At 38.6% G+C, this 144,179-nt stretch overlaps 1 pseudogene; it reads left to right on the forward strand.

Moving 5' to 3' along the window:
• The first annotated feature begins 3,759 nt into the window (after window positions 1-3,759).
• On the forward strand, window positions 3,760-108,336 carry LOC109562367 (hsc70-interacting protein-like; annotated as a pseudogene).
• Window positions 108,337-144,179: the final 35,843 nt, after the last annotated feature.

Below are 144,179 nucleotides of genomic sequence, written 5' to 3' on the forward strand. Positions count from 1 at the left end.
AAACACCTAGCTGTTTTCGCAAAGAACATTCAAAAACCAGTGGTGAACAGAAGTGTGATACCAGACGAAGTCCAATAGGTGGCTGTATTTCTCAAAGTTTCAAAACCAGTCTGATGGTCTGATGCATGCAGATTTATATATATCTCAGTTTGCTGTTCCCTCACTTTAATTCTGTTATGCCAGGATCATTAATTTTATGATAATGGGCTAAGTAGTACAGAGAAAAAGAAAGTTTATCACATAACCAGAGTATTTCATTTACTGTATCAGTGTTTCTAGTGTGCATTCAGCAGATTCACAACCAATATTCATTCATATCTTAGTCTGGTTAGCCACTCTGTGGTACCCTCTCAAATTACACGGAATGTGTACAGAAGAGTTGAGAATCTGTAGTTAGAGACCTAGAATGGCATCCGGGATGCACCATGGAGCAGCTGAGTGAATTTGGAAGTTATTAGGTCCATTGGAGTAATTTAATCAGTTAAAGTCATTAATAAGAACTGCCGCTTCACAGTATTTTAGGAGATAATATATGGAATATATAATTTTTATCAATTATATCTTAATTTTTATCTAGAGTTTTTATGCAATACTAAATGTTACTGTTACTCTTCTTTTCTCTTGTCTCAAATGTTTTTCACATTCTATTTCATTCTATCAGAAATGTCTTTGGAAAAATCTCAGCTTACCAACTCTGGTCTCTCTCTATAATGACTGCTTTGATCTCATTGATTTTGAGTTCATTCTTATTCTCTTAGCACTGGCATTTAGACATCTGGAACCATGTCATCCACAGTTTTTCCCCCAAGGATTTTTTTTTACTATTTCTATACTTGTGTTTGTCTCCTACAATGCCATTGTCCAAAATGGAATCTCGTTTTCCTTCAAAGTACTATTTCAGTATCTTTTGTTTATATTAGCACGATTTTTGTCAGACATGGTCTTTCTAGTCCTTATAAAATAATGCTATCCCTGGGCTGTTATTTTGATAAGTCAATGTGCAGAAAATGAAATTTAGTAATTTGTGAACTGTATAAGACATGGTACTAAAAATTTTAGTTGATAAAGTTCTATTCCAGGAAGGTTACAACTGAATGTGAAATACAGTAAAAGGAGATAATTCTCTATGTTACAAGTCAAAATAACCGTATTTTAATCCTACTCACTTCATTACAGATATCTATTGCCTCTATCACTCTCCTGCTACAGAAAAATTAAAGAGCAGGTGTACATATGAAAAATGTTGGCAGGCTTTCTGATATCTCAGATACATGACTGTACTCCAGACTAGCCATGTAAAGTCATGTCATTATACAACCCTCTTGCTCCTCCATACCTTTTGGCCCTAAGTATTCATTCTGAAATAGAATTCTGTTACTCATCCTGTGGGGAAGAGGTTTCTACATTTTTTAGTTTCTGGAATACTGTGGCCTGTTTTGATCATTTTACCCAACACAGAATTTGAATAAGTACAAAGAGTTAAAAAACAAACAAACAAACCCAAGAGCCTGTACTGATTAGACAAGGTCAGTGGAAAAGATTACAATTTCAATGTTAAAAAAGATACTGAGTTGGATTATAAATGTCTACATTCAATGTAAATGCTAAGAGCAAATGGGACTTTATTCACCAAAGTTTTACTTGTGAAAATTTATAAAGTTATGGTCATGTATTAATTAACAAACATTTATTTAATGCTTTTTATGTATCAGGCACCACAGCAGGTGACAGGGACATGGCAATAACCAAGACAGACGTAATCTCTGTCCTCATGGAGTGTATATGTTTTCTATAGTTGCTGTAACAACTACCGCAAAATTTGCAACTTAACGCAAATTTAGTATTTTATAGTTCTGTAAGCTAGCAGTCCAACGTATGTCTCACTTGGCTAAAATCAAGGCTAAAGATTTCTTGATTTTCTAAAGAAAGCCTGTATTTCTTTCTGGAATCCTTAGGGCAGAATCCCCTTTCCTGCCCTTTCCAGAGTCCAGAGGCTGTGCTTTGGCCCCTTTTCCTCTATCTTCAATGCCAGCAACATGGTATTTCTCTCTTTGTCCTTCATCTCCTTTTTCCAATGACTATAGCCGTGAAAGATTCTCCACTTTTAAGAACTTGTGTGATTAGACTTGGTCCACCTGGAAAATCCAAAGTACTCTCCCCAACTCAAGGTCTGTACCCTTAATCACGTTTGCAAAGTCCCTTCTGCCTTGGAAAGTAATATACTCACAAGTTCTGGAGATCAGGACATGGACATCGTAGGGACCATTATTCTGCCTTTTATATGGAGCTATGGTGCAGTGAATGCGTAGCAAAACCAAATGCCAGTAGGCAGGCAAATGACTGAAATGAGTGGGTTCAACAGGAGAAGGCAGTGGTGAATTGGAGCAATCACACTGACCGTGCATGATGATCCTAGCTCTGTGTTGCCAGAACTTTTCATATTTTAAGAAAAGCTAGAACTGGATTATGTGAAATCTACCAATTCTTAAAATACAAGCAAATGTCTTAGATTGGTTCTCAGTATCAAGCTCTGAGCTGTAAATTAATATGTAAGTAATTTATTTATTTATTTGGTGGCTCAGTGATAAAGAATCTGCCTGCCAATGCAGGAGGTGTAGATTCAGTCCCCTGGAGAAGGAAATGGCAACCCACTCCAGTATTCTTGCCTGGGAAATCCCATGGACAGAGGAGCCTGGCCCGCCACAGTCCATGGGGTTGCAAGAGAGTCAGACACAACCTAGCAACTAAACAACAAAAATATAACAATTTTTTAGGAAGTCTTCCAGGGAAACTGGGAAGGGAGTGGGAGAGTCAGGACCAGGAAGGGGAAGAAACTCAGCAAGGGTGCAATCTTAGGCAAAGTCCTATAGCCTGATTTCACAGAGGAACTCTGGAGTGTAAGTCATATCTCATAGCTCCAGCAAGAGAGCTGGGGCTGTCATCATCACACACTGCTCAGCCACTAATTAAGAGATATCAAGGGGCATGTAAACCACCTGGTATTACCTGGATAATCATGAATAACAGTGTCCAAGTTATTTTCGTACTTGGCCTAATCTTTATATGCGTCTAGACATCAGAGTAGGAGAAGGCAGTGGCATCCCACTCCAGTACTCTTGCCTGGAAAATCCCATGTGCGGAGGAGCCTGGTAGGCTGCAGTCCATGGGGTCGCTAAGAGTCAGACATGACTGAGTGACTTCACTTTCACTTTTCACTTTCATGCATTGGAGAAGGAAGTGGCAACTCACTCCAGTGTTCTTGCCTGGAGAATCCCAGGGATGGGGGAGCCTGGTGGGCTGCCGTCTATGGGGTCGCACAGAGTCGACACGACTGAAGTGACTTAGCAGCAGTAGCAGCAGACATCAGAGTGACAACAATTATTACAATTATCTGTGACTCTAGCTGACAATTCTAATTCTAAATGCCTTTCTATATCTTGGACTTCCCTGGTGGCTCAGACTGTAAAGCCTCTGCTTACAATGTGGGAGACCTGGGTTCAATCCCTGGGTTGGGAAGATCTCCTGGAGAAGGAAGTGACAACTCACTTCAGTATTCTTGTCTGGAAAATCCCATGGACAGAGGAGCCTGGTAGGCTACAGTCCATGGGGCCAAAAAGAGTCAGACACGACTGAGCGACTTCACTTTCTTTCTTTCTTTTCTTTCTATATTTTGGGAAGTCTTCACAGAAGCTTGTAATAGTGTCTTATTGGTCAGTGAAAGACTTTATAGCCAGATGAGCTCCCATGTTATAGTAGAGAATGCGTAAGAAGCATAGTGGGCCAATATTGGTGAGAAAAATTTACTTTAGTCTCTTTGATCTTTTTTTTTGAAACCACCATCCATTGCCTGAGACTATATCTAACACTTGGTTTTGCTACTGAAAAGAATGTTATTGGCACCTTCATTACAGTTTCTTGAAATTTTTTGGCTTCTTTTGAGATGATAGGTTTTCTGTGTTTTTTTTGGGGGGGGCGTCACAACAAAAATTCTAGTTTTTATTTGTATATCTTACAAAGCAATGAAAAGGCTCAGATGCCTTAAAAAAAAAACTATCCTAGGTTAATTAAGACACCAAGGTAAATTGGCAATTTTTTCAGAACTCAAAGAAAATAAGTTGCTTGATTTTTTTTTTTTAAATTAAGATTTGTGACTCTTTTGTCTCTGTTTTGCAAGATTTTTTTAAAGGAATTTTGACAATAAACAAATTTGCTGAACACATTTATTAGGTTGATGAGAAAGTAATTGTGGTTTTCAACTGTGAATTTTAAATTCTAATTAGGCTCAAACACATCTTTATTAATTAAAATAGAAATCATTACCAGCAACACATTTTTGCCAAAGAAAAATAAGTTTGTTTATTCTTGTAGCATAAAAATCCATACTTCAGGATTTGACAAATTCGTGAAATGCATTTTCTGCCTCCTGCTGGCTGTGGATGCATTTTCTCTGCAAGAAGGTGTCAAGATGCTTGAAGAAGTGGTAGTCGGTTGGTGAGAGGTCAGGTGAACACGGTGGATGAGGCAAAACTTCATAGCCCAATTTGTTCAACTTCTGAAGCAGCGGTTGTGTGATGTGTGCTTGGGCATTGTCTTGGAGAAGAATTGGGCCCTTTCTGTTGGCCAAAGCAGGCTGCAGGTGTTGCAGTTTTCAGTGTGTCTCATCTATTTGCTGAACGTACTTCTGAGATGTAATGGTTTTGCTGGGAATCAGAAAGCTGTAGTGGATCAGATGGGCAGCAGACCACTAAACAGTGACCATGACCTTTTTTTGGTGCAACTTTGGCTTTGGGAAGTGCTTTGAAGCTTCTTCTCAGTACAACCACTGGGTTGGTTGTCATTGCTGGTTGTCATATAAAATCCACTTTTTATTGCACATCACAATCTGATCTAGAAATGGTTTGCTGTTGTTGCACAAAATAAGAGAAGACAATACTTGATTTTTTTGATTTTCAGTCAGCTCATGAGGCACCCATTTATTGAGCTTTTTCACCTTTCCAATTTACTTCAAACGCTGAATGACTGCAGAATGGTCGACACTGAGTTCTTGGGTAACTTCTCACGTAGTTGTAAGAGGATCAGTTTGATGACGGCTCTCAATTAGTCATGGTCAACTTCCTATGGCTGTCCACTCTGTACTCCTCATCTTCAAGGCTCTCATGTCCTCTGTACAGCTTCTCGAACCATCACTGCATTGTACATTTGTTAGCAGTTCCTGGGCCAAATGCATTTTTGATGTTGTGAGTTGCGTCCACTGCTTTATTTCCTATTTGGTATTCAAATAAAAAATTCGCTTGAATTTGCTTTTAGTATAATTTCCCTAGTCTAAAATAAATATCAAATAAGTAGCAAGCAATAATTCATTAGCAAAAAACATAAAGTGAGAAATGTGCATTAAAATGATGTATAACATAACCACATTTATTTAAGAATGTATTCTAATATCAAATGGCAAAGTTCAACAATGCAAAACCGCAATTGTTTTAGCACCAACCTAAGAGTTACAGGTTAATCTGATCATCTTTGATTCTCTTGAAGGTGATAGAAATGGCATTAGAAAGCAATAATAATGCACTTGAAAATTTGAGAAGCCAATGTTTAAATTTTATTGTTTAGAGAGCTGAATGAATTTGGAAAAAGAGACTAGATGCTTTATCATGCCCAAGAGAACATGTGGTGTCAGTCTGGGGATAATCTCATGAGTCTTATTAAAGAAAGATTATATGACTGTACATGGAAGGTTTTGGCTCAATTTGGTCTGTCTACACTTAGCTCAGTCATAATTATATTCTCATAATATTTTAGGTGTTGCAACCACCATCAATTGCTCAACTAAACAATAAATTCCACATGGATGCATTTGTCTTGTGGAGTTCACATCATAATTTTTCATTTAAAAAATATCATTTAATTGGTTTAAAGTACCAATATCACTGAAGGCTATTAGTGTACCAGTATGAAAACCAGCTCATAAAAATAGAGTCAGAAGAGTCAGAAATATTTTTATGCTTAATTCCTAGGCATTTTCTATGAGGTCAATAACTTGAATTTATTTTTATAGAATGCTGTTTGGTAGACTGTATATATAACTTGCTAATATCTTTTTACCTGATATTTCATCTTATACTGTCATGTGTTAGAGCCCCAATATTGTCAAACCTACAAAACAACCATGGTGAAGATAAGGGAGATGATAGTGTAGTTATATGTTCACAAATGTCAATGGTGTCAAAAGGATACTATTTTGGAAGTGGGGAGGCTTGCTTATGATTTTTACTAGCATCTGACAACACTTGAGTAACTTACCCCCCAGAGATCTATTTCCTCATCTCCCAAAATAAGGAGTTTTAGACTCAGACAACTTTTGCAGTGTTTTCCACTTCTAACATTCTGTCTCTTTCTTTGTTCCTCCATTCAGACAGGGTAGGGACAGGTCAGAATGACATCACCGTCTCTTCCCTCACTCAATTGATTTATCCTATGCTTGTCTGGCCATTTCTTTCTGAGCTTGAAATCCTGGTGTTCTGGGGTTTCTTGACCCTGTAAAGGAAGGCACTGGACTTTGTCCTAGTGAGTCAAGCCATTTGTTCCCTCCTCTAACACCATAACAACCATCTTTCTGTTTCTATTCCTTTTTCTTTGACTCTTTCGTAGTGAAGAAAATTGCCCTCAAGACACCATAAGGTTTCTTTGGTCACTTTCAACTGGTGGTCCTGGGAGGTAACAGGAAGGAATTGACAACCTGGTCTCTGGAGGAAGGGAGCTATATGATTTCCTCTGCCAGCAGCATTGAGAACCTACTGGAGAGACCCTGGCGAAGGTTCTCCATTGGAATCAGGGCATACTCTTGCCTTGGAAAAAGGGGCTTCTTTTTTTTCTGAGTGAGCGGAAGTGTTTAAAGCAGTTCCAAACTGTGTTCCTAGTAATTACATGTTCTATTTGCTTTTCCCCTTGTTTCTTTGGTTCTGTGTTTTTGCTAGAACAATCTGTAAGCTCTTTTAGAGCCTGACATTCTTTTTTATGAAAGGAATTTTGTGGTCTTTAGAGGAAGGAATGAGAAAAGAGAGGAGAGGAGAGAAAATGAGCCGCTTCCACTTCCTTCCCAAGTTCTTCTACTTTGGAGATTTATATTATGAATGACATGGGGAAGGGAGCACCTGGAAAAAGATATATATTTTCCTTTTAAACTCTTCAGAACACATATTTTTGTTCAAGGAACCATATGTAGTCCGAGGGGACTGAGAGTATATCTTATATAATTGTAGATTTTATAGCCTTGATTCTAGATATGCTTCCCTTAGGGCCTAGTGTATAAAAGTTGTAGGAGACTGTTAATTCCAAGAGCCTGACACACTTGTTCAACATTTATTTCCTGCCCATTACTACATTCCATTCTGAAATCACTGCGGATGGTGACTGCAAGCCATGAAATTAGAAGACAATTACTTCTTGGCAGGAAAGCTTTGACAAACCTAGACTGTTAAAAAGCAGAGACATCATTTTGCTGACAAAGGTTCATATAGTCCAGGCTATGGTCTTTCCAGTAGTCATGTACAGATGTGAGAGTTGGACCATAAAGAAGGCAGAGCACCAAAGAATTAATGCTCTTGAACTATGGTTTTGGAGAAGGCTCTTGAGAGTCCCTTGGAAAGCAAGGAGATCAAACCAGTCAATCCTGGTTTGAAGGAAATTAACTCTGAATATTCATTAGAAGGACTGATGCCTAAGCTGAAGCTCCAATACTTTGGCCACCTGATGCGAACAATTGACTCAATGGAAAAGACCCTGTTGCTGAGAAAGACTGAAGGCAGAAGGAGAAGAAGGTAACAGGTGCTGAGATGGTTGGATGGTATCATTGACTCAATGGACATGAGTTTGAGCAAGCTCCGGGAGATGGAGAAGCCTGGCATGCTACTATCCATGCGGTCTTAAAGAGTCAGACACGACTTGGTGACTGAACAACACCACCACATTCCAAGTACTCACCATTTCTAATTAAATTAGAATCCTACTACATTTCTTTCCATGGTGGCCAGAGTGGTACCTGTCCTTGGAAAGGATCCTAGTGGCCATGTTCCTAGCTCAGTAGACAAGTTAAGAATATATGTTGAGAAGGATAAACAACAGCAGATATGCTAGTGCCATTGCTGTTTGTGAAAAAGAAAATCAGAAGTGTTTCATCTTGGGTTCATGTTTTATATAGAGGTTCACAAAGCAAGCATATGTATCAGAGATATTTTTTAGTTAATATCATGTTTAGTTAATATCACCTACATTAAAATAGTAACTTGGCCTTTAAGCTGAGGTAACAGTATGTACCAGATGGGACTCTCCTTGCTTGACCTCTTTAATTGACATAATTTTTATAATTTGCCCATGTTAGTCATAAAATCAGCATGTGTTTAGGACTGGGCAAGGGAAGCAATGTTATGGTACACCTGTTAGGCTCCAGTTAATGTATTGAGATTCTACCTGGAAAATTTATGGGGACAGGAATATAGTTTAAAATGTGTAGGGGAGGGAAAGAAAATTATTATAACTCTCTTCTTGCCTTGAAGTACCCTTAAAGCTCCATTACTGAACTCTTTTGGGTTAAGTAGTAAAATTGGGAGAAGCAGATGGGGAAAAGCAATGTGTCTCAAGAGGCAGACACTGTTTAAAAGGAGGAAGAGTTTTGAGGATGGCACTAAAATTTAAGTATTCTTTAAATTCAACTAAGTCTTAGGAGATAAGCTTACCTAGTATTCATCTTAGAGAACACTGGAGAATGGCAGGAAATCCTAAGAATATAATCCCCAGTCCAAAAAAATCTCATTGTGTTATTGGAAGTTGGAGATGTCAGCCAGTAGACATGGGTAATGAAGGTGGGAAGGGAGGGAACATGTCAAGAGAAAGTATTATCAATAAGTCAAATCCTTTTTCATGAGATTTATTTTTTATTTTTTAAACTAAGGTTAGTCTGGTTGGGAAAACAAGAGAAGATGCTTTTGGATGTTTGTTGATTTAATTACACACCAGCATGTGATATCTTTAGAACTGCCATAGGAAATATGCTATTAATTTCCCATTCATATCAGATACGACTGATTCAATTCTTTTCCCCGATTAGTGTAGACTCAGCTTCAGAATCTTTCCATGTCAGTGACTTTTAGTAGCCACTATCAACAGTCACAGTTGGCACATGAGTTCAAAGCTCACTCATCAACTTTGATGCTTAGGGTCAAGATGTATACCTATTATGACTAAGTTATCCTCTAAGGAATCTTTATTTTATAATACTCACAAAATTTCTGTCAAACCCAGATCCTTGTCTTTGTCAGTGCCATATTTTGGCATAGCCTTTGGAATACGCTTGGCTGGAGATTAAATAGCTTGGATGCTTTCCTTTGATATAGCACATTGTCTCATTCTTTCACAAAACTTTGAAAATATGAAATCTTTTATTTCAAGGCAGGGAACCTTTAAGCACTCAATAAATACTTATTCATTTGACTTGTGCCAAATTCTCACATCATCACCGCTGATACATGAGAGTCAGAAAGTACAATTCCATACAACTAAATCCTATTTTTAATGAGAGAGTCTACTGGTTTTCTCTTGGAGGGAGATCAGGAAGCCCACCTTCAATGGGAAAATTGTTATTTTTATGCAGCTTTGGAGTAGTTCTACCATGCTACATCTCTTGATTATGTTTGGCTTGACAAAAGTCAGATTCTTGTGAATTTGAAAAAAATAGCCTTTATCAACTTCAGTTTCACTGAAGTCTTTCTCTGAGAATAAAATTGATAACTTTGGCCAAAATAGATAACACTCACGCCTTGCTCATTCTTATATGCTACATTTCTTTAACAGTCAGAAATTATTCCTTAAGCATGACAACTGTACTTGCTTGTATTTTATAAGCTTTTTGAAAGAAGGTCAACACCTTGTTTATTTTATACACATATTCATCACATATGAATGAAAGCTTTAAAAAATGCTTTAAAAACTTACAACTTCTGTGAGATATGTTAATGGTGTTATTAGTAGGCTTAGTTCTGCCCTTTACTGTCTGTCCATTTACTTGTTTATTAAAGCCACAAGTACTGAACATATACTGGGATCCAGGAACTATAATGGGAAAGAGAATACTAGGCGATTGTGGCATTTTGCCTTTGCTGGTAGATGCAGAACCAATGTCAGTGCTCTTTTGTTAGAATAACAACAGACTAACCCTAGTGCCTTAACTTAGAGACTATCAAATTAGTTTTGTGTCTTCTATAGAGAAAAAATATTCTGTTAGGCTAGTTTGAGATTTCATTATCCAAATCATGTTATTCATCTATATTAGTATTAAGCTCATTGTCAACTAAAATATATTATATTCTCACAAGCGCTGCTGTCAAACCACATTATTTCTTTCATAAAACTTTGGGTCAATATTGGTGGCATTTTCTTTTTTTTTTTTTTTTATACATCATTTCTTTATTAACAAATTATATCACACAAATCAGGTTACTTTTTCTGTCTGATTACAGAGTTAACAGAACTTGCATCCACATTTAGAGCAGCAATATAAAAGTTTACCAGGAAGAAATTCTGTGTATGGACGAAAGGACTGCAACATGTCCTAAGAATTGAAAACTGGCAACTATGATGTAACAACTGCAGAAGATTCAGGCTTGTTTTCCATGTTTTTAACTCTCCAAAAGGGATAATACATTAAGGGGATAATACAGCCAAAGAAGGGATGATGTAAAAACTCACAGGAAATTAAATGAGTACAAAAACAGCACAAAGATCACGAGAACTTGAGAAGGTATGAAAAACCAAGCAGCGACAAGGCAGCTCCCTGGAGTTGCACCAGGCCTGACTGTTCCCTGTCCTACACGAAACTGGTGGACTCTTCATCTGGGCATTTCAGTCTGAGAAATCAGCCAGATTCATGATTTTTAAACAAAGGTTTACTTAGATACAACTTAGGGAGAGAAAGCTAAACATTCGGAAAGTATTAACTCCTTGAGAAATCAAAATTGTGCAGCCAAATGAAAGCAAAGTATAAAATCTGGATAAAAATGTTTCTCTAAAGGTAAAATTCAGCTTCCTGAGAGATTTCAAATCAAACACATAGTAAGAGAGTGGTTTTCAAAGTGGGTTTCAGGCCCATCCTCTCTTCAAACTTTTCTTATACCCAAACACTTCTAATTCTGTTTTTATCTTCTGTGGTTTCAGCAAACATCTCCTTTTTTTAAAAAAAGGAAATCTGATGCCACCTCCATCCCTTTGCTATTGTTTGTTCTTTTAAATTTAAAAATCACTGCTATGAGAAAAATGAGATCTATGACATACTTTGTCAGTATTACTCACTGCAGATTTGAACACTATCCTATACAATAAACGAGTAAAAGAAGTTCTTAGGAAGAACAGAGTCTGCCCTGATGTAATGTGTGCTGTTTTTGGTCATTGAACTTTCTCATTCTAGAGATGTCTGTAAATTAGGGCTTACCTTCTCAACGAAGTTCTCTGTGACTGTTGACTGAAATGTGTCTGGATTAAGGTGTGGCTGGAATGTTAAGATTGTGTTCACACTGTCCAGAAATATTGAGAGCATGGAGGCAGTAGAAGAACAGATTTAGGGGCAGTGGGAATAGCAAAGTTTAATTTCTTCCTATTAGTGGCATTTTCAAGCCCAGAGAGAATGTTTTGAATTTCAGTTCTGTTAATGTGAATCTCCACAATATTGGTTTTTTAAAGATGATATAAGCATGCTTTTGCCTTCATATGAGTCACTGATTAACACATGGACTAAAACAAGGTCAAACACAAGCTCTGAAACACAGGATCTCTTCAATCAGACATGAAGCTCTTTCGTTTTGCCAAAACGTAGCTTATATTTGGACTTTCCAGGTAGTTCAGCTGGTAAAGAATCTGCCTGCAATGCAAAAGACCCCGGTTTGATTTCTTGGTCAGGAAGTTCCCCTGGAAATGGGATTAGTAACCTACTCCAGTATTCTTGGGCTTCCCTGGTGGCTCAGATAGTAAAGAATCTGCCTGCAATGTGGGAGACCTGGGCTCAATCCTTGGGTTGGGAAGATCCCCTAGAGGAGGGCTTGGTAAACCACTCCAGTATTCTTGCCTGGAGAATCCTCATGGACAGAGGAGCCTGGTGAGCTACAGTCCATGGGGTTGCAAAGAATTGGACACTACTGAGTGACAAAGCACAGCACAGCAGCAGCTTATGTTTCTTCACCTTTCTATAAGTCTCTTTTGAAAGATTTTGTCAAATATTTTAAGACATTCTTTATTACCTACAAGTTTTGTTGCTACAAATTTTAAGCTAAATTACTTTGAAATACCTTCAGCTTAGACCTGGGAATAGGCCATTTCCAGTTGTTATGATGGGGCAGAATGTGGAAAACATCTCTCTAAAAAAGATAAATCAGTCTGTGCATCTGAGGCTGGTTTGGACATGGAAAAACAAGAAAAAGGACACAAGAGAGGGAGCCATTGACACAATCAAAACAATAGATGCAATAGACCATGAGAGAGCCAACTAAGGTGTGAATAGTAAACATGAGAAGGACGGGAGAAATCTGATACATTTTGGAAGGAATAGAATCCCACGACTTTGAAAGGGTTTCAAAGATGACCCTGAAGTGAAAGTCACTCAGTCATGTCCAACTCTGTGACCCCATGGACTACACAGTCCATGGAATTCTCCAGGCCAGAATACTGGAGTGGGTAGCCCTTTCCTTCTCCAGGGAATCTTCCCAACCCAGGGACTGAACCCAGGTCTCCCACATTGCAGGCAGATTCTTTACATTGTAGGTGGATTTTTCACCAGCTGAGCCACCAGGGAAGCCCAAGAATACTGGACTAGGTAGCCTATCTCTTCTCCAGCAGATCTTCCCAACCCAGGGATCAAACTGGGGTCTCCTGCATTCAGTTCAGTTCAGTTCAGTTGCTCAGTCGTGTCGGACTCTTTGCGACCCCATGAATCGCAGCATGCCAGGCCTCCCTGTCCATCATCAACTCCCGGAGTTCACCCAGACTCACGTCCATCGAGTCAGTGATGCCATCCAGCCATCTCCTCCTCTGTCGTCCCCTTCTCCTCCTGCCCCCAATCCCTCCCAGCATCAGAGTCTTTTCCAATGAGTCAACTCTTCGCATGAGGTGGCCAAAGTACTGGAGTTTCAGCTTTAGCATCATTCCTTCCAAAGAAATCCCAGGGCTGATCTCCTTCAGAATGGACTGGTTGGATCTCCTTGCAGTCCAAGGGACTCTCAAGAGTCTTCTCCAACACCACAGTTCAAAAGCATCAATTCTCCTGCATTAAACACTCCAAATGAGGAACTTTGGAGGGACATGTAATATTCTAATATGCACAGGTGGTATAAAGAAATATCTGAGTAGTTTTCATTATATCTTTCATTACATGTTTTATGTAGCATTTGGTACAGAACCTGAGACATTAATTATCAATGTCAATTTTATCAGGACACATCACTTCACACCACTCCTCTTAGTGTCCCCCCACTCCCTACACCCCCAGATGTCTAAAAAATGTGGGTCTATAATTCAAATGTACAGTAATTGAAGGCTGGGCAAGAAGTAGAGATTAGAGATGGAGAGAATGTTGGAAATGTACAGGAAGAGAAACAAAGGCCTGAAGATCCTCCTTTCAGGGAATGAAATAGAGGAAGAGGACTGAAACAAAGAGGAATAAGTTAGTGAGGCAGAAGAAACAAAATAAGAAGGCAAGCCAAGACAATAGTTTCTGGTGTTAGAGAATAGTCCAATATGCAATATGTTACTCAATGGAGACATTTGGATTTGTTGAGAGTGATTTTATCACTGACTTTATAGATTGATTACAATAGATTTGAGGGGTTAATAACAGATTACAAGGAATGATTGGTAGAAAAAGAAGTGGATTAAGGAGATGGGTGGGTTGACAGGAGGAACAGCTGCATTGAACTGCTTACATTTTTAGATGAGAGACATTTGAATGTTTGAAAATAGGAGAAATGAGATGGTTTAGAGAGGGAGGCTGCTAAAGAGTTTTCTTAGTGTTAACTGCAGGAAAGAGGCATTTGTAGAGATGAGAAGAGATGGGAAGGGACAAGAGGCAGTATTATCTTCAGAACAGAGACCTCTTTTTCAGAGACTGCATGAAGATAAATGCGAAAAAGGCAGATGAGCCAGATAATGTCAGAAAACTCTGTCCTTACTTTTCAGAACTTCTCGAGAGCACTTCCATTAATTGGAAGTTTGACTTTCTAACATTCACTTGCTCATCTCCTTGTTACCTTCATTTAGGACTTTGCTAGTTCATCCTCTGTGTAATGGTCAGTACCCATAAAAGCCAAGCCGTCTGAAAACCCCATTATAGAAAAGGGTGAATAGGAAGTACAGGCAGGGTGCGATCTACTTGGACTCATTCACTTTATGGTTCTAAATATGGGGTTCTTTAAGGGACATTCAAGGGGCTTCTTGACTGAATAATTGTTCTACCAGTGAAGAATAGAATCTGGTTTTTCATCTTTAATAGTTTATCTTTTGTTTTCCCACATCTGTTTTAAAAGTACAAAAAGTCAGAACTTCCTTGGGGTTTTGACCCTTTAAGGTTGGTCATGAGTTGTTTTTATCTTAATAAATATTTACTTAGGATTTGTTTCTCTTAGAACCTTTTCTTCCTTTGTTTCTTTCTCCCTTAGATCCTTTTCTTCTATCTCCCCTTCCTTTCTTTCTACTTTTCTTCCTTCCTGCTTGTGCCCTTTTGATATTTCAAGGACATCATGGAGGTTGGGGAATATGAGTCCTCAAATACCTCATGTTCTGAAGAGGCACATGGATACTAATGATAGCACAGTGAAGCACACGGTACCATGAGGACTGGGGTCAGTGCACTCAAGATCAGGAGTGTTACTGGAGGCAAAGAGAGAACAGTGGTGTCATTTGGAACATGCCACACCACGCAAAGAGGGATGACTTGGGAGGAAGACCCTATCAGGTAACCCTAGCAGTCAGAAGATAGCTGTCTTGAGGCCAGAAAACACGGGGGCCACAGAGTATGCCTGGGTTAGTCCTAAACCCAGGAATGTGTAGACAGGACATAAATCACAGTGCCTAATTCTTAAGCTTCAATATTTTTGTTGCCTACCAATGAGCAATTAGCACATAAAAGTTTGTGAATCCAACCCAGGGTTAGAATGAAGTGTTTCAATAAATTATGTGTCTATTCTTAAACAATAGTATCATTAAATTTGCCAAGCTGATTTTGGAAGGCAGAATAGCTCTCATAAATCAGTTTAACTGGGAAGGTTTAGATCTAATCTCAATTAATAATGAACTTCAAATGGGATGTTGTCTTTCCTCCAGCCGTTACCCAAATAAATATAGATCATTTATATTTTGACTTATCCCCATGGCTTTCATTGTTAGGTCACTGGAATTATTGTCAATGGCAAAACACAAAAGGAAAAAGAGAAAAAGGGGACTGGGAAAATGAATCTGAGGCCAACTTTTTCGTACTAAATACTTCCCTTCTGTTCAATTTTATTATTATTTTCACAGAGCTATTAAATATCTGTTTGGAGTAAATGTCATTAAAAATCTAGAGGCAAATTAGAAAAATAATATCTGAATTTAAAAATTTGCTTAAAACTACACAAACTTGTGGAAAGAGAATTCTCTGTGCCTCTACCCCTCCCAAAATGCTCCCAACTCACCCTGCTTCCACCCCTTCCTCTCCAAAAGGACAGTGCACTTAACCAATGCACTGGCTTAGACTTTTATTAGGTACTCTAGTTATAAAGAAAGAACATTTTATTTTTTCCAAAAATGTTCTCCTTATGACATGATGCAAACCATCCCCCAAAAGGTGATTTGAGAAACTGCACATGATAGTTAGCAACTGCATTCTTTCTAAATGTCAGCAATGTGCCAGCTAATCTGCAGATTATAGAATTAGTATACTCTAATTTTAGAGACTTTTAAAGGGGAACATTGTTGCTCAAACCTACATTTACCTATGTTGAGAAATGGTCAAGAGATTCCTGCAGTGTTTGGATGTCAGGCTTAATGATAAAACGCGATATCACCACATTGTTGATCACACTTTGGAAATATTGATCTGATTGTGCTGCACATGATCATGGGTTTAGAAATATCTGACACTTTTTTCCTGTTGATCATAGCTTGATTTACAAATCCATTTTAATAATAATTCTACCTAGTTGTTTTAATTCCTTCTTTAGATCAAAGATTATCATACAAACTACTGGAGGAGTAAAGAAAAGGGACAAATATTCATTCATTACTATTCTTTCTAGAAACTTATTAACTTCTATCGTAATATATTCACTTCATCTTTTTTGATAATGATGTAATTTATTAAGCACCTATTATGTGACTGATTCTTTGCTGAGAACATTCTGTATATTGTCTCTAAGCTTCTCAAAAGCCTTGTATCCTAAGTATCATGAATTCCCTTTTAGAAGTGAAGTAGGACTACCCACGTGGCACAGTGGTAAAGAATTTGCCTGCCAATACAGGAGACACAAATTCAATCCTGGAATTGGGAAGATCCCCTAGAGTAGGAAATGGGCACCCACTCCAGCATTCTTGCCTGGGAAGTTCTCTTGACAGAGGAGCCTGGCAAGCTACAGTCCATGGGGTTGCAAAGAGTCAGACACGACTAAGTGAGCACAAAAAGAGGTGAAATAGCTGAAAAACAGCAGATATAGAATTTGACTTGATATTGAGTGAATCCAAGGCCTACGCTTTAACTAGATCAAGATGTATCTCTTATGTGAGAAGTGATGACATCACTTAGTCTTCTGCTCACATGTGTAACACACTTCCATCGGTAACAGCTTCCATTAGACTACAGGAAGTGAAACTTACTATAGGAAATGTTGTTTCAAACAGAAGTAAATTAGAAAAATAGCATCTGAGTTTAATTGGAAATTTTCTGTTTAGAACTATACAAACTAAGTGGAAAGAGAATTCTCTGTATCACCACCACATACTGCCATGGACATCTAGTGATAATATACTTACCCAGTGAAAGACTACTGTCTCACTGGCCTTGTGAGTGAGAGTGCAGGTGTATAACCTGAATGTCCCCTACACAGCAGCCCCTCATACTGCTGAGAATCACTGCTATCTAGACATCTTCATCACATTGTGATTCTCTAATTAATCATGGGCTTAGAGAAAAAGGGTCAGCTGAAAGATATGCACCTCCATAAAATCACTACTGACAACATGATGCATTGTAGTTGAATGCTTCTTAAGTATTACTTGGATGCTATCCCATCAGAGTTCAGTTCCTGGAAAATTTGTCTTTCTTGAAAGAAATAACAAAAATCAAAAATTTTAATAATAAAATAACTCTGAGGAAAATAGCATGAAGTATGATGAAGAGCTCATCAAAGATGGAGACCCATCATGTTTATTTTGCTTTGTGCCTTGGCTCTCAGGAAACCCAAATTTATATTTTATGTTAAATTACAGCATAGTAACTTAGATTGCTGGAAAAAATGATCTTTTATGAGTTTTGCTTTTGTGTTTTTTAAATTAATTTGTATTGGAGTATATAAGAAAACAATGAAAAGAAAAAGAGGAAAACAATAGAATGGGAAAGGCTTGAGATCTCTTCAAGAAAATTATAGATATTAAGGGGCTATTTCATGCCAAGAAGGGCACAATAAAGGATAGAAATGGCAAGGACTTAACAGAAGAGGAAAATATTAAGAAGAGGTGGCAAGAATACATAGAAGAACTAAACAAAAAAGATCTTAATTACTCAGGTAACCACAATGGTGTAGTCACTCACCTAGAGCCAGACATCCTGGAATGCGAAGTCAAGTGGGCCTTAGGAAGCATCACTATGACCAAACCTAGTGGAGGTGATGGAATTCCGCTTGAGTTATTCCTAATCCTAAAAGATGATGCTATTAAAGTAGTGCACTCAATATGCCTGCAAATTTGGAAAACTCAGCAGTGATCACAAGACTGGAAAAGGTCAGTTTTCATTTCAATCCCAAAGAATGTTCAAACAACTACACAATTGCACTCAATTTGCATTTTAGCAAGGTAATGCTCAAAATCCTTCAAGCTGGGCTTTAATAGTGCATGAACCAAGAACTTGCAGATGTACAAGCTAGATTTAGAAAAGGCAGAGGAACCAGAGATCAAATTGCCAACATCTACTGGATCATAGAAAAAGCAAGAGAATTCCAGAGAAACATCTACTGCTTCATTGACTATGCTAAAGCCCTTGACTGTGTGGATCACAACAAACTATGGAAAATTCTTAAAGAAATGGGAATTCTAGACCACTTTACCTGCCTCCTGAGAAACCTGAATGTAGAAACAATTATAATCAGACATGGAACAATGGACTGGTTCCAAATTGGGAAAGGTCTATGTCAAGGCTGTATATGGGCATCCTGCTTATTAGACTTATATGCAGAGTACATCATGTGAAATGCAAGGCTGGATGACTCATAAGCTGGAATCAAGATTTCCAGGAGAAATATCAACATGATATGATATCTCAGATATGCAGATGGTATCATCCTAAAGGCAGAAAGTGAAGAGCAACTAAAGAGCCTCTTGATTAAGGTGAAATAGGAGAGTGAAAAAGCCATCTTAAAACTCAACATTCAATAAATGAAGACCATGGCATCTGTTCCCATCACTTCATGGCAGATAGAAGAGGAAAAAATGGAAACAGTGGCAGACTTTATTTTCCTGGGCTCTAAAATCACTGTAGATGGTGACTGCAGCCATAAAATTAAAAGATGCTTACTCCTTGGAAGAAAAACTATGACAAACCTAGACAGCATATTAAAAAGCAGAGACAACACTTTGCTGGCAAAGGTCTGCATAGTCAAAGCTATGTTTTTCCTAGTAGTCATGTATGGATGTGAGAGTTGGACCATAAAGAAGGCTTAGCACCAAAGACCTGATGCTTTTGAACTGTGGTGTTGGAGAAGACTCTTGAGAGTCCCTTGGACAGCAAGGAAATCAAACCAGTCAATCCTAAAGGAAATCAGTCCTAAATATTTATTGGAAGGACTGCTGCTGAAGCTGAAACTCCAATACTTTGGCTACCTGATGCAAAGAGCCGACTCATTGGATAGGACCCTGATGCTGAGAAAGATTGAGGGCAAGAGGAGAAGCAGGCAACAGATGACCAGATGGTTGGATGGCATCACCGACTTAATGGACATGAGTTTGGGCAAACTCTGGGAGATAGTGAAGGAGAAGGAAGCCTGGTGTGCTGCAGTCCGTGGGGTGGCAAGGAGTCAGACATGACATAGCAACTGAACAACAACAACAAATATTTGCTTTACAATGTTATGTTAGTTTCTGCTGTACAGAAAAGTGAATCAGTTATACATATACATGCTGCTGCTGCTGCTGTCACTTCAGTCGTGTCCGACTCTGTGCGACCCCTTAGACAGCAGCACACCAGGCTCCCCCGTCCCTGGGATTCTCCAGGCAAGAACACTGGAGTGGGTTGCCATTTCCTTCTCCAATGCATGAAAGTGAAAAGTGAAAGTGAAGTCGCTCAGTCGTGTCCGACTCTGTGCGACCCCATCGACAGCATCCTACCAGGCTCCTCTGTCCATGGGATTTTCCAGGCAACAGTACTGGAGTCGGTTGCCATTTCCTTCTCTGATACATATACATATATCCCTTCTATTCTGGATTTCCTTCCCACTTAGTTCATCATAGAGCACTGAGTGGAGTTTCTTGTGCTATACAGTTCTCATTAGTTATGTATTTTATACATAGTGTCAATAGTGCACACACGTCAATCCCAATCTCCCAATTCATCCCACCCTCCTGTCTCCCCTGGTATCCATACATTTGTTCTGTGTCTCTATTTCTCCTTTGCAAATAAATCAATCTGTAAAAAATGATCCATCTTTTGATTGCTCACATTTTTTGGTACTTAATAGTTTGTCTTTAATCTAATGTTCAATTTTATATGTCATTGATTTAAAACTCTCTCAAATAAGGTTTTACATAAATGGACCATAAATAATACAATGAAAAGAAAACAGTTTCTACTTGTTCCATTTCAGATTGCCCAAGTCTCTGTTTTTTCTGATATTCTGCTTTCAGTTATCACTCACATCTAATCATTCATCTATTCTTTTATTTTTTCTTAAAGGATTCTTTCTCTCCTCTGGCTTACCCTCACCATTTCCACCTGTAGTATTCTAATCCAAACTTTCCTCATTACTGAATTACTGAATGTTCCCCAACTGACCTTCCTCTCCCAGTCTCTTTTCTTGCCTATTCTCTCTGTTCTGTCAACAATAGTCATTGGTCAACACTGTGTCCCAGTTGCTGTGTACTGATGAACAAGATAGGTAACAAAGGCAGATACTGAATGACTAATACTATAACCAGTGCAGCAGATGTATATGGGGGCCACCCTGGTCTTATGCAGTGTCTGTCATATTTGGCACTCCTGACATGTTTGTGCTGGATAATTCTTTGTTGTGGGGGCTGTCCTGTGTGCATTGTAGGATGTTTAGCAGCATCTCTGGCCTCTGCCCACCACATGCCAGTAGCACCTCCCCAGAGCCGAGAAGCAAAAGTGTTTCTAGCTGTTGCCAAATGCCCTCTGGGGGCAAAATTCCTCCCTAGTTGAGAATCATTGCTCAACTGTAGTCTGCGTAGGTTGGAAGATGAGTTTAATATGGAAATGTTTACCTGTGGATAGGCCATTTGGATGGCGAGCTGAAGAATGAGTAGGAATTAGTGTTGGGGAAGGGAGAGGTAGGAAGCTTTGGGAGATGGGAGAGTCTCAGTGTTCTAGGAAGGAAGCCCAATACATGCAAAGACCTTGAAGTGGGAATGAATGTGGAACATTCCAGGAACTGAAAGCAGACCAGTATGGACTAGAACAGCATCTGTTTAGATACTGGCTACTGCCAAGATGGAGAGAGGCACTCATCTAGCCAGTCTGTGTGACTTGTGCTTAGAACTATGAGCAGGGAGAGACCCTGCTTTGTAGCAGGAAAATGACAAGATCTTGAAGTGATTCAGGGCAATGGCAGGAGTGGGATGAAGGGAAAGACTGAGCCTACACCAGCATCTTCCACGAATGAGGCTGGGGCTGGGCAGGTGTGTTGATACAACAACGGTGAGTGGACAGGGGTGCGGCTAACTGGTGATGGCTCAGGAATAAGATATGTGTGTGTATGCATACTTGTATGCATGTATGTGTATATGATCTTTTTATCTATTTTAACAAGACGGTGACTTTTGAAAGAGTCTTGGAGGGTCTTTGTAGGATTATACAAGCTACCCTTCACAAACTTGCAACCCTTGGATTCAGGAGGTGGGTGCGGTGTAGAAGATGCACCTTCTGCTGGAAAGAGGCACAAAGGAAGCAGTCTTACAGAAGACAAGGAAAGGGAGGAAATGTTAATGAAGGGGTTGAGGATACAAGGCAGTTTTTTCCTCATAAGACCCCCAAGGATGCTGTTGAAGGCAAGGGAAAGGGAGGCAGCACTTGGGTGAGAGGGAAAAGAGGTACAGACTTTTCAAGGGCCAACAGTCTGGCACAGCTTAGAGGTCTGGGGCTTCTGTCTCCTTGGGCAATATACAGAGAAGGCTGGGGATGTGGCACATGGTAAATTATTTCTGGGTATCTCAAGGTACAGAGTGAGCATGTGGTTCTAATAGGGAGAAACTGGAGATTTAGGTATCATGAAACAAATCTTTTGCAAAGCCCACTTTTATCATGGGAGCTCTAACCCCTCCCTCCCTTCCAGAAACATGACAAAATAAAGCCTAGCCTCCAAGCCTTGAGTTACCATTTTGCTCCACATAAGCTGTGCTCTGCCTGGCATTGTCTTCCTGTCCTCATGTTTGCCTTGTTCTCTTCCCTGCCCCATGCCCTGAATCTGGTTTTGTATCTTCAAATCCTATTCATTTTTAAAGCCCTAGCTCATATCCTGCCTCCTTTGTGGCACCTTGCCAGATTGCTGTGCCCACAAGTGCTGCCTGCTCTTCTTAACTGGCACTTAATTAAAAACTACCTTGGGGCTCTTTTGGTACTGGTATCATATATTATTAACATTTAAAGGGTATGCCATTGTTGTTTCTAAAATTAAATTGCTAAATTCTTGAAAGCCAGGATTAGGTTCTGTGCCTATTATTATACTTCAAGAGGCCTAATACAGAGCTCAACACCCAGAAGACCCTCAATGGTTTGTTTAATGCATTGGTTAAAATATGGATTACTTTTCTGGGACAAATGCAAAAGAGTACTGGAATCAGTGTTGTGTGGCATGTAGACCCCAGGTGTGAAACCACTTGCACATTCATATCTTCTCCACTGCACAAAAGTTCTGGAAAGGAACTGACTCACTATTTTGCCCATCTTATAGGCAAACCATTCAATCACAGTAATCCAAGTCTATTCCCCAGCCCATAATGCTGAACAAGCTGAAGTTGAATGGTTCTATGAAGACCTACAAGACTTTCTAGAACACCCAAAAAAGATGTCATTTTCATTACAGGGGATTGGAATGCAAAATTAGGAAGTCAAGAGATACCTGGAGAAACAGGCAAATTTGACCTTGGGGTACAAAATGAAGCAGGGCAAAGGCTAACAGAGTTTTGCCAAGAGAACACACTGGTCGTAGCAAACACCCTCTTCCAACAACAAAAGAGAAGACACTACATATGGATATCACCAGCTAGTCAATACTGAAATCAGATTGATTATATTCTTTGCAGCCAAAGATGGAGAAGCTCTATACAGTCAGCAAAAACAAGACTGGGAGTTGACTGTGGCTCAGACCATGAACTCCTTATTGCCAAATTCAAACAAATTGAAGAAAGTAGGGAAGATCACTAGACCATTCAGGTATGACCTAAATCAAATTCCTTACCATTACAGAGTAGATGTGACAAATAGATTCAAGGGTTTAGATGTGATAGAGTGCCTGAAGAATTATGGATGGATGTTCATGACATGTACAGGAGGCAGTAATCAAGACCACCCCCAAGAAAAAGAAATGCAAAAATGCAAAATGGTTCTGTGAGGATATCTTACAAATAGCTGAAAAAAGAAGAGAAGTGAAAGGCAAAGGAGAAAAGGAATGATATACCTATTTGAATGCAGAGTTCCAAACAATAGCAAAGAAAGAATGTAAAGAAATAGAGGAAAACAATAGAATGGGAAAGACTAGAGATCTCTTCAAGAAAATTAGAGATACCAAGGGAACATTTCATGCAAAAATGGGCGAAATAAAGGACAGAAATGGTGTGGACCTAACAGAAGCAGAAGATACTAAGAACAGGTGGCAAGAATACATAGAAGAACTATACAAAAAGGACCTTCATGACCCAGATAACCACAATGGTTTGATCATTCACCTAGAGTCAGACATACTGGAATTCAAACTCAAATGGGCCTTAGGAAGCATCACTATGAACAAAGCCAGTGGAGGTGATGGAATTCTAGTTGAGCTATTTCAAATCCTAAAAGATGATGCTGTGAAAGTGCTGCACTCCATATGCCAGCAACTTTGGGAAACTCAGCAGTGGCGACACAAATGGAAAAGGTCAGTTTTCATTCCAATCTGAAGGAAAGGCAATGCCAAAGAATGTTCAAACTACCGCACAATTGTATTCATCTCACACACTAGCAAAGTAATGCTCAAAATTCTCCAAGCCAGGCTTCAACAGCACATGAACCATGAACTTCCAGATGTTCAAGCTGGATTTAGAAAAGCAGAGGAACCAGAGATCAAATTGCCAACATCTGTTGAAAAAGCAAGAGAGTTCCAGAAAAACATCTACTTCTGCTTTAATGACTATGCCAATGCCTTTGACTGTATGGATCACAACAAACTGTGGAAAATTCTGAAAGAGATGGGAATACCATACCATCTGACCTGCCTCCTGAGAAATCTGTATGCAGGTCAGGAAGCAACAGTTAGAACTGGACATGGAACAATGGACTGGTTCAAAATCGGGAAAGGAGTACATCAAGGCTGTATATTGTCACCCTGCTCATTTAACTTATATGCAGAGTGAACCAGTGAAGTTGCTCAGTTGTGTCTGACTCTTTGCAATCCCATGGACTGTAGCCTACCAGGCTCCTCTATCCATGGAATTTTTCAGGCAAGAGTACTGGAGTGGGTTACCATTTCCTTCTCCAGGGGATCTTCCAGACCTGGGGATCAAACCAAGGTCTCCTGCTTTGCAGGCAGATGCTTTACCATCTGAGCTACCAGAGTACATCAAGCAAAATGCCAGGCTGGATGAAGCACAAGCTGGAATTGAGATTGCAGAGAGAAACTTCAATAACCTCAGATAGGCAGATGACACCACCCTTCCAGCAGAAAGTGAAGAGGAACTAAAAAGCCTCTTGATGAAAGTGAAAACACAGAGTGAAAAAGTTGGCTTAAAACCCAACATTCAGAAAATGAAGATCATGGCATCTGGTCCCATCACTTCCTGGCAAAGAGATGGGGAAATAATGGAAATAGTGAGAGACTTTATTTTGGGGGGCTCCAAAATCACTTCAGATGATGACTGCAGCCATGAAATTAAAAGACACTTACTCCTTGGAAGAAAAGCTATGACCAACCTAGACAGCATATTAAAAAGCAGACACATTACTTTGCCAACAAAGGTCTGTCTAGTTGGAGGTCTCTCCAACTGTGGTGTTGGAGAAGGCTCTTCAGAATCCCTTGGACTTCAAGGATATCCAACCAGTCAATCCTAAAGGAAATCAGTCCTGAATAGTCATAGGAAGGACTTCTGCTCAAGTTGAAACTCTAATACTTTGGCGACCTGTGTGAATGAGCTGACTTCATTAGAAAAGACCCTGATGCTGGGAAAGGTTGAGGGCAGGAGGAGAATGGGACAACAGAGGATGAGAAGGTTGGATGGCATCACCAACTTGATGGACATGAGTTTGAGTAAGCTCTGGGGTGGTAATGGACTGGGAAGCCTGGCGTGCTGCAGTCCATGGGATCACAAAGAGTCGGACATGACTGAGCAAGTGAACTGAACTGAACAAGGAATCTAGAGCAACTCTGGGTGCAGATGGAGCAGTCAGGAATGCGGTGAAGGGACAGACTACACAAAGGTGACTATAAGTACATTGGGGACATGGGGATGAATAAGAGTATGAAGAATGTTGATACAAGGTCACCATTATTCAACACTTTGCCTCAGGCTTGAGTTCTAAAGTTTAAATTGTGAACACCTCAGAGAGAGCAAGCAAACTTCCATTTCATTATCTGTCCATTATCAATGAACAGACTTTTACTTCTATAAAAGTCACAATTGGAAATACACATTCTTCCCAAATTTACATTCCCAAACCTTAGCTGAAAGCAGTAGGCATGAGGAAAAGAGAGTTTGGTCTCAGCAAAGAGAAGAGTGGTGATGTGTACAGATTTGTCTGACAAACCATCACTTTTCTGAGTATTCTCAAAAAATAGGTGGCTTTAACTGTTTTATAAAATGACAATATTTTTCCCAACTCCTCTCCCCATTAGTATAGATGATAATCAATCCATTTTCCCAGCCCAGCCTGTCTTTAACTGGTTGCTCTTTGGCAACTGATGGACTTTCCATCTCCCTCTGTGTTGGGGGTTGGGGTAGGAGAACTCTACACGAGGCACCAGAAACACTCGAACAAAGATCTGACTGATACCAAGCATGGTGGGAGGGCCACTGCAGTGTCTTTCCATATTACCTTTCCATTATTACTGCTCAGGTTTATTTTTACCTTTAAAAATAACACTGCTGGGTGGTGAGTCCCTCAGCAAAGCTGAAACTACAAACTTGCTTGTTTTTAGACTCAAGAGTTATTAACAGTTTCCCAGGTCTCATTGCCCAATTTGGGGAGGGTTAGTTCCAAATCTGGAGAAGGCAATGGCACCCAACTCCAGTACTCTTGCCTGGAAAATCCCATGGATGGAGGAGCCTGGTGGGCTGCAGTCCATAAGGTCGCTAAGAGTCGGACACGACTGAGTGTCTTCACTTTGACTTTTCACTTTCATGCATTATAGAAGGAAATGGCAACCCATTCCAGTGTTCTTGCCTGGAGAATCCCAGGGACAGGGGAGCCTGGTGGGCTGCCGTCTGTGGGGTCGCACAGAGTCAGACACGACTGAAGCAACTTAGCAGCAGCAGCAGCAGCAGCTCCAAATCTAACTCTATGACCAGTATAGAAATTCCTACCACTTTGGAATAGGCTAACAGAGTCTATTAATCATTTCTCTTATTTTCGGATGCTTTGACACCTTCAGGCCTTGCTGACCCTAAGGGGACTGTTCGTTTCAAGGTTAGCTAATTGCTAGAGACATGCCTTTTGTATGCAAACCAACCAACCCAGAAGACAAACTCTCAACCACCTCCATTACAGGGCTCTCACATTCCTGGGCCACCAACCATCTGTCCTAGTCACTTTAAGACTGGGTACCACAGAGAACTATATTCAATATCCTGTGGTAAACCATACTGGAAAAGAATACAAAAAAGAATATATGTATAACTGAGTCACTCTGCTGTACAGCAGAAATTCAATACAACAGTATAAATCAACTATATTTCAATAAAATTAAAAAAGAAGACTAGGTACTAGACCAGTAGGGACCGTGTCTATGCCCCAGAGCCTGCTGAAATATTTAAACTGGCCAATTCTAAAACTGCTTACCTTGTCTTCCTGCAGAAACCACGAGAAAGGCTCTTATCCATGTTTTTTCCCCCACTTCCCTGTCTCTTGACTGACTCTGGTGTTTCCCTTATGGTGTGATGTGCCCCACTTCTCATGAGATCTATGAGTAACAAGTAACTTTTCAATGGCAGTCATCTCCTGATCATACATGACTAATAATGAAACCTATATTTAAAAACATGCTGTTTTATCATAATCTTATAAACAACATGATCATTGATATTAGCTAACCCCATTTTTATGTACAGTATTAATATTTCAGGAGTCAAAAATATTAATATCCCCAAACCTACACTGTACAAGTCAGTCACAGAGAACAAAGAGGAATGTTTTGTTATAATTAACATCAAGCTTATCTCACTATACAGATCATTTTAATATATTATCTGATTCTAGACTCATAGGTCTTTAAAGGAGGGAACAATGACTTTACATTTTTTTATGTATCAAAGCATCATAATAATTTCTTTGGCATTTCTGTCTGGGTGGTAAAGTGAAACTAGTACATACTTTTGGTCAAAGAAATGTCTTTTCAATAGACAGGGTGGTTTTGGGAGTGATACAGGTAAAATGCTAACAGAAGATAGTTACACTGAGTCAATGAGAGAAACCAGTTCAGTTCTGTGGTCAATTCAGTTCAGTTCAGTTCAGTTGCTCAGTTGTGTCCGACTCTTTGCGACCCCATGAATCGCAGCACGCCAGGCCTCCCTGTCCATCACCAACTCCCAGAGTTCACTCAAACTCATGTCCATCGAGTAGGTGATGCCATCCAGCCATCTCATCCTCTGTCGTCCCCTTCTCCTCCTGCCCCTAATCCCTCCCAGCATCAGGGTCTTTTCCAATGAGTTCACTCTTTGCATGAGGTGGCCAAAGTACTGGAATTTCAGCTTCAGCATCAGTCCTTCCAAAGAACACCCAGGGCTGATCTCCTTCAGAATGGACTGGTTGGATCTCTTTGCAGTTCAAGGGACTCTCAAGAGTCTTCTCCAACACCACAGTTCAAAAGCATCAATTCTTCGGCGCTCAGCTTTCTTCACAGTCCAACTCTCACATCCATACATGACCACTGGAAAAACCATAGCCTTGACTAGACAGACCTTTGTTGGCAAAGTAATGTCTCTGCTTTTTAATATGCTATCTAGGTTGGACATAACTTTCCTTCCAAGGAGTAAGCGTCTTTTAATTTCATGGCTGCAGTCACCATCCGCAGTGATTTTGGATTAGTTCACCTTTAAAACCATATACTGACCTTTTTTACATTAGAAATAGAAGTAGGAACCTTAGAAGTCACCAAGATAAGCTTTTTTTTTTTTTTTTTGAACATCTTCCCTTGTATCTTTTATGTAGAAGCTGTATGATCTGGTCTTCTCTACTATCTAAAATAGAGGTCAGATTAAATTTTAATTCTTGCTCCAATAATGTGCTGTGCTGCACTAAGTCTCCTCAGTTGTGTCTAACTCTTTGAGACCCTATGGATTGCAGCCTGCCAGGCTCCTCTGTCCATGGGATTCTCCAGGCTAGAATACCGTGCCCTCCTCCAGGGGATCTTCTGGACCCAGGGATCAAACCTCATCTAAACACCCCAAGTGTACCCCAGTTATTTCTGGGGGTATTCAAAGGTTCTCTTTCACCAAACCAGTGTGTCCGCTACAGTTAATCATGGCATACTGTGGTTTTCCTCCTTTGTCTCTCACTAGCCTGTGCTACTGTCTACAAAGCTCCTTAGAGAAGCCCCATGGCTGGCCTAACTGACAGTACCCGTGATCAGCACTCCTATAGGGATGCCAATGGTGCTACTCCCAGCTATTGGATAGTCCTGTGGCTGCTGCCCTGAAGTGCGACTGAGAGGCAGCTTCTTTGTGCTTCATGACTACATCTTTATAAGGCCCAGAATGTCACAGAATTTCTTATGTATGATTTGGCTTTTGAGCTTTGTCATTCTAATCAGGTGGTTCATATCCAGTTCAAGGAGCCAGAGGATGATTGACTTCCCATGCCACTTACTCATTTACCCCTTTCTCCCCTCAGCTTTAACCCATCATTCTCTCCACCAAGCATCCTAATTTACTCCAGTTGTAATGCTCCCACAAAGCAGTTTGTAAAATGTTAGAGTCCACATTTCTATTTCACCAAGGAGGCTTTGCTTTACTTTATATAAGAGACCCCTTGAGATTGTTTTCCTAGAGTGAAGGAAGATCTATTCCAAAAGTGAATTCAAGTCCCCACTATCTGCAGTGAGAGAACAATTCAATGTTTTGAAATTACAGTTTTTTTATTCTTCTGGTCTCTCCTTCAAATTTTCAGAGATATTGCTGCTAAGTCACTTTAGTCATGTCCGACTCTGTGCGACCGCATAGATGGCAGCCCACCAGGCTCCTCTGTCCCTGGGATTCTCCAGGCAAGAACACTGGAGTGGGTTGCCATTTCCTTCTCCAATGCATGAAAGTGAAAGTCCACCTGCCAATGCTTTGAACCCTGGGTTGGGAAGATCCTCTGGAGAAGGCTGTAGCAATCCACTCCAGTATTCTTGCCTGGGAAATCTCATGGACAGAGAAACCTGGTGGGCTACAGTCCATGGGGTTGAAAAAGAGTCAGATATGAGTTAGTACTAAACAACAACAATATGTATATGCTGCTGCTAAGTCGCTTCAGTTGTGTCCAACTCTGTGAGACCCCATAGACAGCAGCCCACCAGGCTCCCCCGTCCCTGGGATTCTCCAGGCAAGAACACTGGAGTGGGTTGCCATTTCTTTCTCCAATGCATGAAACTGAAAAGTGAAAGTGAAGTCGCTCAGTTGTGTCCGACTCTTAGCGACGCCATGGACTGCAGCCTAACAGGCTCCTCCATCCATGGGATTTTCCAGGCAAGAGTACTGGAGTAAGTTGCCACTATATTAGGACTCATTTAAAGCTCAAGACTAAGAACTTCTTTCTCTTCAATTGTCTTTGCAATAAGGAGGCTTCCACTAATCCAGGATTTTGTAAACCTGTATGTACATTAAAACCACTTGGTGGTGGTAAGTTAAAATATTGGTGACTGGGGTCCACCAGAAAACAATTAAATTAAAATTCGTGAGGGTAGTACTCAGACAATGATAGTTCTTTAAGAACTCCCCAATCTTGCATTCCTATACACTAACAAAGAAACACCAGAAAGGGAAATCAAGGAAACAATCTCAATTAACTATCGCTTCAAAAAGAATAAAATACCTAGGAATACATTGAACTAAGGAGGTAAAGGACATGTACTCTGAAAACTACAAGACAATGATGAAAGAAATCAAAGATGACACAAACAGATGGAAAGATATACCATATTCTTGGATTGAAAGAATCAATATTGTCAAGATGCCACACTACCCAAGGCAATCTACAAAATTCAGTGCAATCTTTATCAAACTACCAATGGCATTTTTCACAGAACTAGAAGAAAATGTTTTAAAATTTGTATGGAAACTCAAAAGACCCAAAATGGCCAAAGCAATCTTGAGGGGGAAACAAAAGGAGCTGGAAGAATCAGGCTCTCTAGCTTCAGACTATATTATAAAGCTACAGTCATCAAAACAGAATGGTATAGCCACAAAACCAGAAATATAGATCAATGGAACATGATAGAAAGGCCAGAAATAAACCCACACACACATGGTCAATCAATCTATGACAAAGAAGGCAAGAATATACCATGGAGAGAAGACAGGCTCTTTAATAAGTGGTTCTGGGAAAACTGTAAAGTTACATATAAAAGGATGGAATCAGAACATTCTTTACACCATTCACAAAAGTAAACTCTAAGTGGATTAAAGACCTAAATGTAAGGCTGGACACTATAAAACTCTTAGAAACAATCATTGAAAGAACACTCTGATATAAATAGCAGTAATGTCTTTTTTTGATCCATCTCCTAGAGTAATGGAAATAAAAGCAAAAATAAACAAATGAGACCTAATTAAACTTAAAGGCTTTTGCACAGCAAAGGAAACCATAAATAAAGTGAAATGACAACCCACAGAATGGGATAAAATATTTGCAAACAAAGGGACTGACAACGGATTAATCTCCAAAATACACAGAGAGCTCATGCAGCTCAATATTAAAAAAACAAACAAACAACCCAATCCAACACTGGGAAAAGATCTAAATAGACATTTCTCTGAAGAAAACATACAGATGGCCAAAAAGCACGTGAAAAGATGTTCACCATCACTAATTATAGAGAAATGCCAATCAAAACTACAATGAAGCATCACCTCATACCGTCAGAATTGCCATCATCAAAAAATCTGCAAACAATGAATGTTGTAGAGAATGTGGAGAAGGGAGAATCTTTCTGCACTGTTGGTGGGAATGTAAATTGGTAAAACCACTATGGAGAACAGTATGCAGGCTCCTTAAAAAACTAGAACTTAAAAGTAGAACTACCATGTGATCCAGCAATCCCATTCCTGGGCATATATATGTCTGGAGAAAACCATAGTTTGAAAAGATTCATGCACCCCAATGTTTATCACAGCACTATTTACAATAGCCAAGACAGGGAAGCAACCTAAATGTTCACTGACTGATGATGTATGGAAAAAGAAGACGTGGTGTACACAATGGAATATTGTGTATATGAACTGTTTCACTAGTGGCTCAGATGGTAAAGCATCTGCTTGCAATGTGGGAGAACAGAGTTTGATCCCTGAGTTGGAAAGATCCCCTGGAGAAGGAAATGGCAACCCACTCCAGTACACTTGCCTGGAAAATCCCATGGACAGAGGAGCCTGGTAGGCTACATTCCATGGGGTCACAAAGAGTCAGACATGACTGAGTAACTTCACTTTCACTTTTATTGTGTGTATGTGTGCACTCAGTCATGTCCAACTCTTTGCGACCCCACAGACTGCAGTGCACCAGACTTTTCTATCAATGGAATTTTCCAGGAAAGAATACTGGAATGTGTATTTCAAGGGATCTTCCCAACACAGATATTGAACCCACGTCTCCTGCCTGCATCTTCTGCACTGGCAGGTGGATTCTTTACTACTGAGTCAGCTGGGAAGCCCACAATGGAATATTGTTCAGCCATAAAAACAATGGAATAATGTCATTTGCAGTAACATGGATGAACCTAGAGTTTATCATATTAAGTGAAGTAAGTCAGAAAGAGAAAGACAAATATCATGGGATATCATTTACATATGGAATCTAAAGAAAACAATGACACAAATGAACTTATTTATGGAACAGAAACAGACTCAAACTTCAAAAAAAAAAAAAAAACAAAAACAAAACTATGGTTACCAAAGGGAAAATGTTGGGGGGAGGGATAAATTAGGAGTTTGAGAGTAACATTAATACACTATTATACATAAAATAGATAATCAACAAAGACCTACTATATAGCACAGGACACTCTGCTCAGTATTCTGTAATCAGCCATATGGGGAAAATATCCAAAAAAAAATGGGTAGTTTTCTTTTTTTGTGGGATCTTTGTCAGGTTTTGGTATTAGGGTGATGGTGGCCTCATGAACATAGATGCAAAAATCCTTAACAAGATTCTAGCAATCAGAATCTAACAACACATTAAAAAGATCATACACCATGACCAAGTGGGCTTTATCCCAAGGATGCAAGGATTCTTCAATATCCGCAAATCAATCAATGTAATACACCACATTAACAAATTGAAAAATAAAAACCATATGATTATCTCAATAGATGCAGAGAAAGCCTTTGACAAAATTCAACATCCATTTATGATAAAAACTCTCCAGAAAGCAGGAATAGAAGGAACATACCTCAACATAATAAAAGCTATATATGACAAACCCACAGCAAACATTATCCTCAATGGTGAAAAATTGAAAGCATTCCCTCTAAAGTCAGGAACAAGACAAGGGTGCCCACTTTCACCATTACTATTCAACATAGTTTTGGAAGTTTTGGCCACAGCAATCAGAGCAGAAAAAGAAATAAAAGGAATCCAAATTGGAAAAGAAGAAGTAAAACTCTCACTATTTGCAGATGACATGATCCTCTACATAGAAAACCCTGAAGACTCCACCAGAAAATTACCAGAACTAATCAATGACTATAGTAAAGTTGCAGGATATAAAATCAACTCACAGAAATCCCTTGCATTCCTATACACTAATAATGAGAAAACAGAAAGAGAAATTAAGGAAACAATTCAATTCACCATTGCAACAGAAAGAATAAAATACTTAGGAATATATCTACCTAAAGAAACTAAAGACCTATACATAGACAACTATAAAACACTGGTGAAAGAAATCAAAGAGGACACTAATAGATGGAAAAATATACCATGGATTGGAAGAATCAATATAGTGAAAATGAGTATACTACCCAAAGCAATTTATAGATTCAATGCAATCCCTATCAAGCTACCAACGGTATTCTTCACAGAGCTAGAACAAATAATTTCACAATTTGTATGGAAATACAAAAAACATCAAATAGCCAAAGCTATCTTGAGAAAGAAGAATGGAACTGGAGGAATCAACCTACCTGACTTCAGGCTCTACTACAAAGCCACAGTCATCAAGACAGTATTGTACTGGCACAAAGACAGAAATAATGATCAATGGAATAAAATAGAAAGCCCAGAGATAAATCCATGCACATATGGACACCTTATCTTTGACAAAGGAGGCAAGAATATACAATGGATTAAAGACAATTTCTTTAACAAGTGGTGCTGGGAAAACTGGTCAACCACTTGTAAAAGAATGAAACTAGAGCACTTTCTAACACCATACACAAAAATAAACTCAAAATGGATTAAAGATCTAAATGTAAGACCAGAAACTATAAAACTCCTAGAGGAGAACATAGGCAAAACACTCTCTGACATACATCACAGCAGGATCCTCTATGACCCACCTCCCAGAATATTGGAAATAAAAGCAAAAATAAACAAATGGGACCTAATTAAACTTAAAAGCTTCTGCACAACAAAGGAAACTATAAGCAAGGTGAAAAGGCAGCCTTCAGAATGGGAGAAAATAATAGCAAATGAAGCAACTGACAAACAACTAATCTCAAAAATATACAAGCAACTCCTACAGCTCAATTCCATAAAAATAAATGACCCAATCAAAAAATGGGCCAAAGAACTAAATAGACATTTCTCCAAAGAAGACATACAGATGGCTAACAAACACATGAAAAGATGCTCAACATCACTCATTATCAGAGAAATGTAAATCAAAACCACTATAAGGTACCATCTCACGCCAGTCAGAATGGCTGCGATCCAAAAGTCTACAAGCAATAAATGCTGGAGAGGGTGTGGAGAAAAGGGAACCCTCTTACACTGTTGGTGGGAATGCAAACTAGTACAGCCACTATGGAGAACAGTGTGGAGATTCCTTAAAAAACTGGAAATAGAACTGCCTTATGACCCAGCAATCCCACTGCTGGGCATACACACTGAGGAAACCAGAAGGGAAAGAGACACATGTACCCCAGTGTTCATCGCAGCACTGTTTATAATAGCCAGGACATGGAAGCAACCTAGATGTCCATCAGCATGAATGGATAAGAAAGCCGTGGTACATATACACAATGGAGTATTACTCAGCCATTAAAAAGAATACATTTGAATCAGTTCTAATAAGGTGGATGAAACTGGAGCCTATTATACAGAGTGAAGTAAGCCAGAAAGAAAAACACCAATACAGTATACTAATGCATATATATGGAATTTAGAAAGATGGTAACAATAACCCTGTATACGAGACAGCAAAAGAGACACTGATGTATAGAACAGTCTTATGGACTCTGTGGGAGAGGGAGAGGGTGGGAAGATTTGGGAGAATGGCATTGAAACATTTATAATATCATGTATGAAACGAGTTGCCAGTCCAGGTTCGATGCACGATACTGGATGCTTGGGGCTGGTGCAATGGGACGACCCAGAGGGATGGTATGGGGAGGGAGGAGTGTTCAGGATGGGGAACAAATGTATACCTGTGGCGGATTCATTTTGATATTTGGCAAAACCAATACAATATTGTAAAGTTTAAAAATAAAATAAAATTTTAAAAAAAGTGGGTCTATGTACCAATTTCAGATGCTTTTAAGACTTTGACAGCTCCACTAGGAATAAAAACTCTGGAAGTCTTTTATTCAGGCTTTAATTCTAACAACCATTTAGCACTTTCATAGAAAAGGCATCTATTTGCCATTTCAGTTTTAAACACTGTCCCTGTCTGATTTCAGGAAAAAACAAAAAACCATATAGAAGTGTTATTATATGATTTCTGACCTTGGTAAAGCTATTCATTGTTTCCTTTATAATGGGAAACTGTCTTTGAGAATCTCTCAGGGAGCTTCCCTGATGGCTCAGAGGGTAAAGGATCTGCCTGCAATGCAGGACACACAGGAGATGTGAGTTCAATCCTTGGGTCAGGAAGATCCCCTGGAGGAGGAAAATGGCAACCCACTCCAGTATTCTTGTCTGACAAATCCCCTGGACAGAGGAGCCTGGGAGGCTACAGTCCAAAGGGTTGCAAAGAGTCAGATACAACTGAGTGCCTAAGCACACACGCCCAGTTCTTACTTTCTCACATCTGGTACTTGCCATGCCTTTATAAGCCTTGGCAGTCTTATCGATCGGGTCAAACCTAGAAATGCAGATAGACACTGTTTCTTCCTTAAAGCTTTAATTAAGGAAGTCTCTGTTTACCAGGATAAGATAATTAAGCTGAACATGTGTTCAAAGTATTTAAAAATACAATGTGGTTTCTCCATGGCCCAACAGAAATGAGACTCTTCATTTAAAAAGCATGCTTAAAGCATAATGAAAGTTTCTTAACATTTCATATACAAAAATATTTCCCCAAAGTTCCAAGATTTCTTTTTTCCATTCTTTGAATCTTATTTGAAATATAATGCTTTCATTGATATGATCTAGAAATAATTTAGTTGCTTATAAAAGTTAATTTAATTGACAAAGAAAATGTCAAAGAGTTTTCCATGTTACTGTACCATTCAGTTCAGTTCAGTTCAGTCGCTCAGTCGTGTCTGACTCTTTGCGACCCCATGAATCACAGCACGCCAGGCCTCCCTGTCCATCACCAACTCCCGGAGTTCACCCAGACTCACGTCCATAGAGTCAGTGATGCCATCCAGCCATCTCATCCTCTGTCGTTCCCTTCTCCTCCTGCCCCCAATCCCTCCCAGCATAAGAGTCTTTTCCAATGAGTCAACTCTTCGCATGAGGTGGCCAAAGTACTGGAGTTTCAGCTTTAGCATCATTCCTTCCAAAGAAATCCCAGGGCTGATCTCCTTCAAAATGGACTGGTTGGATCTCCTTGCAGTCCAAGGGACTCTCCCAGTGAGGACTAGTAAATGTTCATGTTAGTAATGGAATATTGTTCAATATCTGCAGAAGAAAGTATGTTTTTGAGAAAGTATAAAAAGGGTCACTAAAATGACACATGTAATGAAGATAAATACAAAAGTCTTAAAACAAGGAATTAATGTTACCTATTATATTTTTTATTTTTCCACATAAGATTTGTATAGAACTTTTCAGATAATGAACAGAAGGATGTTAAGATTTTACTCTGTGAATTCATACATTTACTCATTAGAATAGAATGGTTGTTCATATATTACAAAAGTGGAAATCGAACAAAGACTGTGACTGACTACATAGTGCACATGGTACATCATTCATGTTTGCTTACATCTTTCCTATTCATTTTTCTTAGCTATTGATTTCCATAGAAAAGATCAGATGAGTCACAGTCAATGTAACTGAACTCAAACTACTATTCTGAATATTATTTTAAGTGAGTGAATTGTCATAAGTATGTGTGTTTTCTAACAACTTGAGGGTGTAACTCACCTTAAACTTGTACCAAGAAGGAAGACTCTCATACTTTCACCAAGTCCCTACCAGTTATCCATACAACCTTAACTCCTTGTCTTTCATATTTTATTTTTAGTCAACATCTACAAATGATTCCAGGAATTATTTTTGAGCACATACTACATGTAAAGCTAGATGCTCCGTGGAGACAAAGATGAGTGAAATACAATCCCTGAACACAGCAGATTATGTTCTAGTGTGCAGTTTCCTTTAACTGCAATATAAAGAAAAGTATGTCAAATAACAATACTAAAAATTAAAGTAAAGCTCATGGGTGGTTCTCATACCTGGGCTGGGAGGTAAGGCAAATTTAAAAGAATATGTGATACTTAATCTACTCATGTATTAAACAAATACATGCAATGAACAAAGTATACATTTCAAGGGGGAAGGAAAATGATAGATTTTCAGTGAATGGAGGGAAGATTCCCAAGGAAAACAAATGGGGTACAAATCAACCAATGTGAATCACCACAGAAGTGAATTGTAAAATAAAAAGCATATGATCATCTCAATAGATGCAGAAAAGCTTTGGGAAAAAGTCAACATTCTTTTATGATACAAACTCTCAACAAAGTGGGTATACTGGGAATACGCCTCAACATAGAAAAGACTGTATGTGACAAGCCACAGCTAACATCATATTCAAAAATGAAAAGCTGAAAGCATTTCCTGTAATACAAGAAAAAAGACAAAGATGCTCACATTGCCACTTTTATTCGGTAGAATATTGGAAGTCCTGGCCATAAGAAAGAAAAAGAATCTAAACTGGAAAGAAAGAAAACTGTAACTGTTTGCAGGTGACATGATTCTATACATAGAAAATTGTAAAAGTGCTACCAGAAAACTACTAAAGCTCTTCAGTGAATTCAGTAATGTTTTAGAATACAAAATTAATGTACAGAAATGTTTCACTTCTATACACTATCAACAAACCATCCAAAAGAGAAATTAAGGAAACAATACTTTTTATAATCTCATCACAAAGAATAAAATACCTAGGAATAAATTGAGCTAAGGAGGTAAAGAATGTTCAAACTACTGCACAGTTGCACTCCTTTCATGTGCTAGCAAAGTAATGCTCAAAATCCTTCAAGCTAGGCTTCAACAGTATGTGAAATGAAAACTTCCAGACATACAAGCTGGATTTAGAAAAGGCGGAGGAACCAGAGATTAAATTGCGAACATCTGTTGGATCTTGGAAAAACAAGAGAGTTTCAGAAAAACATCTACTTCTGCCTCGTTGACTATGCTAAAGCCTTTGACTGTGTGGATCACAGCAAACTGTGGAAAATTCTTAGAGATGGGAGTTCCAGACAACCTTACCTGCCTCCTGAGAAACCTGTATGCAGGTCAAGAAGCAACAGTTAGAACCAGACATGGAACAACGGACTGGTGTCAAATTGGGAAAGGAGTATGTTAAGGCTGTATATTGCCATCCTGTTTACTTAACTTGTATGCATAGTACATCATGCAAAATGCTGGGCTGGATGAAGCACAAGTTGAAATCAAGATTTCCAGGAGAAATATCAATAACCTCAGGTGTGCAAATGACACTGCCCTTATGGCAGAAAGTGAAGAGGAAATAAAGAGCCTCTTGATGAAAAAAGAGGAAAGTGAAAAAGCTGGCTTAAAATTCAACGTTCAAAAAACTAAGATCATAGCATCCAGTCCCATCACTTCATGGCAAACAGATGGGGAAAAAATGGAAACAGTGACAGACTTTATTTTCTTGGGTTCCAAAATCACTGCAGAGACACTCGCTCCTTGGAAGAAAATCTATAACCAACCTAGACAATATATTAAGAAGCAGAGACATTACTATGCATGAAAGTCTGTATAGTCAAAGCTATGGTTTTACCAATAGTCATATATGGATGTGAAAGTTAGACTATAAAGAAAGTTGAGCTCCAAAGTATTGATGCTTTTGAACTGTGGTGTCAGAGAAGATTCTTGACAGTCCCTTGGACTGTAAGAAGATTCAACCAGTCAATCCTAAAGGAAATTAGTCCTGAATATTCATTGGAAGGACTGATGCTGAAACTCCAATACTTTGGCCACCTGATGCAAAGAACTGACTCATTTGAAAAGATCCTGATGCTGGTAAAGATTGAAGGTGGGAGGAGAAGGGGACAACAGAGGATGAGATGGTTTGATGGCATCACGGACTTGATGGACATGAGTTTGAGTAATCTCTGGGAGTTGGTGATGCTGCATGCTGCAGTCCATGGGGTCACAAAGAGTCGAAAGTGACTGAGTGACTAAACTAATTCTCCCTATCAGCAATAAATATCTTTCCATTTATTTGTGTCTTCTTCAATTTATTTTTTCAATGTTTTACAGTTTTCAATTTATAGATTTTAACTTCATTGGTTAAATATATTCCTACATGTTTTATTATTTTTGATGCGATTGTTAATGGGATTGTTTTCTTAAATTCTCTTTCACATGCCTCAGTGATAGAAACACAACCATCTTTTGTTTACTGATTTTGTATCCTGCAAATTTACTGAATTCCTGTATTAGTTCTAATAGATTTTTGGTGGAGTTCATCAGTTCAGTTCAGTTCAGTCACTCAGTCGGGTCCGACTCTTTGAGACCCCATGAATCGCAGCACGCCAGGCTTCCCTGTCCATCACCAACTCCCGGAGTTCACCCAAACTCATGTGCATCGAGTCGGTGATGCCATCCAGCCATCTCATCCTCTATCGTCCCCTTCTCCTCCTGCCCCCAATCCCTTCCAGCATCAGAGTCTTTTCCAATGAGTCAACTCTTTGCATTATGTGGCCAAAGTATTGAAGTTTCAGCCTCAGCATCAGCCCTTCCAATGAACACCCAGGACTGGTCTCCTTTAGGATGGACTGGTTGGATCTCCTTGCAGACCAAGGGACTCACAAGAGTCTTCTCCAGCACCACAGTTCAAAAGCATCAATTCTTCGGTGCTCAGCCTTCTTCACAGTCCAACTCTCACATCCATACATGACCACTGGAAAATCCATAGCCTTGACTAGACGGACCTTTGTTGGCAAAGTAATATCTCCAGAGCTTCCTATATATACTATTATGGCATCTGCAAGTAGACAATTCGATTTCTTACTTCAAATTTGGATGTCTTTTCCTTCTTTTTCTTGCCTAATCACTTTTGCTAGGACTCAAGTACTATGTAGTATGTTGAATAAAAGAGGTGAGAGTGGTTATCCATGTCTTTTCTCGATCTTAGATGAAGAAGCTTTTCAGTTTTGAAAATGATGTTAACTGTGGACTTGTCATATATGGCTTTTATTATGTGAGATACATTTCCTCTATACCCACTTTTTTAAGAGTTGTTATCAAGAAAGGATGTTCAATTTTGACAAATGTATTTTCTGCATTTATTGAGAAGATGATATAATTTTATCCTTCATTTTGTTAATGTTGTATATCACATTGATTCAGAGATGTTGAACCACGCTTATATCCCTGGAATTAGTCCCGCTTGATCTTGCTGTACTATTCTCTTAGTGGACTGTTAAATTCAATTTACTAATATTTTGTTGAGAATTTTTGAATCTATGTTCATCGGGAATATTGGCCTGTAATTTTCCTTACTTGTGGCAACATTGTCTGGTTTTGGTATCATGGTAATTCTGGCCTTGTAAAATAAGTTTGAAAATTTTCCCTCCTCTTCCATTTTCTGGAAAGTTTGAGAAAGATTCTATCAATTTTTCATTAAATCCTTTGTAGAATTCACCAGTGAAGTCATGTGATGTTGGATATTTCTTTATCTGAGAGGTTTCTGATTATGATTTAACCCTTTTACCAATAAATGGTCTATTAAGATTTCCTATTTTTTCATGATTCAGTGTTGGTAGGTTGCATGTTTCCAGGACTTTTTCAGTTTCTTCTAGGTTATCTGATATGTTGGGCTATACTTATTCAGAGTAGTCTCTTATGACTCTTTGTATTTGGGTGATATCTTCTTTCATTTCTGATTTTATTTGAGTCCTTTCTTCTTTTTTCTTGGTGAATCTAGCTAAAGATTTTTTCCATATCTTCTAACTTTTAATTTGTATAGATTTTAAAAAAATGAGTTATAAATGTCATATAATATTATATTTATTTCAAGTATACTACATAGTGATTCTATATTTATATACACTTTTAAATGATCACCAAAGTAAGTTTATCTACCACCCATCACCATATAGAGTTGAAAATTGAGTGTCTGTGTGATGAGAACTTTTACATTTCATATACACAATATAGCATTGTTAACTATAGTCACCATGCTCTACATTACATCCTCATGACATTAATTTTATAACTGGCAGTTTTTACATTTTGACTCTCTTCACCCAAATTGCACCCCCTCCAGTCAAACACTGGTCTGTTCTCTGAGTATAGGAGCTTGGTAATTTTGTTTTGTTTATATTTCATATACAAGTGTTATCATGTGGTATTTGTTTTCTGTCTGATTTATTTCACTTAATACAATGTCATCAAGGTCCAGTTATGTTGTGGCAAAAGAGTCCATTTTTTAAATTGTAAACACATTCTACATATGAAAAGAGACATGAAAATTATGTTATGAAATATTAATGCAACTCTTGCATATCAAACAATAATAAAAGTAACTTATAGATCATGTGGCAATCCTTTCATTTTACAGATAAATCTAAATCCCAGTGAGGAAAATACTCATTAGTAGGAGACACTATCAAAGCATCTCTTCTGATTTCCTTTTTGGTACTTTTTCCTTTACAGGACATTGTGAGTTGTAAGAATAAAATTATGGGGTATTTACCCATTTTTATTTGGGTATATTTTTAAATTATAAAAATAAAGATGGCTAGAACATCTGGTAAAATCTGATGAGATCTATTTGTCTGGAATGCTGTTTTATAAAGATGACTGGTTGAAGATAAAACAATTAGGGGGTGTTGGGGAAAGGGAGAACAAACCTTAGAAGTATTTGGTTGGTTTACAACAGCACAGTATGCCCTAAGCTTAACTTCTGAGTGATAAGCAAAGAATATTTAGTGGGCTACAGATGCAGATATTTAGTCTTTTTGCATTGTAGTGTCCAATTTAGCAGAATATACGAATAGGTTGATACAAAGTACAGACAATTAAAAAGAACTGCTCCTACTGGAATTTCACCCATCTTTGACTTCTCCTTCCTGCTGTGAAGCCACCATCATCCTAATACCAAAACCAGACAAAGATCCAGCAAAAAACAAAATGATGGGCCAATACCTCTGATGAATATAGATGCACAATTCTCAACAAAATATTAGCAGCAACACATAAAAAAGGATCATACATCATGACCAGATAGGATTCATCCCAAATTCACAAGAATGGTTCAACATATGCAAAACAATCAATGTGATACACTCCATCAGCAAAAGACAAAAAAATCACATGATCTTCTCAATAGATGGAAATAAAAGCATTTGACAAAAGTCAACATCCATTTCTGATAAAAATTCTTACTAAAGTGGGTACAGAAGGAACATGCCTCCACATAATAAAAGCTATTTATGACAAAATCACAGCCACTGTAATACTCAACAGTGAAGAGCTGAAAGCCTCCTCATTAAAATCTGGAACAAGACAAGGATGCCCCCTCTCACCATTTCTATTCAACATAGTATTGCAATGGCAAAAAGCATGGCAAAAGCCATGGCAGTCAGACAAAAAAGGAAACGAAAGGTAACCAAATTGGAAAGGAAGAGGCAAAATTGTCATTATATGGAGATGACATGATACTATATACAGAAAACCCTAAAGACTCCATATAAAAACTACTAGAACTGGTAAACAAATTTAGCAAGGTAGCAGAATACAAGATTAATATACAGAAATCAGTTACATTTTTTTACACCAACAACGAAATATCAGAAAGGGAATGTAAAAAAAAATCTTTTAAAATTACATGAAGTAATATAAAATACTTAGGAGTAAACCTGACCAAGGAGAAGAAAGACTTATACATTGAGAACCATAATACCTTAATGAAGGAAATTAAAGATGATTCAAAGACATAGAGAGCTATCCCATACTCTTGGATTGGAAGAATATTGTTAATATGGCCATACTACCCAAGGCAATCTATAGACTGGATGCAATCACCATGAAATTACCTATGATGTTTTTCACATAACTAGAACAAACAACCCTAAAATTTATATGGAACCATTAAAGAACCAGAATTGTAAAAATAATTCTGAGGAAAAAGAACAAAGCAGGAGGCATAATCCTCAGACTTCAGACAATATTACAAAGCTCCAACAACCAAAAGAGTGTAGTACTGGCACAAAACCAGAAACATGATCAATGGAACAGAGCAGAGATAAACCGAAAAATAAACCCACATACCTATAGTTAATTAGTTTCTGAGAAAGGAGGCAAGAATATTCAATGAGGAAAACAAGTCTTTCTGGCAAGTGGTGCTGGAAACGTTGGACAGCTGCATGTAAATGAAAGAAATTACAATATGTCTTCACACAGTATATAAAAATAAACTCAAAATGTCTCAAAGACTTAATCATAAGACATGACACCATAAAATTGCTAGAAGAGATCATAGACAAAACTTTGCCTGATACAAATCGTACAAATATTTTCTTAGGTCAAGCTCTCAAGGTAATAGGAATGAAAGGAATAAAAAGAAAAATAAACAAATGGGACTTAATCAAACTTACAAGATTTTACACAGCAAAGGAAACCATAAACATAGTGAAAAGACAACGTACAGAATGTGAGAAAATATTTGAAAATGACATGAACTCCAAGAGCTTAATTTCCAAAATATAAAAACAGCTCATATAACTCAACAACCAAAAAAAAAAAAAAAAAAAACAACCCCAAACAAATCAATTAAAAAATGGGCAGAAGAGCTAAATAGACATTTCTCCAAAGAAAATATACAGATGGTCAACAGGAACATGATAAGATGCTCATCATTGCTCATTTTCAGTCAGTTCAATTCAGTTGCTCAGTTGTGTCCGACTCTTTGTGACTCTGTGGACAGCAGCACGCCAGGCCTCCCTGTCTATCACCAACTCCTGGAGTTTACTCAAACTCATGTCCATTGAGTCATGATGCCGTCCAACCATCTCACCTTCTGTCATCCCCTTCTCCTCCTGCCTTCAATCTTTCCCAGCATCGGGGTCTTTTCCAATGAGTCAGTTCTTTGCGTCAGGTGGCTAAAGTATGGGAGTTTTAGCCTCAGCATCAGTCCTTCCAATGAATATTGAGGACTGATTTCCTTTAGGATGGACTGGTTGGATCTCTTTGCAGTCCAAGGGACTCGCAGGAGTCTTCTCCAACACCACAGTTCAAAAGCATCAATATTTCAGCGCTCAGCTTTCTTTATAGTCCAACTCTCACATCCATACATGGCCACTGGAAAAACCATAGCCTTGACTAGATAGACCTGTGTTGGCAATGCAAATCAAAACTACAATGAGGTATCATCTCATACCAGTCAGAATTAACATCATTAAAAAGTCTGCAAATAATAAATGCTGGAAAAGGTATGGAGAAAAGGGAACCCTACTATACTGTTGGTGGGAATGTAACTTGGTGCAGTCACTGTGGAAAATGGTATGTGAAGTTTCTCAAAAAGTTAAAGATGGAATTACCATATGATCCTGTAATCCCATTCCTAGGCATATATCCAGGCAAAACTCTACTTCAAAAAGATACATGCATCCCTATGTTCATAGCAGCACTATTCACAATATCCAAGAATGGAAACAATCTAAATGTCCACTGACAAATGAAAAAATAAAGAAGATATGGTAATATACACAATGGAATATTACTCAGTCATAAAAAAGAATGAAATAATGCCATTTGCAGCAACATGGATGGAACTAGAGATGATCATACTAAGTGAAGTAAGTCAGACAGAGAAAGACAAATATCATATGCTGTAACTTAAATGTGGAATCTAAAATATGGCGCAAATGAACCTGTGTATGAGACAGAAACAGACTTACAGATCTAAAGAACAGACTTGTGGTTGTCAAACGGGAAGGGAGAGTAGGGGAGGGGTGAGCTGGGAGTTCGGAGTTAGCAGATGAGAACTATTGAACATGGAACTGACAAACAACAAGGTCCTACTCTAGAGTGTTGGAAACTATATTCAATGTCTTGTGATAAACTGTAATGTAAGAGAATATGAAGAAGAATATATGTATGTATCTATCTGAATCGCTTTGCTGTGCAACCAAAATTAACACAGCATTGTAATCAATTATACTTTAATTAAAAATTGAAAAAGCCTCAAATTTCTAAGTTACTTCATCCTAAGACATAACTCCCATTTTCCTTTTTTCTTGTTGCATTCCTCTCATATTATTTCTGTGTGAGAAATGAGGTCAGACAGATAAAAGATATATCAGGTGGTACACTAGGTAGAAGGAAATATAGTGAGGAAATAAACCTATCTTATGTATTATCTCATTAAGTAAATTAGATGCATTTAGTTTTAGAGTTCACCTTGTTACAAGCAAGATCAATTAAACATCTAAATGTTAATGAAAAAAGGCATGGTAGTCTCTGCAGATGAATGCTTTTTATAAATTAATTGCATTTCTACTTTTATATCTACCAGAAGGTTTATGGTGTTCATACATGGGGTAAGATATGAGGCATAAGCTAAACATTCAGGCAATGTGTAGTAATTTAAAACTAAGCCTGATGGAACAGTGTAGTTCTTCTAGGAAATATTTCTAGGAGTAACCCAATGACAAAGATAAACATTTTTAGTTTTTTAAGGAATGTCCATACTATTCTCTATAATGGCTGTTCCAATTTATGTTCCCACTAACAGTGTAGGAGGGTTTTTTTTTTTTTTTCCTTGACATACTAACAAGTATTTACTATTTGTGGACTTTTTGATGAAGGCCATTCTGACTGGTATAAGGTGATACCTCATTATAGTTTTGATTTGCATTTCTTTAATAATGTTGGGCATCTTTTCATATGCCTTTTGGCCATATGTATGTCTTTCTTAGAGAAATGTCTGTCTAGGTTATCTGTCTATTTCTCGACTGGCTTTTTTTTTATATTGAATTGTATAAGCTGTATTGTTATACACATCAATACACACATCAAAAAATATACGTAAATATTTTCTCCCATCCTGTTGGTTAACTTGTCATTTTGTTTCTAGTTTCCTCTTCTGTTCAAAAGCTTTTAAGTTTAACTAGGTCCTATTTGGTTATCATTATTTATTCCCATTACTTTAAGAGATAGAGCCAAAAGGATATTGCTGTGATTTATGACAAAGAGTGTTTACCTATGTTTTCCTCTAGGAATTTTATGGTATCTGGTCTTACGTAGCACTACCATAAGATCCTGCAATCCCATTCCTGGGCATTTATCTGGAGAAAATCATAATTTTAAGATACAAGTACCCCAGTGTTCATTGCAGCACTATTCACAATAGCCAAGACATGGGAGCAACCTAAATGCCCACTGACAAATGAAAAAATAAAGGAGATATGGGACATGTATAAATGGAATACTACTCAGTCATGAAAAAGAATGAAGTAATGCCATTTGCAGCAACATAGATGGACCTAGAGATGATCGTACTAAGTAACTGATAAAGAAAGACAAATACATGATATCACTGATATGTGGATTTTTAAAAAGAATTGATATACAAAACAGAAATAGACCCACAGATTAGAAAACTGATGCTTACCAAAAGGGAGGAAGGGATAAATTAGAAATTTGGGATTAACATATACATATTACTAAACACAGAACAGATAACCAACAGGGACCTACTGTTTAGCACAGGGAACTATATTCAACATTTTATAATAGCCTATAAGGGAAAGGAATGGAAAAATAGATACATATGTATGTATAACTGAATCACTTTGCTGTACACCTGAAAAAAACATGCCACTGCAAATCAATCACACTTCAATTAAAAAAAAAACATAACTAGAAGAGATTTCTAAAGGTCTAATTAAAATAATTGTAGAAGTTAAGTGAAAATTTGGTGTGATTAAATATCCTGTTAAATATCCTATTAAATATCCTGTTAAATATCTTAAGAGGCAGTATAAACTTAAAAAATTAGTGGAAAAAGGAGAAACTTAAACAGTATATGCCATGATTTATTTCTTTGAAAGAAGGAACAAAAACCCTAACTAAAGCAAGCAAGATCAAATGTTATCTATTTTGTCATGCTGGTGGCTACATAGGTGTCTATTTTATTTTTTCTATTTGTTTAAAAATTTTATTATTAAAATTTTTAAGGGTGGGATTGTTATCACCGTCATTTTCGATTTTTTAATTTTAAAGATGCATACTTAAATACTATATTGGGATGAAACAACGTATCTGGGATTTTTTAAAATACTTTAGCATTCATAAGAAAATAAGAGGAGCTAAAAGGATAAATAGAATAAGGGTGGCACAATCTTGAACACATTGTGTAAAAATTAATAAAGGAAAAACCCCTTGAAAATGGAGTCTGGAAGTCCTAAAGGAGAAGCTCTCATGTATGTATCATCTGCTGCAGCTTACTTTATATTCCTGGGCATGAAGAAGCTTACTTTACTACCCCAGTAGGAGGAAGGTAGCTTTTCTCCTTAGCCACAGCCCAGCCAATGAGAAACTCCAGGAGACAGTGCAGGACAAGGAAGCCAGGCATGCTGCAGTCCATGAGATTGCAAAGTGTTGGACATGACTTAGTGACTAAACAACAACAACAACAGCTCAGCCAGTGAGAAACCATCACCACCCTGAACTTCTGTTTTCCTACAATGGACTTTTTGTTCAAAGCAGCCCCTTCCAACTTTCTCCTTTTTCTCTATAAAGTAACCCTTCCTCTCCTATTGCAATTCCTCTGCCATTCCCAAACAAAAACACATTTTTTTTTTTTTTCTGGTAAAATAACTGGCCATTTTATTTTTAAGTTTGAAAGTTAAATCCAGATGATAAGTTTATATGGATGTAAATATTTTAAAATGAGGAACAATGTATTATCTTAAAGCTGTTGGCACAAGAATGCTTAGATAAACACAAAATGGAATTAATAATTCATGAGGAATTAATAATTAAGATGATTAATGTATATTCTTTTTCACCAATTCTGCATTTCTAAAAGTTTCAATTATTTTATTTATAACCAATTGTCCAAAAAGTTGGCGAGTTCATTTTTATGAGTGCAGAATAATAGTAATAACAAGTTAGATTCCTGGGAAATTTCAGCTCTTTGCTTGTATAATCTCTCTTGGTTTGTTCTTTTGTTCCTAACCATTAACTTATTAGCTTAACTTATTCCTCAACTCTGTTTTACCCACCTGCTCACTCCAAATGAGGACTTTGACCATGAGGGTCACTTTAAAGCCAAATTATAGAGGGGGAGAAAATGAATATGAAAAGGACTTAATGGGAATTAAATGAGAACATTCTGAAAAGTACACTTGAAATTGAAAGGAAATGGGGACATTCTCAGCAGGATAGAGTCCTGGAATTGGTGAACATTTGCCACACCAACCTGTTACTAATAAGTAGTTCCAATTTACTTATCGGAGCTCATCTAAATAACCATTCTTTTTCAATTATATGCTATTTCCTTATTTCCTCCTGTAAACACATTTCACATAAGAAGTCACAGTAATGTGAAGTTAGTTTTGTTCTTGGAATTTTTGTTAAGAAAATATTTGCACATAAAATGAAAAGACCCTGTTATTAGGAAATTAGCACACATCTTTTATCCTGCCCCAAAGGCAGGATAAATCCTTTATTGTGTTTCCTTAATTTTCCTATGTCCTGTATATTTTGGACTTGACAGCACTGCGTTGTATCCTGTGTTGGTGTTTCTGTTTTGGTTAACCAGACCAAGTTCAGGATTCAGGACTTTTAGCGCCCTTCCCAAAGCATGTTAAATCAATTATGGAGGCATAGGGTAGAAGGGAAAGCATTTCTACCCAAAAGGCCCCGCTGAAACTGTTAGATTCAATTAGGTACAAATTTAGTCTTGAGGATCAGATTTTTATATTTCAAGCCCAAACTCTATTCCCTTTGTTCATTTCTATACCCACACATACATCTTGCTACCAAGGGTATGTATCCCCACCGTGCTGTATAGCCCTGAAAAGACACAGTGATTCACAGCCGTCCTTCTGAGAAGTTGAATACATTCACCAGTTGGGTTTGGAAAAAATCTGAAGGCTTCTTTTTTGGGAGAGAAGTGGGAGAGGGAATTTTTTGTTGGTTACTACAGGAGAGATTTGGGTTTTAGGTTTTATTTTCATACCAGAGTTGAGTTGCCGAGCCGGAAATCAAATTAAAACTGGCATGTCTCTGTGGCTTCATTTGCTTTTCTTCCCACCATGGGACAAGCTGGCACCAAAGCTTTGTTTTGAAACCCTGAAATTCAAGTCTTAGACAGTCAGTGCCAGTAGTGTGAGTTGAAATTGCTTGGTTTGACTTTCCATAGGATTGTGGGGACCCGAATAGAAAGATTGAATGGGAGTTTGTCTCAGCAGCTAGTAGAATATCTTCTTTGGTAAGGCTTGTTAAGGGATCCAGGCATTGTCTTACAAAATGTTTAAAGATTAAATTTGCACCAGCCCTTCTTCTACTGTATAGAGATAGTACCTTATTTATGGGAGAAAAGATGTACTAAGGCCAATACAAGGAAGTGAGGTTTGTTTTGTTTTGAAGGAGACTTTTCAGGGATCATGTTAAAGGAGCAGAGGAAACTGGGGCAAACAAAATTTGTTCAATGTAGGGTACTGCAAAAAAATGGATGAAGAAGATTTTATAGACATTTTGCTGTATATTACGAGTGGCATTCTCTTTGCAAACACATTGAAAAACTTATAAATTTCAATAGCTTTTAAGTGCCTCCTCCTACCTTTTTTTCCCCTATAAGGTTGGATTCCTTTAAGATGGAATTCTTAAGCACTTATACAGATTAAAAAGTAATAATGGTCTGGATTTATTCTCTTAGTAGGTTGCACAGTTCACCTAATATCCTAGGTTTATATTCAGGAAGAATTTTAAATCTCTCCTTTCATTAGTTTTTGTTTAATATTAGATTTTGAATTTGTAAATATCTCTGATCCAAGTCAATGTAATGGGAGATTTAATCATTTCTCTTTATTATTTTTTTATCCAGTATTAGATTTTATAATTAAAATTATTAATAAATTCAGGCAATATAATATGTTATTGATTAATAGAGGGGTCAGGACATGTGACGTTCACTGTAACTGCAGTCTAGTCAACTACTTATGCACAAAAATGAAGATCAAGTGAGAGATAATATATACACCTGCAACCACGAGGCTCCTTGTACTCATCCTCTTTTTTTTTTCTCCCTCACCAATATCATATATTAGAATTATCTTACAAATAGTCACAGACTATAAATTTGGAAGGGAGAAATATAGAGAGGGGAATGCTCCTGCATCTATCATGTGGAAATGATAACCGACCAGGTTGTTCAAAATCCCTGAGTCAAGTTCAACTGGAAGAATGAAATGCGAATGTTGTTGACGTGCTTTTAAAGATTTCTTTCCAGATAGATTGCCTGTGGGTTTGATATTTACAGTGCAGTCCAGGTATGAATTTGAGAGGAGGAAAATGGATTCTGGTTATTTTTCCAGAATAATTTTATTTTTGTTTTTGTCATTGTTTTTGGCCTTGGACAGACTTATCTAGTGTACACACAAACACAGATGTTGCGGTTTAGAAGTGTGATAAAGACTCATTTTTTCCCCTAAAAACAAAGCAAAAAACCTCTCTGCTTACCTACTAGATGATAAAATTGGACTGAAAAGCTTCTCATGAATGGTAGACTTGGTGTGAAATGTGAAGTTTCTGTTTAGTGTCTCTCAGCCTGTGTACTCCATACATTATTTCTTATGAAGCATATTTGAAGATACATAGGCCTAAAGAGAAAGCTGATATGAGTGTGAACCTTGGACTAATGATACCTCACATGAGTTAACAAGGAACGGTGATAGCAAAACCTTTCAAATTAGGGAAGAGGAAAGCCACATACATATTGTGACAGATTTAAAAAACACGAATGTTTGTAATTCCACATCTGTGCTTAATTTCATTAAATTTCCCTAGTTACTCAAGTCTGACTCAATGTAAACTTAAGTTCTACTGCTATGCAAAGCACAGAGTTGTTGGTTACTCTAACTGGATATTTAATTAGTAGCTAATTAGAAGAAGAGTTTAACCAGGAATTAGAGAATGTGATTATTTTATTTGGGAAAAAGTTAAAGACATTAAGTATGATTACAATGTATTTTTAATCCATATTTATGAAAACTATTATGCAGATGACACCACCCTTATGGCAGAAAGTGAAGAGGAACTAAAAAGCCTCTTGATGAAAGTGAAAGTGGAGAGTGAAAAAGTTGGCTTAAAGCTCAACATTCAGAAAACTAAGATCATGGCATCCGGTCCCACCACTTCATGGGAAATAGATGGGGAAACAGTGGAAACAATGTCAGACTTTATTTTTCTGGGCTCCAAAATCATTGCAGATGGTGACTGCAGCCATGAAATTAAAAGACGCTTACTCCTTGGAAGGAAAGTTATGACCAACCTAGATAGCATATTGAAAAGCAGAGACATTACTTTGCCAACAAAGGTCCGTCTAGTCAAGGCTATGGTTTTTCTTGTGGTCATATATGGATGTGAGAGTTGGACTGTGAAGAAGGCTGAGCACCGAAGAATTGATGCTTTTGAACTGTGGTGTTGCAGAAGACTCTTGAGAGTCCCTTGGACTGCAAGGAGAGCCAACCAGTCCATTCTGAAGGAGATCAGCCCTGGGATTTCTTTGGAAGGAATGATGTTAAAGCTGAAACTCCAGTACTTTGGCCACCTCATGCGAAGAGTTGATTCATTGGAAAAGACTCTGATGCTGGGAAGGATTGGGGGCAGGAGGAGAAGGGGACGACAGAGGATGAGATGGCTGGATGGCATCACTGACTCGATGGACGTGAGTCTGAGTGATCTCTGGGAGTTGGTGATGGACAGGGATGCCTGGCGTGCTGCAATTCATAGGGTTGCAAAGAGTCAGACACGACTGAGCGACTGAAGTGAACTGACTGATGATGCTTAGAAGTGGAATGAATGGAGAAAGTCTATGTTTATTTAGGCATTAATGTACTCTTGCTTTCCACATCAGTCCTCAGAGGGGAAGTGGGGAAAGAGTGAGAGTCAAATTAATCATACTGAGGGCAAGTCACAGGCTAGGTCCAATTTAATGTCTATACTTGATAGATAATATCATGGCCACACTAGTCACCTTTTAGGTGAATTCAGACTTTAATGAATTTCAGGATCAGAAGATTTCTGAGAAGTATTAAGGCTGAAAATAAAAAACTCCTATTGAACTGAAGAAAGTAAAGCCAAAGAATCCTAACTTCCAGGAACTGAAGGAACCTCAGCCCCAATTCCAGAAAAGACTCTGAAAAATTCTTACCCACAGGTGAGTATCTACCCAATTCTAAAAAAAATCCTCTTTCTAGAGGAAAGCATTCTACTGTGTTCTTTAATGAGTACAAATTATGAGGATTTTCCTTTGAAAACCTGAACCCCAACTACTTTAGCAGAATTCATGGATGGGTGATCATCCTGGTATGATTCTGAGACAAGATCCATATAAGAACACACAACCTCCTGACATTATTTGAAATGTACCCAGAAAATTAAATTGAAGGGAACATTTTTCAGCTTTTGAACTCTTTTTTCCCTCAAAAGTGATATGTTATGTTGCTTGAAAACATGTCAGAAATATAAGAACCAACCCACTGATTAGTTTCTGCCATCATGCTTCTGAGATAGTTGAGGATCAAATGAGCCATTAGATGAAAAAGTGCTTGAGAATCTCAAAGTTGTTAAAATGTGAGTGATTACTTCAATGACTCTGACCCTGACATGCTATACTTTGTTAGGCTATCAATTAAAACTCACTAGGTCTCAGTGGCTTCATGAGAAAATGGGGAGGTTGGATTAATTGATATTTAAGATTGTTTTTGGTTCTAACATTCTATGATTTCAAGATGTTTGATTTTCAGTTAATTCAAGTCTGTTTACAAAAAAGCTGATCATCCCAAAGATATTCCTGAAATTGGGTCTTAAAATCATGGGTCTGGAAATATTTGTTCAGTAGGTATTTCTTTTAAAAAATAATTCCTGTTCTCTTATAACCTGGGTTATTTAGGGTAGACCTTCAGAGTCCTGTACATTCTTCTACTTCAAAAGAAGGCCAAACTTTTCTGGTGAAGAAGTTCCAATTATACACCAAACATAATCAGAAGGATCTGGCAGGATATATTGCCTATACTGTCCAGAATTTTCACATTTTATGCTGGTTTGGGAGCTTGGTTTTTGTTAAGTATTTTCCAACATCTCATCGCTCTTAATTGAACCCTGAAGGCTTTTCTTGGCAGTTGATCTCAGCCTTCACTAAGTCTGAGAAGGCCCCTCAATGTGGGCAGAAGCAGTATACTGTTAAGAGTCCTTATTTCTCTCTCAAGGTTCTGCTTAGGCAAACAGAGACCAACTCCTGCTGCTTGATTGATGCCCAGGCAAGATTTTCCAAGATAGAGATTGCTGGTGCATAGGGTTTAAAACAAACCCCCAGTGGTTGCCAGGGGATGTGGTTTTGAGACTGGAGGTTATATATTCACATCTCCCTATTCCTCTTGGAGTCACTTCTTCTGTTTTCTAAAGGGTAAAGGGAGGTGGCTAACAAAATTGAGCAAATTCGTGATTGATGGCGCTTTCCCTCTCTTGAAATTCATTAATATTTCTTAAGGTCTGCAAGTCAATGGTTTGAAAGCTCTTCAAAAGTCTGAATGGTGACAGAGTTTAGTTTCTGCTGTCTTTGTGCTTTTCTCATGTAAGGCTAGATGTGGTTTTTAATTTTTATATTTTTTCAACTTTAAAAAATATAAAGCAGTTTTAATGTGTTACTTTTCATTTATAGTTATTACAAAATATTGGCTATATTCCCATATTGTATAATACATCCTTGAGCCTTTCTTTCACCCAATAGTTTACACTTCCCACTCCCCAGTTTCCATACTGCCCCTTCCACTTCCTGCTGGTAACCACTGGTTTGCTCTCTCTATAAATTTGAAAACAAATTTATAGGAAGAAGTGTTGCTTTGTATAATTGTTCATATCAAGGTAAGGTAGTGGCACTAATGAATTTGGATTGTATTATTGGCTAAAAACCAAGACATAGCCTAAATTACAGTGAAGGAAAGAATGACCCCAGCACTCTTTACTATCATGAAGGATATTGATGTTTGATGAAATGATTTTGAATTCTATCAAAGGAGCCTTATCACTAACAAATAATAAAGTGTCACAGGAGAAGAGGAAAGGCTGGAGGTGATCTCTGGGTTCTCTATTGCAATTAAGTTAGTCTGCATACAAGCGAGTGACATGACTGTGTCCATAGTTTACTAGACAAGGCTTCTACTATATGCAGCTCATGGTCAGCAGGGCCAAGGCCGGCCTGATCTCTTATACGCAGTGAGGGCTGCAGTATAAAGTAGTTTATACATTTGGAAGAAATAAATCACCAACTGTATATAAGTGATCAAAAATTTATTTTATTTTGAACCTTTATAAAAATAACCCACTCATAGAAAATCAGATATTATAAGACCAGAAAAAAATCATGCAAATTCCTACTACCCATTGACAACCAACAGTAACAGTCTATTTCTAGCCATCTCTTTTCCTAAGCATTTTCAATCATGATTGTGATGATGTTGTATATAAAATTTTGTATTTGCCTTTTCTCATTTAGTACTTTATTCTCCCCCTCTCCCCAGCTTTACTGAGGTATAATTGACATAGAATGTTGTGTAACAGTGTAAAATGTGATGGTTTGATATACATTATATATTTTCATTTTTTTCATTTGATTAAGTTCCTTTGTAGAACTTGACAATAGAAATATAAAGCTGATCACTGAATAGACACTATTTTGGGTCCTCTTTAATTAACAATGCCTCAAGATTTTCTAGTATGCTGATATTCATAATTATCATTTTAGTGGGCATCACATTCCATCAGTTGTTGTACCATAGTTGAATCATTCCCCTACCATCCAAAGTCCTAGATATTTCCTGATTTTCCATTTCTTGCCAGTATAAATAATGGTAGGACGAGTATGTTATTCTACGGCCATTCTACCCTGAATGCGCCCAATCTCGTCTGATCTTGAATGAGTATGTTAGTACATATATATTTTTTCTTTCTTGTGAATTATTTTCTTAGGATAAATTCCCAAAGGTGAGATTCCTGGTACAAACGTCATGGGCACTTTTTTTGATTCCTGATACACAGTCAGACTACTTTCTAAAATCAACAACAAAAGGTTGCAAACTTGCAAATTAAACTATTCCACCACAATTTCATTACCCGGTCCAGTATTCTTGAACTTCCCTGGTGGCTTAGATGGTAAAGAATCCACCTGCAATGTGAGAGGCCTGGGTTCGATCCCTGGGTTGGGAAGATCCCCTGGAGGAGGGCATGGCAATCCACTCCAGTATTCTTGCCTGGAAAAAACCCAATGGATGAGGAGCCTCGTGGGCTACAGTGCATGGGGTTGCCAAGAATGACATGACTGTGTGACTAAGCACAGCACAACACCACAATTTCATGAGGACTGAATATTATGACTTTATTTCTTAGCATTTATTTTGCTCTACATGGTACACAGTGTGTGAATTACTTCTTATAATTTCAGCATGTGTCATTTGTTTTTATTCAAGCATTTTTCCACTTTATATACAATCTCATTGTTACCATAATTGAAATTTTAAATAATGGCTACATAAATGGGAACTGTGAATGGCTACATAACTGTGATCCTAAAGGAAATCAGTCCTGAATATTCATTGGAAGGACTTATGCTAAAGCTGAAACTCCAATACTTTGGCCACGTGATGGGAAAAACTGACTCATTTGAAAAGACCCTGAGGCTGGGAAAGATTGAAGGCAGGAGGAGAAGGGGACAACAGAGGATGGTTGGATGGCAACACTGACTCGATGGACATGAGTTTGAGCAAGCTCCGGGAGTTGGTGATGGACAGGGAAGACTGGCGTGATGCAGTCCATGAGGTTGCAAAGAGTGGGACACAACTGAGCAACTGAACTGAACTGACAGAACTGTGTATGTAACATGAATATAACTGCAGTTTATTTAACATTTATTTATTGATATTTCAGTCATTTTCAAATTCTCACTGTTGCAAATTACAAAAACATCTTTGAGGCATAAATGTATTCTCTAAAAATTTGTCATTTTTTTCCCTTTATGAGAGATACTCAGCATGTCAGTCCTTCTTCAAGCTATCATTGAGCAACAGAACTTTAAAGAACATCAGAAATTATCTCAACCAGCTTGCTCACTTTGTAAAAGAAACATATGAATGTTGCTGTGAAAAAGAATTTTTTCTTTCCTTTCTTGCTTTAATTCTCTTTAAGATGACTGTATCTGTGCCCTAAAGCAGCAGAGATGGGAAGTTAGATACTCCTTGCAGCTACAAAGGACATCTCTCAGGTGACAGTCTTTGGCTACCCAGTCCCTGATGAAAATCACGTGGGTGCCTGCTGATACATCCAATAAGCATTGTTTTGAGCCAGTCTGGTTTGAGAGTCCTTATAGTACTCCCTACACCATTGTTTCTTTCCCACTGGGCATGCTTCTCCTTCACATACTTTCCATCTGTCTCCCTCCTGTGTGATGAGCTATTGAGTCACAGAGCAGAAACAAAAACCTGGTGTCCTCATTCCTAACTCAATGATGAAACACGAGGGGCAAATGGGGAATGTTACTCTGGTGTTGATTTATCTGCTGGCCAAATACATTTTTGAGAGATTAAATCAAAATTTTGCTGTTTGTTTTCAATTTTAAACTGACTGATTTTCTTCTGTCTTTAGCTTTCATTATCTTCCTGATTACAATAAGAAGTCTCCAAGTTGAGACTTTTGGCTAACCTTGAGAAATCTTGTTGTTCTCCATTGCTTCATCTTTTTTCTCTTTCTTTGTGTCAACATTTCCTTTCTTTCATATTTGTTCCTCCTCTCTGAAGTATTCTTTTGATGTAAACGATAATTGATTTTGGGGCAGAAAAGTACTGCTTCACTTTTTTTTTCCCTCCTGATTTTTGGGTAATGGAAAAAGAAAATTAAAAAAAATGGGAGCCAGGTGACTTACTTTTGAATCTAAGTTCTAGGACTTGTCACATGTATTGCTATAACCTTAGGTAAGTTACAGCAATCTGTCTATACCTCAGTTTTCTTACCTATAAGACTGGCCTAATATTATAACTTCCCTCATAGAGTTGTTTGAGGATCAAGTAAGACAAGTAAATCATAAAGGTTCCATAAAAAAATGTTTGTTGTTATTTACTGAATCAGAATAAGAAAAAAAATGGGCTATAGACTCTAGTTTTTAAGTGCAAGTATACCCTGAAATTGCCAACATCCACTGGATCATGGAAAAAGCAAGAGAGTTCCAGAAAAACATCTATTTCTGCTTTATTGACTATGCCAAAGCCTTTGACTGTGTGGATCACAATAAACTGTGGAAAATTCCGAAAGAGATGGAAATACCAGACCACCTGATCTGCCTCTTGAGAAATTTGTATGCAGGTCAGGAAGCAACAGTTGGAACTGGAGATGGAACAACAGACTGGTTCCAAATAGGAAAAGGAGTTCGTCAAGGCTGTATATTGTCACCCTGCTTATTTAACTTATATGCAGAGTACATCACGAGAAACGCTGTACTGGAAGAAACACAAGCTGGAATCAAGATTGCCAGGAGAAACATCTATAACCTCAGATATGCAGATGACACCACCCTTATGGCAGAAAGTGAAGAGGAACTAAAAAGCCTCTTGATGAAAGTGAAAGAGGAGAGTGAAAAAGTTGGCTTAAAGCTCAACATTCAGAAAATGAAGATCATGACATCCGGTCCCATCACTTCATGGCAAATAGATGGGCAAACAGTGGAAACAGTGTCAGACTTTATTTTTCTGGGTTCCAAAATCACTGCAGATGGTGACTGCAGCCATGAAATTAAAAGACACTTGGAAGGAAAGTTATGACCAACCTAGATAGCATATTAAAAAGCAGAGACATTACTTTGCCAACAAAGGTCCGTCTAGTCAAGGCTATGGTTTTTCCTGTGGTCATGTATGGATGTGAGAGTTGGACTGTGAAGAAGGCTGAGTGCTGAAGAATTGATGCTTTTGAACTGTGGTGTTGCAGAAGACTCTTGAGAGTCCCTTGGACTGCAAGGAGAGCCAACCAGTCCATTCTGAAGGAGATCAGCCCTGGGTTTTCTTTGGAAGGAATGATGCTAAAGCTGAAACTGTAGTACTTTGGCCACCTCATGCGAAGAGTTGACTCATTGGAAAAGACTCTGATGCTGGGAGGGATTGGGGGCAGGAGGAGAAGGGGACGACAGAGGATGAGATGGCTGGATGGCATCACTGACTCGATGGACGTGAGTCTGAGTGAACTCCAGGAGTTGGTCATGAACAGGGAGGCCTGGTGTGCTGCAATTCATGGGGTCGCAAACAGCTGGACACGACTGAGCGACTGATCTGATCTGATCTGATCTGATACCCTGAAAATTAAGCTGACCAATCTTTCTTATTTAGCATTTTAGTTGAATTATTTTAAACAAGGTATTTGAATTTTTTGAATGCAGTATCTCATCTAATCCTCAAAACAACCTAACTATATGAATGAATTATCCTTAGTGTGTGGATGAGGAAAATAATATTACAGAGATTACATACCTTGTCCAAGGTCATCTAGATAATGCCCAAACAGGATTTCTAGCCAATTTGGGCTATATATACCTCTTTTCAACAACTAGCCTATAGTAGTTATATCAGAGGAAAAGTAATTTAGAGTTAAAAGGCAGAAATCTTAGGAAATGAAACTGTGAATACCTTGGGTTTCTAAGAGAGGAGAGAAAGGTGCTTAAAATACCAAGAATAAAATGCCCATGTTAACAAGTGACTAAGTAACTAATGTTTGGAGAAGGCAATGGCACCCCACTCCAGTACTCTTGCCTGGAAAATCCCATGGATGGAGGCGCCTTGTAGGCTGCAGTCCATGGGGTCGCTAAGAGTTGGACAGGACTGAGCGACTTCACTTTCATTTTCACTTTCATGCATTGGAGAAGGAAATGGCAACCCACTCCAGTGTTCTTGCCTTGAGAATCCCAGGGACGGGGGAGCCTGGTGGGCTGGGCGTCTCTGGGGTCACACAGGGTCGGATACAACGGAAGCGACTTAACAGCAGCAGCAGCCGCAAGTAACTAACGTTACCTACGTGACATGTGGCATCAAAGTCATCTTTCCCAGGATGAGTCACCAACAGTGGTGGAGGGGATCATGCTTAACATTCCTGGGCAGTTTAAAAGGACAGACAATAGGAAATAACAGGAAATAATAAAATAACTTGAAATTTAAAAAAATATTATACACAAAGTCATGATGCAAAAGAAAAAATTTTCTTCTTTTTGTGGGGAGCTTCCCAGCCCAGGGATTGAACCCAGGTCTCTGGCACTGCAGGCAGATTCTTTGCCAAATGAGCCACCAGGGAAGTCCAAGAATAGTGAGTGGGTATGCTATCCCTTCTCCAGAGGATCTTCCTGACCCAGGAATCAAACCCGGGTCTCCTGAATTGCAGGTGGATTCTTTACCAGCTGATCTACCAGGGAAGCCCAATAGTTTTCCTAATAATCCTCAAATAAGTTTTAACCTTTAAGAAAGACTAGTATTTCCTCCTCAATTAAACCACACAGTTTCCGATTATAAGAGGTCCCATGTCCAAATGCTTCATCTGGCATTCTTCTCTCTGTCATTGCTTAGTTGCTGTCATGTTTGACTCTGCAATCCCATGGACTGCAGCACTCCAGGCTTCCCTGCCTTTCATGATCTCCTGAAATTTGCTCACACTCATGTCCACTGAGTCAGTGATGCCATCTAACCACCTCATTCTGTGTTGCCCCCTTCTCCTTCTATCTTACCTCTAAGAAATTGAAAACTAGGCATATTCTCTAGAAACTGGGGATAATCGTTCCTAATATCGCTTTTGTCTTCCTGTGGATTAGAGCTTGCAAATGTTGTCTGTTGCCCTCTCATGCCTTTCTCCCATAGCCCTGCCCTTGCCTTCTGTTCATCTCCCTCATCCTCTGAATAAGGGACACAGGTAAGGACAGAATGATAACTGTGACAGAATTTAGTGGTCGTTAGGCCAAAACCTTCCTCAGTCCATATTCTTTTACTGTTGTATCAGATGAGCTGAAAGGGAGTACTAAAAATGATTCAAGGAGTTTCCATGGCCATGGAGCCTGCATGTCCAATTTCAAAATCAGAATTAATGTTAAACTGATATATTGCTTGAGGGTTTAAAGTTGTTTTTTTTTTTCCCCTGAAAAACTACGCTAGAACATTGATTCCTAACTTAAAGGTCCTTGACTTCCTCCCTCCCAGATGTCTATGAAGAATAGGGATGTATGTTATTAACAGTGTGTGTTTTTTTTTTTTTAATTCAGAAATAATATATTCACCAAAGGCTAAAAATTTAAGTTTCTTTGTTTTTTGTTATAAGTGGTTGTGTTAGTTCCTAATCAGGAGTTCTAACTAAAAATTTTGTTTTAGATGCTTAAACTAATTAGCAATTCACGATGTTTGTTTCATGGATTCAGCTACCACCTATACTCTTAGGACCAAAAACCCTTATATTTTAAAGTTAATCTTTCTCTCTCTCTCAACTTCAAAATCAAATATCCAACTCCCTTACACCTATAGACTGCCAGATGTTGTACTGTACTGTAACTGTAAGTCACTTCAGTCGTGTCTGACTCTGTGCGACCCCAGAGACGGCAGCCCACCAGGCTCCCCCATCCCTGGGATTCTCCAGGCAAGAACACTGGAGTGGGTTACCATTTCCTTCTCCAATGCATGAAAGTGAAAAGTGAAAGTGAAGTCGCTCAGTCGTGTCTGACTCTTAGCGACCCCATGGACTGCAGCCCACCAGGCTCCTCCACCCATGGGATTTTCCAGGCAAGAGTACTGGAGTGGGGTGCCATTGCCTTCTCCGAGATGTTGTACTGTTGCTTCAAACTAATCTCATCTCTCTCCTCATTCCCAGCCTCCTCTTGACTTCCCTATTTTCATGAACCCATCACCCTCTTAACCATTGCTAAGAAAGACAGTAGAGAATCACTTTCTTCATAGCAGCACTATTTACAGTAATTAAGACATGGAAGCAACCTAAATGTCCATCAATACAGGAATGAATACAGAAGATGTGGTACCTATATACAATGGAATATTACTCAACCATAAAAAGGAAAAAAATGCATCATTTGTAGATTCCAGTATGGACCTAGAGAATATCATACAGAGTGAAGTCAGAAAGAATAAAAAAATTGTATATTAATGTACATATGTGGAATTTACAAAAATGGAATAGATGATCTTATTTGCAAAGCAGAAATAGAGACACAGACATAGAGAACAAACACATGAATACCAAGGGGAAAAGGAAATATATAGATGAATTGGGAGATTGGGATTGACGTATATACACTACTATGTATAATATTGGAGAAGGCAATGGCCCCACTCCAGTACTCTTGCCTGGAAAATCCCATGGACGGAGGACCCTGGTAGGCTGCAGTCCATGGGGTCACTGAGGGTCAGACATGACTGAGCGACTTCACTTTCACTTTTTACTTTCATGCATTGGAGAAGGAAATGGCAACCCACTCCAGTGTTCTTGCCTGGAGAATCCCAGGGACGGGGGAGCCTGGTGGGCTGCCATCTATGGGGTCGCACAGAGTTGGACACGACTGAAGCATAGCATAGCATGTATAAAATAGGTAACTAATGAGAACCTACTGCATAGCACTGGGAGCTCTACTTAGTGTACAGTGGTGAAGTGAATGGAAAGAAAGTTCAAAAGGGAGGGGATTTATGGACGTGTATGGCATATTAATTCTGCTGTACAGTAGAATTAACTAACAGAACATTGGAAAGCAACTATACACCAATAAATACTATTTTTTTAAAAAACAATCACTCTTACTTTCTTCATCTCTCTCTTTTTCTAAATGCAGCCATTTAATTCCATCATTTCATTTATTTTAGAAATATCACTCAGTTGATAGTATCATTAAAAACGTCCAAAATTGTCTCCTTTCTTCTCCTCTGTAAAGTACATTCAATCCATAGCCATTACAGATCTGATTATAGTATTTCGGTTTTTAAAATCTGTTCAGTATCACCCAGAGAACAAATCCAAATCTCAAGCAAGCATATAAGGCCTTTTAATATGAGGCCTCAGTCGAACACACTATCTCATCTGATGGTATTTCTGATCCATAGCTTCTAACCACCTATGGAAATACCCACACACTCTCTGGTCTCGTCACTGTCCTCTGCCAGCACTGCTCTTCCCCTCCTACTTTGTCTTGTTAATCTCTACTCATTTATCTTTATTTATTACTTTTTTAAAATATAAATTTATTTATTTTAATTGGAGGTTAATTACTTTACAATATTGTATTGGTTTTGCCATACATCAACATGAATCCAGCTCTTGCCACCTATCTTTAGCTTTTATTTCAAATGTAACTGCTCATTCCTTTTCATTGTACCCCATGGTATAATTTTCTTCATGTAATCATCAATTTGTTCATACATTCACCCATTTATTTATTTATCCAAATATTTGATGGGAGTCTTGTATGTATTCTAGCTAATAATACAGCAGAGAATAATGCAAAGTCCTTACCCTCATAGTTTTTTTTTTAATACATTCTAGTATGAAATAAATAAATAAAGGCTGATATAGTGTGATTCAGGTAGTGACAGTATCAGAAACAGAAATCAAACAGTTTAAGAGGAAAGAAGGTGACAGAGGTTGGGGAGAGTAGGTACATTCAGTCAAGAGATCAGGAAAGGTTTTTATAAGGAGGTGAGAGTTGAATAGATATTTTAATAAAATGCAAGAGTCATACTGGTGAAGTTCTAAAGGGTGGTGTATAGGCCATGAGAGAAATAAGAATCAAGAATAAAGTCTAGGCTCAAGACAAGGGCATCTGGGTGAATGACAACATCATTTCCTGGGATGAAGAATATTAAAAGAGCACAAGATAGGCAGAGGATATATTTATTACACACATTTATTTACAGATTTATATCTCTCATTAGTTTATAAATTCCTCAAATATAGGTTCCATGTTTTCTTTGACTTTGGACGAAATAAAATGGGCAAAATATTTTAAAACAGGGAGAATTGTTCATGGGTATGGCTCAATAAAAGGCCACTAAGCAGCAAAAATGTTGGAGAAGGCAATGGCACCCCACTCCAGTACTCTTGCCTGGAAAATCCCATGGACGGAGGAGCCTGGAAGGCTGCAGTCCATGGGGTCGGTGAGGGTCGGACGTGACTGAGCGACTTCACTTTCACTTTTCACTTTCATGCACTGGAGAAGGAAATGGCAACCCACTCCAGTGTTCTTGCCTGGAGAATCCCAGGGACAGCGGAGCCTAGTGGGCTGCCATCTATGGGGTCGAACAGAGTCAGACATGACTGAAGTGACTTAGCAGCAGCAGCAGCAAGCGGCAGAAATGTTAGGGACCTCTTTGCTAAAGTATTTCTACAGTGGTGTCTAGCTCTATAATTGTATTGCATTTAAGTCTAAAAATTTTAAGATGAGCATTACCCAGGAGTTGAAAATCAAATACTTACTACCAATGGGTATTCAGAATAATATTCCATGTACAAAACATTATCTTTTTCACTAGAAGCTTTCAAGTTAAAAATAACATCTTCAATATGATGTAGAAAAAATGAATAGAATGGCAAAAAATGTTAACTGAAATATAGTTAATAATATCTAAGTCCTGAAGTGAAACTTAAAACTCAATGCCACCTGTTTTTGATTACTCATATCAGCTCTCTCTTTTCCAAACATTCATCACACAGATCACTTATCACATACTAAAGAGCCAGCCCAAGGGTATAGGAAGAACAGAGGGAATGGGAAGATAGGCTACAGCCCATTTCTACCACTTAGTTTATTGGAAACCATTATGAGCTCTCAGAACCTGATTTTTGTTGACTGAAATGGGAGCAAACACGTCGGCTCCACCCATCTCATAAGGTTAGCCAAGTGGCTTCATGGACTTAAAAGCTTTTTGTAAACAATAAAACTTCATTCACAAAGTGATTCCTTTTCAGTTCAGTTCAGTTCAGTTCAGTTGCTCAGTCATGTCTGAGTCTTTGCGACCCCGTGAACCGCAGCATGCTAGGCCTCCCTGTCCATCACCAGCTCCCGGAGTCCACCCAAACCCATGTCCATTGAGTTGGTGATGCAATGCAACCATCTCATCCTCTGTCATCCCCTTCTCTTCCTGCCCTCAATCTTTCTCAGCATCAGGATCTTTTCAAATGAGTCAACTCTTCGCATCAGGTGGCCAAAGTATTGGAGTTTCAGCTTCAACATCAGTCCCACCAGTGAACACCCAGGACTGATCTCCTTTAGGATGGACTGGTTGGATCTCCTTGCAGTCCAAGGGACTCTCAAGAGTCTTCTCCAACACCACAGTTCAAAAGCATCAATTCTCCAGAGCTCAGCTTTCTTTATAGTCCAACTCTCACATCCACACATGACCCTGGAAAAACCACAACCATGACTAGATGGACCTTTGTTGACAAAGTAATGTCTCTGCTTTTTAATATGCTGTCTAGGCTTTTATTTATGATATATTAGTATTTGCCTCTTTTCCAGGTCCTACAAGGCCTACAAACATTAATAAAACAAATCCCTATTCCCTAAGAGCTTAACCTGTGGTGGGAAAATAGGAACATAATCAAGGAACAAGAGAGATGGACAGCAAGATGCAGGTGTTACTACTGCCAGCGTTGCTTGCATTGTAATGATTGGTGTACACATTCATTTCCCAAAGAGGCAGTAAATTCCTAAGTGGTAGAGACCATGTCTTGAATAATATTCTTGTACTCACTATTGACAGAAGTTGAGTCCAGTTGAAGTTGGGACCTCAAAATTATTAATAGCTAAATGAATGCATCCAAATAGGGAGCTGAGCCAAGGAATCATCTCTATAAATATAAACATAATATAAATCTCCTACTCCATATACACAGTTCCCTTGCTCTGCCCTGTGTCTCCCTGCTTTTGGACTTTGGAATGTCCACTTTATAGAAGTAAATTAGTTTTTCTGGGGGAGGGGTGGGGGCTGGATTCCTTAACCTTGGTGTCAGGATTGCTGTTTCATAAATATTTCTGAAGACATTCTTGAAAGATATGCACACCTAAATTTTCTTAAGATAAGTATATTTCCTATAAATGTTTTGCAAAGTTAGTTCAATCTCTTGAAACTTGTAGAAAAATAGTTTGGGGGCATAGTTCTCCTTATTCACTGATTTTGCTATCTTTTATAATAGATTATTGGAGAAGGCAATGGCATCCCACTCCAGTACTCTTGCCTGGAAAATCCCATGGACGGAGGAGCCTGGTAGGTTGCAGTCCATGGGGTCGCTAGGAGTTGGACACGACTGAGCGACTTCACTTTCACTTTTCACTTTCATGCACTGGAGAAGGAAATGGCAACCCACTCCAGAGTTCTTGCCTGGAGAATCCCAGGGACGGGGAACCTGGTGGGCTGCCGTTTATGGGGTCGCACAGAGTTGGACACGACTGAAGTGACTTAGCATAGCATAGATATTTTAGTGATTGCTTATAATAAAATTCCCTAGCACCCAGAGGGGTCATCACAACGGTTACATCCCGACACCTCCAGCTTAAACTGGTCAATTGCAGTGAGGTTATTACAGACGAAGGAAACAGCTGCAAAATGACACACTTTGCTCGGAAACTTGGTTTCTATGGTCTTAATCCAAACTTGCTATCTCTTCTGAATACACACTTTTGTGCAATGATGTTTTTCCTGAGTACATCCCAAACACAAACTGCCAATTTTAAGTATGACTCAGCATGAGTATTTAATTTGCCTGACTTCACAGAAAAAATGGCTTATGACCTTATAAAATACAGGAAGTGACCATTTGATCATGAATGGTATGTAATTATCTTTTCATGCCCCTTAGAGGTGATGCTATTCAGTAGATATATCATCAAATAAGTGTAATTAACTGGATTTTTCAGAGCATATGAATTTTGTTGTTGGGACATGTTGATTTGGACATGAGAAACATTATAATGTACTGGGGAATGTCTTCTTTCAGAAATCAGGAAACCAAGATTCTGGTTCCATCTTTGTTAGTAATCCATCTTTGTCACTAACTCACTCAATAACTTTGGATAAACAATTTCACTTTTGAAATCCACTGTTCGTACTAGTTAATGGAGAGACTATTACTAAGTCCATGACAACCCTTTCCAGTTGGAACATTCTTTGGTGCTAATTACTTTAAAATTTTTTTATTGAAATTGCTAATCATTTTTAGCATTAGATAGTATAAAGTTAATTTATTACTTAGTCTAGGAAGAGTAATGTGCTTTGAAAAAGTATTGAATGACAGGAGGCAGAGAACTAGGTGACCTAAGTGGAAAGAGAGCATTTACATGAATTGAAGCATAGTATAAGACTAGAAATTAAAATATGTAGAACAACTAGTGAACAAAAAGAAAACACAGGTTAGTCTGCCTAATGTTCTAATAAGGTTATTGAATGAATCCTATGTGGGACCAGACCTCTTTAGGTCTTAATTAAAAGGTGACCAAACTGGCTCTTTTACTTGAAACATCAATGAACCCTGCCCACCAGTCTATAAGAGCAGACTACAGAAGTTTGAGAATGAATGGAGTCTAAGATGAGAGCACTGCAGCTTTTGCTTCCCCTCCATGAAGGAGGTAGAATAGTGGTTCTCAGTTGACTCATTGGAAAAGACTCTGATGCTGGGAGGGATTTGGGGCAGGAGGAGAAGGGGACGACAGAGGATGAGATGGCTGGATGGCATCACTGACTCGATGGACATGAGTCTGAGTGAACTTCGGGTGTTGGTGATGGACAGGGAGGCCTGGCATGCTGTGATTCATGGGGTCGCAAAGAGTCGGACACAACTGAGAGACTGAACTGAACTGAACTGAACTGATGGTCCCCAAATTGAGAGATCTGAAATAATCACTTCTAGAAACTGGAAGAGTCAGCTTTAATCAAAGCCTGGCATCTCATTATCTGGTAGGTTGCAGAGGACTTACTAAACATCTTTGTGTCAAATTGAGCAAAGGAAAGGGAACTAGAGAGATATGGACTGGAGAGATGGGAAAAAGACTGAGGAAGGAGACAGGAGTGGAACAAGAGTTCACTCCCACTATCTTTCATGGCAAGATGCATGTAATATCTTATGGATCAAATGTCTTCTGGACAAGGGCAACCCAGAAGCAAGATCACTCTAAGAAGCAGCTGATAGAGATATTAGGGTCGAGCTGAAACAAATCTCTCATGCAGAAGCTGTGTATTTAGAAGTCTTCACAAGTGTTCTTCTAAAGAATCCACTTATGTGCCCACTAATGAGCTATCAAATCAAGATTATTGTCCAGAGAAGAGTATTTAATGGGCCATCAAATCAGGATTATTGTTCAGAGAAGAGTATTTAAGAAGATATATTGATTGGATGGAATTCACTCCGTTGTGTCCAACTCTCTGTGACCCCATGGACTGTAGCCTACAGGGCTACTCTGTCCATTGGATTTTCCAGGCAAGGGTACTGGAGTGGGTTGCCATTTCCTTCTCCAGGGGATCTTCCCTACCCAGGGATCAAACCCAGGTCTCCCGCATTGCAGGCAGGCAGATACTTTACCACTTGAACCACCAGGGAAGCCCTAGGAAGATAGAGGTGAGAAACAATTGCTTATGACTTTCCATGTCTCCTCCCACCAAGCCAAAAGTGAAAGTGACCAAGAAAGGGGCCAAAGGGGTGTTCTCAGAGCACCCCATGTCCATATAGTCCTTACTCATTCTGCATTCTTCAGGCCAAAGCTAAAGTTGAGCTGAGGAAAGAAGGATATGAGGTTAAAGTTTGCAATGATTAAATAAGACTGGGCTCTTTTACAACCAAAAGGGACAAGAAAGTTGAAAGTGACTGTAGAAATTGAGATTTCACAAGGAGATAGGAAATGGAAATTCCTCCTGGCATAGTGAAAGCAGATTTAGCAAAATAGAAAATCATTTTAGCTTCATGTCCCACTAAATCCAGAATGCTCAGTAATCTGACAGACAGCAGGTTTTCTCAAGCCTTGGTCCAGGATCTCAAGTGTGGGGAACATAGCCTAGTTGAGGATGCTCTTATACCTGTTGCTATTGAACAGATATGTACATATCTAGCTTAGCTTCTAGAATTTATGGAAATTCATGAAATACCAGGTTCATTAAGAAGGAAAGGATGCTGGTCTGCTGTTCCAAAATATCTACAGAAAAATAGCTGTATATCTTTTTTTCTTGGGAGATAATTCTATCCATGAATATTTTCATATTTTTGCATAGTTGACCTTTATGACTAAGTCATAAATGCAGGAAGATAGAGATTGTGCCTTGCTCCAGGGACATTTAGAGATTTCCGCCCCCAGAGCCATTTGTTTACATTCCAGGGTAGAGCCCTTCCCTTCTTTTCCCCAGAGAAAATTTGGTTACATTTCAGAGTGAAGTTTTCTCCCTCTCTGGAGAGGAAGAGGGAGGGGTAGATACGTCAGCTGCCCTGTATAAACTTTGAGTCATAATGTCAGGGTTTCTGTCCTCTGATGAATCTCATGCATGCCCAGGTGAACAATTGATCCTCATCCCAGTGCCCTCTGGGGAAATGGAGCTAAGATGCTCTGTGAGAAATAATCTGTTCTCTAATTCAGAGATTTCATATTTTCTGTCAGTGTATATGACATATACTACATACATAACACATATTGAGATATACTACATATATATGTGTGCTTCGTTTAGTCGCTCAGTTATGTCCGACTCTTTGCGACCCCAAGGACTGTAGCCCGTTAGGCTCCTCTGTCCATGGGGATTCTCCAAGCAGGAGTACTAGAGTGTGTTGCCATGCCCTCCTCCAGAAGATCTTCCCAACCCAGGGATTGAACCCAGGTCTCCCACATTGCAGGTGGATTCTTTATAATCTGAGCCACCAGGGAAGCCCACATTGTATGTCAATTTTGCAAAATCAATAGGAAAATGTTTAACAACTTTATCCTACTGAAATATTTGTAAAAATTGACATTTACAACCAAATAAGCAGTCATTTTTAAGTCCACAAACTAGTATAAAGCATTTATATTTTATTTCTATTATGGGATTAATTTTAGAAATTGTTTTAGAGATATTGGTAGTTTAATTTGTAGAATAAAAATACTTGATTTTGCATTTATTAGAAATAACATTAACTCTGTTAGAAAAATATACTGATATGATCTATTATTCAGACATAAACTTCCTGAGTATTGGGTGGATACTGTAGACTACAGAATTAAGGCCTAAACTAGGTGCCGTTCTGAATGTTGACCCAGCTGGATGTATCTGTTAGGGCCAGTGAGACAATTGTGTTCTCATGAAGTTTGGTGAGGTTTCTGACCCTAACTTTGGCTGGATGAGGTGGGCAGCTGGAGGTCAAGAATAAATTTTCCCCCTATATTAAATTGAATAATTTTTTATATTAAAAGGTCCCATTTTTAAAACACATCCCTTATTCTTCTCTGAAAGAAATGTAGAGTGAGGAGAGGCAGTTGGGGCATGGAAGAGGGAGCTGGGGCATGAGGCAAGAATGAGGAGGGATGATTTTGAGCTACTTAATTTGTCCTCTTGCCTTGACCCAGGGAAGGACCCAGGTCTTTAGTGACAAAATTGAACCAGGTGACCTGATCAGATGAAAGATTTTCCCCTGTGATAAGGGAGACCATGACGAGAGGACTAGGAAAGGTAGAAGTGATAACACAAGTGAGCATATTTTCTGATCAAGTTGGCATTAGCTCAAGAAACTTATGCTGCTCCTGTTGTGCATAAGGTACTGCACTAGGAACTGGGCTGAAAAGATGCATACAACACAGTTCAAGGCTGTGTGTGTGTGTGTGTGTGTGTGTGTGTATTTCAATATAAAATAGCAAATGCAGGGATAAAGAAGCAAAGAAACAGAGATGGGAAACAGTAGGGTGCCCTAGGAGAATCAAAAGTAGTTCAGTAAAATTAAAGCAGTGCTTTTCAGCCATGGTCACACAGAGGAATCATTTCATGAACTTTAAAATAAATTGCCCACGCGTAGGCCCCACCCTAGACCAGTAAAATGTGAATCTCTGGAGGTGAGCTCAGGCATCGATTAGCCTTTCAGCCTTCCCAGGTGGTTCTCATTGTATTTGGGTTGAAACCCACTGTCACGGTGGATAAGCATAAAGTGGGGCTTCATGAGAGTTCATGCAGTTTACCCACCTGTTACATAGGGTTAATAACACCTACCTCGACCAATTCATCAGGTTGTTATAAAGGAAGTCTGAATATGAGTATGCACTTGAAAATGCTTTGTAAACTACAAAGCCTGAAAAAAATGCAACATAATATTATTTCTCCTACCAGACTGAAAGTCCTTTGAGCATAGAGCATTATTAACTTTTATTAATATTAACCTCTATAAGTTAATCTTATTCATCTTTATATCACCACACTTCTCAACATAGTTGATATTCAATATATGTCTGCTGCTTGGGTGAATATATAAATAAATCAACAATGCAAGTAAACCCACACTGAACCCCTGAAACAGAGAAAGTGAATAAAGTGAAAGTATTTCTTTATGATTTGTATAAAGTTTATAGGGGCACATGAGCTTATGAAGTGATTCAAATTAAGTTGATTTATTGCACCTTTCAAACAATATGTGAATGAACCTTAAAAATATGTACAGAAACATGTCTCTAATATTGAGTGTTCCAGCTGAGAACCCAGCTTGGTATGTAGACGATTTAAACAACAGGAGATTTCCAGAAAAAAAAGTCAGTATTTGAAATCAGAGCACAGTGGAATTCTTGGAAAGAAACCACATTTTCTTTGGAGTCTCCCACTTTCATCTTTTACATGGTCTGACTTTGAATAAAATCATATGTGGCATGTATGTTTGTATGTGTGTGTGTGTAATTTATGTGTGGGTTTAGACAATATGGAGACATTCAGATAAAATAAATCTACAATCCAAAAGTGATTAGCGAGTTTTAAACTTAAGAAAAAATGTTGCATGTTTAGGCAAAGAACTATAAATGCAATTGTATTTTCATGCTACTCTTTGTGAATTTCAAAGAAATGTCATAAAATATACTCTCATCATTGGTGTTAAAGAAAAGCCAGTTTTTCTGGGTGTTTTTTACTATTTGTCTTTCTGATTGGTCATCAACTCATTTTCATTTTGCCTTTGTTATGCTCTCACCTATAAGCTTCACTTCCCAGAAAGAGACGAATGTGTGCCTCTATCCAATGCTAGAGTGAAAGAAAGGGGGGTCACACAGAGGGAAAAAATAGGAGTAGAAACAGTACTCCCAGAGAGGTACCAATCGTAACACTTCTCATGGTTCAGAATCAAATAGGCATCAACATCTAATTAGAATTCCATACCAGGAACACAGGAACAAATTTGTTTTTAACGTCAGAAGTTTGACACAAAGATGACAATAACATTAGTTTGTGTCCAAGGAGACATAGTATCATGTCTAAGGAGATCCATTTGAATCTGTGTGTGATGAGCAGACAGAAGATAAGACAGAAGATCCAAGTTAGCATGCCAGGTGCAGAGCAACCCTCCTAGTGCCACTGGTCTAGACAGGGAGATGTTAGTATGGAGAAAATCCAAGGACTCAAGGAAAGTTAGCAAGGTAGGAGGCCTGCACTTGTCACAGGGATGTTCAGAAGGCCTGCTACCTTCACCAAATGTCTTCTACATATGCCTAATGATGCTAGTCAAAAATATTTTTCAAGATATACTATCTGATGAGGTAAGTTTCGCTTTAGTGCTAGGTTACAGTCTGTTGGTCCACACAGGCTAATGTGCAGATGGTTAACAACTCATTTGACAAGTTAGATTGAAACTAAAATAGATGGGAATTAATGCATTGCCCTTTAACCTCGTTCATATACTCATCATCTCTTGTTAGTTTTTTTTTAATAATGGTCCTCTACCTAGTTCCCTTGCCTGCAGTGCATCTCTACAATAATCTCCCCAAAATGTAAATCTAATAACATTAGTCTTTAACATCACCTTCATTGTTTTTAATGGAACCTTCAATGTGTTCTATTGCTCTGTGTGTGTGTGTGTGTGCCTGCTCAGTCATGTCCAACTCTTTGTGACCCCATGGACTGTAGCCCATCAGCCTCCTCTTTCCATGGCATTTTCCAGGCAAGAATACTGGAGTAGGTTGCCATTTCCTCTCCAGGGGATATTTCCAACCCAGGGATCAGACTCACAACTCTTATGTCTCCTGCATTGGCAGGCAGATTCTTTACCACTGTGCCAACTGGTAAGCCCATGAGGTTAATTAAAAAAAGAAAAATCTAACTTCCCACTATCCAATGACCATTAGCCCTATTCCTTGGCTTTTTCTATATATGGAGCATTCCAACCTCTAAACTGCTAAAATTCCACATGTCCTTCAAGGACAGCTTCAAAGCTTAGCTCTGGGTAGTTCTGCCCAAACTTCCAAGCTAAGATTTTTTGAATACTTTGTCCACCTCTTCTTTTTGAATTTTCTATAAAACTAAACATTTAAAGTGTATATTTATGTTTGTTTCCTCCATGAATCTGTGAGCTCATCAGAGGCAGGGAATCTTTCTGATTCGTCTTATCTCTCATTTTCAGCATGCAGCATAGTGTCCAGTACACACTACATCTTCAGACTTTTTTAGTTAAATGAATGTTGTGGTCCAGTCACTAAGTCATGTCCATTGTGACCCCATGGACTGCAACATTCCAAGCTTCCCTATCCTTCGCCATCTCCCAGAGTTTGCTCAAATTTATATCCATTGAGTTGGTGATGCTATGCAACAATCTCATCCTCTGTCATCCCCTTCTCCTGCCTTCACTCTTTCCCAGCATCAGGGTCTTTTTAATGAGTTAACTCTTCACATCATGTAGCCAAAGTATTGGAGCTTCAGCTTTAGCATTGGTCCTTCAATGAGTATTCAGGGTTGATTTCCTTTAGGATTGACCGGTTTGATCTTCTTGCTGTCCAAGGGACTCTCAAGAGTCTTCTCCACCACCACAGTTTGAAGGCATCGATTCTTCAGTGCTCAGCCTTTTTTATTGTCCAGCTCTCACATCCGTACATGAGTACTGGAAAAATCATAGCTTTGACTATATGGACAATTGTTGGCAAAGTAATGTCTCTGCTTTTCAACATACTGTTTAGATTTGTCATAGATTTTCTTCCAAGGAGTAAGGGGCTTTTAATTTCAAGGCTGCAGTCACTGTCCACAGTGATTTTGGAGCCCAGAAAATAAAGTCTGTAACTGTTTCCATTGTTTCCCCCATCTGTTTGCCATGAAGTGATGGTATGATCCTCATTTTGAGGTTAAAAAGTAGATGCATATACACTATATCATTTGAGACTAGGTTTGATTCAATATGATAGAAATTCAAAATAAATGACTCAGACAAGATAGTAGTTTTTCTTTGTCCTTGTGTAAAGGAAATTCAGAGACATATAGGCAATCTCAGGATGTACGGACCTAACAGAAACAGAAGATATTAAGAAAAGGTGGCAAGAATACACAGAACTATACAAAAAAAGATCTTAATGACTCAGATAACCACGATGGTGTGATTATTCACCTAGAGTCAGACATCCTAGAGTGTGAAGTCAAGTGGGCTTTAGAAAGCATCACTATGAACAAAGCTAGTGGAGGTGATGGAATCCCAGTTGAGCTATTTGAAATCCTAAAAGATGATGCTGTTACAGTGCTGAACTCAATATGCCAGCAAATTTGGAAAATTCAGCAGTAGCCACAGGACTGGAAAAGGTCAGTTTTCATTCCAATCCCAAAGAAAGGCAATGCCAAAGAATGCTCAAACTATCACACAATTGCACTCATCTCACACTCTAGCAAAGTAATGCTCAAAATTCTTCAAGCTAGGCTTCAGCAGTACATGAACCAAGAACTTCCAGATATTCAAGCTGATTTTAGAAAAGGCAGAAGAACCAGAGATCAAAATGCCAACATCCGCTGGATCATCAAAAAAGCAAGAGAGTTCCAGGAAAACATCTATTTCTGCTTTATTGACTACACTGAAAGCTTTGACAGTGTGGATCACAATAAACCATGGAAAATTCTTAAAGAGATGGGAATAGCAGATCACCTTACCTGCCTCCTAAGAAATCTGTATGCAGATCAAGAAGCAACAGTTAGAACTGGACATGGAACAACAGACTAGTTCCAAATAGGGAAAGGAGTATATCAAGGCTGTATATTGTCACTCTGCTTATTTAACTTATATGCAGAGTACATTATGCGAAATGCTGGGCTGGATGAATCACAGGCTAGAATCAAGATTGCCCGGAGAAACATCAATAACCTCAGATATGCAGATGACACCACCCTTATGACAGAAAGTGAAGAGGAACTAAAGAGGCACTTAATGAAAGTGAAAGAGGAGAGTGAAAAAGTTGGCTTAAAAAAGTTGAAGTATAGGATGTTTTAAATGCTACTATCATTTGATTAAAGGGTTGGGTAGGACATATTCTAATACACCTTGGAAAGAGTTTTGAGAGGATATTTCTTTGTCTCCAAGCAAGGAGAATCTCAACTGGATATTCCTTTAAAAATGAGAATCCATTCTGGACCTATCACTTCAGAAATGTTGATTATATTATGCTCATCAGAAACCTATTTGCCAAAGTTAGCACAAGAGAAATAATAAAGATCAGAGCAGAAATGCATGAAGTATATACCAGAAAAAGAATAGAAAACATCAATGAAACTATGAGGGTTTTCTAAAAGTAAACAAACTTGTAAAGCCTTTAGTTAGACTAACAAAGGAAATAAAAAGAGATGACTCAAATAAAATCATTAATGAAAGAGGAAAGCACTGATAACAGAGAAATATATAGAATTATAAGAAACTACTATGAATAATTAAAAAATTAGAATAAATAGATAAATTCCTAGAAACAAGCAACTTATTAAGACTGAATCAAGGAATAGAAAATATGAATAGACCAATAGTAAGTAAAGAAAGGAATCAGTAATAAAACACGTCCCAACACAGAAAACCCCAGGACCAGACAGGTTCACAGTGAATTCAGTGAAGCATTTAAAGTAGAATTAATGACAATGCTTTTCATTAACTGAACTCTTCCAAAGAACTGAAGAAGGGGGAATACTTGTAAATTCATAGTATGCCAGCATTGCCTTGATATCAAAACCAGATAAGGAGACTACAAGGGAAGAAAATTATAGATCAATAAGGGACTGATGAAGATATAGAAATTCTAACAAAATATTAGCAAACTGAATTCAAGAACATATTAAAAGCATCATACCATGACCAAGTAGAATTTATTCCTAGAATGCAAGAATGGTTCAATGCATGAAAATCAACAAATGCGATAACACCACACTAATAGAATAAAAAATTGAAATCATATAATTATCTTGGATACAGAAAAAGCATTCAACAAAATACAGAAACTTTTCATTATAAAAGCCCACAACAGATTGGGTATAGAAGGAACATAACATAATAAAGGCCAAGCATGACAAATCCACAGCTAACATTATACTCAATGTAGAAGAAATTGAAAGCTTTTTCTCTAAGATTAGATACTAGGCAAATGGTGCCCACTCTCTGTACTCTTACTCAATACAGTACTGGAGATCTTAGCTAGAGCAATTATACAAGACAAAGAAAGAAAAGGTATCCAAATTGAAAATGAAGACGTAAAACTGTTGTTAGTTGAAGAATATATGATCTTACATACATATTGTTGGAGAAGGCAACGGCACCCCACTCCAGTACTCTTGCCTGGCTGCAGTCCATGAGGTCGCGAAGAGTTGGATACAACTGAGCGACTTCACTTTCACTTTTCACTTTCATGCACTGGAGAACGAAATGGCAACCCACTCCAGTGTTCTTGCCTGGAGAATCCCAGGGATGGGGGAGCCTGGTGGGCTGCCATCTATGGGGTCACACAGAGTCAGACACGACTCAAGCGACTTAGCGGCAGCATATACATATTGTTGTTGTTTAGTCACTAATACATATCTGACTCTTTTGCAACCCCATGGACTATAGCTCACCAGGCTCCTCTGCCCATGAAATTTCCCAGGCAAGAATACTGGAGTGGATTGCCACCGCCTTCTCCAGGGGATCTTCCCAACCCAGGGTTCAAAGCATTGGCAGGTGGATTCTTTACCACTGAGCCACCAGGGAAGTCCTATATACATATAGGAAATCCAAAGACTTAAAAAAAAAAAAACCTGTTGGAATTAATACATGAATTCAGTAGAGATGCAGGATATAAGAACAACATACAAAAAATGAGTTGCATTTCAATAAACTGACAATGAAGCATCTGAAAAAGAAATAAAGCTATCTTAGGTACAACATTAAAAACAACAAAATACTTAGGAATACATTTAACCAATGAAGTGAAAGATCTCTACCCTGAATTCTATAAGACTGTTAAAAGAAATTGAAGAAGACACAGACAAATGGAAAGACACCCCATGTTCATTGATCAGAATTAATATTATTAAAATGTTAATATTACCCAAAGCCATGTATAGTTCCGAACGAGCCCTATTAAAAGTCCAATGGTGTTTTTCACAGAAGAAAATCCTAAAGTTTGCAAGGAACCGAAAAAGACCCTGAATAGCCAAAGCAATCCTGAGAAACAAGAACAAAGCTGGAGGCATCATACTTCTTGATTTCAAATTATACTATAAAGCTATAATAAAAACAGTAAGGATACTAATATAAAAATAGGTATGTAGGTCAATGGAATAGAATAGAGAGCCCTGAATGAACCTCCCCCGCACCCCACCCCCCCCCGCCCCCCGCCGACATATATGGTCAACTAACATTTGACAAGGGAGCCAAGAACACCCAATGGGGGAAGGATAGCCTCTTCAACAAACTGGTGGAAATACCGAACAACTACATGCAGAAAAATGAAATTGGATCCCTATCTTACCCTACTCACAAATATTAACTCTAAGTGGATCAAAGACTTAAACATAAGACCTAAAGCTGCAAAACTTTTCAAAGAGAACACAGGGAGGAAACTCCTTTACTGGTCTTGGCAATGACTTTTTTTGGAAAGGAAAACACAAGCACAAACAACAACAGCAAAAATTAATTGCACAAATTATTCAGAAGCTCTAAAGAGCAGTATCTTTCTTTACCTGTAAAATGGGAATACTAAAAACACTTACATTCTATGGTTGGTGTGCATAATAAATGAGAGATACTACCTCATGGTTCTCCAAAGCATTCTCTGGCATCAGTGCCCTCGATGACCTGGGACCTTGTCCATAGCTATTTGTTATTTGGGAAGCTATATGTTATATTCATTTATGATAAGTTAATCAATATTTGATCACTGTTGTTTAAGCAGAAAGATTTTGAATACTGTCATGCTTTATATTTTAAAGCAATAGAAATTTACATTTCCAAAGAAATCTCCAATGAGAACCAAAACATATAGTCCAGATAGAAGCAGGAGTCTAATTATAATTCCTCTTAGGTTTTGGCAGCTGCTTAGGGGTGGTGATCGTAGGGATGGGATGTTTGGGTGGGGCTAAAGATGGTGAGCTTAGCCTGGGCTGTGGTGACCACAAGGCATCAGGCAGAGAGACAGTAGGTAGGTGTAGAGAGGGCTAAAACTCAGGACAGATTTAGAGCTAGGGACACTGGTATGGACAGTATCGGGTGCTGTGTGTCTTATGAGGTATCAATAAATCAATGTTGGGTGGCTGCAGAAGCCAGGTAAATGGAATGCATATGGGGAATGGAGAGAGAATCATGGACAGAATGAGAAAACACCCTAAACGTAGGAAGAAAAGCGCCTGTGGAAGAATCCAAGCAGGAGAAGCCTGAGTCAAAGGACAGTATTGAAGAGCAGAGCCATAGAAGCTATTCTAGAGATGCAAAATCACATTCTACCTACCTCTTTGTTGGGGGACAGTCTCACCCCCCACCACAATCTGAGTCTGCACCTGCAAAAGATCTCAAGCTACTGACCACAGCTGACTGGAGATCAGGACTTAACATTAGACTCAAGATGGGTCAAGCAGATTCCCTCTTCTTGATGGGTATAACTATAATTAAAGACTCTATTCATTTTACTGGGATTTTGCACTAGAGGCCATGGAAACTTAGGATCAGGACAGCCATCTCAGTGCTAAAGCAGAGAAAACTCATCTGAGGAGGTTATGAGATATTCAGCGACCACAGGGTGCTTGAGAAAGAGACTCAGGTTACAACTTTCTGGTTCCAGTTAGTTGCTCAGAGGTCCAGAGGGGTACCTACCTGTGGGTTCCTGTTATCAGTCCTTAGGCTGCCTTGAGTAGGTTGGGTTCCCAGCAGCCAAGGATCACAGACTGAGGCAGAAATCACAGGAGGAAAGCATTCTAAGGATATTGTGGCTAATGGTATGTAGAGATGCAACAAGGTTAATGATACAGTCTGAAATTAATCCATTCATTTGGTGAAAAAATAAGGGATTGGCCTTCCTAAGGGTGTAGTCAGAGTACTGATAGTGAGAGATTTAGGTAGTAGTTGGGATAATGAAATGGATGCAATCTGGCTCTTCAGAGGAGAGGAGAGAAGGGTAGGAAGGTACAGATTAAAAAAAAATCATTTATTTACTTGGCTGTGCTGGGTCTTTGTTGCTGCATGCGCTTTTCTTTTGTTGTAGTAAGAGAAAACAGTACAACCTGTAGTTGCAGTAAGCAGGTGCTACTTTCTAACTGAAATTGAAATTTGCTGGAAGTGAAAGGTCCATAGAAGGGAAACCTTTGCTGAAGATATGATCTGCCAAGCAGAGGGTATGGTAGCATGTGAGGTACAAAATTATTTACTAGGGTGTAGGAAAATTTTTTCTCATTTAAAATTATGTGTGTATATCTTTTTAATGTACATATTATGAAAAAGTACAGTTGTATGATTTACACATACATATACATACATTGTGAGTATGTGCTCAATAATTTTATTGATAGAGGCATATGATCAAAAAAGGTTGAGGCCACAGCCCGAAACTGTCAGAGAAGCAGGATGTTCAGTCTTCTAAAAGCCAGCAGTGTCCTAGATAGCACAGATGTAGTGCTAGGAAGGCAAATGTTTTGGCAAAGGAAAACCATGGAAAACTTCATCCTAAAGAAGTTTTGCATTTTTATCCTTTTTGCTTGTGCTTTCTTGAAACCTTTACTTCTTTCTTAATGAGGTGAGCTTTATGGTACTGGAAAGAGTGGAACTCAAGTAGCTTTTATTTCATTACTTTTCCAGACCAAAGATTTGGTCATCAATGACCAATCCTAGCATACCAAAAAAACATGAAGTATGGAACAAAACATTTCCATAGAGCAAGTGCCAGAAGAATCTACTTTGCCTTTTCTCTTTCTTTTTTTGGCTGCACAGCACGTGGGATCCCAGTTCCCCAACCAGGGATTGAACCTGTGCCCCCTGCAGTGGGAGAGCAGAGTCCTGAACACTGATCCACCAGGGAAATCCCATACTTGGATTTTTTTCTTAACTCAGTGGTCTTCCGATGTCCTAATGACTTATTTCTAACCAGTCATGGAAAGAAGTATCAAAGGTTTTTTGATTTCTAAAGCTAAGGCAATAGCTGTGCTTTCAATTTGTTTTGTTTCTTTTACATTTGAGGTAGAAAAATAAAGAAGATAGAAAAAAATCTTGTTCTGAACATTGAGAAACCCTTGGCCTTCCTACAGTTTTGTAATAATTATAATAAATTAATCAATTCAATAGCAACAGAGTCATCTTCAGGTTAAACATCTTTAGGCCCCTAGAAGAGAGAATTTAGAGCTCTCTTCTAAATTCCTCTCTGTGAAAGGGCAGAGTTTTCACTTTTGTTCTCCAACTGAGCTGACAGTGTATTTAGTTAAAAAAAAAATGAGACAGATATTTGTGGCATAATGGAATGTGTGAGACTTGTAAGTTATTAACAAGAGAAGGCCCATCTTATCAACGCTCCCCAGTGAAGGTAAATCTAGGATCCTGTGAAGGAGGTGGGATGGGAAGAAATGACCCAGAGAAAGGGAAAGAGTAAGCAGAAATCACAAAGGCAAACTAAGAGCCTAGGTAAACTGCTATATAGTCATCTGAAGTGGATTCTGTGAGAAAGAAATGTGAGTCTTTGGGAAAAAGTTTAAAAAGTTTTGAATTTACATCATTTTTTAGAATCTATGCATGTAAACAACCATATCACATGAATTTCTTTTTGGTCATAAATCACTGAGAAGCCATGTCACACCTAACAGATTCTAAATAAATGGGTTGCCAGGTTGCCATTGGATTACAGTATTTATCCATCTTTCATTTTCAGAGTTAAACTAGAAGACTCTATTCATCAGAGAATGTCACTCTTTACCCCAGAAATGAATGCTATTTCAAGAACTTACTGTAAGTTAACAATCATTCTGGAGAGAGAGGTAATCAACTCTAACTCAAAAACCTATCAGTGAGCCTGAACTAAACATCAGTATCATTTCCACATTGAGCTTAGTTTTGGTGGAAATTTGGATTCTTTATATCCTTATTATATTTTTGAAAAATTTATTTATGGTATTGATTTAGGTTTCAATTAACATCCTATTTTGGCATAAGGATAATAACTTCCTAATACTATTCTTTCTAGGCAATCTTATAAGGAGCCAATGACAACTAGAATTATTAAATTAAAATAATTTATGACAAGCTTTTAATTCAGATTTTATATATTGTAGGTTTATAATTTTCCATACACTGCTCTGAGCATATTTAAGTTACAAAAATTTGAATTATGTGCAAGATAGTGTACTGGTTAATTTTATGTGTCAACTTGGTTAGGCCATGGTCACCAGTTGCTTGGTCAAACATCAGTTTGGATGCTGCTGCGAAATTGTATTTTAGATGTGATTAACATTTAAATTAGTAGACTTTGAATAAAGTAGATTACCCCCTGAAATGTGAGTGGGCCTCATCTATTCAGTTGACCTTAGAGAAAAGGCTAAGGTCTTTAGAAAAGGAAGGTTTTCTGTTTTTAGACTGCCTCTGGAATCAAGACGGCAACACCAACTCTCTCTGGAATTTCCTAGCTGCCAGCCTGCTCTGCGGATTTCAGACTTGCCAGTGTCCACAATGAGGTGAGCCAGTTCCTTAAAATCTCTCTCCTTCTCATTCATATTTATATATGAATATAAATAGAAAGAAAAATTCCAACTCTCTACATAAGTTTTTTCTTCTTAATGTAATTGAAAAATTATATTGACATTATTTTGAGAATGAATAAAACCTTATAAATAGATGTATTCACATATCAAGGCTGTTTTTAAAACCAAGTAAACAGAAATGAAACATGGGTAGAAATCTATGTGTTCAAGGAATGGGCATTCTGCCGAGCACACCACTGAGGAGTGAGGATGGTGGCTCTATGTGGATTTCATTTTTAGGTGTCCTGTCGATTGTTACCCCCTTAATTCTGTTGGTTCCAACACCTGCTTGTTGGGAGAAGCACTGCCAGGTCTGAAGTGAAGCCCAGACGAAGCCAGCCTTACTTCACCTAAAACACCCTTTGTGGAAATGCAGTCCAAGCATTTCAATAGCTGTGGTTAGTCCACCGTTCAAAATTGAACCAAGATTTTGAAGATTATGAGAAAGCTTTCCAGATGCTGAGTCTATACATGCATTCTATCTGAAAATCAGTCTACTTAGATACACAAAGGTTTACCCAGAAATAATGAATGTTCTGTTTTGGCTGCTGCCCAAAGTAAGCAACTATAAGAGGTTCCAGTAATTTCTTCCTTCATGTGCTGATATTTAATAAGTTGGAAATGTCTGTCTTTCGGCAAACAGATTTTATGCCTCAACTTTTAACTCTAAGACATCTGTATGGTTAGACTAGAACTATAGAATACCAAATGGTTGGTAAGTTCAAGTGCTTCATTTAAGTCTTTGGTTTCCCATGTAGCCCCTGAATTACAAAATCATCTCCACAGTAGAGTTGCCTGTTTGGGGACTGTTTTCTACCCTTGCCTTGAAAAGCTGAACTAGTCTGGCCGGTTGGCCTGTTGCTCACAGAGGGTCATATTGAAATGTGATCTCGAAATGCCTACAACTGTATATTTTCCAAATCTGCTGTAGTTGTAGAATCACAGCTGGGGGGAAAAAAAAAAACTGGCGATTTTAGATAAGAATCTTATCTAATTATGGAATAAACTACAGTTTAAGAAGACAATCATCCAGGTACAGTGAGATTAGCCATGGACATCCTCAGACCAATTGCAATTATTTCTTTTTCCATTCATCCTTTACCACACAAAGCTTCCCCTGGGGCTCAGGGATCATGGTGAGAAGCCTGGGACTGGAGTGCCCTGGGATGTCAGGATGAAATGCATTAAGTGCAATGTGTATTTAATCATACACATGGGTTAGGAAGTGTATTTTGAATGCACTGCTTATCTTTCTAAAAGGTACAATCACTTGAACAATCTCCATTCTCTTCAGTTTCTCACAACTTCCTTCTGTACTCACACCAGAAAGGAGTCTAACTTCTTGTAAGGCCAATATAGAAAAACAGACTGTATCTCATCTTGTCAGGACCAAGCTGGACCAACAAACCAAGGAAGGAGAGTTTGTCAAGAGAAAGAGACACGGATTAAAAAGAAAAAATACCTCAGACTAAACATTTACACATCATCTATCTGGACTTGACTCTGACCAGTCTGTTTTTAAATCTCTGGTGATGTGTCACAGACAGCAGAATACGTGGTCCTGAGGGCTGCCAGCTTCCCATCCAGAGACGTAGGTGGCCACAGGCATCTGCCCACCGTTGTCAAGATTCAGCAAGTCTGAATAAACATCAACATTTTCATAAGGAAGCTGAGGAATTCCAGATGCATCAACCCAGTGAGACAAATACTCTATAAAGGAAACCAGGGCAGACTCTCCCACACCTCTTGGACAGACATCCACATTTCTTACATGGGGGCATCCACTCACCCCCCAAATGTGAGAGTTGAATAAATATCAACCTCACAACCCAGACCAGTGAAGGCATATTTTGATTCCAGAAGTTAAGCACGCTGACCAAATGAGTCTACCTATGAAAACTCCTGGCCATTCTCCCCCGATCTGAAACCGGAATGACAAGAAATTTTTTTTTTCCCCCTCAGGAAAGAGAATCCTGCTGAGACCTAAACTCCATTCTAGATAGGATCTGGCTTCTAGAATTTTAGGCAAGATGCTAAGTCAGTTAAAAAACAAACTGGGTAGAAAAATCAAACATACAGAAATTCCCCGAACATTTTGAATGTTGTTATATAAGGTATTTTAAAGGGAAGGAATTATATTTTTAGAGGAAACACATAGAAGCCAGAATAGTTTTCAAAGATTATTCTTTCTCCTAGGTGTACTATTGCTCTGTATTCATCATAAATTCATTAAATGAGGAACTGTCTTATTTAAATGTGGGAACGGTGAATTCAGCTCAAAATTGTTAATATTGGAGATGGAAATTCCTTCTGGAAGTTGTGGTTTTACTGCTCTTCCCCTGCTTGTCAGGTGGATTTTAGAACTATATTCTCATATGTTCTCTTTCCACAACTGGAAGCTTCCCTGTGAAGGGAGGATGTTGCAGTGTTGTTTTCTGTTCCAGTATGTCTAAGGGTCCACTCACCATCTGTCCTAAAATTGTGACAATGTATATTTTTAGATTCTTAGCAAGAAATAGTTACATTTGAATTCAAGTTCAGTAAAATCCAGTAGTTTTAACAAATGAGTTAAGTTGTAAACCATTTATGCAGAAACTAATTGATGTAATGACATCATTCATTCATTTAATATTTGTTGAGTAGCCTAGTATATTCAGACTTCTGCAGTGGGTCAGATGGTAAAGAATCTACCTGCAATGCAGTTTGATCCCTGGGTTGGGAAGATGCCCTGGAGAATGGAATAGCAACTCACTCCAGTATTCTTGCCTGGGAAATCCCATGGACAGAGGAGCCTTGTGGGCTACAATCCACAGGTCGCAATGAGTCAGACATGACAGAGTGATTAAGCACTAGTATATTCAGATATAGTAAGTCTTTAATCTCTACTTATGGAGTAAAAGGTTTTGCTTCTCTAAGAACTTTCAGGCATCTGAAAGTAGACAGAGAAATCTAAAAATGAAGCAGAAAAAACAGGCCTAATCTCCATTGTCCTAACCAAGATCAGCATTTTCCTTGGAAAACATTGTAAGAAAAGAAGATGCTCAGAAAAAGTTGATTATTACTGAACAGGAGAAGGCAATGGCACCCTACTCCAGTACTCTTGCCTGGAAAATCCCATAGATGGAGGAGCCTGGTAGGCTGAAGTCCATGGGTCGCTAAGAGTCGGACACAACTGAGCGACTTCACTTTCACTTTTCACTTTCATGCATTGGAGAAGGAAATGGCAACCCACTCCAGTGTTCTTGCCTGGAGAATCCCAGGGAGGGGGAGCCTGGTGGGCTACCGTCTATGGGGTCTCGCAGAGTCGGACACGACTGAAGTGACTTAGCATTAGCATTACTGAACAGCTATCTGTTTCATTTAAACTGGTATTAGATTTTACCAGGGGTAGAACTGCTAACTTGATTTATGTTCTAGCCTAAACAGCCATGCAGGATTTGGTTTCCTTTTCTCCTTTTGATGTTTGCACTTTGTGAGGCTGTCAATTAATCTCTTACAATCGAATTGAAATGCAGACATGTGGAAGAAAAGCAGTTAGAATGACAAAGATTAAAACTCTAGGAATGCTCCTCAGGACTCAAAATTTATGGTCTGCATATTGAGTAATTGAGACTAGAGTCAACGGGAAAAAAAAAAAATTAGCAGTTTAAAGTTCAGTAGACTCTGGCTGTTGGTTTTGCTTGTTCCCCTCCACACTGAGAGGAGTGTGACCTATTAACTTCAGTGGAATTTTTGCTAGCTCTGCACCACAGGGTTGAGCCAGACAGCATATTGAAAGTGGGGCTCTTGTACACTTGGATTGAATGAATTCAGGAGTGCCAACCATTGTCAGTTAGTAGCTGAGGTGCAGAGATCTTGGCACAGAGGGTTTAAAAATATGTTCTGGCTAGTCCCCAAAGAACTATTTTGCTCTTAGAGTACTTTAAAAACACATTGAGTCATAGAGCAAGGCCAAATGTATGTCTGGCACAAGTTTATCTACTATATTCATTTGTATATTTTCAGGGTACCTATCAGGACGCCTAAGCTTTTATGAAGAAACATAATATCCTTCAACGGAAGTGACTGGAAGAGAATCCATTTCCTCTGTAAGCTGGGGCTATGATAATGAAATGCATAAAGGGTCAGGAGCTGGCCAAGCCTGTAGAATGACTGTGCACTGCTTACCATCTATACTTCACATGTACGAGTTGGCCATTTCCAAAGTGATCAGTAGCAAGGCAGTGATGCTTCCTTCTCTTCACAGTGAACAAATAAATACATACAAAAGAGAGGCTTCCCTGGGGTGGCGGTGTACTGCTAATAAAAACAGGTGAACTAGGAGTCTGGAAAACTTAGTCTAGCCCAGTTCTGCTAAAACTGATTGCATAACCATGGGTAAAGCACAGTCACTCTAGGACTCCTCCTCATTTGCAAACTGAAGGGGTGTGACTCTCTAAGATATCTCCTACCCCATAGTTCTTAATCGCCAAAGGATGATGAGCAGAAAAAACATGTGCAAGCACAGTGAATAATGAAACAACTTTGCAGATTTTATTCCTCTCAAATGCCAGATCTTTTTCATCAGCCCTAGAAACTCTCATTGCTCAAGTTCAGCATTCCTATAACCATGCTTCCTTGGTGGCTCAGACAGTAAAGAATCTGCCTGCAATGCAGGAAACCCAGGTTTGATCCGTGGGTCAGGAAGATCCCCTGGAGAAGTGAAAGACTGGTGAATGGATACCTACTCCAGAATTCTTGACTGGAGAATTTCATAGACAGAGGAAACTGGCAGGCTACAGTTCATGGGGTCGCAAAGAGTAGGACACAACTGTGTGACCAACACTTACAACCAGGTTAGTCAAAAAGAAAGGCACAAACTAGCTGGATTCTAGAATCATGATGATTCAGTGGCTTATAAAGTTAGATGGAAGTTGCTATGGAAATAGTTGCACTAGCATTCTGGCATAGTTAACTTGTGGGACCATGTTTGAATAAGCTTGCTTTTGACTTCAAGCAAGGAATAGGGACAGAGATTCTGACTCAAATCAAGTACTTCAACCACTTTTCTGGAGAAGGCAATGGCAACCCACTCCAGTAGTCTTGCCTGGAAAATTCCATGGATGGAGGAGCCTGGTGTGCTGTAGTCCGTGGGGTTGCTGAGAGTCAGACACGACTGAGCGACTTCATTTTCACTTTTCACTTTCATGCATTGGAGAAGAAAATGGCAACCCACTCCAGTATTCTTGCCTGGAGAATCCCAGGGACGGGGGAGCCTGGTGGGCTGCCGTCTCTGGGGTCACTCAGAGTCGGACACGACTGAAGCCACTTAGCAGCAGCAGCAACCACTTTTTTGTTTCTCTGACAAAAGGTCTCTGGTCTTGGCCAGCATCATGACTGCCCAGGCCCCTTAATCTTTCTTGTTTTCACTTCCCCATTTATAGGATGAGGTACTGTCTAAAGTCATTTACTGCTCTGAAATTCTATCAGTTTCAGATTATTTGGGCCTTAGCATAAAGGAAAATAGTCAACTCTTCCTCCTTAAATATTTTTTCAAAATTAATTGTATGCATTAATTTTTATTATGACATACAACAAGCTGACATTTTTTACTTGTATGAAATTAATAAACCCAATATCTTTGAATCCTTCCTGTTCTTTTTAGCCTGCTCACCGTATGTAGGCATTCCTTCGTCTACCACTTGCTTCCCAGCTTTATTAGACCTCCATAAAAACCTAGAAAAATATCCGTTTTTAAGCACTCTCTGAAAAATTTTTTTCATCAAAGAATTCTTTTTAATTATTTTTTTTTTTGGAGTATAGTTGATTAACAATGTTGTGTTAGTTTCTGCTGTAGAGCAAAGTCAGTCAGTTGTACATGTACATGGTGGTGGTGATAGTTTAGTTGCTAAGTCATGTCCAACTCTTGCAGCCCCATGGATTGCAGGCCACCAGACTCCTCTGTCCATGGAATTCTCCAGGCAAGAATGCTGGAGTGGGTTGCCAGTTCCTTCTCTAATACATATGCATGTATCTACTCTTTTTTAGGTTCTATCCTCATATAGGTCATTACAGAGTACAGAGTATCATTGCCTGTGCTATACAGTAGGCTTTTAATAGTTATCTATTTTATATATAGTAGTAGTGTATCTCAGAGAAGGCAATGGCAACCCACTCCAGTACTCTTGCCTGGAAATGCCATGGACGGAGGAGTCTGGTGGCTAACCTAGTGACTTCACTTTCAGTTTTCACTTTCATGCACTGGAGAAGGAAATGGCAACCCACTCCAGTGTTCTTGCCTGGAGAATCCCAGGGACCGGGGAGCCTGGTGGGCTGCCGTCTATGGGGTCGCACAGAGTCGGACACGACTGAAGCGGCTTAGCAGCAGCAGTAGTGTATCTATGGAACTTCCCCAGTGGCTCAGAGGTAAGGAATCTGCCTGAAATGTAGGGGACACAGAAGATGTGGGTTTGATCCCTGGGTCAGGAAGATCCCCTGGAGGAGGGCATGGCAGTCCATTCCAGTATTCTTGCCTGGAAAATCCCATGGACAGAGGAGCCTGGTGGACTACAGTCCATGGGGCTGCAAAGAGTCAGACATGACAGAAGCTACTGAGTACAGCATACACATAGTGGATATATGTCAATCCAATCTTACCATTTATCCCTCAGGCCTTTCCCCTTTGGTAACCATAAGTTTGTTTTCTACATCTGTGACTTAATTTCTGTTTTATAAATAGGTTTACTTGTACCATTTTTAGAAGAAAAGATCCCCTCTTCAAGAAGACACAAAGTTCTTTACAGCAAGTCACAGTGGTAGTCAGCATTGGGATAGTGCCAGAAAAGCTAAATCTTTATTAGCTTGCTGTGCTGTGTGTGCTAAGATGCTTCAGTCATGTCTGACTCTTTGCAGCTCCATGGACTGCAGCCCCCAGGCTCCTCTGTCTATGGGATTCTCCAGGCAAATACTGGAATTGGTTGCCATGCCCTCCTCCAGGGGAATCTTCCTGACCCAGGGATTGAACCTGTGTCTGCTGCAGCTCTTGCATTGCAGGCAGATTCTTTACCGCTGAGCCACCGGGGAAGCCATATTAGCTTGCTAGCACTGTCATAACAAAATACCACAAACTGGGTGGCATAAATAACAGACATTCATTGTCTCACAATCCCCAGTCTTCTTGGCTGGAGAATCCCATGAACAGAGAAACCTGATGGGCTACAGTCCATGGGGTTGCAAAAGTCAGAAAGGACTGAGCAATTGAGCGTGCATGCATGCCCCAGGAGGTAAGAAGTGCAAGATCAAGGTGTCAGCAGAACTGATTTCTTCCGGTGGCTGTGGGTGTGTGGAGGGATTTATTCCTTGTCTCTCACCTGCTTCTGGAGGTTTGCTGGCAATGTGACATTTCTTGGCTTGTAGCGTCTCTACCCAATCTTTACCTTCATTTTCACATCTTCTATGTGTGCATGCCTATGTCCACATTCCTCCTGTTTTAGTCACTCAGTTATGTCTCTTTGAGACTCAGGGATTGAACCCAGGTCTCCTGCATTTCAGGCAGATTCTTTACCGTCTGAGCCACCAGGGAAGCCCCCATGTTGGATTAGGCGCCAGCATGTTCCAGTTTCTTAACTAGCTACATCTGCAATAAATCTGTTTCCAAATAAGGTCATATTCTGTGGTACTGGGGGTTAATATTTTGATGTGTGAATTTGGGGCAGAGACGTTTCAACCCATAACATATGGCTTCCAAGATTCTTAGTGTGGGCAAGATCCAGTGAATGGTATTGGTTTCACACTTTGCACCAGGGCTCAGTTGCATTAATAACAAAACTTACGTGGAAGGTTCTTAGCTAAATTATGAAAAAGTGGAGTTTTCTTTCTGTTATCTTGCTCCCTCCTTCTAGGTCCTTCTGCCTCTGCTGGGCCCTCCACCCTTAGTCCTTTCACGTTCTGCCCTTCAGAATAGATGTATAATTCATAATATTAAATGCCTGTCCCAGCCTTTGTTGCTTTGGGGAACATTGCTGAACTCGCTTAGTTAATCATTACAGAATTTTAGATCTGTTTAGCTTCTTGGCTGGCAGCTTTATCTAACATGCTTTCAGAATAACAAGATATTAGATTTTAAAATCATCTATTTTTTTTCACTTTACAAGCCTTATGTATACCAAATTGGCAAGCTACTTATTTCTGTGACCACTTCTCTTCTTTTTTATTTGCTGGTTCAAGGAAAAGAACCAGAGGCTCTTTAAGGCTCATCTCCCTTCTCACCAACATCCGTTTTGTCAGCTGTCACTATAATTTGTCCCTTTGACTTGTCTCATTTCCACATTTAGAAGTTATAAGCAGGTATTTTAAGCATTCTATTCGGGAAAAATATTCCTAGATTTTCCTATTTACAGAAATATCTAGAACCTATTCTGGGGGCCTAGGTTTGATCAAGTTCAGACACTTTCCCAGGCACTTCGTGTAGGTTATCTATTTCAATCTTACAGTAACCCTGAAGTATTCTTGCTTAAATTTATGAACAAAATAGAGACTAGCTAAAGAATTTGTGATCATTAATAGCCAAGAAGGAAGGACCTCTGGAGTTCTTCCTATTTCATTGAGAAATGCTGAAATTTAATAACATTTTGAATGGTAACAATAATAATAATTTCATATTTATTGATCATTTACTCTATTTTAGGTACCGGCCCACAAGTGCTTTGCCCACTTTATGCAATTTTATTCTCATAACTCTTCAAGTAAGATGCAAACTCTGTTTTTGTTTTATTGTGATATTACTGACATAGAATATTACATTAGTTTTAGGTATACAACATCATAATTTGATATTTGTATATACTGCAAAATGATCACACAGGTCTAATTGACATCTATCACTACATATGGTTATCATTTTTTCCTTATGATAAGAACTTTTAAGATCTATTCTCTTAGCAACTTCCAAATATACAATATAGTGTTGTTAATTGTATTCACCCTGCTGTACATTACATCCTCAGGACTTATGTATTTTATAGTTGGAAGTTTGTACCTTGTGACCACCTTCATGCATTTTGCCTACCACTTAACTTCCACCTCTAGTAACAGTGAGTCTGTTCTCTGTATCTATGAATTTTTTTTTTTTTAAGATTTCTCGTATAAGTGAGATTGTACTGTATTTGTCTTTCTCTGACTCATTTCACTTAGCATAATGCCCTCAAGGTCCACCAACCTTCTTTTACAAAATGAAAAAATGGAGGCTGAAAGGAAGGTTAAATATCTTGACCAAAGTTTCATGGTTAGGAGTTAGTAAAACCTAAACTGGAACCCTGCCAGTTTAAGAATCAAGACCCTTTATTTTAACCACAACACTTTAATTGAAAGTGAAAATATCACACATTACTTTTCACTTGGTCATTTTTTGCAAAACAAACAAACAAACAAACAAACCCCCCCCTCCGCCCCCAGCTATCTTTTATTAAAATTGTCATATATAAATACCACACATCTCTCCAGGATGTCTAGCTGAGTGCTGGGCACAAAGTTTATGCTGAATATATACTTTTCCTTGTAAGCAGTCATATGAATATATTCCTTAAATTTACAATAAATACAACTGGAAAAGTCATCATCAAAGTGGAGGCTGGGAAAAATACTGGACAGATTGTTGAGAGATCTAGGTTCTAGCCCTGGGTAACACCTGTGATACTAAGTTCCCTCATATGCAAATTTAAGAAGCTTGGTTTTAATGATTTGGCTTCAAAATGGTTTTAAAATGCATACCCCACATTTTGTAGTTTCAATCGTGTTTTAATTGTGTTGGAAAGTATTTTAACTTCTGGTTAACAGCAAAGACTATATGGAATATCAATTTCAGCACAGTGGTTTGTTTGCATGGGTTTTAGGAATGCAAATTCTGTGTACCCAGGTTTTGGCTGACCCATATATTTAGGGTGTGTGTGTAACTCTGTGAGAGAGAGAGTGTGTGTGTGTATGTGTCTGTGTGTGTTTAGTATCCGTGGTCAGATCTAACCTAATCTGTGTATATTCCCTCAGAAATATGAACTATGAAATTGTTTGGAGATAAATGTTATCTTCATTAATGTGTCCTTTCTCTTAACATTTAATTTTTAATTCCAGCTTTTAAAAAAAGATCATTTAATACTTTTCAGGCACAAACATTGGCAGCCATTAAACTATTTAGCTATTTACTAGAGATCCAAATAGGCAGGCTTCCTTTAGATACGGTAAAATTTTGATATGTATGTACGTATGGGTGCTCAGTCATGTCCCACTATTTGCGATCAAATGGACTGTAGCCTGCCAGGCTCCTTTGGTCATGGAATTTTCCAGGAAAGAATATTAGAGCTGGTTGCCATTTCCTACTCCAGGGGATCTTCCCGACCCAAGGATCAAACCCTGGTTTCTTGTGTCTCTTGCATTGGCTGGTTGATTCTTTACCATTGTGCCACATAGCTAAGTTTTATCCAGTGCTTAGTATTTTGCAGACGTTTTGTGTTTGCCTGTATTAGCTCCTTTAATCTTTATGCTGCTGCTGCTAAGTCGCTTCAGTCGTGTCCGACTCTGTGTGACCCCATGGACGGCAGCCCACCAGGCTCCCCCATCCCTGGGATTCTCCAGGCAAGAACACTGCAGTGGGTTGCCATTTCCTTCTCCAATGCATGAAAGTGAAAAGTGAATGTGAACTCGCTCAGTCGTGTCTGACTCATAGCGACCCCATGAACTGTAGCCTACCAGGCTCCTCCATCCATGGGATTTTCCAGGCAAGAGTACTGGAGTGGGGGTGCCATTGCCTTCTCCGAATCTTTATGAGGCAGGTGCTGTTAACCATTCCATCTTTCAGATAAGGAAACTGAGACAGAGAGGAAATGTAACCTGCCAAGCCACTAACTATTCTTTAAAATATGAATAGAAATCTGGGCTACTTCCCCACCAGTGATATTTTTTTAGGTACAAGAAAATTTGCTAATTAAAATTGCCATATTTATGGAAATAGATTCTAAAAAAGAATGGATATATGTATATGTATAACTGATTTACTTTGCTCTATAGCAGAAACTAATATGGCAACTATATGCCAATAAAGTTAATTCAAAAATTGCCACATTCAAACAATAAGAGTTAGAGTCTTAAAAAGTCAGTTTGTAACAACAAAGTTTGAGTTACGCTCCTAATTCTTAGGTATTCCCACCTTCCACTTAATTTTCAGATTTGACCTTGGCCTCCCTAGATTATTTCCTTTGACTATAACCTAACTTCATTATTTAAAATGCTCCCAGCTTCAACATTTCCATAGCTTTTCCAAGTGTAAACTTTTACACATTTTTTCCTGCACCCAAGTTTTAAATGTTCTCAGAGAATGAGTCTTAATTGTGAGACATACAAACAGACGTTAAATTTTTTTTTTTTCCCCCACTCTTGGCTGTTGCTAGTGTGGGGTATTGTGAGAACAGAAATACTCTCATCTCAATGAGTTGTATAGAAATTAAGCTATTAAATCAATAGATGAATGAATTTTCTGAGGTCTAGTTGGAAAATCAAAGCTGTGAGAGCCTGTATCTTCATCCATAGTAGGCCTTCAAATCAAAACTGGTTGAGTAGGCAGCAAATTAGTCATAGCTTTTGCAAAAACATTCAAATTATTGATGCAAAACAATAGATTTAAAGTTTAAAAGGGAAGGCAATATCCATTTATTGCCCTCCTGTATGCAACTCATACTCAACTGCAAGAACAGAAAACCAATGGAAAAACATGTCTCATTTCCATATATTCTGGTTCATTCAGGTTTATTCTTCTGTGAATTAACTTTTCAGAGCTTTCATTCATTCTTCTACTGAGCTTTTCTTCTTATAAGAGTTCTTTATGGATTTCAGATATTAATTATTTACCAGTTCTAGGCACTATAAATATTTTATTCCATACGATAGTTTTGGATTTCACTTTATTTATGATTTCTTGTATCAAATAAAAGAATTAGTAGTTAAATATATCCATCATTTCCTTCATATTTTGGCTCTGTGTCTTTTTTTTTCACTTGAGGTACAGTAGATTTACAATATCATATAAATTTCAGGTATATAAGATAGTGATTTACAATTTTTAAAGGTTATACTTCACTTATAGCTATTATAAAATATTGGCTATATTCTTAGTGCTGTACAATACACCCTTGCAACTTATTCATTTTATACATAGCAGTTTGTACCTTCTGATCCCCTGTCCCTGTCTTGCTCCTTCCCTTTTCTCTACCCACTGGTAACCACTTGTTTGTTCTTTATATCTGAGAATTTTCTCTCTTTTTTTTTTTTGCCATATTCACTTGTTTATTTTTTAAGATTCTATATATAATTGATATCATACATTATTTGTCTTTCTCTGTCATATTTCACTAATTATAATACCCTCCAAATCCCATCCATGGTTTTGCAAATGGCAAAATTTCATTCGTTTTTATGACTGGGTGGTATTTCACTGCATGTATACATGTGTGTATGTGTGTATGTATATATGCGTGTGTGTGTGGGTAACAGTTTTTATCCATTCATCTGTTGATGGATACTTAAGTTGCTTCTGTATTTTGGTATTGTAAATAGTGATGCTACGGCCATTGAGGTGCATGTATCTTTTTTAATTAGCATTTTTGTTTTCTTTGGATATATTCTCAGCAGTGGATACATGAATATTGTTGGGTCACATGGTAGTTCTATTTGTAGTTTTTTGAGGAAACTCCATACTGCTTTCCACTTGCTGCACAAGCTTACATTCTAACATGGGGCTTCCATTTTCCCACACCCTCACCAACACTTGTTGTCTGTGGCCTTTTGATGACAGCTGTTCTGACAGGTTTGAGATAATATCCTATTGTGGTTTTGGTATATTATTGGCCATCTGTATGCCTTCTTCGGAAAAAAAATCTATTCAAATCTTCTGCCCAATTTTTAAATTGGGGTCTATAAAGTTTTTTTTTCTTGATATAGAATTGTATGAACTTTTTATATATTGTGGTTGCATGGGTGTTGCATGTTCAGTCGCTCAGTTGTGACTCTTTGCAACCCCATGCATTGTAGCCCACCAGGCTCCTCTATACATGGAATTTTCTAGGCCAGAATATTGGAGTGGGTTGCCATTTCCTTCTCCAGGAGATTTTTCTGACCCAGGGATAGAAGCTGCATCTCCTGCATTGGTAGGCAGATTCTTTGCCACTGAGCCACAAGGGAACCTCTTTGCCTTAAAAGACAGATCCCCAAAAAGCATTTCTATGATTTATATCAAAGAGTGCTCTATGTTCTATTCTAGGAGTTTTAGGATTTCTGGTCTTACATTTAGGTCTTAATCCATTTGGAGTTTATTTTTGTATATGGCATTAGAAAATGTTTTAATTCATTCTTTTACATGTAGCTGTCCAGTTTTCCCAGCACCACTTATTGAAGAGATTCTCTTTTCTCTATTGTTTATTCTTGCCTTCTTTATTGTAGATTAGTTGATCATAAATGAGTAGATTTATTTCTGAGCTCTCTGTTCTGTTTGGCTCAATGTGTCTTGATTAAGTAATCCTTTAGTACTGCATGTCATGAAGATATTCTTTGATATTTTCTTCAAAAAATTAAAAAATTTGGCTTTTCACATTTAGCTTTTAAATCATCTATCATCTTATTTTTATATGTGGTGTGATGTGAGGTAAAAATGTAATCTTATTTTTTTACCATATGGGAGACCAACTGACTCATATTTATATTGGACAGTCCATTTTCCCCCCAACAATTAATAATTCCCTATTTTCAAAGCCCTTGTGTATACAAAAGTATGATTCTAGGCTATATTATCATCATTGTTCTTATGGTCACTTCTTACAGTCAGTACCACATTGTTTTAATTATGGCAAGCCTTGATGGTAAATAAACTCTTATTTTTTACGATTTTCTTTGTTCTTGATTATTGTTTCACATTAAAAATATATTTGGGAATTTGATTGGAACTAACTGAAATTTTAAAGACATATTCATATATGTATTACGTGTGTGTATATATGTCTATATACATATCTAAAACATATGCATGTGTACATATGTATACACACCTATTCTGGGAGCCCTTCATTCTTTGAGATTGAATCTTTCTATTCAGTAAGATATCTCTTACATATCTCTGTGATTTTTCAGTAAGATTTTATCTATTCACTTCACAATATTTTACATATCTTTTATTATCTTTATTTATAGAAACCAATAAAGGACCTATAGGAACCACATAGGAATGTTTATTGTAAATGTATCTTTTTAAATTTATTTTTATCTAAGGATAATTGCTTTACAGAATTTTGTTGTTTTCTGTCAAACCTCAACATGAATCAGCCATAGGTATACATATATCTCCTCCCGAATCTCCCTCCCATCTCCCTCCCCATCCCACTCCTCTAGGTTGATACAGAGCCCCTGTTTGAGTTTCCTAAGTATAAATGTATCTTTTAAAATTACACTTTATAAATCATTCTGTCTCATAGAAATATGTTTACATTTTATATAACTGCATATTAATCTTACATCCAGCATGACTTTGCTGAACTTTCTTACCAGTTTTAATAGTCTGACAATAACATTCACCAATATTTTTAATGTAGAAAATAAAATTGTTTGCAAGCACTCCATTGAAAGAAGTGGTAATACTATTCGTTTTGGAATTGAAAAGGAATTCTCTCAAGATTTGTTGTTCAGTCGCTGTCGTGTCCGACTTTGCGACCCCATGAACTGCAGCATGACGGCCTCCTCTGTCTTTCACTATCTCCCAGAGTTGATTCAAACTCATGTCCATTGTGTCAGTGATGCCTTCTAACCATATCATCCTCTGTTGTCCCCTTCTCCTCCTGCCCTTAATCTTTCCCAGCATCAAGGTATTTTCCAATGAGTCAGCTCTTAACATCAGGTGGCCAAAGTAGTGGAGCCTCAGCCACAGCCTCAGTCCTTCCAAAGAATATTCAGGGTTGATTTCCTTTAGGATTGACTGTTTTGATCTCCTTGCTGTCCAAGGAACTCTCAAAGAAGTCTTCTCTAGCACCACCATTTGAAAGCATTAATTCTTTGGTGCTCAGCCTTCCTTATGGTCCGACTCTCACATACATACATGACTACTGGAAAAACCATAGCTTTGAATATGTTTGTCGGCAAAGTGATGTCTCTGTTTTTTAATATGCTGTCTAGGTTTGTCATAGCTTTTCTTCCAAGGAGCAAGAGTCTTTTAATTTTGTGCTATAGTCACCATCCACAGTGATTTTGGAGCCTGAGATTAGGTATTACCATTAATTTTTTTGTAAGCTACTTTCCTTATGCCAGAAGGTCTATTTCCCTATAACCAATGACTCTCTGATGAATCAGAGAGCATCAGAAACATCAGAGAGTGTATTAAATCAGAGTTCTGGGCTCTAGCCATGGAGTGTCTGATTCAGCAGGTCTGCGGAGGAGCCTGAATATTTACTTTTTATGCAAGTTTCTAGGTGGTGATGATGTTGCTAGTCAGAGGACCACACTGAGGACCACTGCCAGTGCGCTATGTTAAACTTTAGTCTTTATTATTTGAGTGTACTCTTCTGGTCAGATGGTTCTTATTTGCTTCTAAATTTGCTTATTCCAGCTTTATCGTGATCCTCTGTATTTTATTGTGATCCTCTGTATTTTATTGTGATCCTTTGTTGATGGCTAATGTCAGCAAACAGTTTTACAAGTATCTGTCCAGCTTTTATAGTTACTGATCCCTTTTATATCTTGCCATTTCTGTTCATAGTGTATTTCTCCCAATAATTTACTATGAAAAAATTGAAACAGATAAGAAGTCATTTTACATTGAACACCTGTATAACCACCACCCATATTTTACTATAAACATCCTACTACATATTTGTCCATCTGGTCCCTCTGTATCCATTTATCACTATCATATCTTTTATGCTTTTGTGTCTTTTTTTCCTACATCTTCAAGTCTTGCTTTTATTTTCTTTTTCTTTAGTCATCTTAATAATTTACTTCAGAATCTCTGTCAGAATGTTCTATTTTCTGCTATTATTGGGATTTTATATCTGCGGTATGTGCTGTCTCATTCCTGGTGGATTGTTTCCTTTTATTTTGTAATTGCATTGTAAACTTATTTTCATTCTCATAGAAATCCTGTGCAGCCTAGGTTGAAACCATGTCCTATCAGGGAATTTTTATGCTTTATTAATTCCATGACTCTTAGAAGTATTACTGGTGTAAGAGCAATTTTTATGGTAATTTCTTTTCCAAACCAGACAATGTTTGGTTCAGCCCCAACACAGAGAAATTATTTTAGCCACTCAAAATCCAGACTAAAGTAAACTTCCTTATATTCTCCCTGAGTCAGGAGGCTTTCCTTTTTCTTTTTAACCTTTTAATTGCAGCGACTTCAGATTCTAACTTATGTTGGTGGTCTCAGGTCCAACTCCTTGCTTTTCTGAGTTCTGGCTTCTCTGCTGCTGTTTCAATCTGGGTGAAAACTCAAGATTAGTACATCTTGAAGAGCAGATATGTTCAGCTCATGTACTTGCTACTCATTTCCCTTTTTTGGTTCCCTGTCATCTCTGGTTTCCCAACCAGAGATTTAAAGAATGCCTGCTATAAAGTATTTCTTCCTGTTCTCCACTTCTTGTGTTTGTGACAAACAGAAGTCTACTTCTAATGAAGTAGAATGAAGTGAATGAAGTTTACTTCATCCACCTGGATTTTGTTTCTATATGTATCTTGAGGAAGTACTTATTTCTGTTTCTGATTCCCTAGATAGCATATTAAAAAGCAGAGACTTTACCAACAAAGGTCTGTCAAGTCACAGCTATGGTTTTTCCAGTAGTTATGTATGGATGTGAGAGTTGGACTATAAAGAAAGCTGAGCACAGAAGACTTGATGCTTTTGAACTGTGGTGTTGGAGAAGACTCTTGAGAGTCCCTTGGACTACAAGGAGATCCAACTAGCTCATCCTAAAGGAAATCAGTCCTGAATATTCATTGGAAGGACAGATGCTGAAGCTGAAACTCCAATACTTAGGCCACCTGATGTGAAGAAGTGACTCATTTGAAAAGACCCTGATGCTGGGAAAATTGAAGGTGGGAGGAGAAGGGGATGACATCCTTGGTTAGATGGCATCACCGACTCAATGGACATGAGTTTGAGTAAACTCTGGGAGTTGGTGATGGACAGGGAGGCCTGGCATGCTGCAGTCCATGGGGTCGCAAAAAGTTGGACACGACTGAGTGGCTAAACTGAACTAACTGAACTGATTTACCTATACTGGCAAGTCTTCATTCTGTGTTGTTTTGTGTTTTTCTAACAGAAGTCACCTCTATTTAAAATTCACCAATGGAATTCTCTCTCCATTTAAAATTTTTTTCGGCTTACATGTATTATAATCTAACCTAAGAGAATCACATTGAGTTTCTGTTCAGGAAAACCCCTTAGCTTACTTGCTAGTTGAATGAATTCTCTCTTTCCTCTCTGTATCATAGTCATCACGTGAGTGAGGTTGATTGAGGCTCATAATACAGCAAACATTTAAGACCAGAAGCCTATTTTCTTCTCCAAGCCATATTGGTACCTCTGTTCCCATCAGGTGGCTTACAGACTTATCCAGAATTAGTTTTCTTGCTGCCTTATGTTATTTAATATTTCAATGTTATTTTAAATGACTTTACTCAAAAAAATTTTAATGCATTCAAATATATAATTGAATGAAAGTATGAGTGGAAAATAAAATTATTTCTATAAAAACCAAGTTTAGTTCTGTGATTAAGCCATGATAATCTTGTGTTTCTAAATAAAATTTTCTTTTAAGTGAGGCATAGATAAGAATTTTATAAATGATTGGGTAAATAGTCTCAAAGTCTTAAGACTTACACACCAATTTTAATTTGCAAAGGTATTTAAATTTTCACTTTAAAGAAGCCAAAGTTAGATATTAGAGATGTCGTATTGTGGCTCCGCTAGTAAAGAAACTGCCTGCAATGCAGGAGACCTGGGTTTGATCCCTGGGTTGGGAAGATCCCCTGGAGAAGGGAAAGGCTACCCACTCCAGCATTCTGGCCTGGAGAATTCCATGGACTATATAGTCCATGGGGTCACAAAGAGTTGGACATGACTGAGTGACTTTCACTCATTCTAATGAGTGACTTCATTAGAAATGATGGTCTTTGTACAACATGGACTATTATGGAACACTCTAATAAGATATTGATGTGTATTAAGTTAAAATATGATCTTTAAACAACATATCATTTAAGAATACTCCTCACACTAAATGACTTTTTGACTAAATAGTCAATTACTGGTGACTGCGTGAAGTAAGAGGACTCCTACTTGTTTAATTTTGTTATTACATCTATCCAAATTACTTTCTATCTGAAATGTTTATAGTAACCTATGTTTATTTGAAAATGGGTCTAAGAGAATAGATGGGAAGCAATAAATTGGACTGCTTAAAATAAAATTAAAAATTAAAAAAAAATTAGCAACTTATGACTAAAAATAAGGGATGCCAAGTACTATATATAGTTCATGAGAGATCTCTACTAGCCTGCTCCCATCCTTGAGATAAAGTCCTTGCTTACGATAATTATGGTTTGTGCCATGTGACTGCACAACCCTTGAGAAAGCTGAGGATGGGGGATATGACCCAAAGATATAGGCAATAGACCTACACATAAAGGAGGTCAGAGCCCCAGTAAGTTGGTCCTGGTAACTAGCACATTCAAACTGATCCTCTAAGCAGAGTTAAGTCCAAAGTAGAATAGCTCAGAAAAATAAAAGAAGGTAATAATATTACCCAAGAAGGCAATAATCAATAAAAGGAGACTGAGGAAAGGACTACAGAGACAGGTTAATTTACATGAAAGATAAAGAAAAACAACCAGAGAAAGAGGTAGGATGATAAGAGTGAGTCCTGGCCATAGGAAATGTGCATTCACACTGGCTTCCCAGAGATACCCTTTCATTTCTCCAGCTTTTGTGGATTCCAAACTGTAAAGATGCAGTTCCAATCATTGTAATGATTTCCTATTTCTCTTTAAAGACTTCAGAGACCAGGTGCTGCCCTTTCATACTTCTCCTTGTATCCCCCAAAACATTACCTGGAATCTGAGTATATATGTGCTGCTTGATTGTTGAAAGAGTAACTAATATAAGTGCAAAGAAACTAATTTACAATTCTATTGTCTTTAATAGCTAATATTCTTGAAGGCAGTGACCATATGTCTACCACATTTTGGTATGGTAATAAGCAACAGAATAAAAACAGCTTTAGTGAGTTTATCTGTACACATTTCTCATCTAGAACTCTATCTTAGCCAAGAGGCTTTCCAATATGTTGATATAACTTATCTCATATCTTTGTATGGAGTATTGTGAACTGTAGGCCATAAAATTTTGGATTGAGAGTCAAGAAATCTTGATTGTAATCACAATTCAACCATGACAAGGAGTTGGTGACTTTGGAAAAATATCCAAAATCTCTCCACCTCAGTTTCTTTATCTGTGGGACTCATTGTTTTTTGATTTAAGGTTATTGTAAAAATCAAATTAGAGAATATATGAAATTACATTGTAAATTTGATCTGCCATGCAAATAGAGGTGATAAAGCTCCAGAATCTCAGAGTCAGAAGGGACTTTGCAGCATCTTAGATCCAGACTTTACTTAATTTACAATAATTTTTAATGCTTTTAATCTTTTATAATTTTTACATATCTCCTCTGACTTCCATACTTGTCTCACTTAAATAGGAATAATATTTTAGCTAAGTCGCTTCAGTGGTGTCCAACTCTTTGTGACCCTATGGACCTTAGCCCGCCAGGCTCCTCTGTCCATGGAATTTCCCAGGCAAGAATCTTGGAGTTGGTTGCCATAATTTTAGCACATCTTGTTCAAATGAATTTCCTGATACTCCTAAAACAACATTTGAAAAAAGACTAGATTCATTTTTCTCGAGTTAACCACTAAATACAGAGGGAAGAAGAAAAAGGTTCACTCTCATACTCCATAAATACTAAGTTATTGACAGCATAAAAATTGTTTGAGTGTGCTACCAGACATGATTACATCAGATAGGCTGGGCAGAAGACAAAGGGGGTGGAGTACCCCCGGATCTCCCCGCACTCCTGGCCCCTCCTTCAGCTCCTGGGCTCCCTTCCATCTATGCTCTGTGGCAGCAACACACCTGTAAGTTTGACTTTTCCTCCCTAATTCTCATCTTTAAAACATATGTGTCCTCTGGGCTCTGCCAAAAATAAGCAGAGTTGATGAAGAAAAGGCCTGTTAAGAGGAGGATGTATTTCTCACCTTGAAAAACATTTGCATTTTCAAAGCTGTCTGAATAGTAGTCACAAGTATTGACAGGTTGAGTCAGCTGTGTGTGAAATCTTTCCTCAGGGCCTCTCCTGTGAGGCCCAACAAATAGGAGAGTTCTCTACACACGGGTGGGGTGTGTGTGTGCGTGCGTGCGTGTTTGTGTGTGTGTGTGTGTAAGAAGATAGCTGGCCAATAGGTGTCAGAGACTAATTTTGTAATCTTTGACAAGCCTTTCACTGATGTAGCCAACAGTGACCAGTTTGGAGAAAGGTTGTTTATTCATGATCCAAATGCATGCTGATATCTCATTTGGCCCAGATATTCATATTCCTAGATATCATCTTGATATCGGGCCCCAAACCAACATTATGCTGGGAGACTGAATTCCTCAAATTCATTCCTTAAGTATTTCTACTCTATTGGGAAAATTTACTTCTCCCTCCTTCCCTACCTTCAACACTCTCTAGATTACAAAGTGAACAGTTTTAAAAGAGTCAAATGGAATGGAAATGGAGGAGTGGGATTTTAGGCATTCATTCCTTAGCAAGACACCCAAGAGGCCTAAGAATTCCAATCATATGAAGCCCTCTCCACAGCTGGGCTATGGTGATGATAACAGAGAAATAATTTCAGAAAAACTCAATTGGAAAAGATACAAAAGAGAACAATTCAGAAAATAATAAGAATGATTAATGGGAAGAAGATTAAATCAGATAAAAAGGGTATAGGGTTAAAGGTTTGGGTTCCAGAGGAAAAAAAGTACCTATATTTTTTACTATTAATAATTAATTGTTAATAATTGGCAGAGTTTAATTTGGAGTTCTTTAATAAACTGTTATAAAAATCTTTCTAGCCTCAATGATTTTAGGCAAAGTAGGGGCCATTCAAATGGAGTTAAACCTATGATTTGCTTCAAGAATATAAAAAGCCACTTTAAACAAGATTCTGGTACATTGTCTGATCCTGAAAACCAAATACCAGTAAGAGGACTTATATTAGTGATTAAAAGTGAGGTTAGATTTAAAGAAGGTGTCATAGGTCTTAAGGGTGATTGATTATATACTGATAAACCAAGAGAGCTTAAAAGGATATCTATTCCTAAAATATGTTCAACCAGTACTATAAGTAAATATAATATTTTATGTTCTTTTTATGCATTGGATTTATTTCCATGATTTTACCTCCTTAGTGAAAGTGTTGATTGAACCATTTGAATAGATCATGAAATAGTAATTACAGTCTTAGAGGCAAATTAAAGACATTTATACAATAGGAATTGTAATTATACATTGCAAACTAAGAATGGATTTTTTTTTTAAATTAGGCTACTTTTGCCCCAATAAAAATCAAAACTTCTCTCAGAATGTGGTGCTTTTAATTCAGATTATCTAATATACCAAATGTCAAATTTGAATAGTGTTTTAGACACTAAGGTGTTAATATTTGAAGGTGTTTTAAGTAGTATTAAAAACCAAGTTATTTCACTGTAAAATGTGTTTAGGATAATTTTCACAATTAGGTAGGCTGTCTGATAGCATCAAGTACTGGCTATTCACTGCTGCTCTAGATCTGAACGACAAAATGCTAAGGAGTTCTCAAGTATTCTCACTTTAAATTATGTTCCCAATCAAAAGTACGAGAAAATTGACTTAGGAGCCTTTTAATTTCTTTTGCCTCAATAAAGCAATATGCTTACTGTTGGATTTTAAAAATTATAGCTAAGCAAGGAAGTAGGGAAGAAACTACTCAAAACATGATCACTCAGAGAAGGGCATGGTTAATATTTTTGTTTGCTTTCTTTCTTCAGAGAAGTGTTCTCTGTGTGTTTGCATGTTTACATTTTGTTGTATAATGTTTCTCCTCATAAGACAATTTATTAGGAATATTTTTCAGCTATTAAGTATTGATTTCAAAATAGGTACACTTTGAAGACCAATAATTATGGGAAGAATACTTTCAGAGACAACCTGTTTGGATTCAAAAGGAACAATGAGTATTAAAAGGCAAGAATTAAAAAAAAATTAACTGGAGGATAATTGCTTTACAAAGTTGTATTGGTTTCTGCCTTAGGACAACATGAATCAGTCATAAGTGTGTGTGTGTGTGTGTGTGTGTGTGTGTCCCCTCCCTCCTGAGCCTCTCCCCCACACCGTCTATCTCACTCCTCTAGGTCATCACAGAGCACTCAGCTGAGCTCCCTGTGTTATACAGCAGCTTCCCGCTAGTTATCTACTTCACACATGGTGGTCTACATATGTCAGTGTTACTCTCTCAGCTCGTCTCACTCATTTCTTCTCTCTCTGTGACCACAAGTCTGTTCTATGATAGGCCACATCTGTGTCTATTCCTGCCTTGCTGCTGCTGGGGTGCCATTGCTTTCTCCAATTCCTGCCTTACACATAGGTTAAAAGGCAAGTGTTGAAACCTTCTCAGGGAACCTTTCTTCATGGTTATTTTGGCTACATATTCATGTGAGACAGCGTTCTGCAACCTTTTTTGCACAAAGGACCTGTTTCATGGAAGGCAATTTTTCTTTGGACTGGGGGTGGCGATAATTTGGGGATGATTCAAGTACATTACATTGATTGTGGACTTTATTTCTGTTATTAGACTTTGGCATTTAATCCAATTTACATCCACCTCACCCTAGATCATTAGGCATTAGATATTAGAGGCTAGGGACCCCTGATTTAAGAGACTTTACCCAACGTTGGTGAACTAGTTATAGGAGACATATACTTAAAGGTTAGAAGAAGCCTGATTTACTAAAAACTGTGTTAACCTGGGAACCAAGGGGCCTGGCATCTAATCAGGGATCTGCTGCTGCTGTTGCTGCTAAGTCGCTTCAGTTGTTTCTGACTCTGTGCGACCCCATAGACGGCAGCCTTCCAGGCTCCTCTGCCCATGGGATTTTCCAGGCAAGAGTACTGGAGTGGGTTGCCATTGCCTTCTCCGAATCAGGGTTCTAGTGAGTAACAATCAGGCAAAGGAATTAACCTAGATGTCTTTGTTTATACTGTGAGCCTAACCCTGCCACTCTGATTTTATATACCATAAATAAAATAAATAAGGGTTACTTGACATGGATGATTCTGCATAATTTAGTTTAGAAATCTGTTCAGATTATTGTCATTTTTATGAGGAAAGCTGTGACAGAATAGGGATTCAAAGATTTTTACATCTATCTGAAAAAGCTATTCAATCAACCTGTTCCTTGAATCTTAGAAAACAATTTTTACAACATACCAGTCACTTGATACACCTACTTTTTTCTGTGATTCAAAATTGTACAGAATTGGACTAAATGCCAAAGTCTAAAAATGTAACCCTTTAGAAACAAGTAATTGAAGCTAAATTATTTTGAGGAAAGACTTTGTACTAAAAATATCAGTAATGATAGCTTATATCTATTTCTTTTTGTGCAGCTAATTTTTTTTCTTTGAATGGTTATTCAGAATTTAGAATCCCATCTGTGTCAGTAACAAAGTTAGTTCACAGAAGGCTTTATTGCTGTATTAAAATTTTCTCACAGATGTAAAAGTTGCAGATGGCTTTGTTAGGTGGGGTAAATGAGAAGTTATAAAGGAAGGAAAAATTTGCTTTGGGATAGTCCCACCTACTGAAGTTTTGATAATATAAAGTTGTGAAAAGAGCCCTGAAGAGACATAATTAGTGTGTCTTTTACAGTAGCAACATGCAAAGCCCTCTAAAAATAGAGGAGAAACTCATCTCTTTTAAAAGAAGATTTATTCAATAACTTAGCTTCATTGCTTATAAGAAATATTCCAAAATTAAGTCCCTTCTAACTTAGTTTAAACCCATTTTATCTTGTGAAAGATCCCCTGGAGGAGGGCATGGCTACCCATTCCAGTATTCTTGCCTTGAAAATCCCATGGTCAGAGGAGCCTGGCAGGCTACAGTCCACAGGGTCACAAAGAGTCAGACACGACTGAAGCAACTTAACATGCACACACCCATGCACATCTGTGTCTGTGAACAGCTGGCTGCCACTCACTGAATACAGTCACTTTGTATATTTAAAGACTGGCACATGCAGAGCTACGCGTGAAAGAATGAAATTAGGACATTTTCTAACACCTTATGTAAAAATAAACTGAAAGTGGATTAAAGACTTAAATCTAAGGCTGCAAACCATACAAGCCCTAGAAAGAAACATGGGCATAACACTCTCTGCAATAAATTGTAGTAATATTTTTTTGGGGATCTGCTTCCTACAGCAAAGGAAACAAAAGCAAAAATAAAAAAAATAGGGCATAATTAAACTTTAAAACTTTTGAAACAGCAAAGGAAACCATGGACAAAACAGAAAGACATCTACTGAATGGGAGAAAATATTTGTAAATGATATGACTGGTAAGAAGTTTATATCAAAAATATATAAATAGCTCATACAACTTAATATAAAAAAAAACCAATTAAAAGATGGACAGAAGACCCAAGTAGACATTTTTCCAAAAAAGATATACAAGTGGATAATAGGCACACAAAAGATGCTTAACACCACTAAGCATTAGAGAAATATAATCAAAACCACAATAAAATACCACCTCACACCTGTCAAAATGACTATCATTAAAATATCTACAATTTAGAGGACTTTAGCAAGGATGCAGAGAAAAGGGAAACATAGTACACTATTTGTGGGAAAGTAAGTTGGTACAGCCACTATGGAAAACAGTAGGGAGGTTTCTCAGAAAGCTAAAAACAGAGTTACCACATGACCCAGCAATTTTACCCCTGGGTATACATCAAAGATTCCTGGGTCAGGAGGATCCCCTGAAGAAGGGCATGGCAGTCCATTCCAATATTCTTGCCTGGAGAACTCCTTGTACAAAGGAGTCTTGTGGGCTATAGTCCACAGGGCCACAAAGAGTCAGATACGATTAAAGCAACTTAGCATGTATACATCAAAAAAAAAAAAAAAAAAAAAGTAGAAACAATAATTCAAAAAGATCCAGGTACTTCAATGTTCATGGCAGCACTATTTACAGTAGCCAAGACATGGAAGCTACGTAAATGTCCATCTAGATGAATGAAGAAAGAAGATGTGGTACATAGTATACAGTGGAATATTATTAAGTCATTAAGTTCAGTTCAGTTCAGTCGCTCAGATGAACCACATGGAATGCAGCATGCTAGGCTTCCCTGTCCATTACCAACTCCTGGAGCTTACTCAAACTCATGTCCATTGAGTCAGTGATGCCATCCAACCATCTCATCCTCTGTTGTCCCCTTCTCCCCCTGTCTTCAATCATTCCCAACATCAGGGTCTTTTCAGATGAATCAGTTCTTAGCATCAGGTGGTCAAAGTACTAGAGTTTCAGCTTCAGCATCAGTCCTTCCTTGAATATTCAGGACTGATTTCCTTTATGATGGACTGGTTGGATCTTCTTGCTGTCTAAGGGATTCTCAAGAGTCTTCTCCACAGTTCAAAAGCTTGAATTCTTTGGTGCTCAGATTTCTTTATAGTTAGAAAGAATGAGATAATGCCATCTGCAGCAACATAGATAAACCTGGAGATTATCATACTAATGAGGTAAATTAGACAAAGAATGCCAAGTATTATTACAGTATCATTTATATGTGGAATATAAAAAATGATACAAATGATCCGCCTTCCTGCAACAAAACCATCAACTGAGGAAAGTGATCTAGAATTTGATAATGATGGTGTGGTTGAACCAGACCATAATGCTCCTCAAGAAATGGGAGATAAAAATGTAGAGATAACTAAGGAGATGATGGATCAGGCAAATGATTAAAAAAAAAATAATAAGTGGCTGCCATTGATGCTCTAAATGATGGTGAGCCACAGAATGCCAATGAGTCATTTAAAGATGCCGTCAAGCTAACCCCTTGTGTGGCCATTCTGTATGCCAAGAGAACCAGTGTCTTCATCAAATTACAGAAGGGAAATGCTGCCATCCAAGCCTGTGGAAGAGTTATTGAAATAAATCTGGATGCAGCTCAGCCATACATGTAGTGAGGGAAAGCACACAGACTTCTGGGCCATCAGAAAGAAGCTGCCAGTGATCTTGCCTCTTCCTGTAAGCTAGATTATGAAGATGCTAGTGCAGTGCTGATGGAAGTTGACCCAAAGGCCCAGAAAATTGCTGATACTGGAGAAAGTATGAGCAAAAAGCCCAAAGAGTGAGAGATCAAAAAAAGAACAGAAAGGGTTAAGAAGGCTTGGGAAGAACTTGAGAGAGCACAGAGGGAGGAAGAAGCCAGGGGACAATCAGGAGCTCAGTATGGTTCTTTTCCAGGTGGCTCTCCTGGGGGAATTCCTGGTAATTTTCCTGGAGGAATGCATGGAATGGGAGGGGGGCATGCCTGGAATGCCATGAATGCCTGGATGAAAGAAATTTTTAGTGACCCAGAGGTCCTTGCAGCCATGCAGGACCCAGAAGTTATGGTGGCCTTCCAGGATGTAACCCTGCTGCTAAGTCGCTTCAGTCATGTCCGACTCCATAGACGGCAGCCCGCCAGGCTCTGCCATCCCTGGGATTCTCCAGGCAAGAACACTGGAGTGGGTTGCCATTTCCTTCTCCAATGCATGAAAGTGAAAAGTGAAAGTGAAGTCGCTCAGTCGTGTCTGACCCTCAGCGACCCCATGGACTGCAGCCTACCAGGTTCCTCGGTCCATGGGATTTTCCAAGCAAGAGTACTGGAGTGGGGTGCCATTGCCTTCTCCGAGGATGTAACCCAGAACCCTGAAAATATGTCAAAATATCAGGGTAACTCAAAGGTTATGAAGCTCATCAGTAAATTGTGGGCCAAATTTGGAGGTCAAGCATAATGCCCTTCTGACACATAAAGTCCCTGCCAGAGGAAAAGCAACTTAGATCACCTAATGGATGGTGCAATAAAACAAACCAGTGTACTTCTGACCTTCTCATGAAGAAAGTTGGGGTGCATCGAAGATAATCACTAGGCCCTCTGCCCCAGATACAGCTGAAAACATTTTACAGTGGTTTGCCATTAGGGTGTTCAATTCAGATAATGTTTTCCTATTGTTGTGGAATTCTATGGTGATAATTAAATTGTTCTATATCAATTTCAAAAAAAAAAAAAAAAGAAATAAAAAACTTTAAGCAATTTTTAAACCTTAAATACCTGTGGCGGATTCATTTTGATATTTGGCAAAACTAACACAATTATGTAAAGTTTAAAAATAAAATAAAATTAATTAAAAAAAAGGAAAAAAAATAAACCTTAAATAGTTAAAACAAATTAAAAGGTGTGTTAAATCCTATATTTTTCCTTACTAGTCCTTTTTTTTTTTTCCTTTGAATTAATTAGGCAACAAAGATACTTCAGTATGGAAGATTCATCATTCAAGTTTGAGTGAAATAAAGCTTTAGTAGCAGGAGGAAAAGATAACATTTAAATAAAGTTTGAGTTGGACATGTAGTCACTGAGGCATTTTGATTTGTCTTCGTAATTGCTTGTTATTATTATTTTTAATGATTGGTTTCTGTAAAACTCTTGGGACCACCAGTATTGCAGTAGGACCGGGGTAGGGCTTCGAAGTACTTGGCAGGGCAGTGTGAAATGAACATGTCTTCTGCCATGTTAACCAACAAGAAATGTCAAAGCCATCAGTGATTGATTTCTGGCCTCCAAATGTGAATGAGGGCTCCCAAAACTGTGATCCAGCAGATGCTGCCATCCCCTGCCCGGCATGGTGACCACTGAGGAACTGTGAGAATGCAAGAAGTAAGGTCAACAAGGAAAAAGGGTTGGCCCCAGATATCTGAGGTGCATACGAAAGGAACTAATTCAGTGAGCCCAGAGGCTTATGTCTTCCCATACTGTAGAATGCTAACCTACTTAACTTGATAACTGATCTTTGATGTTCAGACTGCCTGTTCTCTCTTTTGCAAACTTGTATACAGCCTGACTTTCCCAGCCTCTTTAGAGCTGTTTTCTCAGAGCTGCTGAGATCCTGTTTCCTTGGCTTGGGGTACAAAACATCCCCCCCCCCAATAAAATACCTCTCTATTTTCAGTCTGTGACTATAGATTTTAGTCTATAGCAGCAACCAATCTACTACATTTTATGCCACATGTACCCTGTGCACCTGCATTTATATCTTACACAGTGGTGAAGGGCTGGTTTTTAAAATGCTGCAGTAAAATTGTATTACTTAGTTGTGCTCTTGTCTGATTATCTAAAATAAATGTTTCATATTTCCACATCAGTTCAGTTCAGTAACTCAGTCGTATCCGTCTCTTTGTGACTGCATGGACTGCAGCACACCAGGCCTTCCTGTCCATCACCAACTCCATGAATTTACTTAAACTCATATCCATTCAGTTAGTGATGCCATCCAACCATTACATCCTCTGTTTTCCCCTTCACCACCCATCTTCAATCTTTCCCAGCATTGGAGTCTTTGCCAATGAGTTGGTTTTCGCATCAGGTGGCCAAAGTATTGGAGCTTCAGCTTCAGCATCAGTCCTTCCAATGAATATTCAGGACTGATTTCCTTTAGGATTGACTGGTTGGATCACCTTGCAGTCCAAAGGACTCTCAAGAGTCTTCTCCAACACCCACAGCTCAAGACATCAATTCTTCGGCACTTAGCTTTCTTTATAGTCCAACTCTCACATCCATACGTGACCACTGGAAAAACCATACCTTTGACTAGAAGGACCTTTGATGGTAAAGTAATGTCTCTGCTTTTCAATATGCTGTCTAGGTTGGTCATAGCTTTTCTTCCAAGGAGCAAGAAGATTCTATTTTCATGGCTGAAGTCACCACATGCAGTGATTTTGGAGTCTCCAAATTAAAGTCTCTCACGGTTTCCATTGTTTCCCCATCTATTGTGATGAAGTGATGGGACCAAATGACATGATCTTAGTTTTCTGAATATTGAGTTTTAAGCCAACTTTTTCACTCTCCTCTTTTCACTTTCAACAAGAGGCTCTTTAGTTCTTCTTCTCTTTTTGCCATAAGGGTGGTGTCATCTGCGTGTCTGCTGCTGCTGCTAAGTCGCTTCAGTCGTGTCCGACTCTGTGTGACCCCATGGACTGCAGCTTACCAGGCTTCTCCATCTATGGGATTTTCCAGGCAAGAACACTGGAGTGGGTTGCCATTTCCTTCTCCAATGCATGAAAGTGGAAAGTGAAAGTGAAGTCACTCAGTCGTGATTGACTCTTAGTGACCCCATGGACTGCAGCCTACCAGGCTCCTCCATCCATGGGATTTTCCGGGCAACAGTTCTGTAGTGGGGTGCCATTGCCTTCTCCCTCTGCGTATCTGAGGTTATTGATATTTCTCCTGGCGAACTTGATTCCAGCTTGTGCTTCTTCAGCCCAGTATTCTGCATGACATTGTCTACATATAAGTTGAATAAGCAGGGTGACAATATCCAGCGTTGACGTACTCCTTTCCAGTTTGGAACCAGTCTGTTGTTCCATGCCTAGTTCTAACTGTCACTTTCTGATCTGCATACAGATTTCTTAGGAGGCAGGTCAGGTGGTCTGGTATTCCCATCTCTTTCAGAATTTTCCACAGTTTGTTATGATCCACACAGTCAAAAGCTTTGGCATAGTCAATAAAGCAAAAGTGATGTTTTTCTGGAACTCTCTTGCTTTTTTGATGATCCAGCATATGTTGGCAATTTGATCTCTGGTTCCTCTGCCTTTTCTAAATCCAGCTTCAACATCTGGAAGTTCATGGTTCACATACTGGTGAAGCTTCACTTGGAGAATTTTGAGCATTACTTTACTAGCCTGTGAGATAAGTTCAATTGTGTGGTATTTTGAACATTCTTTTGCATTGACCTTCTTTAGGATTAGAATGAAAACTGATCTTTTTCAGTCTTGTGGCCACTGCTGAGTCTTCCAAATTTGCGGACACATTGAGTGCACCACTTTCACAGCATTATCTTCCAGGATTTGAAAGAGCTCGACTAGAATTCCATCACCTCCACTAGCTTTGTTCGTAGTGATGCTTCCTAAGGCCCAGTTGACTTTGCATTCCAGGATGTCTGGCTCAAGGTGAGTGATCATACCACTGTGGTTATCTGGGTCATGAAGATCTTTTTCTGTATAGTGTTTCTGTGTTTCTTGCCACCTGTTCTTAGTAGCTTCTGCTTCTGTTAGGTCCATACCATTTCTGACCTTTATTGTGCTCATCTTTGCATGTAATGTTCCCGTGGTATCTCTGATTTTCTTCAAGAGATCTCTAATCTTTCCCATTCTACTGTTTCCCTCTGTTTCTTTGCATTGATCCTTAAGGAAGGCTTTCTTCTCTCTTCTTGCTATTGTTTGGAACTTTTTTTTCAAATGGGTATATCTTTCCTTTTCTCCTTTGCCTTTAGCTTCTCTTCTTTTCTCAGCTTTTGGTAAGACCTCATCAGACAACCATTATGCCTTTTTGCATTTCTTTTTCTTGAGGATGGTCTCAATCACTGCCTCCTGTACAGTGTCACAAACCTCCGTCCATAGTTCTTTAGGCAATCTAGCAGATCTAATCCCTTGAATCTCTTTTGTCACTTCTACTGTATACTTGTAAGTGATTTGATTTAGGTCGTACCTGAATGGTCTAGTGGTTTTCCCTACTTGTTTCATCTCCACATAGTGGGGAAAAAAAAGATGATTCCACGTCAGAAAAATGTTATGATTAAACACCATCAGATCAGATCAGATCAGTCACTCAGTTGTGTCCGACTCTTTGCGACCCCATGAATCACAGCACGCCAGGCCTCCCTGTCCCTCACCAACTCCCAGAGTTCACTCAGACTCACGTCCATCGAGTCAGTGATGCGATCCAGCCATCTCAAATTCAAGAACAGAACAATGTCAAAATTTTCTACACACTTCATTATACAACAGACTGAAGAAAAGTCATATGATCATTTAACAGATGTAGCAAAATTCAGTTCAGTTTAGTTCAGTCGCTCAGTCATGTCCGACTATTTGCGACCCCATGAATCGCAGCACGCCAGGCCTCCCTGTCCATCACCAACTCCTGGAGTTCACTCAGACTCACGTCCATTGAGTCAGTGATGCCATTCAGCCATCTCATCCTCTGTCGTCCCCTTCTCCTCCTGCCCCCAATCCCTCCCAGCATCAGGATCTTTTCCAATGAGTCAACTCTTCACATGAGGTGGCCAAAGTATTGGAGTTTCAGCTTTAGCATCAGTCCTTCCAAAGAAATCCCAGGACTGATCTCCTTCAGAATGGACTGGTTGGATCTCCTTGCAGTCCAAGGGACTCTCAAGAGTCTTCTCCAACACCACAGTTCAAAAGCATCAATTCTTCAGCTCTCAGCTTTCTTCACAGTTTCTCTCACATCCATACATGACTACTGGAAAAACCATAGCCTTGACTAGATGGACCTTTGTTGGCAAAGTAATGTCTCTGCTTTTGAATATGCTATCTAGGTTGGTCATAACTTTCCTTCCAAGGAGTAAGTGTCTTTTAATTTCATGGCTGCAATCACCATCTGCAGTGATTTTGGAGCCCCCAAAAATAAAGTCTGACACTGTTTCCCCATCTATTTCCCATGAAGTGATGGAACCGGATGCCATGATCTTCGTTTTCTGAATGTTGAGCTTTAAGCCAACTTTTTCACTCTCCTCTTTCACTTTCATCAAGAGGCTTTTTAGTTCCTCTTCACTTTCTGTGGTAAGGGTGGTGTTATCTGCATATCTGAGGTTATTGATATTTCTCCCAGCAATCTTGATTCCAGCTTGTGTTTCTTCCAGTCCAGCGTTTCTCATGATGTACTCTGCATATAAGTTAAATAAGCAGGGTGACAATATACAGCCTTGACATACTCCTTTTCCTATTTGGAACCAGTCTGTTCCATGTCCAGTTCCTATTGTTGCTTCCTGACCTACATACAGATTTCTCAAGAGGCAGATCAGGTGGTCTGGTGTTCCCTTCTCTTTCAGAATTTTCCACAGTTTATTGTGATCCACACAGTCAAAGGCTTTGGCATAGTCAATAAAGCAGAAATAGATGTTTTTCTGGAACTCTCTTGCTTTTTCCATGATCCAGCGGATGTTGGCAATTTGATCTCTGGTTCCTCTGCCTTTTCTAAATCCAGCTTGAACATCAGGAAGTTCATGGTTCATGTATTGCTGAAGTCTGGCTTGGAGAATTTTGAGCATTACTTTACTAGCGTGTGAGATGAGTGCAATTGTGTGGTGGTTTGAGCATTCTTTGGCATTGCCTTTCTTTGCAATTGGAATGAAAACTGACCTTTTCTAGTCCTGTGGCCACTCCTGAATTTTCCAAATTTGTTGGTATATTGAGTGCAGCACTTTCACAGCATCATCTTTCAAGATTTGAAAGAACCCAACTGGAATTCCATCATCCACTAGCTTTGTTCGTAGTGATTAGGAAAACTTAATAGTTTGTAATTTTAAAATATCTTAGTAAACTAGAACTAAAGGAAAATTCCTTTTTTTTATTTTATTTTATTTTTAAACTTTACCTAATTGTATTAGTTTTGCCAAATATCAAAATGAATCCGCCACGGGTATACATGTGTTCCCCATCCTGAACCCTCCTCCCTCCTCCCTTCCCATACCATCCCTCTAGGTCGTCCCAGTGCACTAGCCCCAAGCATCCAGTATCATGCATCGAATCTGTCAAACATCACAGTTAAGGATAATCTTTTCAGAAATACCTTCAAATAAGTCAATAAGACCCTACTAAACTCACTACTTGGATAAGGCAATGGCACCCCACTCCAGTACTCTTTCCTGAAAATCCCACGGACGGATGGAGGAGCCTGGTAGGCTGCAGTCCATGGGGTCATGAAGAGTCGGACACGACTGAATGACTTCCCTTTCAGTTTTGACTTTCATGTATTGGAGAAGGACATGGCAACCCACTCCAGTGTTCTTGCCTGGAGAATCCAAGGGAGGGGGGAGCCTGGTTGGCTTCTGTCTCTGGGGTCGCACAGAGTCGGACACGACTGAAGGAACTTAGCAGCAGCAAACTCACTACTGTTCACCACAGTACTAGATACCATAAACAATGAACAAGACAAAAAAAAAAATGTTAAGAGTTGTAAGACTTGCAAAGAATAAAGCAAAATTGTCATTATTTTCAGATATTAATTTCAGAGACTCTAAAAATCAGGAAAAGATTTTTATAGGATTGTTGATATAAGAGCAACAGACAAAAATCACTATTATTCATATAGTCTTAAAACATCTTAAAAATGTAGCAGTAACATAATCCTATATTTATTAGCAATGAAATCTATAGCTACTATTGATAAATCAAGCTAAAGATTTATATAATGTCATGGAGAAAATTATTTACTAAGGAACAAAAAAGAAATCTGAATACATAGAGAAGAAAATTTTACTTATGAATTGGAAGGTTTTTGATACAGTAAAGATGTAATTTTATCACATGAATGTATAAATTACAACAGTTTTCAATACAATTTCAACAATTAATGAACTAATAAAATTTTTATTAGTTTCCTAAAAGAGCTTCTAGAACTAAGACCCAAAAAAGACGTCTTTCTCATTATAGCAGACTAGAATGCAAAAGTAAAAAGTCAAGCGATACCTGAAATAATAGGCAAATTTGGCCTTGGAGTACAGAAAGAAGCAGGGCAAAGGCTAATAGAGTTTTGCCAAGAGAACGCACTGGTCATAGCAAACACCTTCTTCCAACAATACAGGAGAAGACTCTATACATGGACATCACCAAATGGTCAATACCGAAATCAGATTGATTATGTTCTTTGCAGCCAAAGATGGAGAACAAGACCGGGAGTTGACTGTGGCTCAAATCATGAACTCCTTATTGCCAAATTCAGACTTAAATTGAAGAAAGTAGGGAAAGCCACTAGACCATTCAGTTATGACCTAAATCAAATCCCTTTGATTATACAGTGGAAGTGAGAAATAGATTTAAGGGATTAGATCTGATAGAGTGCCTGATGAACTATGGACTGAGGTTTGTGACACTCTACAGGAGGCAGTGATCAAGACCATACTCAAGAAAAAGAAATGCAAAAAGGCAAACAGTTGTCTGAGGAGGCCTTACAGATAGCTGAGAAAAGAGAAGTGAAAGGCAAAGGGGAAAAGGAAAGATACACCCATTTGAATGCAGAGTTCCAAACAATAGCAAGGAGAGATAAAAAAGCCTTCCTTAATGATCAATGCAAAGAAACAGAGTAAAACAACAGAATGGGAAAGACTAGAGATCTCTTCAAGAAAATTAGAGATACCAAGGGAACATTTCATGCAAGGATGAGCACAATAACGGACAAAAATGGTCTGGACCTAGCAGAAACAGAAGATATTAAGAAGAGATGGCAAGAATACCCATAAGAACTATACAAAAAAGATCTTCATGACCCAGATAACCACAATGGTGTGATCACTCACCTTGAGCCAAACATCCTGGAAGGCAAAGTCAACTGGGCCTTAGGAAGCATCACTACAAACAAAGCTAGTGGTATTGATGGAATTCCAGCTGAGCTCTTTCAAATCCTGGAAGATGATACTGTGAAAGTGCGGCACCCCACAAGCCAGCAAGATTGGAAATCTCAGCAGTGGCCACAGGACTGGAAAAGGTCAGTTTTCATTCCAATCCCAAAGAAGGTCAATGCAAAATAATTCAAATTACCGCACAATTGCACTTGTCCCACAGGCTAGCAAAGTAATGCTTAAAATTCTCCAAGCCTAGCTTCAACAATACATGAACCATGAACTTCCAGATGTTCAAGCTGGATTTAGAAAAGGCAGAGGAACCAGAGTCAGATTGCCAACATCCACTGGATCACCAAAAAAGCAAGACAGTTCCAGGAAAACATCTATTTCTGCTTTACTGACTATGCCAAAGCCTTTGACTGTGTGGATCAAAACAAACTGTGGAAATTTTTAAAGAGATGGGAATATGAGACCACCTGACCTGCCTCCTGAGATATCTGTATACAGATCAAGAAGCAACATTTAGAATTGGACATGTAACAACACACTGGTTCCAAATTGGGAAAGGAGTACATCAAGGCTGTATATTGTCATCCTGCTTATTTAACTTATATGCAGAGTACATCATGTAAAATGCCAGGCTGAATGAAGCACAGGCTGGAATCAAGATTGCCTGGAGAAATATCAGTAACCTCAGATATGCAGATGACACCACCCTTATGGCAAAAAGCAAAGAAGAACTAAAGAGCCTCTTGATGAAATTGAAAGATGAGAGTGTAAAAGTTGGCTTAAAACTCAACATCCAGAAAACTAAGATCATGGCATCCGGTCCCATCACTTCATGGCAAATAGAAAGATAAACAATGGAAACTGTGAGAGACTTTATTTTTGGGGGCTCCAAAATCAATGCATATGGTGACTTCAGCCATGAAATTAGAAGATGTGTGCTCCTTGAATGAAATGCTATGACCAACCTAGACAGCATATTAAAAAGCAGAGACATTACTTTGACAAAAAGGGACATCTATCAAACCATTCAATATCACAGTAATCCAAGTCTATGCCCCAACCAGTAACGCTGAAGAAGCTGAAGTTGAACGGTTCTATGAAGACCTACAAGACCTTTTAGAACTACACCCAAAAAAGATGTCCTTTTCATTATAGGGGACTGGAATGAAAAAGTAGGAAGTCAAGAAATACCTGGAGTAACAGGCAAATTCGGCCTTGGAATATGGAATGAAGCAGGGCAAAGACTAATAGAGTTTTGCCAAGAAAATGCACTGGTCATAGCAAATACCGTCTTCCGACAACACAAGAGAAGACTCTATACATGGACATCACCAGATGCTTAACACCGAAATCAGAATGATTATATTCTTTGCAGCCAAAGATGGAGAAGCTCTATACAGTCAACAAAAACAAGACCAGGAGCTGACTGTGGCTCAGATCATGAACTCCTTATTGCCAAATTCAGACATAAATTGAAGAAAGTAGGGCAAACCACTAGACCATTCAGCTATGACCTAAATCAAATCCCTTATGATTATACAGTGGAAGTGAGAAATAGATTTAAGGGCCTAGATCTGATAGATACAGTGCCTGATGAACTATGGACTGAGTTTCATGACATTGTACAGGAGACAGGGATCAAGACCATCCCCATGGAAAAGAAATGCAAAAAAGCAAAATGGCTATCTGGGGAGGCCTTACAAATAGCTGTGAAAAGAAGAGAAGCGAAAAGCAAAGGAGAAAAGGAAAGATATAAGCATCTGAATGTAGAGTTCCAAAGAATAGCAAGGAGAGATAAGAAAGCCTTCCTCAGGGATCAATGCAAAGAAATAGAGGACAACAATGGAAGGGGAAAGACTAGAGATCTCTTCAAGAAAATTATAGATACCAAGGGAAAATGTCATTCAAAGATGGGCTCGATAAAGGACAGAAATGGTATGGACCTAACAGAAGCAGAAGATATTAAGAAGAGGTGGCAAGAATACACAGAAGAACTGTACAAAAAAGATCTTCAAGACCCAGATAATCACGATGGTGTGATCACTGACTTAGAGCCAGACATCCTAGAATGTGAAGTCAAGTGGGCCTTAGAAAGCATCACTATGAACAAAGCTAGTGGAGGTGATGGCATTCCAGTTGAGCTCTTTCAAATCCTGGAAGATGATGCTGTGAAAGTGCTGCACTCAATATGCCTGCAAATTTGGAAAACTCAGCAGTGGCCACAGGACTGGAAAAGGTCAGTTTTCATTCCAATTGCAAAGAAAGGCAATGCCAAAGAATGCTCAAACTACTGCACAATTGCCCTCATCTCACATGCTAGTAAATTAATGGTCAAAATTCACCAAGCCAGGCTTCAGCAATACGTGAACCATGAACTTCCTGATGTTCAAGCTGGTTTTAGAAAAGGCAGAGGAACCAGAGATCAAATTGCCAACATCTGCTGGATCATGGAAAAAGCAAGAGAGTTCCAGAAAAACATCTATTTCTGTTTTATTGACTATGCCAAAGCCTTTGACTGTGTGAATCACAATAAACTGTGGAAAATTCTGAAAGAGATGGGAACACCAGACGACCTGACCTGCCTCTTGAGAAATCTGTATGCAGGTCAGGAAGCAACAGTTAGAACTGGACATGGAACAACAGACTGGTTCCAGATAGGAAAAGGAGTACGTCAAGGCTGTATATTGTCACCCTACTTATTTAACTTATATGCAGACTACATCATGAGAAACGCTGGACTGGAAGAAACACAAGCTGGAATCAAGATTGCCGGGAGAAATATCAATAACCTCAGATATGCAGATGACACCACCCTTATGGCAGAAAGTGAAGAGGAACTAAAAAGCCTCTTGAGGAAAGTGAAAGAGGAGAGTGAAAAAGTTGGCTTAAAGCTCAACATTCAGAAAACGAAGATCATGGCATCCGGTCCCATCACTTCATGGGAAATAGATGGGGAAACAGTGGAAACAGTTTCTGACTTTATACTTTGGGGCTCCAAAATCACTGCAGATGGTGATTGCAGCCATGAAATTAAAAGACACTTACTCCTTGGAAGGAAAGTTATGACCAACCTAGATAGCATATTGAAAAGCAGAGACCTTACTTTGCCAACAAAGGTCTGTCTAGTCAAGGCTATGGTTTTTCCAGTGGTCATGTATGGATGTGAGAGTTGGACTGTAAAGAAAGCTGAGTGCCGAAGAATTGATGCTTTCGAACTGTGGTGTTGGAGAAGACTCTTGAGAGTCCCTTGGACTGCAAGGAGATCTAGCCAGTCCATTCTGAAGGAGATCAGCCCTGGGATTTCTTTGGAAGGACTGATGTTAAAGCTGAAACTCCAATACTTTGGTCACCTCACGTGAAGAGTTGACTCATTGGAAAAGACTCTAATGCTGGGAGGGCTTGGGGGCAGGAGGAGAAGGGGACGACAGAGGATGAGATGGCTGGATGGCATCACTGACTTGATGGACGTGAGTCTGAGTGAACTCCGGGAGTTGGTGATGGACAGGGAGTCCTGGTGTGCTGCGATTCATGGGGTCGCAAATAGTCAGACATGACTGAGAGACTGAACTGAACTGATCAAAGGTATGGTTTTTCCAGTTGTCAAGTATGGATGTGAGAGTTGGACTATAAAGAAAGCCAAATGCCGAAGAATTGATGTCTTGAACTGTGATGTTGGAGAAGACTCTTGAGAGTCCTTTGGACTATAAGGTGATCCAACTAGTGAATCCTAAAGGATATGTCCTGAATATTCATTGGAATGACTGATGCTGAAGCTGAAGCTCCAATACTTTGAGCACCTGATGCATAGAACTGTCTCATTTGAAAAGACCCTGATGCTGGGAAAGATTGAAGTCAGGAAGTGAAGGGGACACCCGAGGATGAGATGGTTGGATGGCATCACCGACTCAATTGACTTGAGTTTAAGCAAGCTCTGGGAGTTAGTGATGGACAGGGAGGCCTGGCATGTTGCACTCCATTGGGTCACAAAGAGGTGGACATGGCTGGGTGACTGAACTGAATAAAATTTTTAAGAGTCCTATGAATTAAAAGTGGCACAACAGACAACAAAGTAATGGCAGTGGTTCCTCTGAGTAGACAGAAAGTGAAGGAAGTTGCAAAGGAAACAAGAGATTAAATCTCAGTCAAGTTTTATTTTTCATAATAACAGTATCTGAAGGACACAGTGTGAACATTGACAATTCTGGCTTCAGAACTCAGGACTGTTTTAGTGATATCTTGATTTTTCTCTATTGTTTAAACTTTTCAAATAAAAAGAGATAATATTGGCTTGTTTTTTTATTTTTTTGACAGGGTGTCTTTTGAAGATGGGCTTCCCGGTTGCTCAGCAGTAAACAATCTGCCTGCATTGCAGGAGATGCAGGTTTGATCCCTAGGTCAGGAAGAATCCCTAGAGAAAGAGATGGTGACCCACTCCAGAATTCTTGCCTGGGAAATCCCATGGATAGAGGAGCCTTGCAGGCTACAGTTTGTAGGGTTGCAGAGTCAGACACAACTTAAAGACTAAACAACAACAACCCTGAAAGTGAGCAGACAATAATGAGATGATTTTTCATTTTAATTCATTTCATCTAAAATACTTAAGGTTTCCACATAGGTGAGTTACAAACAGGTTAAATTCTATTCGGTTATAAAAATAAAAGAAAATGAATCCTCTGAAAAAGCAAGTTTACAGCAATTGATTATTAACACTAACTTTTACTATAAAAACTGGCACCACTGGAAAACAGGAAAAGGGCACCATTTACTCAGTAATATAATTTGTTTCCACAAGGCTAACAATGTCTAAAATCCTAGAAATTATCTGAGTTAGAGATTGATTTAGACTACTAGAAGTTACAGATAATAAAAGCACTGCTTTTGACCTAAAGTAGTTATTAAAAAGTTTTCAAGCTTGTACCAGCTACAAAGCATTCTCTGATATTTTGGCCTCGTATTAGTCACTAGATTAGTATCCTAAGTAATCATTTCAGCTTAAATCTTTCTGAACATTGTTTTCTAGATGTAGAGCTGTTTCAACTTCTGCTTATTTGTGTTTGTTGAACATCACACTGTCTATACTGACTTGTATGGTTACTGGTTCTAATCACATTCTAAAACTTTACAGTGTGTTTCTATTACTAAGAATCATTTTGTTCTGATTGTTATCAAAATATTAGCACTTATTTTTTTTCAGAACAAGAGCTATATACAAGTGAGTGAGCTTCATGAAGCTAATGGAAAGAATTTTTAATCTTTTCAATTTGCATTAATGCTTAATGCAAATTAATGCTAATTAGTACTGAGAATGTTTAAAAAAAATCCAAAGACTTGTGAAGGAGAATCTCTTTGACGGAGCAGGGAGGATTTCTGTAGAATCTGATATCCAACTTTGGCATCGAGTTTATCTGGGCTGGAGAGAGCCAGCTTGTTTCTCAAGCTCTTGATATTCTGCCTCAGTATGATTTCTATTTGATTCAAGAGAACCTGGAGAATTTTCTTATAGAGGAAGACAGAACACAGAATTTGCAAATTAGTATTTCCACTCTCACTTTAGTAGCACAATGATTTATTTTAGATAAAGAGTTAATACTGATTAGATCTTGTATCTCTTTAAAGGATATGAGTGAATTAAATCAGGAAGAAAATTATATTTCTAAAGTAAAATTATATTCCTTAATTTATTTCAAAGATTATTCTTCCACCTGGTGATTTCAGTATAAGGAATGTTATTCAGGGGAAAGCTTGAATTGAAGTTGCTTAATCCATCCTCGAGAATGTTACCATAGACAACATATAATAGGAAGTGCCTGTTTGATTTGTCAATTGGCCAGACTCTAAGTAATAAAAAGAGGAATGACTGGGTGCGTGACAGAGCATCCCTATGTACACTTCAGAAGAATTTATCTTATGTCACGAGGCATGGGTAGTATATTTGTATGCTCCTGAGATTGTATGGTTCTAATCAAAGTTAAAGAGGAATTGAAATCCCTGATCTAGACACATGGTTGGAGCTATCTCATATCTAATGTTGGGGCTTAAGAAAAGGCTTAAGCAATTGCATGCATGATTAAAGATTAAAGGAATTAGGATTATTTGGTTTGGAAGAAAGCACGATAGGGAAGTGTCTGACTATGAGTCTTTAAACATGACATTATTATTTTAGAGGACATTGACCAGCTGTTTTTCAGCCCCAGTATGTCTTAGATGTAAGAAAATATTTAAAATAGTAACACAATAAATATAGGCTAGATCATAAACTCTAGAATAAAGATATTAAGGGTTAGAAGAGACTGTATATGTGGCTATTATAAATATTTAATACTTATGGGAGCTCTTTCATATGGCTTCAGCCATATGAATCCCATAACATACAGATTTCACTAACATTCTTGGTAATATATTCATGGCATTCATTTCGATGAAAGAAAAGTAGCTATTGACATGACTACTTAAATTACAAGGTAATGAGTTTTTTTTAAATCACTGTAAAGCAAAAAAAAAAAAAAGTTGTTGAAGTAGCTCTCTTTCTTTTAAATCATTGATGTCTTCTCCAAATTAAGCTAAAGATGGAATCTTTGTGATATCCACTCTGATTCTTTGATTCCATCCATGGTCATAATAAGAAAGGGATTCAACAGAGTGAAGGAAAATTGCATTTCCTGAAGTTTCCACATTTTTACATTTTTCTTAGTGACAGTTACAAGCTGAAATAACTATGAGTTAACTGGATATGGAACAACAGACTAGTTCCAAATAGGAAAAGGAGTACGTCAAGGATCTATATTGTCACTGTGCTTATTTAACTTATATGCAGAATACATCATGAGGAACGCTGGACCAGATGAAGCACAAGCTGGAATCAAGATTTCCGGGAGAAATATCAATAACCTCAGATATGCAGATAACACCACCCTTACTGCAGAAAATGAAGAAGAACTAAAGAGCCCCTTGATGAAAGTGAAAGAGGAGAGTGAAAAAGTTGGCTTAAAGCTCAACATTCAGAAAACTAAGATCATGGCATCTGGTCCCATCACTTCATGGCAAATCGATGGGGAAACAGTGGAAACAGTGTCAGACTTTATTTTTGGGGGCTCCAAAATCACTGCAGATGGTGATTGCAGCCATGAACTTAAAAGACACTTATTCCTTGGAAGGAAAGTGATGACCAACCTGGACAGCATGTTAAAAAACAGAGACATTACTTTGTTAACAAAGGTTCATCTAGTCAAGGCTATGGTTTTTCCAGTGGCCATGTATGGATGTGAGAGTTGGACTGTAAAGAAAGCTGAGTGCTGAAGAATTGATGCTTTTGAACTGTGGTGTTGGAGAAGACTCTCGAGAGTCCCTTGGACTGCAAGGAGATCCAGCCAGCCCATCCTAAAGGAGATCAGTCCTGACTGGTTTATTGGAAGGACTGATGTTGAAGCTGAAACTTCAATCCTTTGGCCATATGATGTGAAGAGCTGACTCATTTGAAAAGACCCTGATGCTGGGAAAGATTGAGGGCAGGAGGAGAAGGGTACGGCAGAGGATGAGATGGTTGGATGACATCACCAACTCCATGGACATGGGTTTGGGTAGACCCCGGCAGTTTGTGATAGAAAGGGAGGCCTGGCGTGCTGTGGTTCATGTAATCACAAAGAGTTGGACACGACTGAGCACCTGAACTGAACTGAATGAATTCTATGTGGGTGACTGTTCTTTCCTCCATTATCAGGATGAGACTGGGCTAAGTTGAGTCATAGACAAGACAAACTAGAAGACAGTGGTACTAGCACATCAACAACATTCTAGCATAGGGACAGAAATAAAGTTGATCAAGCAAATAAGTTGTGCCACCATTCTAAAACTCATAATAGGCATAAAACAGACATAAGGATGGAGTGTCTCTGCCACTAACTAAAATATCTTTGCCTGTCTTAATGTCATGAAGATTATCTTCTGGTTTCTTTGAGAAGTTTACAAAGCTTCTGCAATTATATCTATAATTCAAACTATAATCATGTGAAATAAAGATTAAAGTTCATTGTTTTCCATTTTGGTATCCAATTGGTCCAACAGAATTTTCTGAAACAACTCTTCTTTCCTCATTAATCTCTTTAGCACTTTGGTTGAAAATAATTGAGTACATGTGTATGAATCTGTTTTGAATGTTCTATTCTGTTCCATTGATTTATGTCCCTAATTTTATACCAATACCACTTTGTCACGGACACTGTAGCGTCACAGTTTTGAAATAGTTCTGACTATGAAAGTTTCTTTCATTATGTTATAAATTTAGAAATGACATTTTAATTTCTAAAAAATCTCTTGGGATTTGACTGGGATTGCACTGAATCTGTATATCTGTGGTGAATTCTCACAATATTATTGAATCTTCCAATCCACAAACATGCTATATTCCCTTTTTAAATTTATGTATTCTTTAAATTTCAACAAGATTTTGCAGTTTTCAAAGTACAGGATTTGTACATATATTATGAAAATTTTCCATTTATTTTGTATTTCAAATTACTATAAATGGTATTTTAATTGCAATTTCCTTATCTTTTTGTTGCTGTTTGTGTTAGTTGCTCAGTCATGTCCGACTCTATGCAACCCCATAGACTATAAGCTCGTGAAACTCCTCTGTCCGTGGAATTATTCAGGCAAGAATACTGGAGTGGGTTGTCATTTCCTTCCCCTTTTGTTGCTAGTATATAGGAATAATATTGATTTTGCTAGTATAACCAAGTTCTGTAACCTTGCTAATCTCAACACTTAGTTTTAACACTTTTTAAAGGGGATTTCATTCATATGTAAATAGTTAAGTTATTTGTGAATAAACACTGTTTTATTTCTTTCCAAACTCCACAGCCTTTCTTCATTTTTCTTGCTTTGCTGCACTGGTAGAACCTCCAGTACAAGTTGAAGGGTGATGGTATAAAGGGATATTTTTACCTTTTTTCCAACCTAATTTTAGGGAGAAAATATTCAGTCTTTCACCATTAAGTATGTAAGTGTGATGTTATCTTTAGTTTTTCTTTTAATAAATGCTCTTTATCAGTCAAAAACTATTTTATTCTTAACTTGCTAAGTTTTCATAAATGGCTATTAAATTTTTCAGATTTTATTGTGGTAAGAAACACATGAAACTTATCATCTTAACATTTTTAAGTGTACAGCTCTGTTCAGTTCAGTTGCTCAAATGTCTTCAACTTGTTGCGACCCCATGGACTGCAACACGCCAGGCCTCCCTGTCCATCACCAACTGCCAGAGTTGAGTCGGTTACGCCATCCAACCATCTATCCTCTGTTGTCCCTTTCTCCTCCTGCCTTCAGTCTTTTCCAGCATCAGGGTCTTTTCAAATGAGTCAGCTCTTCGCACCATGTGGCCAAAGGACTGGAGTTTCATCTTCAACATCAGTCCTTCCAATGAACCAGTCAGGACTGATCTCCTTTAGGATGGACTGGTTGGATCTCCTTGCAGTCCAAGGGACTCGCAAAAGTCTTCTCCAATACCACAGTTCAAAAGCATCAATTCTTTGGTGCTCAGCTTTCTTTATAGTCCAACTCTCACATCCATACATGACCAATGGAAAAACCATAGCCTTGACTAAACGGACCTTTGATGGCAAAGTAATGTCTCTGCTTTTGAATATGCTATCTAGGTTTGTCATCACTTTCCTTCCAAGGAGTAAGCATCTTTTAATTTCATGGCTGCCATCACCATCTGCAGTGATTTTGGAGTCCCAAAAAATAAAGTCAGCCACTGTTTCCAGTGTTTCCCCATCGATTTGCCATAAAGTGATGGGACTGGATACCATGATCTTAGTTTTCTGAATGTTGAGCTCTAAGCCAACTTTTTCACTCTCCTCTTTCACTTTCATCAAGAGGCTCTTTAGTTCTTCTTCACTTTCTGTGGTAAGGGTGGTGTTATCTGCATATCTGAGGTTATTGATATTCCTCCCAGCAATCTTGATTCCAGCTTGTGCTTCTTCCAGCCCAGTGTTCCTCATGATGTACTCTGCATAGAAGTTAAATAAGCATGGTGACAATATACAACCTCGACATACTCCTTTTCCTATTTGGAACTAGTCTGTTGTTCCATGTCCAGTTCTAAATGTTGTTTCCTGACCTGCATACAGGTTTCTCAAGAGGCAGGTCAGGGGCTCTGGTATTCCCATCTCTTTTAGAATTTTCCACAGTTTATTGTGATCCACATAGTCAAAGGCTTTGGCATAGTCAATAGAGCAGAAATAGATGTTTTTCTGGAACTCTCTTGCTTTTTTGATGATCCAGCAGATGTTGGCAATTTGGTCTCTGGTTCCTTTGCCTTTTCTAAAACCAGCTTGAACATCTGGACATTCACGGTTCACGTATTGTTGAAGCCTAGGTTGGAGAATTTTGAGCATTACTTTACTAGCATGTGAGATGAGTGCAGTTGTGCAGTAGTTTGAGTATTCATTGGCATTGCCTTTCTTTGGGATTGAAATGAAAACTGACCTTTTCCAGTCCTGTGGCCACTGCTGAGTTTTCCAAATTTGCTGACATATTGAGTGCAGCACTTTCACAACATCATCTTCCAGGATTTGAAAGAGCTTTTGCCTGGAAAATCCCATGGACGCAGAAGCCTGGTAGGCTGCAGTCCATGGGGTCGCTAAGAGTTGGACATGACTGAGCGACTTCACTTTCACTTTTCACTTTCATGCATTGGAGAAGGAAATGGCAACCCGCTCCAGTGTTCTTGCCTGGAGAATCCCAGGGACGGTGGAGCCAGTTGGGCTGCCATCTATGGGTTCGCAAGAGTCGGACACGACTGAAGCGACTTAGCAGCAGCAACAGCAAGTGAAATTCCATCACCTCCACTAGCTTTGTTCGTACTGATGCTTCCTAAGGCCCACTTGACTTCACATTCCAGAATGTCTGGCTCTAGGTCAGTGATCACACCATCGAGATTATCTGGGTTGTGAAGATCTTTTTTGTACTGTTGTTCTGTGTATTCTTGCCACCTCTTCTTAATATCGTCTGCTTCTGTTAGGTCTATACATTTCTGTCCTTTATTGAGCCCATCTTTGCATGAAATGTCCCCTTGGTATCTCTAATTTTCTTGAAGAGATCCCTAGTCTTTCCCATTCTGTTGTTTTCCTCTATTTCTTTGCACCAATCCCTGAGGAAGGCTTTCTTATCTCTCCTTGCTATTCTTTGAAACTCTGCATTCAAATCGGTATATCTTTCCTTTTCTCCTTTTTCTGCTTTTCACTTTTCTTTTCACAGCTATTTGTAGGCCTCCTCAGACAGCCATTTTGCTTTTTTGCATTTCTTTTTCTTGGGGATGGTCTTGATCCTTGTCTCCTGTACAATGTCATGAACCTCAGTCCATAGTTCATCAGGCACTCTATCATATCTCGCTCCTTAAATCTATTTGTCACTTCCACTGTATAATCGTTAGGGATTTGATTTAGGTCATACCTGAATGGTCTAGTGGTTTTCCCTACTTTCTTCAATTTAAATCTAAATTTGGCTATAAGGAGTTCATGATCTGAGCCACAATCAGCTCCCAGTCTTGTTTTTGTTGACTGTATAGAGCTTCTCCATCTTTGGCTGCAAAGAATATAATCAATCTGATTGCGGTGTTGGCCATCTGGTGATGTTCATGTGTAGAGTCTTTTCTTGTGTTGTTGGAAGAGGGTATTTGCTATGACCAGTGCGTTCTCTTGGCAAAACTCTATTAGCCTTTGCCCTGCTTCATTCCGTACTCCAAGGCCAAATTTGCCTGTTACTCCAAGTATTTCTTGACTTCCTACTTCTGCATTCCAGTTCCCTATAATGAAAAGGACATCTTTTTTGGGTGTTAATTCTAGAAAATCTTGTAGGTCTTCATAGAACCATTCAACTTCAGCTTCTTCAGCATTACTGGTCAGGGCGTAGACTTGGATTACTGTGATATTGAATGGTTTGCCTTGGAGATGAACAGAGATCATTCTGTCATTTTTGAGATTGCATCCAAGTATTGCATTTTGGACTCTTTTGTTGACTCTGATGGCTACTCCATTGCTTCTAAGGGATTCTTGCCCACAGTAGTAGATATAATGGTCATCTGAGTTAAATTCACCTATTCTAGTCCATTTTAGTTCACTGATTCCTAAAATGTCAACGTTCACTCTTGCCATCTCCTGTTTGATCACTTCCAGTTTGCCTTGATTCATGGACCTAACATTCCAGGTTCCTATGCAATATTGCTCTTTACAACATCAGACCTTGCTTTTATCACCAGTCACATCCACAGCTGGGTGTTGTTTTTGCTTTGGCTCCATCTCTTCATTCTTCCTGGAGTTATTTCTCCACTGATCTCCAGTAGCATATTGGGCACCTTCCGACCTGGGGAGTTCATCTTTCAGTGTCCTATCTTTTTGCCTTTTCATACTGTTCATGGGGTTCTCAAGGCAGGAATACTGAAGTGGTTTGCCATTCCCTTCTCCAGTGGACCACATTTGGTGAGAACTCTCCACCATTACCTGTCTGTCTTGGGTGGCCCTACACGGCATGGCTCATAGTTTCATTGAGTTAGACAAGGCTGTGGTCCATGTGATTAGATTGGTTAGTTTTCTGTGATTGTGGTTTTCAGTCTGTCTGCAATGGCACCCCACTCCAGTGCTCCTGCCTCGAAAATCCCATGGATGGAGGAGCCTGGTAGGCTGCAGTCCATGGGGTCGCTGAGGGTCGGACACGACTGAGCAACTTCACTTTCACTTTTCACTTTCATGCATTGGAGAAGGAAATGGCAACCCACCCCAGTGTTCTTGCCTGGAGAATCCCAGGGACGGGGGAGCCTGGTGGGCTGCTGTCTGTGGGGTCACACAGAGTCAGACACGACTGAAGTGACTTAGCAGCAGCAGCAGCCCTCTGATGGAGAAGACTAAGAGGCTTATGTATGCTTCCTGATGGGACAGACTGACCTAGGGGTATACTGGGTCTTGTTTTGATGGTGGGGCCATGCTCAGTAAACCTTTTTAATCCAATTTTCTATTGATGGGTGGAGCTGTGTTCCCTTCCTGCTATTTACAGCTGTGTTGTTAAGTATATTTAAATTGTTGTAAAAAAGATGTCCTAGTGGCTCAGAGGTAAATAATCCACCTGCAATGCTAGAGGATGTCTGCAGTTTAGTAGACAGGGCCGGAAGCTCCCCTGGAGAAGGAAATGGTAGTTGACTCTGGTATCCTTGCCTGGGAAATCCCATAGACAGAAAAGCCTGGCAGTCTACAGGTCATGGGGTCACAAGAGCTGGACACGTCTTCGTGACTAAACCACTACCACCACCACCGAAAGAGATGTCCAAAAACTTTTCATCTTGTGGAACTGAAACTCTACACCCATTAAACAGTAACTGCCCGTTTCCTTCTCCTTCCAAGCCTAGTAACCTCCATTCTACTTTCTATTTTATGAATATGAAAATATGAATATGAAAATAGAAATACCTTTATGGGATCTCCATATAAGTGGAATCATACAATATTTGTCCTTTTGTAACTGGCTTATTTCACTTAGCATAGTGTCCTTAAGGTACATCCAAATTTAGCATGTTTGGAGGAGGAAATGCCAACCCATTCCAATATTCTTGCCTGGAGAATCCCACAGACAGAGGAGGCTGGCAGGTTACAATCCATGGGATCACAAGAATTGGACATGACTTAGCAACTAAACTACCATTACCAAATATAGCATGTTACAGGCTACAAAGAATTAAATAGCTTCATGGTATTTCTTTCTATGTAAACACCATGTTTGGTCCATTCATCTTCAGTGGACATTTGGACTGTTGCTACCTTCAGAGTCTTGTGAATAATACTGTTGTGAAATGGGTTTACAAGTATCTTTTGAAAACACTGCTTTCAGTTATTTTTGATACATACCCAGAAGTAAGACTGCTAGATCATATGAAGGTTCTATTTTTAATTTTTTGAGGAACCTCCATACTATTCTCAGTAGCATTTGCACAAGTTTACAATCCTGTCTACAGTTCAGAAAGGTTCCAACTTCTCCACATCCCTGCTGAAACTTGTTATTTTCTTTATACACACACACACACACACACACACACACACACACTATCCTAATGGGTGTAAGGTAGTAGCTCATGGTGGTTTTGATTTGTATTTCTTTGATGGTTCATGGTGTTGGGTGTCTTTTCACATCCTTACAAGCTATTTGTATATCCTTTTTGGAGAAATGTCAAGTCTGCCTTCTCATTGGTTTTCAGCAATTTGATTATGATTTCTTCTGTGTGTTTCTTCAGTATACGTGTGTGTGCTTGTGCAAAACCCTGCTTGATATTGTCACATGTGTAACTGATACTCTGCTCCTTTTTTCCACAGGCACATTTCTTGCTTCATTTTGAAGAGATTATATTTTTATTGACTTTAAGTTTACTCATCATTTTTTCTTCAGTGTTGAACCTTCTGATACCAGTCAGTGGAAGTTGCATTTCTAACACTGTATTTGTTCATATATTTTTCATCTGTAGATATTCCATGGTTTTCTTTCCCACAATCTATTTTTCTCCTCATTATGCTCATGTTGCTTTTTTAAGTATCTAAATACCACATAGTAGCTTTTCAACCTCTTCTTTTAGTCTCCCTAGCCTTGATATTTTTTTTTTTAATTTTCTGATTCTTATCCCTGGCAGTTCAATTCAGTTCAGTTCAGTTGCTCAGTCATGTCGATTCTTTGTGACCCCATGAATTGCAGCACGCCAGGCCTCCCTGTCCATCACCAACTCCCAGAGTTCACTCAGACTCACATCCATCAAGTCAGTGATGCCATCCAGCCATCTCATCCTCTGTCGTCCCCTTCTCCTCCTGCCCCCAATTCCTCCCGGCATCAAAGTCTGTTCCAGTGAGTCAACTCTTCGCATGAGGTGGCCAAAGTACTGGAGTTTCAGCTTTAGCATCATTCCTTCCAAAGAAATCCCAGGGCTGATCTCCTTCAGAATGGACTGGTTGGATCTCCTTGCAGTCCAAGGGACTCTCAAGAGTCTTCTCCAACACCACAGTTCAAAAGCATCAATTCTTCAGTGCTCAGCTTTCTTCACAGTCCAACTCTCACATCCATACATGACCACTGGAAAAACCATAGCCTTGACTAGATGGACCTTTGGGTCACAATTACCTGCTTATTGGCAAGTCTACTAAGTTTTCACTGAATGTTAGGCTGAATGGATATTCTGTGTTCAAACATGTATATTTTGATGTCTTTCTTGAAGAGCGTCGCTCTTTGTTCTGACAGGCAGTTAGATTGTTGATAAGCTGGACCATGTAGATCTACTTTTAAGGTTCCTAGGGCAAGTCCACAGTTGTACTCCAGTCCTTGTAGCTAGTGCAGCTCTAATGTCAAAGTATCATATCTCTGGGGTCTGTACTGAAGACCTGGCTTATTTCCAAGGGCTCTTCATTTTGATGTCAGAGGTCATTTCCTCTTGTAGAAGCTGTGGGGATTAATTTATAATTCCCAATTGTTCTTTTGCCTGAGTTTGTGGAGGTTCACTATAATCACATCCAGCTTAAAACTCAAAAAAGACTCGAGGGAACTATATGCATATTTTTGAATCTCTTATTATGCATATCTTTCTCCTTTACGAAATTCTGTTCTTTAATTTCCAACATCTCAGTCTTTCTGAACTGTAATTTACATCTTCTCAATTCAGCGAGGCCAATTATTTCTTCTTGTGCTCATATTCCCTGTATCTGCGGTTGGGAAATTGCCTCTAGGTAGAAATTTGGAGCAATTGTAGGGCACACTTTGGTTGTTTTCCCTCTTTCAGTCATCGCATTCTGTGCAGCTTACTGCTCAAAGTTTGAAAGCAATTGCTTCACGTATTTTGTCAGTTTCTAATTGTTTATAGCATGAAGCTATATCCAATATTTGTCATTCTGTCATAACTCATAAAAGAAATTAATAACTGATTTTACATTTTAAAATTAGAGAAATATTTCAACTATACAAAATATTATAGGAAGATATGTCCATTTAAACCAGATTAAAAACAATTTTGCTATAGTGATTCAGATCATTTAATATGAAAGGAAAAAATGCTATAAATGTACTTACAGCTTTCATGTACATCAAGTCTACTTATCTTTCTCCTGTATTAGAGGCAAACATTGATGTATGTTTCCCAATTATAGTTTTATACTTGTTATAAATCTGTCCATACATAGTATGTAACATGGTTTTTTTCATATTTCATCTCAATAGCAGCTTCTCTCTATTAAACATTAAAGAACCTTTTCTGCCCATGTACAGCACATTCTCCAGGCCAATGACATGAAAGGAATGCCCATATAGACTACTGCCTCCTCCCTATGGAGTCTTTGGCTCTTTGGTACCTTAGTCCCACAGATTTCCACATTAGCAGAGCCAAACTCCTATGTCTTCCTCTTCAGCTCATTGAGTGGTGTCTCCACTTAGGCATTACCAACTTCTGCTGCAATCATTGATGTTTTTCCTACCAAGAAAGGTGGGCTGATGTAAATCTCAAAACTTATATTCCCTTTTTCCTCAAGGATCACAGTTATACTGCCTTTTGGTCATACCAGAAACAACTGAAATGTTTTTTCATCCAGTGTGATACTTGCTTACAATAAGAGGGTAAGTCTGAAACCGAATCATGATTTGCATAATTATAGGAGAAGTTTCCAAAAAGATGCTTAAAAAGTATTTTTATTACAGTGGTATAACTGAGATAAGTGATTCTATTATGTAATAATATACCACATTTTTAGAACTTCTTTTAATCTAAAGTTTAACTGCTGAAAATAAAATTCATATACATCACTCTCTCATCCCAAGCTTCCTTTCTTTTGGTTAAATTAACCAGTTACTCTCAGAGCTTCTCTGTGCCACTTGAGATGACATTATTTCTCTGTCCACAAGCTATCTCCATGTCAAACATCCTTATCGTTAGTTTCATTGCTTAGCTTCTGTGTCTCTTGCTATACCTCTTTTGATAATATACAGAACTCCTGTCACATCACTTCCATCCTATCAATGGAGTCATAGATTACCTTTTTAACTTCCAAAGCCAATGAACACTGTTCAGTTCCTACTTTGCCTTATGATTTACTACTTGACACTCTTCTTGAAACATACTCTACCTTTAGCCTCTACTGATAACTTTTCTTCTTACCTTACTAACAACTCACTGTCCTTCGATGTTCTTTTTTGTCTACTCATTCCTTGAATATTGAGATTTGTGGATTCTCTCACTTCATTCCACATACTCTCCTTGAACAATCACTTCCACTCTAGTATTTGTAAGGGTGAAAATTAAGCTAATGTAATAAAGAGACCTGCAAAGTCCAGTCACTTAAAGAAAAAAGAAATCTTTTTCAATGTCATGTAATAGTCTAAGGTAAATACTTTGGTGGTGGGAAGCTTTGCTCCAGGGACCCAGGTTTCTTCCCAGTCATTGCCTCCCCATTTCATAGGGCACTGCTGTGGTTTCCATGGTCAGGGCTGGGTTGTTCCAGGCTTCAGTTGTTCACCCACTGGAAGGAATTAAAAATACAGAGATGACATTCTAGCTGCCCCAGTTTGGGGAACTGCCATCACCATATTCTTAACTACCATTTGCACATCTACCATTTTCCCATTAGGTGCATTTTTCCACACATCACCCAGGATGGTCTTTTAAAAACACACACCTACTCATGTCACTTAAAAGAAAACCAATGGTTAAAAAGATAAAATTCCAACTCCCTGACTTGTCTTATAAATATCTCTACATTCTCTCCCTGATGCTCAGCTACATCCAGAATTATTCTTTTTTTTTTTTTTTTTGAACTGTGTAGTCTAATAGTAGGTGGCTTCCTTTGTGGCTCAGTTGGCAAAGAATCCGCCTGCAATGCAGGAGATCTGGGTTCGATTCCTGGGTTAGGAAGATCACCTGGAGAAGGAAATGGCAACCCACTCCACTATTCTTGCTTGGGAAATCCCATGGACAGAGGAGCGTGGTGGGCTACAGTCCATGGGGTCGTAAGAGTCGGGCACGACTTAGCGACTGACCCACCACCACCATCAGAGTCCAGTAGTATTTAACTAATCTCAATTTCTTGTTATATTGTACGTCCTCTGTTTCCTTTATGTATGTCTTTCTCTTTGTCAGGTACATTTTGTCTTTTATTTGGCTATTTTCCATTTTTCATTTGCCAGGTTTCAGTTCAAATTTTACTTCCACTAATGAATGTGTAAGAGACTCTAATATATATAATCAGGGAAGTAATTAGAAAAGTGTGCAAAATATAACGTGAAGTATTAATAAAACCCATAATTTGGGAATCTATTGTATAAGGATGCTTACTGGCCAAAATTTTTAGTACAAGTTATCTTGCAGATGGTTGGAACATTTGACCAAAAACTGTGAAACCTTAACTAAGATTCATTAAAATTAGGTATCATCCCATTACAAAGAGTTATATTTACATCCCTGAATTTGAAAATGTAAAAGAAGCACGTGGGTATTTATTTAGGCATTTTCCCCGGCTCAATTTTCATATTTTTTGGTGCCCTTAAATATTTTTTGAGTAACAAGACATAGCTGGTGAGGTCTTCTATAATGTCAGTTCAATTAACAATTTGAAAAACAAAATCTACTGTGCCTATCCTATTGTTTGCACATGGAAATGGGTAGTTTGGCCTGGGTATCTTGGCACATATGCTATATTTATTTTTAATCTGATTCATCTCTAGTTCAACTTGAAAAATTGCCTCTGTCATCAACATTGCCAAAGATATTTCATCAAAGTCTGTACTTCACCAGATTTCCAAGAAAGGCCATGGAGAATTCTGATTTTTCTTAGGTGGTCCCAGTAATTTCAGGCTTTGAAGAGTTTTGGAACAATTTTTTTTCTTTTAGACCAATATCCTTTTTAAAATGTTTTCAATATAAAATTTCATCCCAATAAGCTCATCCGTCAGCTATTCTGGCACTCACTGTACAGCTTTATACCCAGAATTTCTTTATGTACTTCTTTTGTCTTGTATATGACTGATTCTGTGCATCTCTTATTTTACATAGGATTAATTCTACAATTTTCAATTTTTAAGCTAATTACTTCATGATTTAGAGGGAAAATACTTGCTTTACATTTTACAGAATAAGTAAGACAATGCATAGCACATAGTAGCTACTCAGTAAACAACTGATAAATAAGAAGTTTATGGAAATTAATTAAGTGACCAACAGGGAAAAATCCTCCAAATACCTAAGGAAAAGATGTAAGGATGTAAAATAGTGCCATACTAATGTATGTTTTATTACTTCAAAGAAAGTAGTTTCCTAAATTAATCTCTACAGGTTCCTCTAAGTATATAAATGCTAATAAAATAGTTTACATCCTGGTGAACCAAAAAAATCAAAATATTAAATGCTATATGTTGCAATTGCTCTTATGAAATGAATTCCCCCTGTGTCCTTGCAATGGGATTACAACAGACAGTTATATGCTAACTGCTCTTTATTGCACCAAACAGTCCACTAGTTCAGCCAATAGTCCCATTTTTGGTAGGAAAGTAAGGAACAAAATTTTCTAAAAAAGAACATAGTGAAAGAGTCACAGTGTGGTAAATAAGTATATATTCTTTCAGGAGGATTTACAAAGGAGGAAGTAACAAAAGGATGGAGTCAGGCAATTCTCTGTGAAAATGGGGAAGCATCAGGCTAACCACAAAAGCAATGTGACTAGGGGAAGGGAAGCTGGAGGTAATGATGTGGAGCAGAGCCATGTGAAATTCCATGAGCCCCTCACCTCTTCTTCACAACATGGAGCATGTGTGTCTGTTTCACGTTATAGCAATGGAAGAGAACATAGCAGTTACTTTAATCCTATTCTGTTTTCAGTGACTTTGTAATTAATTGAAGGTCATAAGTATTTAACGTTCTTTTTCTTTCCTACTTGGAAACTAACAAGAAGAGAATGTATTTCTTTCTTCACAATTCACACTGATATGCATTCTGGCCTGAACTACTGAGAGTCTCCAATAGAAAAACTGACACACCAGCAACTTTAGGAGCTATGAGGGTTTCATTCCTAATAGGAATCATATGGAAGACTGGCTGTCACAAATGTGAACACCAGCTTCATAGCTGATGTATCATTTTTGTGTGCAAATAAATATCTCAAGTATTTTCCAAAAGAATGAAGATGAAAAGGCAAGACAAGAATTACATAAGATCCAGATGAAGATGATGCAATTCCTATGTCATTCATATATTTTTCCCTTTTCATTCTGTTCATGGAATGGCAGTAAGATCAAGCTAGTCAATCCTGAAGTGAATCCTAAATATTCATTGGAAGGACTGATGCTGAAGCTGAAACTCCAATATTTTGGCCACTTGATGTGAAGAGCCGACTCATTGGAAAAGACCCTGATGCTGGGAAGGATTGAGGGCAGCCGGAGAAGGGGGTAGCAGAAGATGAGATGATGGGATGGCATCATCGACTCAATGGACATGAGTTTGAGCAAAATCCAGGAGATAGTGAAGGACAGGGATGCCTGGTGTGCTGCAGTCCATGGGGTTGAAAAGAGTCAGATACAACTGAGTGATTGAACAACAGTGATATCATTCATGAATTCATCTACCCAGAATTTTCCCAATATAATGGGCCTGTATAAAAAGGAGAGTGAAAAGTTCACAGGCCTGTTTTTGAACAAGCTTTTACTGAAATGTGGGCATTATTTAATCTTGGCCCAAGACATGAGCATCAAGGGTAACTGAAAGAGAAGATAAGGGCTCAAACCTATGCTGAATCTTCTCAAGAATTGATTGTTTTAGAATCTTCTAGATAATTCCATTATGTTTTAAAATATGAAATTACAAACAGTAGAAAATTTTTTGTTTTTAAAAATATTTATGATAATTAACTGGCTAGAATAGACATTTGTAGTATTTCCTATGCTTTAGTCCTTACTCTCCCAGGGACGGGGGAGCCTGGTGGGCTTCCGTCTATGGGGTCTCACAGAGTCGGACACGACTGAAGCAACTTAGCATAGCATAGTCCTTATTCTGCAATCCCAGTAGTTCTAAGATTTCTTTCCTGCTACACTCAAGTTACTAGGGAAAACCAGAGGACAAGTCTCAGAGAAACAGACAGGCTTTGCCAAAAATATCTTGCTCCCAGTCCTTAAACTTCTACCAAAATGGTGACCCAGTACATAGTGACTATAAACATTCCCAGCATGCTGGAATTTGATGGTGAAACTTAGAAAACTTTATGAGAATCTAATGGTTCTGTGCATGTTTTTTCCTTTTAAGTTAGAGAGTTTAGGAGAAAGAAACTACTGTTAGATTACAGTGAGGCTAATGAAAATTTGGGGAGAAACTATGTATATTTACTTTTCAATGCCTGGTGATTTTTTAGCTCAATGGTATTTTCCAGCAGAATCCCACTGTAAAAAATTTTATAAAACATTGCTTATAATTATGTTAAACATACCAAAATAAAACTTTAAAATGCCAGTAGCTATCCCAACAATAATGATAGAGAACTTTTAAATGTATGTATGTACACATATACACACATGCACCCTCAAAACTATACTCTTTAATAGGAGACTTACAGAAATAATCTCTAGGGGCTGCTGCTGCTGCTGCTGCTGCTGCTGCTAAGTCACTTCAGTCATGTCCGACTCTGTGCGACCCCATAGACGGCAGCCCACCAGCCTCCCCCGTCCCTGGGATTCTTCAGGCAAGAACACTGGAATGGGTTGCCATTTCCTTCTCCAATGCATGAAAGTGAAAAGTGAAAGTGAAGTTGCTCAGTCGTGTCCGACTCTTAGCGACCCCATGGACTGCAGCCCACCAGGCTCCCCCGTCCCTGGGATTCTCCAGGCAAGAATACTGGAGTGGGTTGCCATTGGCTTCTCCGCCTAGGGGCTAAGGACTATTAACTTTGTTTAAAACAAATCATATTGCTTAAAGTGGCTTTGTGCTTCACTTTGAGTGTTCTGAGGGACAAGCCAAGAAGTTGTTTTAGGAGAATTAATAATACTTCTTTAGAAGGGTTAGTCTTTGTTAGTTGTTCAGCCATATCTGATTCTTTGTGACCCCACGGACTATGCCAGGCTCTTTGTAGCCTTCTCTTACAGTCCTGGCTTTCAGAATTTAGTTACAACCAATATAACTAAGAAACACCGGCTCATTCTTAATTCTTTTAAGTCTTGAAAGCATGAGTCTTCAGGAGACAGATCTAGGACACCAAGGAAGTACTGGACCTGAAAGTTTCAACATTAAGCAGTAATCAAATTTCCTACTATTTTGTCTGGAAGCTTCATTAGGGAGACAGAATGGGAAAATATATATTTTATTCTATGTTGAAATAGTTATCCAGTCTATATAAATTGAAAATTTTGCAGTTACAGTTTTGCCACTGGATGATGCTCTTGCATTTTCAGTAAGGCAAAATCATGCTTGAATAAGTTTATTGTCACCATAAGTCTAGCCAGATAGTGACCAATACTAGCATTACAATTGCAAGTTTTGCAAACAGGGATTTTTTTGTTTTTTTTTTAAAAAAAGCAGCATTGGAAGAACTAGATGCCAGAAAGGTGAAGTGAAAAACACACAGTTCAGTTCAGTTCAGTCGCTCAGTCGTATCTGACTGTTTGCGACCCCATGGACTGCACCACACCAGGCCTGCCTGTCCATCACCATCTCCCAGAGCTTACTCAAACTCGTGTCCATTGAGTTGGTGATGCCATTCAACCATCTATCCTCTGTCGTCACCTTCTCCTCCTGCCTTCAATCTTTCCCAGCATCACGGTCTTTTCAAACGAGTCAGTTCTTCACATCAGGTGGCCGAAGTATTGAAGTTTCAGCTTCAGCCATCAGTCCTTCCAATGAATACCCAGGACTGATTTCCTTTAGGATGGACTGGTTGGATCTCCTTGCAGTCCAAGGAACTCTCAAGAGTCTTCTCCAATACCACAGTTCAAAAACATCAATTCTTCTGCGCTCAGTTTTCTTTATAGTCCAACTTTCACATCCATACATGACTAATGGAAAAACCATAGTTTTGACTAGAAGGACATTTATTAGCAAAGTAATGTCTCTCCTTCCAAAGAGCAAGTGTCTTTTAGTTTCATGGCACAGTCACCATCTGCAGTGCTTTTGGAGCCCCCCAAAATAAAGTCTCTCATTATTTCCATTGCTTCCGCATCTATTTACCATGAAGTGATGGGACCAGATGCCATGATCTTAGTTTTCTAAATGTTGAGTTTTAAGCCAACTTTTCACTCCCCTCTTTCACTTTCATCAAGAGACTCTAGTTCCTCTTCACTTTCTGCTATAAAGGTGGTGTCATCTGCATAGCTGAGGTTATTGATATTTCTCCTGGCAAACTTGATTCCAGCTTGTGCTTCCTCCAGCCCAGCATTTCTCATGATGTACTCTGCAAATAAGTTAAATAAGCAGGGTGACAATATATAGCTTTGACATACTCCTTTCCCTATTTGGAACCAATCTGTTGTTCCATGTCCAGTTCTGACTGTTGCTTCCTGACCTGCAAACAGATTTCTCAAGAGGCAGGTCAGGTGGTCTGGTATTCCCATCTCTTTCAGCATTTTCCACAGTTTGTTGTGATCTACACAGTCAAAGTCGTTGGCATAGTCAAAAAAGCAGAAGTAGATGTTTTTCTGGAACTCTCTTGCCTTTTCAATGATCCAGTGGATGTTGGCAATTTGATCTCTAGTTCCTCTGCCTTTTGTAAATCCAGCTTGAACATCTGGAAGTTCACGGTTCACGTGCTGTTGAAGCCTAGCTTGGAGAATTTTGAGCATTACTTTGCTAGCATATGAGATGAGTACAATTGTGCAGTAGTTTGAAAAACACTGGACCATCTCTATTTTATTCTGATGTGTGCTGTGGTTAGGATGTTTTGATCTAATAAAATATTAGTGCATTTTGTTGCCACTGCTCCCCAAAATACTTTATGGTTCTTGGCTCTTAACATGAAAAATAGGCCATAAAGCCCACTCCTGGGCATATAGCACGAGAAAACCATCATTTGAAAAGATACATGCACCCCAGTGTTCACTGCAGCAGCATTGTAAATAGCCAAGGCATGGAAATAACCTAAATGTCCATCAACAGATGAATGGATAAAGATGTGATACATGTATATAATGGTATTTTACTCAGTCATAAAACAGAATGAAAAAATACCATTTTCAGCAAGATAGATGGACCTAGAGATTATCATACTAAGTAAACCACACAAAGACAAATATCTGTGGAATGAACAAATGAACTTATTTAGGAAACAAACAGATTCACAGACTTTGAAAACCACTTATGTTTACCAAAGGGAAACTGTAGGGAGTAGGGATAAGTTAGGAGTTTGAGATTTACATATACACACTACTATATATAAAATAGATTATCAACAGGGCCCTACTGTATAGCACAAGGAAATTTACTCAATATTCTGTGATAACCTATATGGGAAAAGAATCTGAAAAAGAATGGATATATGATTTATGTATAACTGAATTACTTTGCTGTGCACCCGAAACTAACACAACATTGTAAGTCAAATATATTCCAATAAAAAATAAAAATTAAATTAAAAAATAGGCCATGAAATACTCATTGCCTCAAGGAAATGTTGTTATAGCACAATTTGATAATTTAAAACTCATACTCTCTGCTTTTTAACTACAAAAGTCAATATCTGTAACAAAGACAGCAAAATGCTTTGTGGATGCATCCTCATGGTCAAAGGACCCCTTCTCCTCCTCACTCTAGGGAACTGTACTGAGTTGTCCAGTGGAGAAGAGGGAGAGATGGAGGGGCTACACAGTATCAAATATCCATATGCCTCCGAGAAGGAGTCACTGCGTATACCCTTGTGCTCAGCCCTTTTGGAGGGTAAAAATATAATAAACATACTCATTAGAAACTCACCAATTTCTTTCATTTCTCCCTTCATAAATACAAATGGGCAACTAAGAACCACAGTTATATGAGAAGAATGTAGCATAAAAGAGAGAAAATAACAAAAACAGCAAAAAGGGTCAAGAAGGGATGGAGTCGGGAGGGAGAGAGAGGGAGATTTATTTTTAGGAATTGACTCACAATTGTGGAGGCTTGCTCATCCAAGATCTTCAGCCTAGGACAGCAGGCTGAAGATCCAGGGAAGAGTTGATGTTACGGACTGAATTCAAAGACAGACTGAAGACAAAATTCCTTCTTCCTTAGGGGACCTCAGGCTTTTTTTCTTAAGGCTTCCAGCGTTTTTTTCTTAAGGAATGAGACCCACTGACAGTATGGAGGGCAAGCTGCTTTACTCAAGTCTATGGTTTAAATGTTAATCTCATTTAAAAACAATACCCAACAGCAACACCTAGACTAGGGTTTGACCAAATAACTAGTTACTCAGCCCTAGCCAAGTTGACACATACAATTAATCATTATAAACATTAAAACTTTCAGCAGAAGGACTGGTGAATAAATTTAAGAAAATTTTCTGGAAGGTAAACAGAAGAGAAAAAAGATGGGATATATGAAGACAAAAGAAGGACATAAGTCATCAGATTCCAAGGGATCACAAAATAGGTAGTATGGTTGATAAAAAATGAAAGAAGCCTGGTATCTAAAAACTACTGAAATTTCAGAACATCAAAACTGAGAGAAGATTCTAAAAATTTTCAGAGGGGAAGAATCACTTCCCAAGGAACATGAATTATACTGGCACTGGAGTTGTCTCTAGCAACCCCTGGATTTAATCTCCTCAAAATTTGAGGGAAAATGAGATACTTGACTTCAAATTCTATCCTCAGGCAAACTATCAATCAAATAAGAAGTCAGGAAGAAGGAATATTCAGACATGTAATGACTCTATAAGTTTTTCTGCACATACTCCTGTTGAGATATTCTAAAATTTACTCTGCCAATTCAAGAGGATGAAAAGCATCAAAGGAAAAGATGACCCTTTACATATATCTGAAGCAAAGAAGCTGGATTTATTACTTGCTTAGCAAGTAAGAACTGTGGATGTGGAATGAAGTCTCTAAATACAGCAAAGAGCAGACTTAATGTAAAACCTGAGGAAGGTGGAGCTTAGGGACTGGCTCACGTCCATAGGCATGCTGAAGTGAAGCACCTGCTGACTGGCCGACAATGAGAGGCCTGAGGACTTAAATGAAGCTACCACTGATTGACTTGGATAGGTTTAAATCTGTTCTGAGGTATCCTGTTTACGACTTGAGTTTTGGGGCTAAAGAACAATCAGTACTGTCTTTTCTTCATCATGGAGAAGAGGCTATTTTATTTTCAGAACAAAGAGGATGATGTGGAGTCCAGGAAAGTTAGACCCAAGCAAGAGAAATGAGAAGTTCTAGCTGACAGTGGCTTCATAGATCTAGAGAACCACTTATCTCAGTTGGATTAGGTGGCTGGTTATCTGCAGAAGTTAGGTATATAAATGCAAAGGAGAACTGAATAAAATATGAAGTATGTTTGAGAGTTTGGGGAGAAGCATGATATAGTATGGTGCTGCTGCTGCTAAGTCACTTCAGTTGTGTCTGACTCTGTGCGACCCCATAGATGGTATCCCACCAGGCTCCCCCATCCCTGGGATTCTCCAGGCAAGAATACTGGAGTGGGTTGCCATTTCCTTCTCCAATGCATGAAAGTGAAAAGTGAAAGTGAAGTCACTCAGTTGTGTCTGACTCTTAGCGACCCCATGGACTATAGCCCACCAGACTCCTCTGTCCATGTGATTTTCCAGGCAAGAGTACTGGAGTGGGGTGCCATTGCCTTCTCCGTTGATATAGTATCGCACTTATAAGCACATACCTGGAAGCTGATGGACTGTGCTTGAGTCCCATCTCTGCTTGTTACACACCTCCACTGTGCAACCTTGAGCATGCTACTTAGGCTCTCTCTGCCTTGGCTGCCTCATCTGTACACTGACTATAGTAATTGTCTCTATCTTAGAGAGACAAGGATCACACAATGTGTATTGTTATCTATTGCTTTGTTACAAATCATAGCAAAATTTTGTGGCTTAAAAAGTGTGAAGTATTTATTATCACTCATAGTTTCTGTGGGTCAAGAAAATGGGAGAGGCTTGGCTGGGAGACCTGACTCAAGGTTTCTGATGGTCTGGCAATCAAGAGTTGGGGGCTAACTATGGAACACAATATGGAAGTCCCTCAAAAAAACTAATATTAGAGCTACCTTATGATCTAGCAACCCACTCCTGGGCATATACTCAGATAAAACTATAATTCGAAAAGATCCATGCACCCCTATGTTCATAGCAACACTATTTACAACAGCCAAGACATGGAAACAACCTAAAAGTCCACTGACAGATGAATGGACATGAAGATATGGCACATATATATACCAACGGAATATTACTCAGCCAGAAAAAAGAAGGAAATAATCCCATTTGTACCAACATGGATGGGCCTAGAGATTATCACACTAAGCAAAGTAAGTCAGAAAGACAAATATCCTATGATATCACTTACACGTGGAATCTAATGCACGACACAAATGAACTTATCTATGAAACAGAAACAGACTCACAGACTTGAGCTTGCCAAGGGGGAGGGGTTTGGTGGAGTGGAGGATTAGAAGTTTGGGATTAGCAGATGCAAACTAATATGTATAGAATTGATAAACAACAAGGCCCCTACTGTGTAGCACAGGGAACTATATTCAACATCCTATGATGAACCATAATGAAAAGGAATATAAAAAATATGTATAACTGAGTCATTTTTCTGTACAGCAGAACTTAAATCATTTTTCTGTACAACAGCATTGTAAATCAACTAAAATTCAATAAAGTATAAAAAGGATTTTAGGGCTATACTGGCTAGCAAATTGATGCACAAGAGGCCTCTGTCCCTTTTTCTGTGGGCCTCTCCCAGTGATGCTGGTATATCCTATGATTCAGTGGCTAGATTCCCCCCAGACAAAATGATAGAGGGGAAGAGCTTGGCAGAAATTACCCCATTTATGACTTAGTCTCAGAATCACATAGCATCACTTTTGCCTCATTCTACTCAGTAGAATGAATCGCTTTGTCCAGTCCACATTTAAGGGAAGGAGGATACAAAGACAGGAGGACCACTGATTTTACACATTATTTTAAAATTATGACATAACTTTGTAGAACAATCTTTGGCATAAAATAAGTAATGTATGTGTGTCTGATATTGTTAACACCATAATAAAAACTTTTAGCCTGTTTATTAGTATATAGAAGTATGTTTGACTTCTGTATATTTATATTTTATCTAGTATTTTGAAAAACTT

Source organism: Bos indicus, chromosome 1 (assembly GCF_029378745.1).
Source record: "Bos indicus isolate NIAB-ARS_2022 breed Sahiwal x Tharparkar chromosome 1, NIAB-ARS_B.indTharparkar_mat_pri_1.0, whole genome shotgun sequence".
NCBI classification, from domain to species: domain Eukaryota; kingdom Metazoa; phylum Chordata; class Mammalia; order Artiodactyla; family Bovidae; genus Bos; species Bos indicus.